Source organism: Hirsutella rhossiliensis (genome assembly GCF_020360975.1).
Source record: "Hirsutella rhossiliensis strain HR02 chromosome Unknown scaffold00012, whole genome shotgun sequence".
Taxonomy (NCBI): Eukaryota; Fungi; Ascomycota; class Sordariomycetes; order Hypocreales; family Ophiocordycipitaceae; genus Hirsutella; species Hirsutella rhossiliensis.
In genome coordinates, this window is record NW_025408678.1 from 330,305 (window position 1) to 471,854 (window position 141,550).

General features: G+C 43.8%; 20 protein-coding genes across 20 annotated transcripts; 9 read left to right on the forward strand and 11 right to left on the reverse strand.

The window, feature by feature from the left end:
• Positions 1-2,400: 2,400 nt before the first annotated feature.
• Positions 2,401-5,303, forward strand: HRG_09256 (MAC/Perforin domain-containing protein; the record flags this gene model as incomplete). Its single annotated transcript, XM_044867727.1, has 14 exons — positions 2,401-2,452; positions 2,518-2,662; positions 2,726-2,810; positions 2,866-2,937; positions 2,999-3,105; positions 3,160-3,353; positions 3,423-3,490; positions 3,548-3,675; positions 3,736-3,835; positions 3,893-4,028; positions 4,090-4,354; positions 4,413-4,467; positions 4,530-4,755; positions 4,819-5,303. The coding sequence occupies 14 exons, from the start codon at positions 2,401-2,403 to the stop codon at positions 5,301-5,303; spliced, it is 2,118 nt and encodes a 705-aa protein (XP_044716987.1).
• Positions 5,304-6,350: 1,047 nt separating this feature from the next.
• Positions 6,351-7,139, reverse strand: HRG_09257 (HIRAN domain-containing protein; the record flags this gene model as incomplete). Its single annotated transcript, XM_044867728.1, has 5 exons — positions 6,351-6,455; positions 6,512-6,604; positions 6,663-6,748; positions 6,811-6,907; positions 7,011-7,139. 5 exons carry the CDS (start codon positions 7,137-7,139, stop codon positions 6,351-6,353), a joined length of 510 nt encoding a protein of 169 aa, XP_044716988.1.
• Positions 7,140-10,424: 3,285 nt separating this feature from the next.
• HRG_09258 (short chain dehydrogenase domain-containing protein) lies at positions 10,425-10,779 on the reverse strand (the record flags this gene model as incomplete). The annotated part of the gene is made up of 2 exons (XM_044867729.1): positions 10,425-10,594; positions 10,656-10,779. The coding sequence occupies 2 exons, from the start codon at positions 10,777-10,779 to the stop codon at positions 10,425-10,427; spliced, it is 294 nt and encodes a 97-aa protein (XP_044716989.1).
• A 1,226-nt stretch (positions 10,780-12,005) lies between these two features.
• On the forward strand, positions 12,006-13,267 carry HRG_09259 (uncharacterized protein; the record flags this gene model as incomplete). Its single annotated transcript, XM_044867730.1, has 2 exons — positions 12,006-12,081; positions 12,141-13,267. 2 exons carry the CDS (start codon positions 12,006-12,008, stop codon positions 13,265-13,267), a joined length of 1,203 nt encoding a protein of 400 aa, XP_044716990.1.
• Positions 13,268-13,580: 313 nt separating this feature from the next.
• On the reverse strand, positions 13,581-14,600 carry HRG_09260 (cell division control protein 14, SIN component domain-containing protein; the record flags this gene model as incomplete). The annotated part of the gene is made up of 3 exons (XM_044867731.1): positions 13,581-14,057; positions 14,139-14,436; positions 14,494-14,600. The coding sequence occupies 3 exons, from the start codon at positions 14,598-14,600 to the stop codon at positions 13,581-13,583; spliced, it is 882 nt and encodes a 293-aa protein (XP_044716991.1).
• Positions 14,601-15,809: 1,209 nt separating this feature from the next.
• HRG_09261 (nuclear migration protein) lies at positions 15,810-19,841 on the reverse strand (the record flags this gene model as incomplete). Its single annotated transcript, XM_044867732.1, has 3 exons — positions 15,810-16,192; positions 16,238-16,792; positions 16,859-19,841. 3 exons carry the CDS (start codon positions 19,839-19,841, stop codon positions 15,810-15,812), a joined length of 3,921 nt encoding a protein of 1,306 aa, XP_044716992.1.
• A 5,357-nt stretch (positions 19,842-25,198) lies between these two features.
• On the forward strand, positions 25,199-26,023 carry HRG_09262 (haloacid dehalogenase-like hydrolase domain-containing protein; the record flags this gene model as incomplete). Its single annotated transcript, XM_044867733.1, has 1 exon — positions 25,199-26,023. One exon carries the CDS (start codon positions 25,199-25,201, stop codon positions 26,021-26,023), a length of 825 nt encoding a protein of 274 aa, XP_044716993.1.
• Positions 26,024-27,674: 1,651 nt separating this feature from the next.
• Positions 27,675-28,301, reverse strand: HRG_09263 (uncharacterized protein; the record flags this gene model as incomplete). Its single annotated transcript, XM_044867734.1, has 1 exon — positions 27,675-28,301. The coding sequence occupies one exon, from the start codon at positions 28,299-28,301 to the stop codon at positions 27,675-27,677; it is 627 nt and encodes a 208-aa protein (XP_044716994.1).
• Positions 28,302-30,754: 2,453 nt separating this feature from the next.
• Positions 30,755-31,551, forward strand: HRG_09264 (ras family domain-containing protein; the record flags this gene model as incomplete). Its single annotated transcript, XM_044867735.1, has 3 exons — positions 30,755-30,859; positions 30,943-31,166; positions 31,215-31,551. The coding sequence occupies 3 exons, from the start codon at positions 30,755-30,757 to the stop codon at positions 31,549-31,551; spliced, it is 666 nt and encodes a 221-aa protein (XP_044716995.1).
• A 2,555-nt stretch (positions 31,552-34,106) lies between these two features.
• On the reverse strand, positions 34,107-35,491 carry HRG_09265 (opy2 protein; the record flags this gene model as incomplete). The annotated part of the gene is made up of 2 exons (XM_044867736.1): positions 34,107-35,380; positions 35,434-35,491. The coding sequence occupies 2 exons, from the start codon at positions 35,489-35,491 to the stop codon at positions 34,107-34,109; spliced, it is 1,332 nt and encodes a 443-aa protein (XP_044716996.1).
• A 3,944-nt stretch (positions 35,492-39,435) lies between these two features.
• HRG_09266 (chitin synthase domain-containing protein) lies at positions 39,436-42,298 on the forward strand (the record flags this gene model as incomplete). Its single annotated transcript, XM_044867737.1, has 3 exons — positions 39,436-39,516; positions 39,576-42,101; positions 42,161-42,298. The coding sequence occupies 3 exons, from the start codon at positions 39,436-39,438 to the stop codon at positions 42,296-42,298; spliced, it is 2,745 nt and encodes a 914-aa protein (XP_044716997.1).
• A 616-nt stretch (positions 42,299-42,914) lies between these two features.
• Positions 42,915-43,698, forward strand: HRG_09267 (ubiquitin-conjugating enzyme domain-containing protein; the record flags this gene model as incomplete). Its single annotated transcript, XM_044867738.1, has 4 exons — positions 42,915-42,935; positions 42,988-43,081; positions 43,162-43,451; positions 43,546-43,698. The coding sequence occupies 4 exons, from the start codon at positions 42,915-42,917 to the stop codon at positions 43,696-43,698; spliced, it is 558 nt and encodes a 185-aa protein (XP_044716998.1).
• Positions 43,699-45,833: 2,135 nt separating this feature from the next.
• HRG_09268 (low affinity iron permease domain-containing protein) lies at positions 45,834-47,279 on the reverse strand (the record flags this gene model as incomplete). The annotated part of the gene is made up of 1 exon (XM_044867739.1): positions 45,834-47,279. The coding sequence occupies one exon, from the start codon at positions 47,277-47,279 to the stop codon at positions 45,834-45,836; it is 1,446 nt and encodes a 481-aa protein (XP_044716999.1).
• Positions 47,280-49,437: 2,158 nt separating this feature from the next.
• Positions 49,438-51,345, forward strand: HRG_09269 (PLD-like domain-containing protein; the record flags this gene model as incomplete). The annotated part of the gene is made up of 1 exon (XM_044867740.1): positions 49,438-51,345. One exon carries the CDS (start codon positions 49,438-49,440, stop codon positions 51,343-51,345), a length of 1,908 nt encoding a protein of 635 aa, XP_044717000.1.
• A 1,539-nt stretch (positions 51,346-52,884) lies between these two features.
• HRG_09270 (peptidase family c78 domain-containing protein) lies at positions 52,885-54,238 on the forward strand (the record flags this gene model as incomplete). The annotated part of the gene is made up of 6 exons (XM_044867741.1): positions 52,885-53,025; positions 53,082-53,172; positions 53,228-53,332; positions 53,472-53,683; positions 53,784-53,815; positions 53,878-54,238. 6 exons carry the CDS (start codon positions 52,885-52,887, stop codon positions 54,236-54,238), a joined length of 942 nt encoding a protein of 313 aa, XP_044717001.1.
• Positions 54,239-55,571: 1,333 nt separating this feature from the next.
• On the reverse strand, positions 55,572-56,524 carry HRG_09271 (transcriptional activator of glycolytic enzymes domain-containing protein; the record flags this gene model as incomplete). The annotated part of the gene is made up of 3 exons (XM_044867742.1): positions 55,572-56,007; positions 56,081-56,264; positions 56,311-56,524. 3 exons carry the CDS (start codon positions 56,522-56,524, stop codon positions 55,572-55,574), a joined length of 834 nt encoding a protein of 277 aa, XP_044717002.1.
• Positions 56,525-56,682: 158 nt separating this feature from the next.
• Positions 56,683-58,226, reverse strand: HRG_09272 (centromere DNA-binding protein complex CBF3 subunit; the record flags this gene model as incomplete). The annotated part of the gene is made up of 6 exons (XM_044867743.1): positions 56,683-56,760; positions 56,823-56,962; positions 57,037-57,122; positions 57,726-57,736; positions 57,813-58,043; positions 58,104-58,226. The coding sequence occupies 6 exons, from the start codon at positions 58,224-58,226 to the stop codon at positions 56,683-56,685; spliced, it is 669 nt and encodes a 222-aa protein (XP_044717003.1).
• A 253-nt stretch (positions 58,227-58,479) lies between these two features.
• HRG_09273 (uncharacterized protein) lies at positions 58,480-59,196 on the reverse strand (the record flags this gene model as incomplete). Its single annotated transcript, XM_044867744.1, has 1 exon — positions 58,480-59,196. The coding sequence occupies one exon, from the start codon at positions 59,194-59,196 to the stop codon at positions 58,480-58,482; it is 717 nt and encodes a 238-aa protein (XP_044717004.1).
• Positions 59,197-134,941: 75,745 nt separating this feature from the next.
• Positions 134,942-136,225, reverse strand: HRG_09274 (uncharacterized protein; the record flags this gene model as incomplete). Its single annotated transcript, XM_044867745.1, has 1 exon — positions 134,942-136,225. The coding sequence occupies one exon, from the start codon at positions 136,223-136,225 to the stop codon at positions 134,942-134,944; it is 1,284 nt and encodes a 427-aa protein (XP_044717005.1).
• Positions 136,226-137,270: 1,045 nt separating this feature from the next.
• On the forward strand, positions 137,271-138,387 carry HRG_09275 (heterokaryon incompatibility protein (HET) domain-containing protein; the record flags this gene model as incomplete). The annotated part of the gene is made up of 2 exons (XM_044867746.1): positions 137,271-138,120; positions 138,311-138,387. The coding sequence occupies 2 exons, from the start codon at positions 137,271-137,273 to the stop codon at positions 138,385-138,387; spliced, it is 927 nt and encodes a 308-aa protein (XP_044717006.1).
• Positions 138,388-141,550: the final 3,163 nt, after the last annotated feature.

Here is a 141,550-nt window from a genome sequence, read left to right on the forward strand (position 1 = left end):
GACAATCATCGAGGCCAATAAAAAGTCATGCTGTTCAAGCGAAGAAACAAACCACCTGTCCCGATATAAAAGGCCACCAACTTGCACCTCCTTGAGAATGTTGGCTTGATGGGTTAAAATCGCCATTGCCGCTTCGACACAAGACGACCTCGACACGTTGTACTTGGACTCACGATAGGATGTCGTCATATGATGGCGGTGCAAGATGCATCGCGCTTTTGGAAGAGAAGCTCAAGATTATATCGGCTGATTAATAGGTAGGGTGGCACCATGATGATGGAGTCCTCCGAGTCGGCCATCCGGAAGCGAGGTGATATAGGCCGGCTAAGTAAGGGTATCTACTTAGTTAGCTGCGGATAGTTTTATAGGCGTCCGGTCAGTTAAGCGGGGTAGTGAACCCTCAGCTTGTCTTTACACTCGCGCGGGGCGCCCTATCAGTCGCCTAATATCGCGACTTCATAAGTAATCGTCCTAGGCAGGCTCGATATTCGACACCCCCTTTACTTAGAGAGGAACGAGGCCTCTAAGGAGGCCTCAATAACCCAGACCTCGAACACAAAACAATACAACATCTTTTGCAGCTGCACACAAGCTGCCGCATTAAGCCTTGATCCACCGTGCATACCTACCTATTTCCTCATTAGGTCCGAGCCGCAGGACCACCGTTCTGACACTTACTAAGTGCTTAACCTGGTCGAGTTTACACACGTAGCTAGCCGGATTGTGTTCCGGCAGCCAGCTACATATCTATCGGGATCCGACAAGAATATACATCCGCATCAGGACGTCTCGGAGGACAGAGCGTCTTGTTGCACTCATCTTAACCAGCAAGAACAAGAAACAGTCACAAGGAGCAGCGTCGGATTCCTCACCTTTGTACAAACTGGGTAAGTTTCTTGGAACTGAGGCGCACAGCAGTTAAGCCGACGGAAGCCTGATGAGGAGGCCGTGACCTTTTCGCTATCATAGCCTAGACCGAACTCCCCCTGCGGTGCCTTTTCCCTGGGGAACGAAGGTATGCGGGGTCCTTTCACTTCTTACCTTTTGTGCCGTCCATGCCGTTTGCCGCGAGTAGACGGACCAATAGAAGTGCAAACCGTAAATCATGTGTGAGAGCGTAATGCAAGTCTACGACTCACCGGGCAGCTGAGACAGTGGCTGAAGCTTCTGGGTTCGATAGAGCTGAAAAGGGTTTGCTCTATGAAGCACATGGCAATGTCCTTGACATGCTGGCAGCCTAAACGTAGCGTCGGTCTCGAATAAAAGGTCACCACGTAGTGTGTCACAATTGTCATGCGGTTAAAGGGGTGCGGCTGCAAGCAATAGATCACATTGTATGCTAGGACAAAAGATTCGCCAGTGACATACTGCCTGTGTCATTGCCATTCACGCCTGCTTTATAAGGCGGCCGCACCGCCGCATACATGTAGAGGTTGGGCCCTGCAAGCTGCTAGCTGCGTTACACCGAACGCATTTAATAATATCGCAAGGCTAAAAAGCGTCGCAATTATAATTAAGAGGAATTTTAATAGTTGCTTCTAGCTAAGAAATAGTACGGAAAATAGACAATAACTAGATTGCTAAAGCTAGAAAGATAGTTAAGGTCGTAAAGTTAAAGCCATACTATCAGACATTTGGCTCCACACGGGTCAGAGATGGCATCGGGCAATTGACGAGAATCATCTAAAGAACAAGAAGCGAGTGAATGAACGCACGGGATTATGCAGCTCTTTTATACAAAAATGAAAGGTTTATCGCATAATTACGCAGTAGCTGTTGCCTAGCAGGCCACAGCGGCGCTGCGTAGTAATATCGCCACCTCATGAATAAACCTTCTAGGCGGGTTTGATATTCGACACATACCTATAGCATATATAAGCAGCGGCTTAAAGAAGTAGTAGAAAAAATGTCGTAAATAGGGGACCTTTAGGAGACGAGAACGAGTAGAAATACGCAATTCTAAGCACGGTACGTGGTGGTAAAAGATTGTAGTTACAGAAGTTGAAAATCTAACTATTTCAGTGTACTAGCTACTGCGGGGTCTCTCGGAGACATACTCCGTACATATCTAGCTTGAGTTAGACGGTGCGCTAATCAACTCGCCAGCGAATAAGAGCATTGCCGAAATGTGATGATGGTAATGCAACTCGGTCGACGATCTGCGAGGATGCATGCGTTGTCAACTGCCGCGGCCGACCCAGATGCATATGCAACGCAAGGCGACGCAACGGGCGGTGCCAATGTTTTATATCACGTATGTGATTCCAGTAAGCACGGTTGGGGCAAAGCCAGGTATATAAGCGTTGTGTCCTTGCTCTGGGCGCGGTGTACTTGCCAAATCATAACCATACTTCATGTTGAGTGAAAAACCAATCATCAACGACGTCTAGCAACCGCATCATGGGAACGGAAACCGCCGACAGCACCGCAAACGCTGCAAAGGCAGTAGAGGGTTCGCCACGATCCTTCCACAGAATAAGCAAGATCAAAGCACTGACATATATAATTCCCTGTTAGAATCTGTCACCACCATAGTCCACTTTACAGATGGAGTCAAGGAAAGAGAGGCCTTCTACTTGAAGCTTCTCAAGTCCAGCCTAGACGATGAAAAGCTATCTGACCTTCGATCAAACATTGCTGGCTTAACAGGAAGCATTGAAATGTAAAGACCACCTGCCTTTCTCCACTCAATCTTTCTTTTACTAGCAGCTAACATGTGAATCAGTTCTCACTTTCCCTTCTGTGGAAAGAAAGGGGCCATTGTGCCGGATAGCTTTTCCGTGCAAGAATATTTGACAGAATGTCTTGGTGTAAGTGCAGCTAAGTGGCGGCGTGTTGAACGGCTTTTCTAATTAGCATTTCTAGATCAACACCACCGAAGCTAAATCTCTTTACGTGTATATGAAGGATGAGTCGCTCGCGACGGAACTTGATTCCGTACCATTCCCCGTCCCATATACCCGTTTGTGAAACGCCTGCTGACTTCGTGGTCAAATAGCTTACAGGAGCCAACGTGGGTGCCGTCGTTGACGCCGACAAGCTCGCGCGTATCAAGAACCAGGTCGATGACGTCGCATTCAAATACTTGACCGGAACCGCAGCAAAGTAAGGGTGCTCCCCTTTCGCTTTTCGCCAACCGCAATCTAACACTGGGTCTAGATACGTGCCTGAGTTAGAACAAAAGGACTGGGCTGTCATCAGCGAAAGCAATGCTCTCTGCTACGGTATCCGGGTCATTCGTGCCAAGAGTAAGCAGGCGGCTGAGAGCAGTGCGGCTACGGAGACAACGACAGAGCCGAGCTCCCAGGATAATAGGGGAGTACCGGTCGGGATCGAACGAGCTCGTTTTCCTGGTAAGTTTAAGGCTTTTTTCCCCTGTACACATATTGGCCGAGTCCAGCTAACATAATACCGCTTGACAGCCTTTAGCCTGAAGAAGAGAACCATCATGTCGGACTCTATTCCTAGCAGCGCCATTGAAGGTGTCAAGGTAAGCAAGTAGCCAAAGTCATGATGAGCACCTTCCCTAACCCTGTCGCATCTTTAGCTTGATCTCCGAATTCCCGACTTCATCATCGATGACAAGTCCTATGTCTCTATATACGAGACTGAGACTGAGATGCAATCTTCTATGGCGGCGTCTTCGTTTTCCGAAGTAGATGTAGCCGCGGCAGGGTTTGTTTATTTATCCCTTTTCCTCGAAATTGGCCGTCGCTAATTTTCATCTCCTTGCAGAGGCGGATCCTACATGGGATTCTCGGGCGAGGCGTCTATGAGTTTCGCTGCTGCCAGCTCCCAGGCTGCGTCCAGCTCGACCGGCAAGAAGAGCAAGAAGGTGACAATCGCATACAATGTAATCATCATCTTTCTTCATCCGAGTCACTTTTAAAAGGCTACTGACACAATAGAGTTTCCCCGGGTCACTCTCTTTTTGGATAGCCGTAGCCTCGAGCTCACCCCGGAGTGCGAGGATGCCCTGCGCAAAGTCAAGACAAAGGAGGACCTGTACAAGTTCCAGGACATATATGGTAAGCTACAGTACAAAGCAAAATGGTTTCTTATCGCTTTTGAGTGCTAACCCTCGCGTAGGTGAGTTCTTCAGCAGCAGGGTTCAGCTGGGCGGTCGTCTCTTTGCCACGGAAGACGTCACCGAGGATACGGCCACTAGCAGCAAAGAAGTGGCAAGGTCCATGAAGCTCGCAGCCTCTGCTTCTTTTAGCGGCTGGGGTGCCAGTGCGTCTATGTCTGCATCGCTTGCCGCAGGCGGGAACGCATCGAAGCAAGAGTCTAGTAAGAGTTCGTCGGTAAGCCTAACTTGGCAGGCCAATGGCGGAGATACGCTTCTGTGCAACAAGTAAGCTAGATATACTCCTCCTATGCTACGATGGCAAGCATGCTAACGAAGAGGGAAGGCCAACCGACTGGGCTCCAACGGTTTCGTATCACTGGAATTGGAGAATTACCAAGGTGACTGGGATCCCCTTTTTCTTTTCTACCCGTCGTATTGCGGTATCTGATATGGACGACAGCAAGACAACGTCTTCGGCCTTCTCAACGTGATGTCGCAGATCAATGGCATGGACTGGCTCACTGCGGAGGCTGCAAAATGGGGAGTCACAATAAACCCCATCGACGAGGCCGCCACAATGAAAGCCACGGTTGCCGCAATCTCCGCCAAGACATTCACACTGAATGCCGCGGGCGTCACTGGTGGAAGATACCTTTTGACTTTTCCCTATACCGCTTGTAACCTCTGTCAGTCAAACTGCGCTCCTGGGTTCATCATACAACAGAGATGCTAATAGTAAAATACCGCAGCCGCCACGGCCAATGCTCGAAACGCCGCCGGCAAGAACTCGTTCTCCATTAATCCAAAGATCCACTCCTTGGGCTGCGCGCTTCTCGGCCCCAAGACGGCGAAAAGCAAAGAAGACCTAAGACTCTACGTGGTTGAGGACACGACAGGCACGCCTGTGAACGAGGTCAAGTATAATACCAAGTATCGCCTGCGCAACAGGGAGAGCGGGCTGTACGTCAGCTACATCTGGGAGCAATACTTCCGCTTCGTGTACAGCAACGTGACGCGTTCGAACACGAGATTCATCGCGTTCAAGGACCCCAAAGGATCGACCAGCATGGATGCGATTCCCGATGGCAGCACGGTGCACGTGAGGTTCTACGAGTACAAGGATGACGAGGTGTTGGGATACTTGTTTGTCTGCGCCCAGGACAAGGATTATGCTTACTTGGCTGCGTCGAAGCCGGAAGCCAAGGACAAGGACGAAGCTGGTCATCAAGTATAAATAGAGAGCCTTAGGCTGCCAGCTGCCACTGCGCAACATGAACAGAGAATGCCACCTTGACTTCTGAGCATCGTCTAATGGCACGATACTGTCTCTGCGAGTATAAGCGCGTAGGGACATATAATATTGTCTACCTACCAATCGGCTCGCGCCTTCGCATAAGCGCCCAAGTCCGAGACACGTCGTGGGGGAACGATGCGCTCCCACGCCGCCATAAATGCAACTACTTTCGCTTCCTGATGAGCGGGCGCGATAGCTTGGAAGCCATACGGCCGTCCGCTCTTGATATATCCCAAGAGGACTGCAGCCATTGGATAGCCTGAGATGTTCAAAATTAAGCGGTTAGTCTCCCAGGGGATGCAAAAGTGAACGAGCCGTCCTCTACGGGTACTCGCGAGTAGACTCGTAAATTGGGGTCCCATGGGTACCTGTGGGCCAACAGGGAAAGTAGTATGTGATACGAGAGACGATGTTCAGTCCTACAAACAACAAACACAAACATCACATCTCCCATTGCCTCGACTATATCCGCCACGCACTCATGTGCAATATCGACGTAACGCTGTCGGCTATTGATAAGAACAATCTATGCGAAGCCGAGTCAAGTTATGCGCAGCATCGCTGTCGAGATTATAATGCCGTCGTCCAGTGGGCAAATGCATATGCTTGGGCTGGGTTCCCCAAGTGGCTGGCAGAGAATATACAGGGTGGTGGTCAACGCAATCCACTCAACGTCAGCCGATAATTTGAGAGAGTTGACTGCTTAACATTAATAAGCATTCCCTCCGCTGATATCATGTTGGCCAAGAGCCACTTTGGCCCGGCCAAGGTGCTGCTTGTTGTCGTGCCCTTCGCCATCGTTGCAGGGCACTCAAGGGTGCCTCCCATGGCCGTCTTCGTTCTCAACCTTGTGGCTCTCCATGGATCGACCCACTGCCACTGAGGTCCTGGGTAACTCTCAAAACCTCAGCTTCCTTCTTCGTCTGCTCTAGTCGGGTAGCCTTGACGAGCTTGTCGGCCTTAAGCGCCTTTTCTATCCGACCACGCTCAGTCGGTTGACTGGGGCCGTAAAAGAAGGGACGTAGGTATAGAACAGTCGACCATGCCCTTCCCCCCCGTGAGCTGCGCCTCTAAGGTGATGTCGCCGGAGTCCTACGATGCCGTCAATCAGGTCACCGAGACATGGCAATGATGCGTGGGATGCGTACCACATACGGAGCAATCTTTTCGACGACCGCTCGAGGCAGGTACCCGATTTGCTGATGCATCACATTGTCGACCCAGTTCGCATTGCGGTCGTACTATTCAAGGTCAGCTACTGATCCAGCGCCTAGGCTCACCCACTAGATGTATACGTGCCTGATTCCGAGGCTCTCTGTGGCAAAGAACCACCTCTCCGGGTGATGCATAGCCTGAGTAATACCGCACACCAATAATTTTGCTGTCTAGTTCAGGTTAGCTTGGCTCTGGCCCTCACTGCTTGTTGACCCCAGGGAGTTGGACAGACTATAGTAGCCGTAGAGCTCTGTTGGCGGGTTGTCATCGTCCTGTGTCAGATCGAGGTACTCTGTCTCCTGGGTGCCGGCTTGCGACGACGGCGACGGCTGCGTCAAGGGCAACGGCCGGGAACCAGCGTTGGCTGGCCACACCACAGGCGCAGAGCGTGATCTCAGTGGCGGAGCATGGTAGACGCCAGAGTCACCTAACGAGCTGGAGCTTCAGTCGGGGTGGTTGACTTGCCGCAGGGGCAGGCCGCTTCGCCTTGGACTCTAGCTGGTCGGCATCACCACTGAGGTCGGTCACGCCACCGCCACGCTTTTGGGTAGCCCGGGGCATCGAGGGCACCAGCGCGCAGTCGACACATCCCCGTTTCCGTCGAGAGATGGCAGCCAGAAGCCGCCTGCTGTAGTTCTTGAAATGCTTTAGCCAATGGGCTCTATAGGCTCTGCGAGCCCTCGCTAGCGCTATCGCCGTTGGCCTTGTGCCGTGGGTCTAAGTAAAGTCATCGTGGCCCAGTGGTGGCTCTGCGGTTTCCAGCGATCGGTTGCCGGCCTGGTCAACGGGATATAGCTTTTATCTGCAAGTGGTCTCTGACCTATTATTCTTAGTCTTGATCTACCGGTACGTTGGTGTGCATAAAACATACGATGCGATTTAGATCTGGTAAGCTCTCGTCACTAGGAACACGAGCTGCGCAAATCAATCGGCGGCGTATTGGATTAGCGTAGATTAAAATCGCTATGGTGTGTCCGATTTCGCCCGATTTAATTGTTTTATTCTCGAGCGAAGAGCCCGACTTTCGGATTTTGTTCTTTTCGTCCTAGCTATATTTATACGCATCCTATAAAGAGAGTTTAGGCTTATACGTCGATGCTTTGCTATGATTACCACTGCTTGGCTGGGTGACTCTGTTCTGTCCTTGGCATTTCGAGCAGATTTCGGTATAGAATAGGCCAAAGTATCGTCGTGAATTCCCTTATCCTATACATTAGAGTCAACTAGTGCTTCACGATTAGGCGACCAAACAACCTACGCGACCGCTTTTTGTGGAGAGACCAAGGTTCCGTTCTTTATAACGTAACCTAGTTATATAGTATACTAGGGAGGCCTAGGTACCTTAACTTTAATTATTAATGCTATCTTTATCTTTAACTTTATCTTATCCTCCAATAAGTTCTAATCTACTATAAAGGCCTTTTTTAAACTCCTAAGTAGTATAGGAAGAGAGGATAGGTATATCTAGTTATCTCGATATAGTTACTACGTCTAAGTAGAATAGCAAAGTTATATAAAAGCAACCTATATCCCCTCCGCCCTTTACTACTTTGCTATTAAGAATAAGCAAGAGAAGTTAAATAGTACGAAGTTCTTAAAAAGGGTTAATAGGGCTATTATCCCAACGATAAGCTCGTTAGACCGTAAGCCTTCTTCTAGACCCGGTCATGCTATCGTATTTATAATACGTATATTAGATAAAATGCGCGATAATGTCGCTATTAAGCGATATCGTCGAACTTTCTAGATAACGTCACCTAAGCAGCCTAGGTAGCGACATCGCTATCTTAAGGCTGCTATATAACCTATAAGAAGGACAGATTCTTCACTATTATTTTGGATAGACGACAATGGACATGCTGACTCTTACCTTCTAATTTTTATCTTTTATCCCGTGCGAGACATGCTATCCCGCGATCGGGTACGTCACTAGCCCGTGATTCCTTAACTCTATCATCCTCGCTAGGCAATCCGGCAAGCCGGGACTCCGTCAATAGCGTGATAGATAAATCATGTAACTCTAGCGAGCCCATGCCGAAACCAACTCTAAAAAGCCGTTTCTAGCTCCGACAGTACAATCCTTTTAAGGGAACGTCTAGAGACTGAAAAAGGGGAGTACCTCGAGTCTCGCGAAGGCTGCGGCGACCAAGGCATCTGTAGCGGTGTACGGTGATTATAGTTAAGTTCTCCTTCCCGAACATTAAAAGGCTTGCTCTTAATTCCTTGCCGATGTCGCCGTCGTCGAAGTGTGTATATGTGTTTCTTGGGCTTCTCGAACCTTTTTAGCCGGTTGTCTGGCCCGTATCGTCTGCTTCGGCGAGGTTATGACGGCCTGTATATTTTTAACGGGCTCGGCGGCGGCTGTGCCTCTGCATATGCAAAACAGGAAAGTATTCGAGAAGGGAACAGACTCCCCTTTGCGTCGATTCCCGGTAGTCCATCACCTGACTAAATGAATAATAGGAATCAATCCCGCCCTTGTGTGCGTGCGCGCCGGCTGAGTTGTCGCTTCCAACACTTACCGACCGGATGCTTCCCCAGGGCGCGTACAAAGATCAATGGACAGCACATCGAAACAGCTTGGACCAAACAAGTAGACATGTTCGAATGTTCATGCCGCGACCCCATAGTGCCTCTGGACTCCAGAGGCAGCTTTCGGCATTCCCCAAAATGAGTGCATCGATACTGGGAGGCTGGGCGGCATCTCACTCAGCGGAGTCTCAGTTTCCACTGTCCGCGAAGCCGTCAAGATAGCCAGTGTTTTTTGGCTTTTGAGATTGAGCTCAGCATGTGGTCGACGGACGTATTTGACAATGGGTTGGTGGCCGCTGCCACATTCAGATCCACGGCGAAAATGAGATATTCGAACGCGTTTCCCCCGACTCCAGGAAGAGGATTTCAATCACTACATCAAACCAGCGAGAAAACTAAGCAAAGTATGGAAAACGTAGATTTCTTCGGCCGAATAAAGCACTAGTCCTTGTCCAAGTCTTGCATGGCGAAGCCATGGTCCTTGAGCTGCTTCTTTGGCCAATTTTCAAAGCTGGTCGACGGCCTTTGCATCATCCAGCCACCTGCCCGCCCTCGTGTCAACCTTTCCTTAGGGGATCAGGTACAAGCCAGCGTGCTCGATTGCCTTGGGACTCGTGGCACAGTATAAAGAAGTGCGAGCGCCGTCGACTGCCGAAGAGGTGGGTGCAATCCTCATCGCCATCCGACTGAGGGCGCCAATGACGCTGGTGTCATGGCTTTGCAGATTTGACTGGATAATGCCCGGATGGACGGAGTAAGCCGTGATCCCACTAGACGAATAACGGTCCGTGAGTGCTTTTGCAGCAATGATGCTGGCTTGTTTGCAGTGGCCGTATCTCTTCCTAACGGCGAAAGTATCAGATCGGCATGTCCAAATGCATGTCTGATGTTTTGTTTCTCGACCATGGCAACAACGGAGGCTCCAGCCTTCGCTGGCGGGGCCCGACTCACCATGGCGCTGTTCTACCTGTCAAACCAGTCAGATTAGGGTCGTTCGAGTTTATGCTCTTTGGCCCGGGTTGACGACCCTGGCGCGACTCTTATCGCCACTACTGTCGGCCGCTGATCGAAGCAGGGGTAGCAAGCTCATCGTGAGAGTATGATGGGCAAGAAAGCAAGTTTGCCACTGCAATTCAAAGCCATCCTTGGTGAGCTCATAAGGACAAACCATGATCTTCAAAGTAAGTCCTCTTCTCAGCGAACGCTCCAGGCCCAGTTTCCGAAGACCGGTGACAAAACTGACACCAGCGTTGTTGAGAGTATGTCCAGTCGGGCTTCTTTGTCCCTAAACTCTGCAACGGTAGACTTGATGCTTTAAAGATCCTGCAGGTCTAGGCTGAGAAATTGCACGTCCAACGTGTCCGCGCCCGTCTTCATGGCCGCGATGGCTTGATCGACACGGTCGCGCGAACGACTTGCGATGTAGACGCGTGCACCACGTTTGGCCAGTTGCAGAGCGGTTTTGTAGCCTATACCGGAGTTTCCTAGCAGTCATGTCTGTTAGCTTCCAGAGCCAGGACGTTGGACGAGGGAAGGCATTCATACCACCTGTGACGATGGCTACATAGCCGTTGACGTTCGGGGTGGGTGTCCCCGAGCTGGAACTCTTCCGTGTTGCATGCCATGATTGTAATCGAGTCTGCTTACTTGAAGTACTCCAGCCCGACATTCGTATCGTACTGCGAGCTCTATTTCTTTTGCTTTTATCCTTGCTAACGGCGCTCCTCACGACTGGATGTGGGTGAGGCAATAATAATACCTCTTTTCCCGCACGCGGTTTTCCACTCTCGCCGGAACGGAGCGACCGGAGCCTCCGCCCCCGCGGACAACTCCATGGATGACAGGGCCGGCCCGCTAAAGTACATGTCCGAGTAAAGGAGCCGAAGGAACTGGTGGTGCTTCGGGCCCCGGGGCTGCCATTGTGAGAGCCTTCGCCCGAGCGGGGTATGAACAATGCTAGTCTGTGCCCATGAATACCCAAGTAGGGCCGAGCGTGCTCCGCGGTGAACTCCACGGACGGCCGACAAGACTTGTAAGACATGCGGTGTCAGCGGTGAAGGACGGGCGGGGCGAGTCGTGCCGCCGCACCAACTCCCTTGCCCGAAAATTGCACGAGAGCCAGGCAGCAAGCAGCCAAGATTCCTGGTACTGGTGGATTGTAACCACAGACTTCAAGGCCTGTCGGGGCCATTCACGGGAAGAAGCTCGTGGACTTGTGGCCGACGTTGAAGCCTCCGCGTCTCATGTCAAGCGCCGAAGACGACGCCGCCGAGGGCACAGCCAACGGGTACGCGTATATATGTATGCATGGGTAGACGATAATGTGTGCTCCAAGCGAAACAGAGCACTGTATGTACCTGGTAGTATTAAAAGCCAACCTGCATTGGAGCTGAACCTCATTCGTCCCCCCGCCGCTTTCGCCACACAACTCGGCATCCAAGGCCCATTGGACAGCGTCGAAGCCCTCGTATTTCCTTTGTCCACGACCAGCCATGCTTGTGCTCTCTCAACCGCGGAACCGCCGCCGCCCCAAGGGATGCGCCGTGCCAAAGCGCTGCAACATGCACCGGTGGCCAACGACACGCAGCCTCGACGTTACCCTGCAGCCTCGTTGCCTTGATGCCAGCAGTCTTGCTCTCACAAGCCTTGCCTCCGACCCGGGTTGGGGGGCCTCTTCTCGTCCGCGCTCACGCAAACGCATATGGAGTCGAGCCTCCCCTTCCGTCGAGCGTTGCGGCAACGCCAGGAGCGCAGACACGATTTGGTCGAGCGTCGAGTTCAGCTGCCGACGACGGGTCGGGCTTCGACATGAATATTGCGCCTTTCGTCCTTGTTGCTGGTGCGTCCGCGGCTGGTGAGCAATGCGGCTCTCTCGCGGTTGCGCTGCCGGGCCTCATGCCTCGCTATGTCGTCGACCGGCCGACTCCCCTGGCCAAGAGAGACGGGCTCTGCGACAAAGGCCATCACAACTGTAAGTCGTAGCGCTTCCGAACCACGTTTCCCCCTGTTCTAACCCCGGCGGTGGCGCAGGCCGCGACGTCGGCCGCGACGACCAATGCTGCGACAACGAAAGCTACTGCTACGTAAACAAGGTGGGCGCCGTCAAATGCTGCCCCATTGGCTCCAACTGCCCCGACGACTCCTTCTGCAAGAGCGACAGCTTCTTCTGCCACGGCCGCGCCACCGTCGCCGGCGCCGTCGAGCCGAGCCACGACGGGTGCTGCCGCCGCCTGTGTCCGCAGACGAGCCACTTCCTGTGTCCGCAGAGCCTCGGCGGCAAGTGCTGTCCGTACGTGGCCCAGTGCCGGGCCGGCGGGGGCTGCCTCGAGACGGAGACGGCGGTGTCGGCGTCGGCGACCCCGACGCGGAGCATCACGCCCGGCGCCGGCGACGGGTGCTCGGCGTCGCAGTATCGCTGCGCCGATGGGACGGGTTGCTGCAACGACTGGCAGCGCTGCACCAAGGTGTCCGGCACGGCCTACTGCGCGGCGAGCAGCAGCTCGGCCAACAACACCAGCGCCCGGGCCGGCGACGCGGCCGCGTCCGGCCCCGGGCTCTCGGGCGGCGCCAAGGCGGCCATGGGCGCCACCGCGGCGCTGGCCATGGGCTTCATCCTCGGGGCCGTTGCCTGGCTGTGCGTCTCCCAGCGGAGGCGCCGTCGCCGCCGCCGCCGCCGCCGTCGCCAGCAGGCCGCCGCGGGTCGGAGCTCGAGCCGGGTCCCGGACGGCGGCCCCACCGAGATGCGGGGCATGTCCGAGACGACCTTGACGCCGCGGCCCCGGGCCGGCCGTGGCTTGACGGAGGACTACTGCGGGCCCAGCCCCGTGGCGGGCCCGTACACGGACACGGCCACGCTGGACGAGCTGCGCATGTCGCTGCCGGCCCTCGCGCGCGCCGTTCCCTCTCGGCCCGACAGACCCAGGGACATCGTCGCCCCCGTGGAGATGGACTCGTCCACGGCACCGAGGCCCAGGGGCAGAAGCCGCCACGGAGACCAGCCGCCAAGCCAGCCCGCAACGCCGCCGCCGCCGCCGCGCGACCCGACCCCGGGCCCCTTTGAGCTCCACGGGTCCGAGGCCTACCCCTACCCCCCGCCGCCATCGCTGCCCCTTCTCAACTCACCCATCGACGACGAGTCTGAGCACTCGCGCACGTGAAAAGGAGATTCGTGCCTTTTATTGATAACGTCCTAGTCTATTCATGTCCCGTTCCGTAGCAAAGCGCTTTCCATCATTCGCCATGCCGGGAATCAAGTCGTGTGCGCAAGGAAGCGTCGTGGGGGAATTATTTGGCGCCAAACTTTTTGATTCCTCCTTGTCGAGATTCGCGAGACCAACTCCAGCGCCAAGCCGTGCCGACATTCCTTTACAAGAAGATGGAAGAGAGAAAAGAAGACGGGAAAGGGAAAAAGAGGGCGAGGAGAAAGGAAAACGGGTTCTATATACATGGCCCAAGGAGCACTCGGCCGCGTCAACACACGACCCCCCCAAACGGCGCGCAGTTCCTCAGGTCCTTGACCAGGTCCTCGACGCTGCTCAGGTGGCGGCTCAGAAGCTCCTGCTTCTCGTCGGTCGTCAGGGTCACGGTGACGGCGGCCCCCCCGCCACCGGCCTTCTTGCGCCTCGCCGTGTTTGTGTCGGCGGCAAAGGCGCCGACGAGCTTGCTGGGGCTGCGCTGGAGCATGGCGGGCACCGAGTCGCGCTGGCCGGCGCGCGGGATGGACGGCGTCTCGGGCATGAGGTAGCAGTAGAGGAACTCGACGAGCTTGAGCTTGACCTCGCGCGTCGTGGAGCGCGACTTGAAGAGCGACGTGACGGTCAGCAGGCCGTCGAGGGCCTCAAAGGTGCGCGTGTTGACGGGCGCGTCGAGCAGCGCGACGACGAGGGTGAGCAGCGTGGCGGACTGGATGGCAGGGCAGTTGAAGGGCTCGAGGAGGTCGAGGAGGAGCTGTTTTTTTTTACCCCCTGCTGTTAGCACAACGTGCACGACGACGAAGAGAGAGGGGGGGATAGAGAAGCATAGACGGACATTCATGTTCTGCTCTCGCGCAAAGAGCGCTTTGCTGGGCGGGTGAAGCAGCAGCAGGCCCTGGATCAGGTCGAGGGCGCTGAGGATGAGAAGGTCGTTTTGCCCGTCGCTGCCCTTGGCCATGAGGCGATCCAGGGTCCCGATGAGGCGGAGGGCGACGTTCCACTCGAAGCCCTCCTGCAGCTTGAAGAACTCGCGAAAGGCCGGATCCTGCGAGAGTCGGCCGAGGTCCTTGCGCGGCGGCGACGACGGCGGCATCGTCGGTGCTGCTGCCGCCTCGCCATCCCCGCCGCCGCCGCTGCTTGTAGAGTCCCTGGAGCCGCGACGTCGGGTGCCCTCGGGGCTCGCGTCGGACAGGCAGATTTGCGCCAGCAGACCCTCGACCTGGCGCATGCCCTTGCGGACTTTGGGCCCGTCAAAGGAGGAGAGGCTGTCGAAGGCGAGGGACAGGAGGGCTTCCATGGCTGCGGATGGCCCGGTCGACGACGTGCGCTTTTGCCGCCCTTTTTGTATTTTTTGTCTCGTCGTGTCGTGTGGTAAGGTCTCGGTAAGGCGACAGTATATCTGTTCCTTTGACGCTGTCAAGAGGGGAGAGAGAGATGGTCTCGAGGGCGCGCGACCGAGACGATGTTGACCAGCGACCAACTCAGAAACTCCCCTTCCCCGAGGGGGGGAAAACAAACGAAGAGTGCGCGCGCGCGCAACGGCGCAAACGGCGGGGGAGACGTTAACACAGCCGGACGAAGAAGAGATGCATCGGGGGGGGGGGGATCAAAAAAATGAACTTCTTCTGCCACGGCAGCGCGCAAGAAGAGGGCGAAAAAGGAAGAGAGGGAGGCGGGCGCGGATACGGATGCGAGAATGGCAGGCAGGGTCAACGCGAGAGGCTAGGGGTAGGTAAACGGTAAACGAGGGGGATAAGAGATAGATCGGCAAAGCTGCATGCAAAGCATGGACGGGGGGAGGAGAGGCAACACATTGCATGTGAGCCTGTGTACATACAGCACACACACCTGGTTGCCGTCCGCACGCATGCATGCATGCATGTAAGCGCGGTAACGGGCGTTGACGGGGCAACCGGGAGCCGGTGCGGAGCCGGAGGCAAGGGGCGGCGGCGGCGGGGCGGAGCGGTGAAGAGGGAATGTGCACGGTGGAGTCGGCCCCGGGAGTTGCTCCAGCCATGTGCTCTAGCCTCTCTCTACCTGCCGCCTTACGGCCGGAGACTTATTATCGTGGCAACCCCCCTTCATGCTGCCTCCCATCGGAGTCGACCAAAACCAGCACTCGGTCCACTTTGCACACACTTGTCCATGGCAACAGCACCTCACAAGATAAACACTTCTGTCCAATACATGTACCTACACCCGGCGGCCTCGCCCGGCAACGCTTGCGAAGAGCACCTATTCATACACCGAGTGACCTGCTTTTGTCCATCCCGCTCTGCAATCACCACTGCCTCGGAGCCGATCGCGATCCATGGCCAGGTGCCGAGTGGGGAGAAAAGAGAAGTTGTTTTCAGACAAAGCAACAATGCTCAAAACGCCGTGCCCTATGCCAAAAGAGACTGTAGCTATACACATCAACATACGAAAAGGGTATCCGTCATGGTGCCTCGGTCCACACCGCATCGACGGCGTCAAGATGCTGGCCGCAAACATGTCTCCCCCAAGCTCAGAATCCCTTAAACGGGTCATCTCTGAAAAAGTCTTCCTCCAAGGTTCTTCCTCGGCCGAAAAAGTCTTCCCGCCCCCTGGAGCCAGGATGGTCGCGCGCCCTGTTGCGGCTGTTCCTCCTGCGCAGCTCCTTGCTCCGCCTCCTGGCTGTCTGCCGGTACTCGTCCTGCTCGTCTGGATGTTCGCCGAATTGCGTAAACGACAGAGGGCTGATAAAGGCCTCCATTCGCACCGTTCCTATCGCGTCGAAAAAGTTCTTGGGCCGAGACGACGCCTCCGACGTGGGCTGCGACGATGTCGGGCCCATGTTCCACGTCGTGTTGGTCGAGGCTTGTGATTGGTAAATGTCAGACGAGTTGGCTGTGCCGATGCTGGCATTGGCTGTGCTGTTGGTCGAGTGGTGGTGCGTGCCGCCGCCGAGCGGACCCGAGAAGCCGCGGAACGACAGAGGCGGAGCCACGTGCCCCCCCGTGTTGCTTCGCTTCCGGCCATGCAACCCGGCCTGGCTAGCTCGCTCGCTGAAGCGGGGGATGAAGGGCGCCTCGGCCGCCTCTTGCGACTGTTCCCTGCTGTGGCAGGGGTCGTTGGGGGGGAAGCTCGCCACGTCGCCCATCTTGGACGACGGTGCACTGGGGATGCTGGGGGGGCCCGACTTTGGGTTACCCGTCTTGCCCTTGGCCAGGCGTATCGAGTCGCGGATACCGCCCCGTCGAAACCTCGTCCTTGGCAGCTCAAACTCTGGCAGCGGCTGCTGCTGCTTGGCCTTGAGCTGCGGAGTGGCAAAGATGTCGGGCACCGCCTGCGATGAGTGGGCCAGAAACGACAGCGCCGTCAGCCAGAGGTAGTGCCGCTCTGCCGTGACCGCCGTGAACTTGAGTGCCCGCTGCGGCGTCAGGATCAGAATGGAGCGGTTGAACACCGACGGCATGACCTTGGGGGGAGGGTTGTCGTCCTTGACATCCAGGACCGACTGAATCGTCACTGCATTGCAAAGTCAGCTTTTGTGCTTGAAAAGGTCCCCCCTCCGCCGGCTCCAGAACCACTCACGTTTCCTGCCCGTCTTGCCCATCAGGGCGCTGCCGGACGAGGGCTGCTTGCTGCTCCACAGGATGGCCCTTTCGTACGGAGCCAACCACACCCAGCGCTTGTGGCGATCGTTGCTCGAGTCATCCCTGCCCGTGTTCTCGGGCACTCCAAACGACCGCCGTCTGCGAACGTACTTGAGCATCCACTCGCCAACCATTGTGTGCGCAATGGCATCCACGATGCCAGTGGTCTGGGCGCCGCTAGTCCGAGAAGTGTGGTCAGTGTTGTTGGTATGGTCCGTGTTGGTCGACAGCTCATGCCGATGTCTTCTGTACTGGCCACTACTCCCAATGTCGCGGTTGCGCGGCGTCGTAATGTCATTCTTGGGCAGGGGGGGCAGCCGAGTGCTCTCCGGAGTCTCCGCAGACGGAGAAAGAGGTGGAGGGGACCGGCTGCCACGTCTGCGATGACGGCTATTGCGTGGCAAGGCGGCGGCAGAACGGACCTTGCGGAGATTGTGGGTTTGATGCGACGACCGGCCACTGCCCCTCCGCTGCCAGGCATCGCCTCGGGTCGGGCTGCTCTGGCCATCGCTTGGCGTCCTCGTTCGGACGGTCGGCTTTCGCGAGCTGGCGCGCGTCGGTATGGGGAATGGTGGGTTGCCCGAGTCGGGCAGGCTCGGGCTCCTCGAACGGTTCCGGTGGCTGGCAATCCCGCTCTGGATCAGGGCAGTCCTGCGCATGGCACCGTCGCGGCTCGAGGAGACTGGCGGCGGCGGGGGGGGGGACTTTTCATAGGTTCTGCTCAGCCTCCGGGAATGCCTGCCGAATCGATTTTCCTTGTCAACAAGGCAGAAGGTGCTGTAGAGCTCGCTGCTGGCCGGCTGCTCGGAAGTCGAAGGCTCCTCGGGATGGTGGGCCATGAGTCCAAAGGACTCTCGCCTCGTCGGCCGGCTCGACTTGGACTGTGGCTTGGGCGCGGACAAGGCCGTGCGGAACTCGGAATCGCTCACGTCTCCGTCGCCGAATTCGTCCATGCCGTCCGAGCTCGCCGTGTCGAAGCCCGCAAAGAGGCTACTGAGCCGGCGGGACCGCCGAGTCGATGCTCCTCTTGAGCTGGGCGGCGGGCCGTCGTCGTCATGGCCGGGATATGGCTCGTAGAAATCGTCCTCTTCGACGTGAGAGTTGATCGGGGATGGCGGCGTCTCCGGGGCGTCTCCGCCCTGCGTGAGGCGCCTAGGGTTTCGGGCAGGCAGACCCCCCGGAATCGGGTGCACATTCGGAGACGTGGGCCGCGAGGAGATGGCGGATGGTTGCAAGTGTAGCGGTAGACGCGCCAGCCTCTTGTCGATCTGGATGCCTTCGGTCTGTACAACGGCATCGCTCGTTGGAGTCGGTGACAGGTTCACTTGGCAGCCAAAGTCTTTGCAGTGCTGGGGCAATCGGGGCTCGCGCGGCGTGGTCGGCCGGCTGCGCGGAGGTTGGACGCTGATGGTCGGAATCTGCGGCGGTGGTGAAGGGGGAGTCAGGCCGAGGCCGGAGTGTGTGCGGGGTGGCCGGGATGGTTCCTCAGTCTGCGTCGATGAGCTCATCATGAGGGCGAGCTGGAGCTCGGAAGGGGGCGTGAAGTCACGCCAGGGCGTCTTGGGCGTCTTGGGCGGGCTCAACGGTTCCTCCATTGTCTGGGCGGCAGCGGAAACCATCTTGTGGTCCGGCTTCGGGGGCTCGATCCTGAGCGGCCGGTTCACCGACACGCGTTTCCGCCTCTGGTTTGCCTCAATCTCCATGTCGCCGCGCGGGCTTTCGAGGTCAGGCGTCCTGCCCCTGTTGGCGAGGTCGGGTGTCGCCGGCTTGACGGGGCGTACGACGGGAGAAGGCGGTGGGGAGTATTGGATCCCGGTGTCCGTGTACGCGGCCCTGGGAGTGGCCGGCCAGGCGTCGTCCTCCTCCTTGCCTCCCAAAGCCTCCAAGACGGGCGGCTGCTGGTTCATGAACAGCCGCGCGCGCGCCACGCTGCCGGCCCGCCTCAGGCTCTCGAGGCTCTGGTTCCGGCGGTGGATTCTGGGGGATTTGGGAATCGTGTAGTTGGAGAGGACGCTCTCTCGACCGTCGGCGTCGGTCTGGTCGTCGACAAAGCTGAGTTCGTCGGCCAAGGAATGGCCATTGTGCAGGCCCGGGCCAGGGCTATGAAATGACTGCCGAATGCTGTTGGTGATGCTCATTGTCCTGACACTCCGTGCATCGTTGTCCTTGGAACTCTCTTCTCCGTCGCTGTCATGGACGCGGCCCGGCCCGTGAGTAGCGTGGGCGCCCTGGTAGCAGGCCACTTCGTCGAGCACCACTTTGAGGCGGCTCTCGGCGACGTGCATTTGGCGTTGGAACTTGCGCCGTTCATCCTCCCAGCCCATCTTATCCTGGGCCCACTGGTCGTGGACCCTCTGAGAGTCATCCTCGTGGCTTCGTATCTTCTTTTGCGCGACTTCCAGGCGCTTCTTGGTCTCGGTGAGAGAGTCGACGGCTTCATCTCGCTCGCGCTGGAGCTCGCCCAGGGCCGACGATGTCCCACCTTCGAGCAAGGAGAGCTGACGCTTGAGGGAACGGCTCTCCTTGGTGGCCTCCGTCAGGCTGCCCTGCAGCCGCTCCTGGTCCCCTTTGGCGGCATCGAGGGTGGATTCCAAGTCCTCAATCTGCTTCGTCTTCTCTTCCTGGTCTCGGCGCAGAGCCAGGATCTCGGAGACGAGGTTGGCATGCAGCGTTGGCGTGAACCTGCGGGGATCCAAGATGCTGATGCTCTCGTCGTTGGTCGAGCCCCTCGAGGGCGACCTGTCGCCTTGTTCGTCGGCCATGCGTATCGGCGAGGAGGCTGGTCCCGGCGGGGTGACGGAGCGCCGAGCCGACTTGGTCGAATTGGCGGGCGGTGTTCTGAAAGAGGGCCCCTGAGGCATGGTCACAGGGCTGGAGCCGAGACCAGCGGCAAATTCATCGTCGGTCGCCCAGCTGGCCATTTGTGGATGGCGAGGGTTGCCGACGGCCCGTGAATCTGGAGAGGGCGCTGCGTGGCGATGATATGGCGCCAAGGCATCGATTCACGCCGTCGACGATGGCTTGACGCGGAGGCCTTGGGGCAAGACAGCCCGCAGTGCTAGAGCAATCAGCCCGCTTGGGAATCGCCCTGCAGCTAAGAAGTGGCCGCGGCTGTAGTCTGCACCCGATGTCGACGCATCTACAGAGGCCTTTTATTCGCCATGAGTAGGTCAGCGGCCGGCAAAAAGCAAAGCAGCATTGCGCCATGCATCCATCCCTCGGACTACTCACCAAGGGACGTCGGGGTCCTGTTTGGCACTCGGCTGAGGCGTTTCTCGGGGTGTGGTCATGCGCGTCTAGATGGAACAGTTCAGTAAGGCAGTCTGTAGGGCCGTGAATCAGTTGCTAGTGGCCGAGTGACGCACGGGACGAGTTGGAGGGTGTGCCAAGTGCAAGACACGTCGACGCCCAATTCAGAGGCGCGGGCCTTTTTCTCAAGCGCCGGCGGGCGGCAATGGCACAACCCAAGGCGAAGAAGAAAGGCGACGGACAAGCAGGGCGGGAGAGGCTTCTCGAAAGGGGATGGATGCTGGAGAGCTGTCACCGAGAGGGTGGGAAAGTGTCCTGGGGAGAGTATAAGCCGAGGCCAAGGCGGCTCCGCCCGCAGCAGACAACGAGACAGGGAACACCCGGCCGGGGTGGTCTAGCTTGTGGTCAGCTCGTGTCTCGCACAGTACCAATGAAGAGAGGAAAGGGCCGACCAACCCGGCGTGTTGGTGGCCCCTGCAGAGGAGCAGAAGAGCTAGGCTGGGTCTCGCCGACGAGTAATAAATAGCTGGCGGCGAGTTGAGGCAATGCGGTGACGGTCGCAGGCTAGCCCCGTCGGACGATGGGTGAGGACGACGGCTCAAAAATAGAAGAAGCGACAGAGGACGCGTGAGTGTGTGTAAGAGGGAGAGAGAAAGAGAGGAGGAGATATGGGAGCTTCACGAGGCGCGGCGTCCGAGGCGTGAGGAGATGACGAGGTTCGCGTGTTGAGTTACCGTCGCAGTGCTACGGCCGGCAATGAGACGCTGCTGTGTGTCGCATCCGCCCTGGGAGGCGCAGTTGGTTTGTGGACGAGCGAGAGGCATCTGATGAGGATGGGATAGTCAATCGGGGCCCGTGTGGGCAGAAGAATAGGGGGGGGGGGGCTTGGTATCGTCACCGACAGATCCATCCGTCAAAGAACCAGCGGCCGTCGTCCTCAAGTGCCGCCTGCGGCAGGCCCAAGAGAGCAGAAGAAAAAGTCAATCTTGATCCCTGTTGGCCGCCGTCAATGGCCAGGGGTGGCTTCTGTCGGGAGAGGCATCCGCGGCGCTCGATGTGACTGGGATTGGCCGGGGAGCGTCTGTCGGACGACCGGGGTGCGAGACCAATTTCCTCTCCATCTCCATAAGGTAATGATCCATGCGCCGACGTGAAACCCCCGGTCCGCACGCCGCTTCTGTTCGCGGACAGCGGATGCTGGATTGGAAATTGGTGCCAATTCGGAGAGCGTCGTCGAACGCAAGACAGGGTACAGTGCAGGGGCCTGTGTGCACCGTGTTGGGCTCAATTATGCCGTGTTTTGGGTGCCTGCTGCGAGTCCTGCGACGCACTGAGCGGACTGTCGTTATAGTGGTCAGCCCAATAAAAATGCACAGTGTGGCACTCGCTCCACCAGCGATAACCACTGTGCAGAGCATAAAGGCATCCAATCTGCCTTTCCTTTCCTCCATCCCATCAAGTATCATCACCCGTCGTCGCAGAGTTTCATCAGTCTGGCAGCCCGTTTACCCCACGGGCCAATCACAAGCGCATGTGCCGAGACCGATAACATCGAGTAAGGGGGGGCATGGCGTGCATTCTATTTCATTGCGCGTCGAATCTTAGGCATGAAAAGCGCTGCCGCAGCGGCTCAAAATGCACGCACGTCCGTCGCTCGTCGGCACCGATGCCTTGCTTGGGCGTCAACCATGATCACCTCATCTCGGACACGGCTTTGGTACTGTGATATAGTCTGGGTGAGGCTCGTGCTCGCTGTGGCCGTGAGCCGGAGAGCCTCGTTTCACCTTGTTCGGTGGAGATTGCACGGAGCCTCGTCGCTTTCTTCTCTTCCTATTTTTACCCAGAGACATGCATACATACAGTACTGTACAGCTTGCCTCGGTGCTATCCGTCCCATCTTGACGGGGCGGTTCACTTCCTCTCGTCCCTAGTATTAGAACATCGCCCTTGTTCGTGCTGCGGCCGCCGTTGGTTCTCGGCCATGAGCCTCCAATATCCGCTCAGTCCTCGAGGCAGAAAGCCCAGGGACGTGGCAATATGGCCGATCCCTGCTCAGGGGGGAGTCGTTTTGCCCCTTTTACTCGGTACAATCAGTGCCCCCATGACTGCCTGTGATCAATCTGGCCCGGCGAGCACGAGCGCGGTCTCGACACTCAAAGGAACAACAAGCTTTTCGTGCATCGGCCTGCGCCCCGAGACGAGCCTCAATGGCCGCGCTGCACAGTACCCAAGGTTTGTACAGTACATGATCGCAGACGGCAATTGCGCCGTCACCTCATCCATGCCCTGCCTGCATCGCAAGGTGGCACAGGGACCGCGCATTGCAGCGCCGCTCTTGACAGTGACAGCGCAGACTGACAGGCGCCAATGTCACCGGCCAGGCCGGGTGGGGTGCCGGCCACGGAGCGGAGAGTCAGAGCGATATACCCGCCCCGTCGCCGTCACCGCTCTGCAGAATGTACAGTACATACAATAATTATGCCTTTGCCTTGGCATGTCTTTGGAATCAGAGAGTAGAGTACAGTACGCAGAGCTGGCCGCTAAAGCTGCATGGCGTCGGAAAAGAAAGCTGCCCAGCCGGCCAGCCAAGGTTTCCTCGTCTCCCTTTGCTCTGAAATACAGTACAATACGGATACACGTCCCCGCGAGCAAGCACAGCTGACGGCGTGCGTGTGTGTGTGCCACGGATGACCCAGTAGCTCCTCGCCCGCTGGGCGGGGGATCTGAAACGTATATACAGCCACCCAGTGCCGTCGATATACCGAGTATGTATGGATGGTACGTATGAACGTCAAGATCTGGGTTTCGTTTGGGGAACCCGAAACAGCTCAGAGACGCCACGGTGACGTACGTCGCATGGACAGTTGCATTTCTCCGTGGTTATCCTCCGCACATTTATTATCCCCCGCATGTCCGGTGAACGAACATGCTTGTTCGCGACACGACCGACGACCGGGAGAAGAAGAGTGAATTCCTCATTACGGGATGCGTGGACGTGCGTGCTATATCGTATGTAAGATATCGCCGCTGGCAGCAATCGTACGTAGCCTTGCTCTGCTCAGGGTTGCCCTGTCCGTGGCAAATTGCGCGCGTCTGGGCCTGAACCTTTATCCCCCCTTTTAGGGCGACCCAACGGCAGGCCCGACTGGCAGCTTGACAAGTATGCACCGTGTACGGATAGCGCGGGAGAGTCGAGAAACGAAATTGGAGCTGTCATTGCTTTGCTGTAATTTCGCATGACTGATGAACGGGTGCTCCACCGGGCGCGTCCAATATTGACTGTATCCGTATCCATCAAGCATGTACTGTGAGATTACAATGAGGCAACGTTGAACGCTCTGTTCTGTCGAAAAATCTCCATGCCGCTGCCCTTTGCCGTCAGCGTGTGAGCGTGGGTGAGGTCCCCTGGGTCCCTCTCCGCGGCCGGGAGGAGCGCTCCGGCCCGTCCGCAAGCCGCCGCGTGGCTTCGGCGGCGGGAGGACCCACCACGTATCCGCGCCGGCGCTGCCTCCCGCGCTCCACACCACTCCTTTCTTTGCTCGACTGCCACTGCAGCAACATTGTGCGTGCATATTTCTCCATACATGCCAAGTACTGCACTGTACTGTACTCCGTACACGATTACAGTACGTACCAAGCCCAGACGACGAAATGCTCGGAAAAAGAAACAAGGTGAAAGAGGGGGGGGATCATGCAGCTTTTCCCAGACCCGGCAAACGCTCGGTCCTGCAGTTCGCTACTCTGCGAGCGAATCATAGACGGGCCTTCTGCACCCCGTACTGGCTGTTGCACACGGGGAGCGGGGAAAGGACTCCAAGAGAAAGTGACATATCCCTTTTTCCTGTTTTCATCACTTCAACTTTGTTGCTTTTTCCCTGTGTTGCTCCTTTCTTCGCCTCTCCTCAGTTTCGTTTCTTTGTCATTGCGGCTTTTTCCCCCCTTCTGCTTCTATTTCCAGTATTCCCCCCCCCCCGTCTTCTTTTATCAGACAGGGAGGGAGTGGAAACGTGAGGGGAAGTGAGTCGAGCCCCGTCGCCACGGCCAAGGGGGCTTGGAACAGAGGCCGCCGCCCGTTGCTACTGTCTATTCACCGGTTGCACGATGAGCCAGACAAAAACGAAGGAAAGAAATAACCTCCATCGCCACCCACTTCCCCGAGACAAAAGAACCTGGCTCGGAAGGGCTTCTGCGCCATCACCGATTCTTGCATTCTGGCATGTGGGGAGGACTGCGAAAACAAGAAGAGGAAAAAGCAACCAACCCAACACAAGTGGCAAAAGAAATAAAAGGAAGCAACAGCTTGTCCCAGCATCGCGACCTGTCACCTGCTCCATCCGTCGACTCTGTCCGGCGCCAGGGCGGGGAGGGGGGGAGAAGCAATGAGTGCATCGTGGGCTTTTCTTTCCATCGGGAACGCCCCATTCCGCAACCCGCGCGCCCGTGTCTGATCTTGTTTCCCTTGTTTCTTCTGCCATCTGCGGGGGGCAGAGGCGTTGGTGGCTTGTACGAGCATGTGTCTGTATGTCCTTTTGTGACTGCGTGTCTCTCTGCACGGTTATCCGTTCAGCTGGGGAGACAGCGCTCACCAAGAGCGTTGCATGCATGTCCCAACGGCTACGGTGGGATGCTGTTCCGCGAGAGGAGCCGTGTCATCGACGTAGCACGTCCGTGAGATCGGTGAGGCCATCTTGGATTGTGGTCGCAGCGGGTCTGAGATGCACCAAAGTCCAAAAGTCGACCTTACTCATTCGAGCACACGAACAAGTCGAGCTGCCGAGGCTTGCGCTAAACGCACACAATCCAGTTCTTATCCGCATTCACCTCATCAGTCATGGCTGGAAGGCTCCGTTGACAGCTTGCGAAGGAAGGCTTCGAATCCCTCAATCACTTACCCTATACTGAACCCCAACCCCAACCCCATGCTTGGCAATGAGCAGGCACCGAACCCTGATGATGTAATGGCACACCTAGCTACTCCCGCCCTCGACCACTTTCACTCCTCCTGCCCGCGACCACACCCAACATCACAATGTCCCCAGCCACCACCTCCCCCCTCGCCGGGATCAAGGCCCTCGCCTTCGACGTCTTCGGCACCGTCGTCGACTGGCGCACCTCGGTCGTCGACGAGCTCTCCCTCCGCGCCCACCGCAAACTCCTCGACCAGCATTCCCCACCGCCAGACCTCGCCTTGCGTCTCACCGCCGCCGCCGCCGACGATACCTGGTCCCGCTTCGCCCAGGCCTGGCGCGACTCATACTCGGCCTTCACCGCGTCCTTTGACCCCTCGCGCGACGCATGGAAGTCCATCGACCGCCACCACCGCGACAGCCTTGTCGCCCTGCTACGCGACTGGGGCTTCGACGGCCTCTACTCGGATGCCGAGACGGACTCCCTCAGCCTCGTCTGGCATCGCCTGAGTCCCTGGCCCGACTCTTCTGATGGTCTGCGCGCCCTCGCGTCTACCGGCAAGCTCGTCACCGCTACCCTATCCAACGGCAATCTCGCCCTGCTGCGCGACCTCGACGACTTTGGCTCCCTGGGCTTTGACCGGCTCCTCTCAGCTGAGATGTTTCGCGCCTACAAGCCCAACCCGGCCACCTACCTGGGCGCTGCAAAGGAGCTTGGCCTCGAGCCCGCACAGGTCGCCATGGTGGCTGCGCACCTGGGAGACCTGAAAGCGGCCCGGGCCTGTGGTCTGCGAACTATTTACGTGGAGAGGCCCCAGGAGGAGGCCTGGGACGAGGACGGCGACGATTACCGGCAGGCTCGGGAATGGGTCGACTTGTGGATTTCCGAGCAAGACGATGGCTTGCTGAGCCTGGCTCGTCGACTGCAGCAGCTCTCCGAGGTATGAACCTGAAAGCAAGTCCAGGGGAAATGCATGGCGGTCCGCAGCCCGACACACTGCTTCACGCCCGCCCGCCCCATCCGGACCCGTCGCTGCACCTATAAAAATAGACTGTTCAAAGAATCCAAATACGACAAGCCTGGCCGCTTCTTCCTGGCATTGTTTCGATCGGAATGGAAAACCCCTACATGATAAGCCGTGGCCGACCAGGAGAGGGCACTGGTGCCTGCGATGGAGCCTTTCAACCGCTTTCTGCGTCTATATGTCGCCTGCCCCTTCTGACTGGCCGGAAAACGAGGCTCGTCGTCCGTGGTCATGTAAGAGGCACCCTACGCACAGGGTTGATACTGGCTTAACTCGTTGCTGAGAGCCGTCGCCGACGACCAGGAGCTCCGCAGCACTGACCTCGACGGGCAAGCGATCCCTGTGCTGGATCGCGGTCCATTGTCCAATCAAGAGCTCAAAGTGCACTATCGAAGCTCAGTGGCCCGTCCCGCGTCTCCCCTGAGCGAGCTATATGCTAGACCATGCTTGTGCAACCTGACCGCAATGACGGCGTGTGTAAGCTTCGATTCCAACGAGACGCTGACACGAGCCGCCTGCTGTGCCATGGAGAAAGAAGCCGCGATGTCAGCGGCCGAATCCCCCAGGCACGAGGCTGGGCGCGGTCTGCAATGGACGCTGCGACGAGGAGCAGAGCATGCGCTAGTTGGGCCAAGTTACGCTCCCCAAGAGAATGGGCATTGCACGCAGTCCTGGGCTGCTGGACATGACATGCTCATCCAAGAGGATGCGGGCGGTTGTGTCGCACTGCAGTCTTGACGCCTGGTCTGACGTGTTCAGCACTCGGACAATTGCACCATTGGCCTGGAGCGTTGCGTCGCGAAGAAACGTTGCTTCAGCCACGGTGGATGGGCAGATAGACACTGTACCGCGAGCATAGGTAGACCTGAATATGCCTGTGGGTTTGTCCAGGACACATACCAATAGGGCATGAATCATCATCTGCACGGGAGTCGATGATGGGCGGGCGTTGTACACTCTGGATCCAAACGAATGGTGCCTGAGCACGGCCAAGGCAGCAGCATCTGCGATGCTCTCCACGGAGAAAGGGGCCATTAAAAGCCAAGACACGGGATGTCGCCCGCCGTCGTCTGAAAGATGACGAACACGCTGCCTTGTGCTTTGGTACTCGGACATGGGCCCTTGCCGTCGGCAGCGGCTGGTGCCCTGTTGCGACCATGAGCTGGTCCTGCTGCCGTGCCGGCCATGGGCTTTCAGTCAGCCACACCCACGGCAGAGAATGCCATGCCCCCTGCCGCCGTCCCCAGGTAAGGCCATTGGCGGCTGCTGGAGAGATGCTTTTGTCCCTCGGCCAAGTTCCAGCCGCCATGACGCTCACTGACGGGGCATGGAGCCCGCTGAGACTAGACGGCATGTCGTGCAAGGGAGCACCAGCGGAGGAGAGGTGTGAGACACCACCTCGTGGTGTCTTGAGCGTGTGCCGTGACGAACAAAGCACCAGCTGGCACACTGACATTGAAATTCTTGTGGGGTAAAATGTGCCCCCTCGGCGGTCAAGAAGACAGGTGCAAAGAATCGTCTGCCGAGGAGCTGCGCTGCCAGACAGTGGAATTGAGACTTGGCTTTGGAGAGCTCAACGTCGGCTATGAGCGGCGAGACACAGCTGCTCGAGACATACACTGCCTGGGCGAGGATCGCATGTCGGCAGCTGAGAGAGCGGGTTCGGTTGACAGGCGAGGCTCGGTCGACGGGCCGCGGCAAAGAGGCGCGGTCTGGGCACGATGGAGAGGGCGGATCCTACCATGGCACCTTGGCGGTGGGAGGGACGGGCGGTGGCCCACAGCGGCGATACGGCTTTGGAGTGGACAAGGCCATGAAGCAGCGGCAGCCTCGCCACTAGCCGTGGTGGTGGGAGGTCGGGAGACGAGAACGCACCATTGGAGGGGTTGGTTGGCGTTGGTGTTGGGACGAAAGCTTGACTCGACCAGAGGCCCTTTGCATCGGGGCGGGCCTCGACAATAAAGGCGGGAAGCAAGAGTCGGGGCCAACGAAAGCCGCGCAGTGACGGCAGCGTAGGGTCCTCGCCTGGTGGCACAGCGTCTCCGTCATGTCGTCTGCAGCGAGCCGTCGACGTTCCGTCACTGGCCGCAGGGTCGTCGGAGGCACGTCGCCTATGGCCGCTGGAGAATGGTCGAGGCGCGCGGACTCGAGGTCGGTCGCAGCGGAGAGGAGCGGAGCGCTGCGTGCATTTGGGTGGCATGAGGCCCGGCAGACGTCGGGGGATGAGATGGAAGTGGACTCTTGGACCGCGGGCGAGGACCAACGAGACGTCGGGCCAGGGGTTCGGACGGGAGGGAGAGGACGAGGGCGAGGAGGAGATGGAGATGCGTGATTTGCGGTGCTTTTTCTTGAATGTGCGTGCATCTTGCAGGGTGGAGAATTCTAGGCAGTCGCAGATGGCGTAGCGCAGCCTTTAGCCTAACGAGTACATTGGAGGACGACTGCATGGAGTAGCGTCTACAAGCGCCGCTCGGCTGTGGACTGCTTGGGTCGGGTAGAGGCGACTCGGGTGCTGAAGCATGCATGTACCAACCTACCTAGGTACCTACACTACCGGCTGACCCTGGCTCTCGAGACGAGAGATGTCTCTGCGCGGATTGTTCCCACAGAATACATGCAACTCGAGCAGTATTCGAGGCAAACAAACGGTGAGCGCAGGGCGGCAATAGAGTTGGGGGGTATTGCAAGCTGGCGGGGATATCCTGACCGTTTCTCTTGGAAGAACCCACAACACCACCAACAGGATGCGTTCAAAAACTCCGATGGGGGGAGGACAAGATTGATCGAGAAACAAACCCCGCAGACAGATGGGCTCACGATGAGGGCGCCCTGCGTGTGTATTTTCGATGGGCGTCTCCGACCAAAGGCGCAAAGGCGCACAGGCAGCAAGAAAGGACATGCAGCTGCTGCCGGGGTGCGTGGGCCGCAGAAAAGCCATCTTGTGCTAGCGTTTATGCGTCGGTACATTATCGACGGAGCATATGCCGTAGAGAGTAGGTGTATCACTACCCGCGACCTACCTTGCCTTGTAGAGCTAGGCTAGGCATGTCAGTTACAGTCAGGGCACGCTCCAAGCGAGGCGCCGGGAGAGGTGCTGGTTCATGCACTGCACTCGACTCTAGGTACTGGGAGGGTACTGGAAGGGTACCGGAAGGTAGGTGCGGCACGGTACTCGGTGGGCAGAACGTGGGCAGAACGTGGGCAGACCACTGTAAAGGTACACACCTACCTACCTTGCGAGGAGAAGCCAGGCGGCCCAAGGATGTGATCCCGACAGCGCGGTCCTCGTTGTTTGCCCCGGCGGTGATTGGACGCTGCTTGCTTGCCGCAACGACCCTGCCAGCTTGTGCTTGGCCGTCAGAGATGTGACGGTGCTGCATTGCTAGTAGACATAGACGCCCCTTGGCTGCGTGAACGTCGCAAGCCCTCCCTTGTCTGCCCAGGTAATAGTCTGCCGTACGTTGCTGACGATGCCTGCACGCTGCCTGTAATTATGTACTGTACCGTGGCAAGAGGCGACAGACTTGGGTTTGTTGTTGACGCAGACGCGCATGTACTGTACATCGGCGTACTGTTTATTACCTTGGTTACAAAGGTAGGTAGGTACCTAGGTAGGTACCTAGGTAGGTCTGTAGGCACCTCTCTACGGTGGCACAGGCGAAGAAAGAAGGCCATTCGTTCTTCGCCGCCACCGCCATCATGGCAATGGACGGACGAGGCTCTGCAGTGATACTGCTAAGGTAGGTAGGGATGTAATAGGTAGGTAGCCGTCTCCCCAGGGGGGCTCTTCCAGTAATTTATTACTGGACAGTATGTACTACGTAGTACCTTAGTTTGGACCCCCTAATCAATCATCACCAACAAGATCATCGTGACCGGCCATTTCTATCTTCACCATCATCGTCAGTAGTCGTCGTCGTCATCCTCCTCCTCCTCCTCCGCCCCCTCCCCCTCCTCGGCCGCCGGCTCCGTCGGTCCGTCGCGCAACTCTCTCGTGGCTGCACATCTGTCTTGTCACTTCTCCCCCCCTTCCATCGGATACTCGACTCCATCGGCTTGCTGCTACTGCTGCCCGCCCGCCAATCAGCCTGGGGCTACCTACCTACCTACCTACCTACGGATACCCCAAGCTGCTCCAGTTGTAACTTGCTAGGTACGCGCAGCACTCGGCCAGCCGCCGCCGCCGCCTGCGCATCTCCACTCTCCACTCTTGCTTGCTCTCCTCTTTCTCGCCCGCCCGCCCTCACTCCCTCTCTTTTTCGACGCTACCTAATACCCTGCCTTTTGCCCACTTGCCCACCACCAACGCACCGCAAACACACACGCGCAGTCGCAACCCACCGTCTCCACCCACGACCCTCGCTCTCTTCTCACCTGCTTGGCACACACGCAGCTCCCTCCCAGCCAGCGAGAGAGGGCTCCTCCGCCATCATCAACAACCCGACAGCTCCATTGACGCCACTGCACACTTTGATCCGCTCCTCTGCGCCGTCTGTCGTTCGCTCCAGCATCGCTCAACCACCCCTCCCCCCTCCTCCCTCCCTCCTCCCCATCCGCCCCTCGTCCCTCGTCCTGGTCCGTCCCTCGTCTCGCCCACGATCCATCCACCGTCGCCTCCTTTTTCCTTCCATTTTTTGAACCCCCTAGACAATCATGGCTGGGCGCATGGTCTTGTACAAGCTCGTGGTCCTGGGCGATGGCGGCGTCGGCAAGACGGCCCTGACCATCCAGCTGTGTCTGCAACACTTTGTCGAAACTGTGAGTATTCCATGGCGCAGCTCTCGCTCTCTCCACACGACCACACGCCACGCGGCCAGGGCTGACTGGCAATCATGACCCAGTACGACCCGACAATTGAAGACTCGTACCGCAAGCAGGTCGTCATAGACAACCAGCCATGCATGCTCGAGGTGCTCGACACGGCCGGCCAGGAAGAGTACACGGCCCTCCGCGACCAGTGGATCCGCGACGGCGAGGGCTTCGTCCTCGTCTACAGCATCTCTTCTCGCTCCTCCTTTACCCGCATCAAGCGCTTCCACCACCAGATTCAGCGCGTCAAGGAGTCGTGCGCTTCCTCTCCTTCATACCCCGGCTCGCCCCTCTCGGCCGTTAGCCCCCAGATGCCCGTCCCCGTCATGCTCGTCGGCAACAAGAGCGACCGAGTCACGGAGCGCGAGGTGTCGACGCAAGAAGGCCACGCCCTCGCCCGCGAGCTCGGCTGCGAATTCGTCGAGGCCTCGGCCAAGAACTGCATCAATGTCGAAAAGGCCTTTTACGACGTCGTCAGGATCCTGCGCCGCCAACGCCAGCAGGTGTCGCGCCCTCCGGCCGGCTCCAGCGGCCGCTCTCGCACTGGCAACGGCGACGCCGGCGGCCGAGAGCGCGAGTCCCCCCGCTACCGGCGCAGCAAAGACGGCGAAAAGAGCAAATCAAAGTGCGTGGTATTATGAGCGCCCGCCTGCTCTTCCACGAGAGAGCTTAGATACAAGGCCACGGCACGACTCGGGTCGCAAGGGCGCGCGTCGCGGCGCAGTCCCTCGGCCCCCTCCCCCTCCATCCTTGCCGAATCTTTCTCCGCAGCTCGTCGGAAGGCGATGAGGAATGGTTAATGACGGAATGCGATGCTGCCAGCTGGATACTTTTTATTTTTATTTCATCTTTACTATTGCGGCGATTGCCAGTCGCAACGAGGAAAAAAAGCAGTTTCGCCTCACGACGACGCAGCATCCCCGCAGCGAGCGAACGCGCGCATCAGGGTCCCGGATCGGCGAATGGCGTACCAAGAGAACAAAAAGGGGCATTTTCATGGGGCGCTTATGACTTTGACACTTTTCGACACAGATTCTTCTTGACTCGGCTTTCTTTGTTGGGTTTCCGCCGCAAAGGGGACACACCCCCCCACCTGCAGCATCCGTCTGGGCCTCGTCAGCCCCTCGTGTTGATGACACACGCAGAGGCTGATGTCATGGAGTCTTGGACGATGGACTGTCGTTGATGTTTGGCGCACGTTGCGCTAGCCAGAGCTCGGCCGAAGCCGTCGTCTGGCTGCATGTCATCTGTCCACCCCTGCAACCATTTCCCTCTGTCTATTGTGTGTTGGGCCACAGTCTTTCCGTGTTCTGTCTATCCCGGAGAGGCGGGGTTTGTTGGCAGAGGGAGGGAGGAGGATGGAGCGGAGCGAGCGCGGGGAATGGCGGCTGGCAGAGGGCGGAAGGCTCTGGACGCGAGGGAGAGTTGTGTGGCCCGGGTGGCCGGATGCGCAAGGGGTGAAAGCGACAGGCTAAGCGCCTCGGCGAGGAAAGGTGTCTGATGGAGGTGTATGTTTGGACGTGACGACGCATGTCGCGCCTTGAGCCATCATCTACATGGCGAATCCTCGTCGACAAGACTGTGCCATTGTCTGCATCGAGTCTTGTACTCTACGTTATATACCCCGGAGGACGAGGGCTTGGAAATGGAGCACAGCAATGTGTAGTGGAAGACGTCTGTGGGCATGCCGACGTGAAGGTGCTACATCCGCCCGCGCACTTGCTACCGAGTGAGGGAGCGTTGGTCAAGGGCGACGAGGCTAATGCGCGTCTGTGTGTGTATGAGTGAGTGTGTGTGTGTATGTGCACACTCAGCAGATGCGATGCATCTCTGCCGTCGTCAGTCAGCCCACGCCACCGATTTTATTCCCTTTCTGCTCTCGGCCGAGAGGACCGACAGACGAGCGACTTTTGGTTGTCGTCGTCGTCGTCGTCGTCGTCGGTGCCGGGCCGCCTCCAAGGCGTAGATATAACTTCCTACAGTACACAAAGTCATATTATGTTATATTATAACCAAGGCACTATCTGTTATGGGTGGCTTGCAGAGCCAACGTCAGTGCTGTGGGGGAGAAAAGAGGGGTAGCAAAAGAAAACAGGGCGTTTTGCACCGGAGCTCGTGTATCGGTGGGTTAGACGAAGAAACAAGAGCGATGGGGGTGCGCGGCATAGACCACCCCCTTCCCCCCGGTGCGGTGCTGCCCGTCTCTATGCGCGGATAGACGACGATGACGATGCAGATTAGATGCGTGAGTGATGTCCCTCGCTCACCTACAGGTAGCCACCAACTCTCCCACCGCAGAAGCCATACCCCAACAACCGCCTCGGCCGTCCAACAGCCGTGCGACCCCGGCTTTACGTGCATACGGGCATGCGGTACACATTACCTACCTAGGTGAGCCAAGGCGAGCAGCTGAGGTGAGGTGCATATGTACGCCGCATGCACGTAAAAGCCCTCACCTGCCCTCACCGGACCCCCCCCCGAGTGGGATAAGATGGGGGGGGAGAGGGATACAGCCATCAGGCACCTCTGGAGGAAACTTGGCATTCAATTGACATTGCATTACACATATGCTATATAGATAAGTAGAGAGGGCGCGTCTAATCTTCTAGTTGTACTGTACCTGGATCATGCACGTCCATCCCTGCCCTCATGTCGCCGCCAAAGTTAACCGGTATTCCCCTTCGCCTTCTACCCATGCTCATATAACAATCATCGCCCAACTTTCCAACGAGCCTCATCGTCAGTTCCTCTTCCCTTGTCTCGGCTGAGCTTCTCTCCTCCGGCAAAGTGGTGGAATCGCGAGTATCAACCGTCATCTCACCACACGCGCGGCAATGGAGTCCCCGGCGGATCTCGGCTCCGCCTACTTGCCCATGACTCGTCACACCCGATTGACAATCACGCCGCGCCAGGAACCAGGGACCAGGCTTGCTTCAGCACATCTATTCAAAGAAAAGCCCAAGTAGACACGCTTGGCTGCGAGGATATATAAGCCGCCCCTCCACGATTGTCCAAAGTGACGCCTAGATTCGTAATCTCTACACAAGCAAAAGGGTAATGTCTCTGCCGCTCCAGAGCCCAGTGCAAAATAAGCCAGCCTCCTCCCCGGGCGCCCGAAAGCGCAACATCGCGTCGGTCGCTGGGGAGAGGAAGAGAAGAGGTAGTGCATAAACATCAAAGGTGACAGGCCATGCCACTACTTTGTCGCGTGCTCGTCGCCAAACGGACTTCGGCCTCGTTCAATCGAGCCTGGCCCTCTGGACCTTCGGCCCTCGTCCCGATGCTCCTCGCCCTCGTCTTCCATCACCGCACCGAGAGTGCGGGCACTGGCAGCTGGCTTTGGCGTGCTGGGTGGGTCTGAGAACGGCCCCTGGTCTCCCATACCCAAGTCTCCCGCCGGCGCCGCCGCGTCGGGCGTTCGTGCACCGGGCTGCGTGGGAGAGACCTGCGACGCCGTCGAGCCGAGGGACAGCGACGATGAGTTGGCCTCCGACCTGGCGCCGACGTCAATCTTCCGAGGCCCCCCGCCCAGCTTCACCACCTGCGCCCGGGCTTGCGTGGCCGTGTTTGCGTTGTTGACAATGGTCGACCCGACGCTAAAGGTGCTCGTCACGCTCTTGGGTCGTCCGCCGCCAAACTTGTCAAAGTCGATGCTGGGGACAGGAGGCGTAAAGGATCCGTTGCCGCCCGACTTGACGCTGACAACCGTCGGCTTGGCGCGCATGCCAGTCTGCGCCGGCGTCTGGACTTGGGCCTGTCTGCCGTATATGGTGGACGCGATGCTCGAGCGGTGGGCATACGACGTTCGGTCCGAGAACTCAGAGATGCCCGAGTAGGTCGAGTCGCGCAGGTTTCCGGGTACGAAAAAATGCTGCTCGTCTTGGTTGGAGCTGCGGTTGGCCTCCGTGTGATGCATCGGGATCGGCGGCACGGGGGGTACGAGCACTGACGGCGACGTCGGAGTCGCTCGATTGGTGACGCCGGGGATGTAGGCTATTTGGATGATGTTGGAGGCGCGCGTCAAGACGGTCGAGGCGATGGAGTGTACGGTGTGGGTCGAGGAGCGATGGGTGAAGCGGGAAGCGTTGTCCTTTTCGACATCTCGGGCGTTTTTTGCGGACGAGTCGTAGATGGACGGAGAGATTCGTGACCGTTTGGGCCTGATGAGAAAGCGCCAGACCAAGTAGGTGAGAGAGGCGATGACAATGATGCCGCCGATGACTCCACCCGCGATGGGGGCAGCGCTTGGCCCGTTGCCGCCGCCGCCTTTCCCGTTGCCGCCGCCGCCACCGTTGCCGTTGCTGGAGGCTTGCGGGGAGTCGTCGACCATGCAAACCGTCTGGGCGCATTGTGTGCAGTCTGCTGGGACGGTGTACTGGCAAACCTGTCCCGAAGGACACTTGGGGCATTCGAGTTTCGACGTGTCACCGCATTTAGCGCACTGGCGTCTTTGTGGGACATTTTGCAGGGCTGGAGATGGCAAGTCAGCGTGTGCTTGGGGGAACCGTGTGTCGACGACATACCTCGACGGAGCGTCTTCAAGTCTCTGGCGGTGACATGGGATTTTGTTTCGTCTTCCATGATGAAGGCCCTTTGAGGGATTCCCTCGGGGCAACGGGTGAGGGTTCGAGTGAAGACGGCGCAGGCCGTCTCGATCAAGTCGACAAGGTGCAGCGATGGCGAAGTCGGTGATAACTAGTTATTGAACGGAATATCGTGATGGCCGGCGGTGAAGCGTTGGAGGATTATGAGTACCGAGTATTGATGTAGAGCTGAGGGACTCGCGGCAACGGCCAAGTAATGGCGATATTGGGCGAGGAGGAAGGAATGGAAGCCACCAAGATGAGAAACGAAGGGACTGCGAGGCTAGCTCGGTGGGAGCAGGATGAATGGGGTGCTAGGCACTCGAAAGCGAATACATAATCGTCGAGGCGATGAGGATGACAATGGCGGCAGAGACTCGACAATGGCGGAGAGGGTTTGACGAAGAAGCGTCATCAACGGGCCGGGCGGAGAGAAGGATGAACGAAGCAAAGAGGACGGATCGCCGCAGGTCTCGCCGTTTGAGCGGAGACGAAGGGCGGGAGGCGCGGGCAGGGAGAGGCCGAGAGGGAGAGGAGAGAGGAGGAGAGCGAGCCAGGAGGGATGGAAGGGCGGCTGGCTTGCCAGGGGCATTGATGGCGCTAGAGCGGGCTGGGCCTAGCCAGCCAGGATCCCGGTCCCAGGGCACAGTGCGCGTGGAGAGGGCTTGGTGGCCAAGAAATAGCGCCAGCGGCAGTGCGCAAAGAGACAGTGTGATGCTGAGGCATGAGGCACAGTTTGCCTTTTGATTAGCAATGTCCTGCGCCTGTGGCCGCAAACTGCCAACACCCGGCCCGCAGACGGTTGCGCCGGCGTCGAAGAGAAGCTGGCTTGTTTGGCAACGTGTGTCGCCGCGGGTTAAATTGCACGGGTTGCTTGTCATCCATGGGTCTGCGCCTGTTCGCAACACCGCGTGCCAGTACCTTGCAGGACGCCTGGACAAACAGGGCAGGTGAGCAAGGTACATGCACTGTGCACACAGTGTTTCCAGGCTGGGCTCGACGGTGTGCTGCATGGATAAACTCAGGCATGACGGTCTTTGCACTTGTCGCGCGGCATTGCCACGTCTGCAGAAACCAATGGAATTGGGAGACAAATCTCGAAGACCAACAAATGAGAGTGCACAGTCGGCCAGCGTTGGCTGCTTGAGTGGCTGCAATTTCTCTGTAACGCCGGCGCGGACAAGGACTTGGCCTGGATGTAGGTCTGTACAATACTTTGTGCACCGTGATGAGCACCCCCCGGGACGGTCCATGTATCTGCCCGCCAGACTAGCGGTGCCGAACGACTTGTTGTCCGGGCCGTTGCAGGAGAGTAGTGCGTACAGTATTGGCCAGAAGCGGGAGACTGTGCTCCGTACCAAGCGTGTTAGATACCTAGGTACCAGGTGGGGTGGTAAGAAAACGGGCGACGCGCATCCCATTGTTGCTCATTTCTTCGCTGTGATGGACGCTCAACAATCCCATCCATCGCCCAACCACGGCGTCTACAACCAAACGAACGCCTGCTCTCTAGAGAGACAGCGTAGATGAGTCTTGGATTGGCGAACGAGTTGCAGGTATTCAACACTCTAAGACGGCAACAGAGGCGCAGCTGGCAGCCTCCAGCCTCCATTCGCACACGAAGCCACATTGATACATTCCCGAGACAGGCGCTCGTATTGCCACGTAGTCTGCCATGTACATACATGATGGGACGCTGCCGTCATCCGGACACGAGCGAGCATCGTGTCGCCTTGGCATCGGCATGACCCGTCCGGAGTTGCTGATGACGACCCCCCGTGGCTTCGGCCCGGCTGGTCGGGCAGCGGCTCGGCGGTACGCAGACGGATGACGTCCAGGTCCAAGGGCGAGAGGAATGCGGCGAGGGCCAGACCCTTATTAGGTAGGTAGTTAGTTTTAGGCAGTGCCATACCAGCTCATTACATAGACAGTGCCTGAAGAGCATCCCCGCTCGCGGCCGTGGGGGATCGATCGCCCCCGGGAACCTTTTCTGCTGATGTGCCCTCTCCCTATGGGGATATATGCTGGCTGTGTTTTATACGTGGAACTGAAGCAGCTGGGGCGAGTGCAAACTCACCTGCGGCCGCCCGAAAGGCCTTGCGGCCAACAAGGCTCCGGCAGGCGGCTGCAGCACTGCCACCATGTGCAGGAACACGAGCAGCACTTCGGATAGAATTAATTGACTGTAGCGCACAGCACACGGGCTGGCAGACGCACGGCCTGGAGCTATTTTTGGGGGCTTCGCACATACCTGGGCTTTGCTTTTCTCGGCTGATCAACCGCCAGCCATGTGATTCTCGTTTTCCATCACTCGATGTTTTTCTAGCTCGAGCCGACGCTCCCATCTCCCCAGGAGATGCATGCACCCCTGGAGTAGGGGTTCGACCGCGCGGTCGATCTCACGCACCTCGTCTTGTCATTCATTCTCTTGTCCTTGTCGTCTTTACCCTCTCATCTTAAGCGACGCGAGGTGGTTGGACGCTGCTTCTTCCAACGCCCCTGCGTGCGGCGGCGCCACGATGAGTAACGCCATCGAGGGGGGGGCTGGCCGCTGACACTGTCCTGGCCGCCCCGGTTTTATTGGAAAGAAGGAAAAGAAAAACAAAGAAAGAAACAAAGGGAAGAAATCAAAGAAAGAAACTGGAACGGTGCCTGGGTGGGACCTTACAGGCGTGCGCGCTGCTGTCCTCCAGCCAGGTCACTGTTGATTTGGCGACGGGGGCCCTGCTGGCCAGCAACGCCGCTAGCCGTGTTTGCACCTCGGCGGCGACAGCTTCAGGCAGTGGGCACGGTTGGCGGCTGCGATGCTTTATGAAAAGCCCACGGCGAGATTGCTTCTGGGCCATGCTTGAATCCTTCATCTCTTGGCCGCAGCTGAAGGTCGCCGCCATTGACGAAGCCGCGAATTTAAATGAAAAAGCCGGCTCGAAAAGGGGGGAGGGGGCCCGGACACGGACTTGGGGGGGGGGGTGACTTTGGCCACCGCGCCTGGCAAGTCGCCGCGAGGTTGCCGCCCGCGCTTGTCTCGGGCTAAAGACGCGGGGCAGAGACTTGGGGATTACAAACACGACATCTAGAATGTACTTCGTACCTGTGCTGGGCTTTGGATCGGGACGTTTCCCACGGCGTTGCCGCGTCTGCATCCCCAAACCCAGTTTCTGCCACGGCGGAGTCAACAGACGTAAACACTGCAAGAGATGGTTCAACGGTCCGCAATTCGTGCCCCGTTTTCCCGGCTCGCGTGCACGCGTTGCCAGGCCACCGAGGGGCGGCGGGGAAAGGACAAGGACCTTTTTTTCGACCTTTTTTCGACCTTGTCATGCCCCCTCCCCCCCGGGGCTCAGCCCAGGCCGGCGCAGTGTCAGGGCGCCGACGGCGGCCTCTGATCCATTGGCAGCGTGGACGCGGTGGGGCTTCTTCGCTGGGCTCGCGCCAGTCGCCGGCCTGCACAGGAGCCGCGGTGGCTGCGCCTTACACCGCCAGTGAAACACGTCTAGGGGATCGCCGAGCATTTGCCCTTATACATACTCCGTACATCCTCTCCTCTCCTGTCCCCTGAAAGCCTGGCCGTCTGCTTGCTTTTCCTTGGTTCGCTTCCTTTCCCAAACGCTCGTCCTCGTCCTCCTCGATTTTCCTCGTCCTCGTCCTCGTCCACCACCGCCATCACCGGCGGTTTCCTACTCCTCACCCCGCCCCCCCCGCAACCTCCAACGCCCCCTTTTCCCTGTTGCACCGAGGCTGGCATCCTCAAGTCAGCTTGGGCCAACCACAAACCGAATTTTCGGGCCCTGCATCCCCTGAATTCTCCCAGGCCTCACTCTCTCGGCGCACATACATCAGAACCGGCAACTCTCCACCTCACACGAGCCACCGCCTCCTACCAAAACACCCCGAAACATACCTATTTCTTTACCGGCTCGAGAGAGCGAGCTTTCGACCATCATGGCGTACAACGGCCCTGGCCAGGGCCGCGGGCTAGGCGGTAGCGGACACCCCATGCAGGACCTCCCTGCGGGCGGCAACGTGAGGAACCTCGATGCCGTGGACTGCCGTGTGCACCGACTGACTCTGTCCTTGTCCAGTACCACATGCCGCCGCAAGAAAACGACGAAGAGGCCGGTCGCTACCTGCTCAACGAGCCCCCTGCCGCCGGGTACGAACACGATCGGCTCGGCGCGCACACCCCCCCCGGCCGCCCCGTCTCCGCCTACAGCTTGACAGAGTCGTATGCCCCGGGTGCCGCCCAACTTCCGGCTGCCGGTTCTGGCGGCTTCGGCGTCAACAACTACGGCCAGTACCCGCAAGACTCGGGCTTTGGCTATGAGCGCCCCGTCTCGGCCGTCAACGACGAGGAGGAGAGCTGGGTGCAGCGCCAGCAGCAGCCTGGAGGCACCCGAGCCGGCGGCGGCCTGAAGCGCTTCAACACCAGGAAGGTCAAGCTTGTCCAGGGCTCGGTCCTGAGCATCGACTATCCCGTCCCCAGCGCCATCAAGAACGCCGTCCAGGCCCGCTACCGCGACGTCGAGGGCGGCAACGAAGAGTTCATGAAGATGCGCTATACGGCCGCCACCTGCGACCCCAACGACTTCACCCTCAAGAACGGATACGATTTGCGACCCCGCATGTACAACCGACACACGGAGTTGCTCATCGCTATCACGTACTACAACGAAGACAAGGTCCTGCTCGCCAGAACTCTTCACGGCGTCATGCAGAACATCCGCGACATTGTCAATCTCAAGAAGTCGACCTTTTGGAACAAGGGCGGCCCCGCGTGGCAAAAGATTGTTGTCTGTCTCGTCTTCGACGGCATCGAAAAGGCCGACAAGAACACGCTAGATCTCCTGGCCACTGTGGGCATCTACCAGGATGGTGTCATCAAGAAGGATGTCGACGGCAACGAGACGGTGGCGCACATCTTCGAGTACACCAGCCAGCTCTCGGTGACACCCAACCAGCAGCTCATCCGCCCCACCGGCGACAGCCCCCAGAACCTGCCGCCCGTCCAGTTCATCTTTTGCCTGAAGCAGAAGAACAGCAAGAAGATCAACTCGCATCGCTGGCTCTTCAACGCCTTTGGTCGCATCCTCAACCCCGAAGTCACCATCCTGATCGACGCCGGCACCAAGCCGAGCCCTCGCTCTCTGCTGGCGCTGTGGGAGGGCTTCTACAACGACAAGGACCTCGGCGGTGCTTGTGGCGAGATTCACGCCATGCTGGGCAAGGGCGGCAAGAAGCTCATCAACCCCCTCGTCGCGGTCCAGAACTTTGAGTACAAGATTTCCAACATTCTCGACAAGCCGCTCGAGAGTTCGTTTGGGTACGTCAGCGTGCTGCCCGGTGCCTTCTCGGCGTACCGCTTCCGAGCCATCATGGGCCGTCCGCTGGAGCAGTACTTCCACGGCGATCACACGCTGTCCAAAATCCTGGGCAAGAAGGGCATTGACGGCATGAACATCTTCAAGAAGAACATGTTCTTGGCCGAAGATCGAATTCTCTGCTTCGAGCTGGTCGCAAAGGCCGGCCAGAAGTGGCACCTGACCTACATCAAGGCCGCCAAGGGGGAGACCGACGTGCCCGAGGGCGCCGCCGAGTTCATCAGCCAACGTCGACGATGGCTCAACGGCTCCTTTGCCGCCTCGCTCTACTCGCTGATGCACTTCGGCCGCATCTACAAGAGCGGCCACAACATCATCCGCATGTTCTTCTTCCACATCCAGCTCATCTACAACTTCCTCAACCTCATCTTCTCCTGGTTCTCTCTGGCCTCGTACTATCTGACCACCACCGTCATCATGGATCTTGTCGGCACCCCCGTCGTCTCCAACGACCCCACCGTGGCGCACCACGGCTGGCCCTTTGGCGACACGGCGACGCCCATCATCAACGCGCTGCTCAAGTACCTCTACATGGCCTTTGTGATTCTCCAGTTCATCCTCGCCCTGGGCAACCGGCCCAAGGGCTCCAAGTTCACCTACATTGCCTCGTTTATGCTGTTTGGTCTGATCCAGGGCTACATCCTTGTGCTCTCTGGGTACCTGGTGGCCCGAGCCTTCAACACGCCGCTCGCGGACCAGATCTCGCTCGACTCGGGAGCCGACTTTGTACGAAGCTTCTTCTCCGGATCCGGCGCGGCAGGTGTCATCTTGATTGCCCTCATCACCATCTACGGCCTCTACTTCATCGCGTCGTTCCTGTACCTCGACCCCTGGCACATGTTCCACTCGTTCCCCTACTACATGCTGCTCATGTCGACGTACATCAACATCCTGATGGTCTACGCCTTCAACAACTGGCACGACGTGTCGTGGGGCACCAAGGGATCCGACTCGTCTGACGCTCTTCCCTCGGCCCACATCACAAAGGGCGAAAAGAACGAGGTGGTGGTGGAGGAAATCGAAAAGGAGCAGGAAGACATTGACAGCCAGTTTGAGCAGACGGTGCGCCGAGCCCTGGCGCCCTTCAAGGAGCCGGACGAGGTGGAGAAGAAGGACGTCGAGGACTCGTACAAGTCCTTCCGAACCGGCCTGGTCGTCTCCTGGCTCTTTTCCAACATTGTGCTGGTTATTGTCATTACCAGTGACAACTTCAACTCGTTTGGCATCGGGGTAAGCAGTCGACGATCCTTGTCTGTCCCCCCTGCATCAGCTGCTAACCTTGCTCCCAGAAATCGGCATCGGTCCGCACGGCCAATTTCTTCAAGTTTTTGCTGTACGCCACGGCGCTCTTGTCGCTGGTCCGGTTCTTTGGATTCCTGTGGTTCTTGGGCAAGACTGGCATCATGTGCTGCTTCGCACGGAGATGATTTGACACGAAAGGCATAATGTACGCACGGCAGGCTGTGGCGTTTGCCTTGACAGGGTGATTCAGGGGGGTCCCGGCTGGGAAAGGAAGTGGAGGGTAGACTATTAGTTCACATGTCGCCCCTTTTGTTCATTATCATACGTATTATTTTTCTATACTTGGCATCAATCAACGCACAGCAACCTTGATATTTGTGTGCCTAAGATATATGACCAAGTGGGCTTGGGCTCGGCAGTGTTTAGGCGGCGCTTAGCCCGGTCACGTTACAGTGGCTATTACAGTACCTGATCCATCCCGGATGGTCGCTGCCCCTGAATGACGCCACCACCCGGGTGGGGCGCGTAAACTCCGGCAGACAGCGGCGGGCGCCTATCTTATCAAGCATCATGGCCTTCCTTGCCGCCTTCGGAAACGCAGGGCATCATCATGACATTTCCCCTTTGCTTGACCACCCTTCCTACAGCGCCGCCCCGTTCTTCTCCGCCACCCCCTGGGACTGTCCAGTCGCCGCCGCCAATCTCGTCCAACTCACAGGTCTTTCCATTCTTTGTTCCCGCCGCCTCCCGTCCCATCGTGGTCCCGACTGACCCCTCTCGTGGGGCAGCACCGCCAGCAAGATGTTGAAGATATGGTCCATGGTGAGAAGCGACAGGAAGCAAACGCTGGGAGCCGCAATCTGAACGAGTACAGAAAAAGGAGCAGAAGCAGGCCGAAAGCTCGGAAGGCCAGGCGGCGGGAGGCAAGAAAAAAAAGGTGACGGCAGCCCAACTGCGGGTCCAGAAAGGTACGCACACGTCCGCACGATGCTTTTGGCGGGGGCTCAAGACGCCATCAGAGGACTCAAGACTGACGTACGGCACGCAGACCTTTCAGAGCTGTCGCTCGGATCGACCATGCGGACCGACTTCCCCGACGCAGACGACATCCTCAACTTTGTCCTGACCATTGAGCCCGACGAGGGCATGTATCGCACCGGGCGCTTCACCTTTGACTTTGCCATCAACCAAAGCTTCCCGCACGAGCCACCAAAGGTCCGATGCAGAGAGATCATCTACCACCCCAACATTGACCTCGAGGGCAAGGTGTGTCTGAATATTCTGCGCGAGGACTGGAAGCCCGTCTTGAACCTCAACGCCGTCATTGTGGGTTTGCAGGTAAGGTTTTACTATGTCCGGCTCCCTGAAGCTTTTGGCTGCGACGAGCCTCGACCGCTTTTGAGCGAAGAAGCACTGACGAGTTCGCCGCCAGTTCCTGTTTCTCGAACCCAACGCCACGGACCCCCTCAACAAGGAGGCCGCCGACGATCTACGACATAACCGTGAAGGCTTCAAAAGAAACGTGCGGACGGCTATGGGCGGCGGCACCGTCAAAGGGACCAGGTACGACAGGGTGATTAAATAGACAGGATAAAGCTCCTGGAGGGCGGCGGAGGGCCTCTGGATGATGGCGAGCACCCCCCTGCCGCGTGGACGGACAGATGTCGGGAACGGGCAACGCCAGGCAGCAGCCTCTGCCCGCGAGTGTACTGTTGCCGAGGGGCCCCTTGGATTGAGCGACATAGTGGAGGATGGAGACGTGGTCGCGTCATGATGGGATGGGCGGTCTTGCTACCTGACAAAGCGGAGCCGGCCGGTTGCTTTTGCCCCATGGGTCAGCGAGGATAAGGTACTGCTCTGGTTGTTACTTTCATCCGTCGTCTTTGAATCTGTTTGTCTTGGCTATGGTGTTATCTCCCTTCCCCACCCCATCCTCTACTTGCTGGTGCTCGGGCTTGCACAATCTAGTAGGGGGCGAGCGCCGTGCGTACCGATTCGGACGGTAGCAGGCTCAGCTGTGCAACGGCGAGCGACAGGGGCAGGCTTCTTGGATCCCTGTGTGTGTTCTTGGCTTACAGGAACGGGCTGGGCTGGGGTATGCGGTCGGGGAAGAAGAAAGGGCCGTCGATGGCTTCCTCACGATACAGAACTTTCCCTTGCTCGATCTTTGGTGCTTGTCATGTGCCGGTCCCAAAGCCCAGCCTCCTGCCGGCGGGCTTTTGATATTTGCTTCGTACTTTTGTACCAGGTGCTCGCCCTCCTCTGTCGAGGGTCCTGGCTCGTATTTGACGGGAGGTGGTACGAGACAACTCCCGGGCCTTTCGCTTTGCAGGGGCGTTTGAGGAGCACATCGAAGCAACACCAAGGCCGTTTTAAACAACTCGTGATGGGTTCTGCCGGTCTACTTGGAACCGCCGTGTAGGGCAGGGACGTTTCTCATGCTGTTCGGGAGCGAAGCATAAACCCTTGGGCAATGATGATGTCCAAAAGGCTCGGTCTCCTGTCTCCTCGGGCCTCAAGCTCAAGCCTCAATCAAGGATTCAGTTGAGGACCAGCAAAGGGATCAAGTGGATCGAGAAGTGCATCTCAGGTATGGTGAGGCCAGGGATTGGGACGTGGACGAGCTTGCGGCCTTGCAGCTGCACAGCCAGGCGAGGCCACGGCGCATTCGGGGGAAGAGAGACAAGTAGCAAGCAGCACCAGGTGAGTACGCCTTCGAATCTGCTCAAGGGCTAGCCAAGGATCAGGTTAGCATCACCAACGGCCGTCGTTCAATCGTCGCCTTGCGTTTCAGAGCATCCAGCCGGACGGCCTCGGAGCTGGAGACTGGCGAGGTAGGTAAACAACTGTTCCCATGAAGCAGAAAGACAACTAGCTCCCTGCCATGAGCGAGATTCAACTGTGGCGTGCAGGGCATGCCTACTATGGTATTTGCACTTGGTCCAGTCCGGAGGCTTTTGAGGTCGCGGACAGGAGTCCAGCAACGGGTTTACGAGGAGTTACCGTCCTGAGCCTTGTCTTTGGTCGTTTCCTCTGCCTCGGTAACTGGAGAGCTGGATTGACTATAGCTAGCTGGCTCAAGAAGGCCGATGATATGACTCGTCAAGGAATATCCGACCTCTTTACTATTCTTTGTCCATTTTTGGTTATGTCGCCATATCCTCTTGGTTTTGGCCTGTGGCTGCCTGACTCTCTCTAGGCCGCCTCTGCCTCCACTTTTGCCTCTTACGGCGTCGTTTCTTACCTACGACCGCCTCTGCCTCGTCTGAAATGTCGGGAAAGAGTGCATGAGGCAATTACTCAGGCACTTGACTCTGTGTTCTGCGGAGGACCCAAGTGTGGGCCTCTGTGCCGGAGGACATGGATATGTATGTATGCCGGCATGTCCAAAGAGTTGAGTGACAATATGGAAAGTAAGGGAGTGTAGCTTGTGTATTTGAAGTATTACTAGTTAGTTGCCCAAAACAAGACCAAATGTCTAAAAGGCAAACTGCACGGTAGGAAGAGTCAGCAGCCGGGCAAGCAGTACATCGGGCAGTCCACCGGGCAGTTAATCGAGCAGTTAGTGAAGTACTTATAATCCAGCAGCCACATGAACCCCCATGTGACTCATCGAGGGTATGCAAAACCACACCTGAGAGTTTCGGGAGTTTCTGGGGCTGGTGGTGTTATCATCATGCGTATCAAGGCTGCGTTTCCGAGAAGTCACCTCCATGTCCTTTACGTTTCTCCGCCAAGGTGCCCGCCTCGTGTTTTTCCGTCGCCAATAGCCAGTCCCTCAACGTAAGCGAGCAGCTTGACCCGCCTGAGGTACATTTGGTGAATCTCCTCGCGCCTCTTGGCTTCTGCCAGATTATGGCCCGTGATGAGAATCATCATGACGAAGGATTCGATAATGCTTGGAGGGACATTGCACAGTAACTGCCCCGTAGTCGTCCATTTCATGGCGCTGGCACCGGCGAGAAGCCCGATGATAAAGACCACTCCGAGCATGACAGTCATCTCATGCGAACAGATGGCTCCCATCTTTGCCGAGAGTCGGGAGACGACAGCCCTTTGCGGTGTATAGCTATTTGCCTGGTCCTGCATCCCGATGTCGGCCAAAATGCTCTTGTCTTCGGAAGCGACCTTTTCCAGCGCCTCGTCTGCATAATTATCGAATTGCATTTGGACATTGCGTAGGACGAACCCATCGTGAAGACCGACTAGTCCGGCGTACGTTCCGATTAGAAGCCACCAGTTCGAGTTGAAGGACATGAGTGGCCCAATCGCAATCCAAATGGCGATGACAATCATCAATATTGCAATTCCAGTAAGAGTACCCACAAGGTCTGCATAGTAGAATATCGCTCGCTGGATTCTACTCAGTTTTGGAGCAGGAATAACAACTGTCTCGTTTGGAGTATCGTCGCCGGTAATCGTACGCAATCTAAGTTCCACGGCGCAATCAACTTCGAAGAGAATGTTTTGACAACTCTCAATGTAATTGTCATGCCGTTCTCGTATGTTGGCGAGGAAAGCAAATATCAACACCATGAGAGCAGACGTTGCTGAGTTGATGTATAGCTGCCATCTGTTGCTCCAGTTGCAGTATGGGCCAAAGCCGATCCAGATAAAGATGCACACCCAGTATGAAATGAGGGTAACGAAGTGGCCCAAGACTCTGGAAGCCAGGGTGGAAACCCGGCCCACCAAGTTCTCCGTTGGAAACTCAAACCGGATTCCGTCGACAGCTCCGAGTTCCGCCGGCCTGGCTGCCTCGTACCGTCCGCTACTCCGAGCTTTGCGTAACATCCTGCAGAGGCTTATGTTACGGGAACTCAGACCGGCAGACACTCGCAGCATCTTCTCATACCCATTCAACTGTTGACGCATGAGCAGGGAATCGAAAACATAACTGACAATTGCTTGGACATCGGAGATTATCACTGCCCAATCCGACGACTGGCCGTACCGTATGCCCAGGAATGCCCAGAGGAGAAGGCCAACAAGGATGATGAGGAAGACGGGCTCGGAGCCGGAGGCTTTGACAACCCAGTCAAGCCAGCGCTCTAGAAGTTGGTCTTTGGACTTTTCGACGTAGCCTGAAGCATTTTGTGTCAAAGCAGGCTCTCCTGATGGAAAAGCTTCTTTTCCAGTCTCGTTTGATGCATTGTTGACCTTCATCGTGGGTGCGACGTGCTCGATGGGCCCCTTTGCTCCCGGCGAGGCAAGAATCCTAATGATTCGGTTCATCTTGACCTGGAGATATGGCAGTCTGATTACGGAAGGGGTGAGCTCGCGCGTGCCTCAGGAACCATCCGAGGAATCCAAGTCCAGTTTGACAATTTGATGACAGATCCATCCGGGTGAAACGTCTAGCGAGAGCCTCTCTTCGATTTCAGGGGCCGGGAAATGAGCCTGTCTGTTGGCGTGTTCTCTGGAGCATACAAGTCCCGTGCAATGTTATGGTGGTTGTATTGCTCTCGCGGGCGAGAGCTTCCGAGGCAGGCTCGGAAGATCGTGAACTTGAAAGTCTCCAGGGTGACGGCAGTTTTCAATCGAGGACCAAATCATAGGGTGCCGTACACGAATCGGCAAGCAACAGTGGTGCTCAAGAGGCGAGTAGACGAGATGACGGGGACCAGAAAAGTCGAAGGAATAAGAGATACGATTAATATTGGTATCATGAAGTTGGGAAAATTACATGTAGACTTCGTAGTCTGTCAGACAAACAAAGTACCTTATAAATTATCCGCTATCTTTCTGCAGGTTCAAGAAATTGCAGTGGATTCTTTTCTTTTGATCCCTTCCAAGCCGCGGTCCCCGAGGCCTTTCGTAAAGTGCCGCAACGAGAAATGCCTCAATGTTGCCAGGTCGGCGTTGCTCTTCCGCAGCGCAGCTCAGCCACGCTGAAAGGGTCAAGGACTGATTGGCTAAACCCCGGCCGGGACTATCTACATACGCCTGGGAGCCTTGGGTATTAAAACCAGCGGAGTTACTAGAGGAGATAGCTATTGCACTGGGATGGCTGCGGTCGGGCTGCTACCTGAGCGTGGATCGGCACATAGTCTCGAAGGACAACTCTTTAAGCGCCAATGTATTGTCTTCAAAGTCACTCAGGCGTTTTTGGGTCTGGTCTAAGAGAGACTGGTTATGCCCACCTTGGCAGAGCCCTGCTGTACTGACGTGGTCTAGGAGGTCGAAAAGAACATATGTCGCCTGTCGTCATCTGCTCTCGGCCGGCATGGCCCCTCAGTGAAGTTTGCTTTGACGACCGAAGAAGGCGATCTCGGACGTCATACTTCACCGGCAAGGTCGGCATGTGGAGTGGCCAAGGGAGGTAAAAGACATGAAACAAGGCACGGAGCAAGTGGCGATTGAGGGCCTTGGGGGCGGATGCTTTTGCTGACAGGCTCACAGACTCAGGCGCATCCTAATCCCTGCGGGGAAACAGGGTTCACGTACGCACATGACGTCCCCCTACCAGCATAGCCCCATGCATGTGTGCGGGAGACCGGATCTTACGGCACGTTCACTGGCGATTCTTCCCCCGTCTGTCTTTGATGGCTGGGCGGCTAGCGCGAGTCAGCTCCGCAAAGGAGCAGCTTATTTGACATGTGCATTGTGGCAGGCACACGACTGTCTAAGTGATTCGGCGTAAGGGCATCTTGAGCATCATAATTTCCATCTGCCGCGGCCAAGATGTGCAAGTAAACCGAGTTTAGAGGGATTCAAGAGGAAAAGAAGCATACTCACCTGCATACATGAATACGGGACTAGGCTGAGTCAATGTCAGGAACAAGGCGTCGGCAAGCAGCCCGAAAATCGCATGAAGATGATCTTTGCGTACTCAAACAGCTCTCGGTAGTTTGTGAAAGACGGGTTAGTGAAACGGCTGCTGTATACTTGGAGAATCGTGTCCGACACTTATTGTACACCTATTGATACCCGGGTGCGATGGTCACGCAAGGGAGTAAGCTTGTATATCTACTGGCAGGCGGCTGATGGGTGTATATCCCAAGCTCAAATCGACGGAGCCTGGAGACAGAGCACGCTGTGCTGGCCCAGGACGTAGCACCTTTTACCACGTTTCGTTTTCCCACGATCGGCAGCGCCTCTATGGAGCACCGGTTCCATGTTCTGAAAAGAGAGAACGAGCTGTCAGTCCGTGCTCGGCTAAGGGGTAGTTGACGTATTGATCTTGTTCCCAGCTTCTTCGCTATTACTCAACCCACCCCCCCTCCCATCCCCAGGCAGATCATCAACGCTTATATCTGTACAAATTCGTCTGCCGCCCACCTTCCCCGCCGTCTTCGTCGCGGCAAGATCCTAGACTGCGACGATGGTGTCGGAGCATTTGGTGAGCCTCTGTCAGGGGCCTGAAACAGTGAGCTCAGCTTTGGCCAAGAATCCAAACGCAGCGCCCGGCGACATCGTCAAGCAACTCTATGGCCACTTCCCAAAAGACCTCCACCACGGTCTCCGCGAGCAGCGGGAAGCCCCATCCCCGGACGCATTGGAAGCAGCCTTGAAATGCGGTCGCTGGGGTCCAACGAAACCGAGCCCTCTCTTTTTACAAGCCTTCGCCGACTCCCTCGAATGCTTAGGCGCGGATCCCATGTCGGGGATGGTTTCTCCTCCGCTGATGGGAACCCACGGCACAGTACCGCTGACAGCCATCTCGTCCCTGGCAGACGTCATCCGCCATTGCTCGAACCTCATAGTCCGCGCCCGGAGCGAAGTCTTCTTCGTTACATGCGCGTGGTCTCCCTCGTTGGCCCAGCGACTCATCAAAGCCGCTTTAATCGAGCTGTCAAGACGAGCCGGGAAGAGGGGGCAACGGGTGGTGGTCAAGCTGATGTACGACAAAGCCACGGCGGCAAACGCGATCGATGCGCACCAGGCCGTGAAGCCATCGGGAGGCACTTCCCTGCCCGTCCTGCAACCAGCAGCGTACACATCCAAGTCCATCCAACTGCCCTCGCCCGAAGAAATCCCCCACGTCGACTTGGAAGTCATGACCTGTCACAAATTTGTACTGGGGACCCTTCATTGCAAGTTCTGTGTAATTGACCGCAGGATAGCCGTTGTTATGAGCAATAACGTCGAGGACAACTGCAATATGGAGATGATGACCCACGTAGAGGGCCCTGTGGTCGACAGCATATACGACACGGCGCTCATCACCTGGAATAAGATCCTCCGTCCGCCCCCTCCCCTACTCAACGTCTCGACAGCGGAAGGCAGCCAACCAGACTTTGGTGCAGAGCCTATTGATGCGGATGGCAGTTCGGGGCAAGACCAAGCCGAAGCTGCGGCGAACGGTCAGGGGCACGCGATACTTCCAGAGCACACACCAGAAGATCCCCATTTCGACGACAGCATAGCAGGAGAAATTGCGCGATTACAATCGTGTTACTCTACCAAGCCCCGGGAAACCCGTCTACAGGCCGCGAACCGCCAACTCAACCTTGTCGTCCAAAACCCCATCGATCCCTGTGGCCCTGAAATCCCCGAAGGCGCTGAGATGATGCCATACATCTCCACCTTGACTGCATGCCCCGTGCCTATGGCCTTGGTGTCACGTCCCCCGTACGGACCCCTCGATTCAAAAAATGTCCATGTCCCGCAGAACGAATGTTGGTTGTCCCTGATTCGCAATGCTCAACGGAACATATTCATCCAGACCCCTGACCTCAACGCTGCGCCGCTTATCCCTGCCATAGCGGCCGCATTAAAGCGTGGGGTTGAAGTTACCTACTATGTATGCTTCGGCTACAACGATGCTGGCGAGATGATGCCTGGGCAGGGCGGCAATAACGAGCATGCGGCTCGAGCTCTCTTCAACTCCCTTTCACCCGACGGACCGGAGCGTCAATTACTACATGTTTACCACTACGTCGCTAAAGACCAAAATCGTCCCATTCACCAATCCTACAAGTCGAGGGCCTGCCACATCAAGCTATTAATAGCGGACCACCAGGTCGGGGTGCAGGGCAGCGGGAATCAAGACACTCAGTCATGGGCCCATAGTTTTGAGCTCAACGTCATGGTTGATAGTCCTGAAATCTGCGGCAAGTGGAGGGAGGCGATTGACCGAAATCAAAATACGAAAGTCTTTGGGAGAGTGGCGGATGACGGTGTTTGGAAAGACGCAGAGGGAAATCCCGGGGAAGGATATCTCGGTGATCCGAACTTGATAAAAGCATTGGCAGGGATGGTGAAAATGAAGGGGATGGGAGGGTTCTAGGTTTGAAATACTCCGTGGGAGTCTGTTGAATACACGCTCATCGACTCCTCTCCCTCTCCCCACTCTCCTCCGGGCGGGGAACCTCGACACATGCTGCGTATCTCGTGTGTTTTCTTCGACGCAGTGGTTTTGCTGAATCTCGGCACGTTCTCCCGTGGTCTCGAATCACGCTCGGCGAATCAAAAGTCACGTCGCTTGCCCCTTGTCCTTTTCTTCTTTGCACAGCCTCTGCCACCCTAACCCCATGCATTAGTGGATGTGGTTCTCGAGTCTCAACAAGTACCGTTCCAAGGCAAAGCCGGTGGTGAGGTTACAGTCAGACGGCACGGACGGCATGGGTGATCACGTAGGCTGAGCCGCGGGTTGATACGCGTGTACGGCGTGCCAGCTGCTACTTAGTTCTAATACCCGACCATGGAGCTTGGGCACTGCTAAAGCGTTTGCAGTAATAAGAGTAAAATGACGCCCGGCGTGCGTCAGCAGTCCTGCGCCGCATTACTTCGCCGAGGTCTGGCTGGCTAGTACAAGGGGCCAACTGCGGCGGTAAGCTATAAACTGAAGTCTCGCACCTTGACGTGGCTGAGGTCGGTGTAGCGGACTCGGTTTCCATTGCATCATCTTCTCGCTCTCCCATCCCGCCTTCATACCCAGTTACCCACACACGGCTCCGCCATGGCCTCTGCTCAGCAAACACAGGAGTCGGCCTCGGCCCCTATCCCAGGATCGCAGCCCAGCGCCGACCAGCCTGTATGTCCAGATTTCACCAAGACACCAGAGTCAAAAGGCTCCTTATCAGGGGGAGGAATGACGTTGACTTTGTTCTATAGCACCCAATTGAGCCTATGAAGGTTGATGGCGAGCCAATGCGCCTGCGGGGTGGCGGGGCTGGTGAGGCAGCATGCTGCGGGCTATGCGCTGGACTTGCGTGCTTTGAGTGCTGTGAGTGTTGCGAGGCCTGCTGCTAAATAAGTCGATTGTGGTCGGACAGAGTGGTAGGGCTGGTAGCCGGGGTGCATATCGAGGCAAGGATTGTTATCGACCTGCTTCAGAAACATATAGACGCCGCGTTGCGGGGACTAGGTATCGGCGACTGTTATACTTGAGAGCTTTTATAGCATTAAATCTGCTTAAAACACTATACCGATAAGAGATCTTTGTACCTCGCTGTGTTACAAGCCTAGGCTGTATAGATGTCTGTTTAGAACTATACCGCCAATAGCTCTATTTGCGGTTAACCCCCGTTCGATATACCGCCACAGAACAAGATTTTGAACCATCTCCCAGAACTCGGCTTACCCCTGGCCTCCTGATAAACTTCGACGCCACTAAGCGGGGTCGGGCCAGCTCTCCTGTTGGCGGGGACACTCTGGCATGGCCGAGCGCGCCCTACCAAAGTCTGCCTCGGGTCATAGCAGCTACGCCGCCGAGAGGGCGTTGGGCACGACAAGGGGTAGCCGGCCTCACTTGTTAGCAGAAACATCATCGTCTTCGACGCCGGCCCCGTGTGCCAGGACAAAACTCGGCGTCCATTGCGGCCCCATGCTACCAGCGGCTTGGCGGCTTTTGCGTCATCGCAAGAGGCGCGACCCCGAGCCATCTGAGTTGAGACAGCTCAATGGGCATCTCACCTTGACGGACAAGACTCAAGGCAGCCAGGACCAGGCTCGCCCGAGACTCAAGGTTTGTCCCCGGCTGTCATTCCTGGCAGCAATCAATCCTAACCTTCGGCCCTCAAGACTTTCTACCTGGGCAAATCCGCCCACGAGCAGAACATGCCTACCTGGCTCGTGAAAAAACTGGAGAAAGAGGGACAAGTGTGTACGAGAGGTGCGTCACAACTCAATACTCCTAGCTGCTCTTGGCTGACGGATAGAAAATGCAGGTGTTCTTTCCGCCCTCGAAAAGCTTCTCCGGCAATGTTCATTGACCAAGATCGCATATCTTTGCCATCCTTGTGTGCCGCACATATCAAAGCTGCCGCGTGAAGGTGCGTATATGCAACTTCGACATCACTTTTCACTCCTCCTTCTGCCGCACCCACCTTCCCAAGCTGGTCACCGTGTGCCTTCACGAAAGACGGCTTTCACAACCCTTGGGTCCGACCCGATCTCATTTTGTATCTACAGGGGGGCTTTGTGGCTACCGGAACATACAGACACTCGTTTCATACTTGATTGAAACTCGCTCTCCGGGGTCGGAGCATTTCGGCAACCACTTACCGACCGTCCTTGAAGTGCAAGACCTAATCGAGCAGGCATGGGACAAGGGCTACAATCCCCAGGATAGACTCGAGATTGGGGACATCAAACGAACACGCAAGTTCATTGGGACGCCCGAGGTATGCACTAGGCACCGTCTTCGTCTCTACATTGTAGTAGTCAGACAAGGCGAGCACTGTACTTTGTATGACGTCGCTGAATAAACCCCGCGATCGACAGGCTCAGGCCCTGTTTCACAGCCTCGACATATCGTGAGTTTGCGGCTCTACGAATAACAACAAGCAAGCCACTTACTAACGGGAGGCATTACCAGATGCTCCGTTCAGGCGTTTCGACAGACTGAGTGCACAGAGGCAAGGGAAAGGTTGCTGGAGACTTTGGAAGACTACTTTAAACGAGGCTGGCAAGGGGCCAACAGCGCAAAGGTCCGATCAACCAATCTCCCGCCAATCTATCTGCAGCGCCAAGGCCATTCGGTTACTGTTATCGGCATCGAGCGACAGCAGGACAATCAGGTTTACATTCTCGTGTTCGACCCCTCTCGCGGCGAGTCGAGCTCGATAAAGAGGCTCATTGGAAGGGACAAGTTCCCGATGGCTAGCAAGCTGCTAGAGCCGTATCGACGTGGCATGAAGCATCTGGGCAAGTATGACGAGTTCGAGATTCTCTGGTAAGACATTGGCCAGCACCACGTTCGCGCAGCTTGCCACGTGTATTAAACTGACCAGGTTCGCGGCCGGTTGCGCCCGTGTTGATGAGCAGTCTTGGGGAGGGACTGCAGCAGCGCCCGATTGGTCTCTAAGCCTATCCTAGAGTTATCCCAGGGCTTCAGCGCTGTGCGACACATTTTCTTCCAGGGCCCGTTCCCGCGCAACTAGCCAGTCACCGAATCGGACCCTTGATACATGGCGAGAGAAAGAGTTGAAGGCGAAACCGTAATTTGGGGTGCCTGGGGAATGTTGAAGACGATTCTCGGGGCAAGGAGAGGAGGAACTCAATTTAAGCCTTGAACTTCAGAAGGCGGGGACCCATCCTGCCCCATGGTGATCAGGTGGACCTGTATTGCGCTCGAAGACATTACGGTTAGTATAAGCGTTATAAGTGACGACGAGCACCCACGGGCGATATGGTGCGAACCGTATCGGCTGACAAAATGATCGACTTGCTTAAACGGGTGACGGGATTCATGTGAGTGTAAAGCAAGCAGTGCCTAAGAGAACGAATGGTTCATATTTTCCGCTCCGCATTCGCTCACTTCTTCGCCTTGAATAACGGAATTCCGGCAGTCTCCTTTTGGAAAAGGTTCAAAGTGGAAAACAAAATGATATAGAGTTCCAGCTCTTTTGTAGGATTCCAGCTCTTTACAAAATATCCTAATAAACTATATACGGTGTCTGCCAGCCTCATTTCGTCTCATATTGTCTGAACCTAGGCGGCTGCATTGGCAGCGTTTGCACCGTTGGCAGCGTTTGCACCATTGGCAGCATTTTTCCCTTTCTTGCCGCCCTTCTTTCCCTTGCCCTTCTTCGGGTCTCTGGCCGTGATAATACTCTCGTCCGCAGCTTGGCCAGAGAGATCACGCTTGGCCCCCGCTACATCAAGTGGATGTCACAGGTCCGGCTTTGGTGGGCGGTCAGCGGATTACCCCGCAGATTACCGCCGATTACCCGCTTGCCCTTGACATCACCTCTGCCGGGTTGATGTCATCTTCGGAGCGCCATAAAGCGCGAAAGCCGGGACCGACGACGACAAAACCAGTTCGACTGGATAGCCTGCGTTTGTGCGATCAGAATGCACCCTGTCTAAGGTCCTACATCCTGTCGGTTGCGAGGTTGCGGTGATTTGAAGCATTTTCTAGCCTTGACGCGCTGGAGCTACAGCGGCGCTTAGCGGATGCATACCCTGTCTACAGGCCACTACCGCTGACTGTAGCGACGCAGCCCCTGACGGCCTGGGGGCACTTTCGCCGCCAAGGTCCTCGTCATTCTATCAGACGGGTGTTCAAAATCACTGCGCCATCGACTTTTCGCTACCACCGACGTTGAATTGCCCCGACGCACGTTTGTGTCCCTTTTCGCCTTGCCTGTCCTTTCGGATGGCCTTGAACAACTTATCCAAAGAGCTGGGTCCACGTTCTTCGTCCATTTGCCTCGCCACGATATCTTCAGTTAAGCCGTCCGACTGGGCCCGCCTCCGAACCTCATCGACGATGATCTTGCGCGTGGAAAAGTAATTCTTCTCTGCAGATGGCCGCCATCGAGCACCCCAGTCTCGCTCAAGAGAATCCACAGAAGGCATTTCGCCCCAGCCCTGCCGCCAGAGACGCAGCAGCTCCTGTACAGATTTGACAGAACGGGGAGCTTGAAGCTCGGAGGTTCGCGCGGCCCAGGCGGCTCGCCATGCGCTCTTCCTGGGGCTTGCCCTGGCCCGCTTGCACCATTCCCTGCTGCTGCTCTAGAGAGCGGAGCGTATGTCGGACCGCCCGCTTGCGAAGGGCCTATCTCGGACCTGAGGACCGTCTCTCGTGGAGCGCGGCGCCTCTGTTGATGAGCTCCGCGATCTCCGCATGTTGACCTGCAGCACCTTGGCCGGGGCTGAAGGTGACGGTGTAGGTGGCCTGCGCAAACTCATCCAACTTTGTGCATAGTTCGTAAGAAGCCCCCAAAAGGTCTAGATGTCTTCGCTCAGCTAACTGCTCGGCTGCGACCTGTTGAGTCAGTACTGTGCGCAGCTTCTCCGCAACCACCGGGATCGCTTTTGAATGACCGTGGTATGGCTGTCTTCGTGGTCCCGTGTGCATGTGTCTTGAACTTTGCTGGCGAACGCTTCAAACTCGGGGCAAGAGAGACCGGATCCTGAAAGATAGGATGGTCGGGGTAGGACTCGCGAAGGAAGACAGCGTCCTGCAGGAGCACCTCTCGAAGCCACTCCAGGAGTTCCAAGAAGGCGCCGGCGGCCATGTTCTGCTCCACCCCAGATCTGAGAAAGGGCTACTGTGGGCCTCTTTCCATTTGTCGAGTTGAGGCCAGACCTGCACGAGTAGCACCACAGGCGGCCTCACGGTGGCCCGGGCACGAAATAAGACCCCGACCATTCAGGGTCAAAGTCGGCCACGGCCTCATGAATTCGAAAGGCAGGAAGTCAGATAGCAGCCGGTCATTTGGTCTCCGTTATTCCAACGACCGGCTCGGCGGATCTGTATAGTTCGGGTCAGCCCAGGCCAGGGGGTTGGCGGCTTGCCTAGGGCAGATGACATGCCTGGCCTTCATCCACTCCGGCCATGTCGGCGTTTTGCGTCGCCGCCACTCTAGGCGCGTGGCTGACCTTGGAGACCTTGATGCCGGCCTTCTTGTAGAACCTGGACGTCCATTCTCGGGCAGTCTGGCCCGACAACGGAGCTGTATATTCGGTGAGTGAAAGGGTCGATGCACCCTCTGAGTTATGGGATTCCGGTGAATGCCATCACGCTTACCTTGAGGCTCCTTCGCCGATCGGCGGAGCACCTTCGTTTCATACCAGTCTTCGCTTCTTTGGAAGACGGAAACCTTTCCGCCTTTTCTACCTGCCAGCGCCAGAAAAGCCAGAACGCGAGGGCGCCGATGAGACAAGATCGCGGATCTCGATGCCGCAAAGCAGATCCATACTCCATGCGGCCGTGCTGGTTGGTCTTCCCACAGTTCATCACGACAACCAGCGCCTTTGTGGTATACCCTGGGCCTTGAAGCCCTCGTTGGGTAAGTCCAGGGAAAGCAGTCTGCCAACTCCATCGGCAGGCGGTTGCCGGACCGCAGCAGCATGTGGTTCCCGAGCAGAAAGTCCACCTGCGTCCTCAGGGCGCAGGCGATCTCTCTCTCGGACCATGCCACGTTGGTGTGGTCGGGTATCTGCGCCGGCGCATACACATCTCTCAGAGTTCCAACTCCCTGTCCATGTATTCCTTCCTCTTCCGGCTCCAAGTCGTTGCAAGAATGCTGCGTTTGAGCGCCTTCAGTGCCACTCCCTGTGGCCGGGCCGTAGGATTGACTCCCGGCTCTTCTGCTCGTCGTAAAGCTTCTGTATGGCCGAGACGTAGCCCCGTACAGTATTATACTGTAGTTTGAGCGTGGACTCATACAACTCCAAGTCGGAGTCTGACTCGTATTCGCTACCTCCGCCGCCTACAACGATGGTATCTGCTGGGGAAGCTGGGTGTTAGTATGATGGGCTGGCTCAGTCCGACGACCACATCCCGTGATCAACATCTGTTACCTGATGGTGCTCTGCGTCTTTCACGGCCCTCTTGGCTTCCTGAGCCTCGAGGTGTCGTTTTCTTTCATCGGCGACCCTCTTTCCTTTCTTTGGAGGACGTGATGCCACTACCTCCTTCATGAAGAGCAAGAGCTTTCCTTCATCGACCAGGTCTCCCGGTAGCTGTTGGCCCTGTGGTACCGAGGCCGGCCAAACGTCCGGGATCGCAGGCCAGTTGGCTTGACACCACTCCTGTGAGGCGGTCAATGCATGGATCTACATGAAGATTGCAGGGCGCGCATGCGGGCTTGCCTTCCATTCTTCCTGCTTGGGACGATAATTTCGCTTCGTATTCTTCGGCTGGGTGTTCTCCAGATCTAACAGGTAGTGCTCAATGGCCGCCCTGACCCGGGGATCCTCTATCGCGTTCGACATGGTGCAGGCGGTCGCCGTCGCGACGGTGGCAATGGAGGAGGTGGAGGAGGTGGGAGGAGGGAGGTGGAGCGCAACGCGCGTGAGCGAGACCGAAATCGAAGGTCTCGCGCAGGGCCCGCGGGCGTGGACCTTCGATTTTGCCGTCCGATGGCGGTAATCCGACTAAGAAAACGCCAGCCCCGCAGGGCCGGGCCTTCGAAAACGACATGGTTTTGCGTGGGGCGGGGCGGTAATCCGATTACCGGATGACCGGTCAGCCGGCCCCGGGACCTGTGACACCAGCTGCCTCGGCAGCGTTTGCACCGTTAGCAGCGTTGGCACCGTTAGCAGCGTTGGCACCGTTAGCAGCGTTTGCAGCGTTGGCACCGTTGGCAGCATTTTTCCCTTTCTTGCCGCCCTTCTTTCCCTTGCCCTTCTTCGGGTCTCTGGCCGTGATAATACTCTCGTCCGCGGCTTGGCCAGAGAGATCACGCTTGGCCCCCGCTGCATCAGCTGCCTCGGCAGCGTTTGCACCGTTAGCAGCGTTGGCACCGTTTGCAGCGTTTGCAGCGTTTGCACCGTTGGCAGCGTTGGCACCGTTGGCAGCATTTTTCCCTTTCTTGCCGCCCTTCTTTCCCTTGCCCTTCTTCGGGTCTCTGGCCGTGATAATACTCTCGTCCGCAGCTTGGCCAGAGAGATCACGCTTGGCCCCCGCTGCATCAGCTGCCTCGGCAGCGTTTGCACCGTTAGCAGCGTTGGCACCGTTGGCAGCATTTTTCCCTTTCTTGGCGCCCTTCTTTCCCTTGCCCTTCTTCGGGTCCCTGGCCTCGACGGTGGCAGCGCCGGCAATGTCGATGTCTCTAGCGGCAAGCGGGGGGTTGGCCTCAGAGACGTCGCGCTGAATCAACTGCAAGGTCTCATCGGCGGCTGGCGCTGCTATAGCGGTGCCGGCGACGCAAGTAAGGAGATAGGCGACAACGGTGGGCTTCATGGTGATTAAAATAGGTGATATTAATGGGATGAATAAGATTCTGTGCAGTGGTATAGGCGTCTTGAATGCTTTCTGGAGGACTGTTGTTATTATAGCCAAGAAACTGAAGGGAAATTAGGCTACGATTTATACTCTCCTACTGCTGCTTTCTGTTCAGTCTCGAGGGCACGCGAACAGCGTCTCTAGAGAGGTTGCAGCGAAAAAGGCCGCGTACTCCTCTGCTCCAGACGTGGTCTTGAAACCCGTACTTAGATCGTGAGGGCGTGAGCCGTGAAACAGCGGCAGATGGTGTAGTTGGTGGAATTACCAACGCTTTGGATCTCTCAGCGTGCCTGGAGTCAACGGGAGCCGTTCTTAGCGCGGGACAAGTTGGCCGGCCGTCTGCTTAGCAGCGGCAACTCGGCTTGCAGACTTGAGCGGAGTAGAGGATTCTAGATAAAGAAGCTAGTAGCATGGATCGTGCCAACTTCAGGCGAGTCACAAAAGACAGCTTCCGAATCAAGTCCACGTAATGGCCTGGTGGATCTGGCTATGATGAGCTAGCATCGTGGGGCAGTGGCGGTGGCGCTGCTCAAGTCGTAAGCTATGATCGGCACGTTAGAGACGGATCTGGACTCATCCGATGTCTGCCGCCTTTGCCGCTGTGCCCCTAAATACCGGCTCGAAGTTGCCGATGAGTTGCTAACGCGCTTGGAAATCCGGGGTGCGTGGTCTTTGATGGCGTTGATGGTATATTGTGTCGCTTGAGTCGCTTGAGACGAGCTGCCACATCATCTGTCACACTGTCGGCTCATCCATGAGCATAGAGCTGAGAAAAGAACTAAAATCTCCCCTTGTTTGACGATGTTGTTGGCCTCTCGATCGCCCCAGAGATAGGTGACCCACGTTCTGCACCTGCTCAAGTCCAACCCAGCTGTCGCTTTTCGGCATCTGCAGCGAGGATTTTACTTGCGGCCTGTCGCGAACCCCTTTGAGTCGTTTTTTTTTCATCCAGCCATCGACAGCAAAGATCAACTTGCGGCTTGCTTCGTATAGTATGCCGTTATCAGCGACCTAAAAGTCCAAGCAGTCTACCTTTCTAATCACTTCAATCAGTTAACTTTCTACATCTACTATAGGAGAAAGTCTACTCAAGTTCAATTTGTTGAGGTCATGATAAATAATTATGAACCGAAGGCAATGTTCATCAACTGCACTGGCTGGCATTCGACAACCTGGGAGGGGTCCTTTCGGCATAACTTTGGCATGCTGCGGGAGAGGTCAATGATGCCTTAGATGCACGCACTGAGTCGCCTCGACCTCTTTAGCTCTGCAGTAATTATAAGTTCCGTCGGCGTCGAGGGCTTGTCCACCAGCGGCTAGGTTGAAAAGCCGCAACGACTCGGTTTAACGATATTTAAGAAGTAGAGTTGTGACGATTTCTTTTGCGGGTATTAGCTCAGACCAAAACTCTAATTAAGCATTTAAAAAAGTAAGCTTTATCGTCTAATAATATGAAACCGACTGGCTGACTGTCGACTAAGTTACCTTACTATCTATGCAGTATGGCCGTTGCCATTATGTTAAAAATAACATATAGTTATTCCATTAAACCAAATAAAGCCGACCCTTTAGTTGATTGAATTAGGTTTAATATGGCCAATTGTTCGCTTGCCTTAGTTCCTTTCACCTGGTTGGTCGATATTATTCTAGCCCTTAAATATCTGCCCTATAGGCTCGCCGGGATAGCATTTAAGGAGACGGCACGGCGGCAGAACAAGATCATCGAAGCGACGGTGGAAATTCCTTCTTGTTCGTTTGGGTAATGTCGACTGGTAGCCATCGGCAGTCGTTTATGTCTAATCTGGTCCAAAAAGCATTGACAATAACAAGGAGGATTCGACGTCAAGCCGCAATAAGCATGACCTTAAGTGGACGGCTGCGATAATATATAACGCGGGCTTTAATACTACGATATCACATTAATATTACATTAGGTGGCTTCGTGTTAGCTATAGTTATTCTCAAGCAGGGGCTTGAGAGCACAGTGGAAGAAATAGGGGCATAGAAAGGTGAATTTAGTAATGCATGTCTTGGTCTATCTATTGGGACAAGGGAGGGGCTTATATAGGTATAGTGACCACACATAGCTAGCTAAAAGAGGGCATTGAGATGTTCCTATACCTGAGTCGGGCCTGCATGATGTCCTTGGGCTAGGGGAGTCATGTTGGTCAGGCAGGCTTCCTTGTGCATGACTATTGGGTCCACTGGGCATGACTGTGGCCTCTTATGCCCACTCTCCTTAACAGTTATATTCCCTAAGGTCTAGCGCAAGGCGCGAGAGGAGATTAACCGCGTGGCTAGCACCGACCGGCTCCCGCAGTTTAAAGACTGAGATAGGCTGCCTTGTATCGGGAGGGTGATCAAAGAAGCATTTCGGTAGCTACTCGTTGCGTCGTTAAGCTTTCCGTATATAACGTTAGAGGTAAGATCTATAACGGGTATCTAAGTTTATAGAAAGCGGCTTTACTCCCCTCCCTTTAGTAGTTTTATATAATTATAAGATATATAAGGACCCTAATTCTTTTAATACTAAGAGGTTTTTTAAGCTACTTAACGAGCCTAATTATAGGACCGTAGTATTTAACTATAGACCTAGAAAGAATATGCCCCGGCCGGTATATAGCTAACGTCTTCCTAATTATCTTTTTAATATAAGCCGCTTTTAAAATTATCCTTACGATAAAAGTATAGGTTTACCGTAAATATGCTTCTATTTTTAAAGGAAGTGCTTCTACTTTTAGAGGATAGGCTGCCCTTTTCGGAGGATATTTTACGAAGCGCCGGTAGCGGGGCGTGCGCTATTTATCTCTACCCCTCCGCTAGGCTTTCGAGGTGTCTTACTATCCCCGGCCCCTACCGACCCTTAATTAAACTATAGTATATTAATTTTAATAGCGTTAGAATATATTAATTAAGAGGCAATATACTATTTAGCTATAAACCTTTACTTTATTTTCTAGAAGCTCTAAGATATATAAGAGTAAAGTATAGCGGTATTAAAAAGCTTACCGTAAGCTTAGTACTTATTAGCCTACTACTAGTTAAAGCGCGAGCGACTCTAAAAGTATAGGGTTATTAAAAAGCGGTATACTAAGATAATAAAGGTTAATATATATAGAGTAAAATAGAAATAGATAAAGTAAGCGACCTTTTTATTATATTTAAGTAATAAGCTAATAAGACTAGATACTATATATACTTATTAGTCGATCTGCTTAGTTATTTTATAAAATCGATAAAGGAAGATATTATAATATTTTTAGAGTAGATACCTAACTTATATTAAAGGATTTATAAGAGAAGTATTATATATACTTATAAAAGAATTCTTTTTTAAGTATACCGGAAGTCTATAAAAGTTAATTTTAGTAAGCTAGCGAATAAAAAGATTAATAATATAAGTTTTATCTTAATCGTAGAAGTTTATATCTTATATAATTAGCTTACTACCTAATAGTATATTAATAGGTATCTAACTATTTATTATAAGCTCGATATATTAGTAAACGAAAAGCCTATTATAGATATTAACGATATATATCTTATATAGTATTATTATTAGGTCTATAATACTTTAGTCTTCTTTAATAAGCGCTAGCGTATATAGTTAGCTTTCTTAATTTTACTTTAAGTATATATAGCTATATATCCTGGAGTACTTATATATAAGCGACTTAACGCGAACGCCGTTAACGACTACTACTTTAGCTATAAAGATAAAGCGACTTAAGTAGACTATATAGATAAATTTAACTTAAAAGAGGATAATTTTAAGATAATTTATTATAAGGACGTCTAGCTACTCCTTAGAAACCTAGATAAAGGAAGAGATCTTCTAGCTATAGAGGTAACGCTTAAGTTTATAAAAGGCTAGGAGTAAAGAGAAAACCTATAAGTAACTCCTTAGTACTTATACTAGCCCTAGCTTATACCGGGTTCCTAGTAAAACCTTTATCTTTTATAAGGTCGATAACTTATTATTTAATACCATACTTTATCTTTTAGCCTTTATACTTCTCGACTAAGTATTTAAAGTAAATATCTAGAAAGTAAATAACTTCTATCGAATTAAAGTCCTATCCCTATAGTATTTTTTAGAGTTTTATTAGTAGAAGAGTATAAGAGATATACCGATATTTCGCTAAGCTATATTAATAAATAATAAAGTAGTTCGTACGTTTAATATTATAGGATACCTTATAGTCGATAATCTAGGTACTTATAACGATATCTACTTCCCTTAGGGAAGTTACCCTTAACTCCCTAAGGCTCCCCGTAGAAGAAGGAACCTAGAAGCTACTAAGTAAACTCTAGGAAATCACCTAGAAATCCTAGAAATAATAACTAAGCGGATTATATAGATATTTTATAGAGATTTCCCTTAGGGATATACTATATAGGGAATATACTATGATTTCCTAAGTAATAAAGCTCCTTAGGGACTATACTAATATTTCCCTAAGAAGTTACTATAAGAATATAGCGGGGAAATTATAGAGAAATACCTATGCTTACCTAGGGAAAATACTAGGAAATACTATTAATACGCTATACTACTATCGTACGATTATAAGGTTAAGATATTACTTAGTTAAAGCCTTAAGTAAGGTCTAACGCTCGCTATAGTATATATAAAGGATAGAGAACCTACTAGATCTTAGGTAGGTAGAGAAGAATATAGATAGTTATTACTACTCTTACTTTAACTTATAAGACTAATAGCTAGTTTATATTTAACGCGCGTAATAACGTATAGTAGCTAGTCTATATAATACGTTTAATTATATATAGTAGCTAGTCTATTTAGTTACCTATTAGACCTATACCGGATCTAAGTAGATAGCTAGGTTAAAGTACCGGCCCTATACTAAGGGACTAGTACTTAATAAATAGTAGTAATTTTAATTCCCTTAACTATCTATTCTCCTAAAGTCTATATCTAGTAAAACGGAAAATAAAGAATAGGGAAAGGGATAAGTTAACCTTAACTTATAAACCCTAATATCTTCTTAGAAAGAAAGCTCCTACTTATATACTAACGAATACTAGCTTCTTAATTTCTTTTTATAAAAGAAATACTTAGGGAAGTTTAGATAGAAGTAGAACTTCGATATATTAAAGCTTAAGTAATATAAAGATTCTATTAGCGGTTAAAAAGATACTTATTTCTAGGATATTTCCTATTAAGTTCCTATAGAAATAAAAGATAGCTAGATCGCCTACCTTAGTAGTAGGAATAACGCTTAAAGGAATTAAGAGTAGAACTTTTATAATATAACTTACTAGCCTACCTAGCTAATTATTAAGGCCTATAAGAACGAATTAATAACCTAGAATACGTTCTAGCGATAAGGTAATATTAGCTATAAATAATAGAGCTATATAGAAATCTATATAGTATAGCTTCTTTTACCTTACCCTAACTACTTTTATTAAAAGGATAAAGTTATCGCGAAGCGTGGCCTAATTTTATAGTTCTCGAAGATATCCCTTAGTAAGAGGGACCAAGGAAGCTAAAAACACCCGGTATAGAAGAAGGAGCTAAAAAGAAGGTGTAGAAAGGAGAGTAGGGGCATAAGGGGAAGTATAAGTAGCGAGAGATAAGACGGATATGCCGGAAACGGCTGCAAAGGGAGGAAAAAACCGGTAAAAAGCTTAGTAGTTAAAAGGACATTAGTAGCTTCTTTAAGTAGGATCTTCTTTATTAATTAAGATGCTAGACGGGTATAAATAAGGGCGTTAGATAGAGAAAAGAAGGACAATTAAGGCAATATAATAATTACTCCCCTACCTTTATTGCTGCCCCCATAAGAATCAAATCTCTCTGCCCTGCCTATCCGACCCCTTACTTCTAATTTTACCTTCGTACATTTTATATACACTTCTCGTATCTCTCTACGTAAGAGTTATAAGCCCGGGAGGAATAGAATTCCTATACCTTCCGGCTACTATAAAAGGCACCTTTCTTGCATCCCTCGTAGCTTCCTTTTACCCCTCTTACTAGAAAAGCCGATTTTTAACCGACTTTTCTACCCTTCCCCGCAATAATAACGAAAATCGACTCCTCTACCGTCCCTACGGTCCGTAGGACGATTCTTATAGAGCCCTAAGATTAGGATAAGTAGGTAAAGGAGCTACGGGCTCGTATAGATAGAACTATCTATAATTTAGTCTTCTCTAATAAGTAGGACCCTCTCGAGCCCCCTCTTCGTCCTAGGGCAACGGACTTTATAGAGGGAGCTACCCTCTTCTCCGAGCTAACCTCTATATAATAAAGAGCTTTTTCTGCTACCTTAGGCGACTACGAGAGTCACCGAAAGGAATACCTCTATAAAACGAAGCTACTAATAGCTGCTCGTACGGCGATAACGGAATCCGTTAGTGCCGTAAAGCTAATCTCTCTTCGAGAGGAAGAGACTCCTAGGCAGTAGCTTTTAAAGCTCGAGACCTCGATAGCTCCCTCGAGAGGTTATATAACTAACCGTATTAAGAAGACCTATACGGCCTACCTAGGAGCCTTTTCTGCTAGGAACCTACTAGCTTCTTCGTAGCTAGCTAAGTAGGAAGAAATCCTCGAGGAAGCTAACTAATACTTCCTTATAAAAGCTCTTTCCGGCTAGTAGCTACGGGATATATCTCTACTAATAAAGCCTATTAGTAACGGTTACTCGACTATCTTTCGAGAGGCTAGCCGGGAACTAGATAAAGAGGCTGCTAGAGTATAATAGTAAGTAGTCTTATTCCTTCGTAGCTAGCACTCGACCTAGACGGCTCGACCTGCAGCTGCTGCGGCCCCCGCTGCTACTATTGCGGCTGTTGCTCCTTCGGCTCTACCTCCCTCGAGAGCATTAATACTGTCTTTAACGGCTGCCGTAGGCCCGGCCCCGGCTCCGCCTCTTGCTCTAGGCCCGGCCCCGGTCCCGTTAGTTAGACCGGCCCGACTAGTCCCCTAATAGACCTTTTAGTCCGTTAGTCGAAAAATCAGGGAACTAGTCGAAATCGAACCTCTTCGTTAAAATCAGCAATAAGGGGTAAAAAGGGGGGATTTTTAAGCAGACCTTCTAGACCGGGACGAGGATTCCTCGAAGAAACGAACGAGAAGGAATCGACCTACCTACTAAGCATATAAAAAGCCCTATCGGCTAGAAGACTACTAGTAGGTCTTCGAGGAAAACCGACCTAAAGGAATTAACCCTTTAAAGAGGCTACGAGAAATAGTATAATAGTCTCTTAAGGAGGACCCCTCGTTATAGAAGAAGATAGACGAGATTCGGGTTACTAAGAAATAGCAACTAACGCCGCTACCGTAAAGTCGAGGAAAAATCGTTAGTATAGTAAATCTAGCCTTCGTCTTCCCTACGGATTAATAAGGCTAAAACCAACCGTTAGAACCCTCTAATTATCCCCTATAAAAATCAGCTATCCTTAACTTTAGTGCTTCCCTCGATATTTATAATATACTCTTACGATTCCGGTCCTTTAAGAAGGCACGAAAGGAATATCTTATTGCCGGGGAATTAACCGTACGGATAGAGGGATATAGAAGGGTAAATTTTACGATAAAATTACCTAACGGGTCTATATAAATTCTTCGACGAAAAAGGGTAGCTTTTTGCCCTCGATTTTTAACGAGCCTAATTTCCTTCCGCCTTCTTCGAAAGGAAGAAATCTTTTAGGATACGACGTCTAAGCCTACGAGGCTAGTCTAGAAGAATCAGACTATTAGGCTTATCGAGGAGAAATTCGGTTAATTTATTCTTAAATTCCGACCTATCCTTAGGAAGGAATCTCTCGAGAAGTTAGCTTTCCCTGCTAAGAGGAATAGGTCTACTATAAAGGACCCTCTTCCGGCAGCCTAAGGAGACGGCATTCTTTAGCACGCACGACTTAGTTACCCGGGCCCCCTAGCTTTATATAAGCTAGGTTAATAATAGGGCGTACGAATAAGGGGACTAAAGACCGTCGAATGCGAATACTATAGCTAAGGAAAGACTAGGAGACGAATTTCTAGACGAACGCCTTTACGGCCGGACCAGCCGTATAAGGAAATTTAGGTCGACTAGACCGACGTCTCTAGGGATTAAGAAAGCTTCGTTAGGGTAATATTTTTCATAGACGCTTTTTTAGGGATAGTTTTCCCCTATTTCTTACGGACCTACCTAAGAAAGTATAACTAGTTTACCCTCTAGGACTTCGTTAACTAGATAAAATCCTACTTTAGCTACGAGGTAAAGAAGATACGGTCTAATAGAGAGCTATTTACGAAGGATATCTTAAATTAGCTTCGAAAGAGGGGCATTTTACCCCTCCCGTTAGCACCGAATACCTAGGCCTAGAACGGAGGGGCAGAAAGATTAGGGGGTGCTATAATAGAAAGGGCCTATACGATAAGACTTACTATAAAGCTTCTATACGACCTTTAAAGGGAAGTTATTAAGACCGCCTATTACCTTCGGAACTAGACCCTAAGGGACCCTAGGGGACTAAGGGACTATAGGGACCTAGAGACCCTTTTTAAGACCTAAGGTATAGACTAGAAATCCCCCCTCGAGCTCTTTACGAAGAAGAGGGCCTCGCTAGCCTACCTTCGTGCCTATAGCTATTAGGCATACGCAATAACTACCGATATATAGCTAAAAAGGAAGAAGAAAAGAAAGCTTAATCTTAGAGCCTTTATTAGTTACCTCGTTAGTTATAATTCTATAAATATCTTCTAGATCTAGATTCCTCTTTTACGGAAGGTTATTTTAACTAGGGATATGATTTTCGACGAATCTAGCTTCTTCGACGGAAAGAGGGATTAATAGCCCCTCTTACTCTCTTAACGTTAGCTAATTTAGAAGATTTAAATCCCCCCTTCTTAATAGTTTTAAGAAGAAGTCCTAGACGAGGAAATAGAAGAAGAAACCGACGTCGAAGTAGTTAAGGATAACGCTAACTTCGAAGAAGAGGAAGCTGCTAGATTAGATAATCTAGACGAAGAAGGAGACTATAGGAAAGCAATAGAGCTAGAATACGCCTACCTCCCTACGCCTCCTCTTATAGAATAAGAAGAAGATCTAGAAGCAGTTTTTTTAGTTAGTCTTCCTATCTCGACCCCTAAGGGGGTAGGAAAGGCACCTCTCTCGAAGGATTACCTAGCTGCCTTTTTGTCCCTACTTCGAGAAGCAAAGGAAGGTATAGGGCCCGATACGAAAGAAGACTAGTTTCTCCCCTATTTCAACCGATTTTCTAACTTCTACCTAACGCTAATAGAAGACGGTTCCTATAGAGCGTTTATAGCAGGCCGGTTATTTAAGCTAATATTAGCAAGGAAGGTATATAAAAGAGACCTCCCGGACCTACTAGTAAACTAGAAGTAGCTAGAAAGACACCCCTTTAGAGACTAGTTTTTCTAAGCCTAGAAAGACTACCTAGCCTTATATAAAGAGATAGGGTCTTTCGAAGAAGTCCTTAAGGAAAAGGTAAGAGGAAAATAGGTCCTTAGCTATAAGTAGGTCTTTATCTATAAGACTAATAAACACGGCTTCCTTTAAAAGTGCAAAGCCCGGCTAGTTATCTACGGGAACTAGTAGGAAAAAGGGGATCTTCCTACTAGGGCAACTACCCTAGCAGGGATGTCTTTTTAGACCCTTATAGCTATAGCAGCAGAATTCGATCTCGAACTCAATTAAATAGATACAGTTAACGCCTTTATTAACTGCTTACTCGAGGAAGAAGAAGTTATCTATATACGCCTTCTACTAGGCTTCTAATAGCTAGGAAAGGTTCTACGGCTTAGGAAAGCTCTATACGGACTATAAAGATTACCCCTTCTTTAGCAATAGCATTTAATAGGTTCCCTTAAAGCCCTAGGCTTTAAGAAAGTCCCTTAGGAACCGTGTATAATATAGAAGGGTAAAATCATAGTCTTCTTCTACGTCGATAATATTATCTAGGCGTACCTAAAAGAGGAAGAAGTTACTGCTAGGGAGGCTATACGAGGCCTATAATAAAGGTATAAAATAACTAAGCTAAGGGAGCTAAAGTAGTTCCTAGGGATATAAATCCTTTAGAATAGGTCCTAACGGACTATCTAGCTTACCTAGGACGCCTATATCGATAAGGTCGCTTATAAATTCCTCCCTAATTCCCTCGATAAGAAGCTTCCCTCTACGCCTATATTAAACGAAGAGCTTTTACCTAATCCGTCCTTTTAAGCTAGGGAGCAAGAGAAATACTAATATTAATAGAAGGTAGGCTCCTTGCTTTTTTTAGCTATTTCTACTAGACCGGATATCTCTTTTACGGTCTCCCGGCTAGCTAGGTATAACTAGAATCCTAGCCCTAGGTATTAAGAAGTAGTAGATAGAGCTATCCTTTATCTCTATTTAACGAGATTATATAGTCTATGCCTAGGAGGGTAGGAAAGGAAGAAATTAGCTACCGAAATCTTCTTTTATTCGAGCGATTCGTCCTTTATAGATAATTTATTAGATAGAAAGAGCTTATAGGGGTATATTATATCCCTTTTTAGAGGAACTATTGCTTAGAGAGCTTCGAAGTAGGCTACCGTTATAACTTCTAGTACGGAGGCAGAGCTACTAGCTCTTTTAGAAGCGTTAAAAGAAGCGATTTTCCTTAGCCGGCTGCTAATATCGTTACGACTATAAATTCCGTCCCCGTTAGCTATAGAATGCGATAATATATAGACTATACGGATTCTTACGGAGGAAAATAGTAAGCTATCGACCCGGCTACGGTATATCGATATCTACTAGCATTAGTTACGCTAAGAGGTCTAAAGGGGACTTATTTCCGTCCGTTAAGTTCTAACGGTATTAATAAAAGCCAACGGTCTTACGAAGCCCCTACTAAAGTAGAAGCTAGCTGTCTTCTTATAGTAAATTAGGCTAGAAGACGTTCGAGAGAAGCTGTCCTTAGAGGCCCGCCTTAAGAGTCTACGAGAAGAGCTAATAGCCCGTATAAGAAGGTAACGTCTATAGCCGAAGAAAAGGAAGAGGTTTTTCCCTTTAGAGGGCCCCCTATTTTAATTAGGTTTTTCCCTTCTAAGAAGGCCCCCTTTCTTATAGGACTTTCCCCTCTTTAGGCCCCTTTTCCTTAAGTAGGTCTAAAAGAGCCTAGGGACCCGAAAGGGCCCCTGCTTTCCTCGAGTAAAGGGAGAAGTGCAGAGCTAAGAACCTCCTCTATACGCTCACCAGCCCGAAGCCGTATTAGCTATGCCCTTACTATAAGGGCAAGCTATAGCTAAGGGGGTATGTCGCGAAGCGTAGCCTAATTTCGTAGTTCTCGAAGATATCCCTTAGTAAGAGGGACTAAGGAAGCTAAAAACACCTAGTATAGAAGAAGGAGCTAAAAAGAAGGTATAGAAAGGAGAGTAGGGGCATAAGGGGAAGTATAAGTAGCGAGAGATAAGACGGATATGCCGGAAACGGCTATAAAGGGAGGAAAAAACCGGCAAAAAGCTCGGTAGTTAAAAGGATATTAGTAGCTTCTTTAAGCAGGATCTTCTTTGTTAATTAAGATGCTAGACGGGTATAAATAGGGGCGTTAGATAGAGAAAAGAAGGACAATTAAGGCAATATAACAATTACTCCCCTACCTTTATTGCTGCCCCCGTAAGAATTAAATCTCTCTGCCCTACCTATCCGACCCCTTACTTCTAATTTTACCTTCGTATATTTTATATGCACTTCTCGCATCTCTCTACGCGAGAAAAGTCCTAGAAGTTCGCTAAGAAGTTCGCTAAACTATAATAAATAAAATAAGGAAGAACCTTTAAATAATACTACCCTTAGTAGTACGTTTACGATAATAACCTTAGTAAACTAGCTAGTAAGTTTAATTATAGAAGAAGCTCTTATAAAACTACTAATAAAAGCTATAGTAAGAAAAACTAAGGATAATACTATTATAAACCCTCCTTAAGCACCCTTAGTATATATTAAACTAAAAGATATAAGGAAGTTTAACCCCGCTAGCCCCTTTAATATAATATTTAATATCCTTAAAAAAACTAAGAAAATAATTATATATAGAAGCATCGATTAATTTATCGATTCCTTAAAGTAGGTAGCTATCTATAGACTAGAATACGTTAATAAACTAGTAATACTAATCCTTAGCTTACTCCGCGGAACCGCTATTAAATAGTATTTTAGTAATCTTAGTAAATCTAACTAAGCTATACTTTATACCCTAGACTTAGGATATATTACTTAGTATACTAAACTATAAAAACGCTTTACTATTTAGCTAAAAGTAGCTTTAAGATTATTATAAATAGAACGATTTACTACCTTAGATATTATAAATAAAGCTAACTTTTATAAATAAATATTAAAGCTTTACTAAAAAGTAAAAGCAGCGCTATACTTAAAAGAGCACCTTACTATACTAGTCTATTAATAACTAAACGTATTATTATAAGAATTATTCCGCTAACTTACTAGTTTAGAATTATTTAATACTTAGATTAATAAAACTTCTTATAAAACTAATATACGCCTATAGTAGGTATATATCGCGACTAAAATACTAACTAATACTAGGAATTAATTTAGCGGTATTAATTACCTTTAATAACGATACTACGCTAAGGCTAAGGGGTAGGTAAACGTAATAGCGGCTATTAATATACTAAGCTTAATTAGAGCGTATAGCGTAAAGAGACGCTACCCGAATTTATATACCTTAATAAGGCGAGTTAATAAACCTAAAGTAGCGATATGATACCGGCCTAGGCGCCGAGCAACCCTATAGAAAAAGCGGTATATAATAAACTCGCGGGCTTTATCCTAAGCGTATAGTTCGGTAGGGTATAGGTAGTAGTTAAACGGCTCTTTAGGGTAAAGAGCCGCGCTAGTAGCGCGTCGTTAGCGGTACTCTACGTAGACGAGAGCTTTAAGACAACGATCTAGGAAGTAATTAAGGAGGTAGTTAAGAAAGAACTCCGCTTAGGTATTGCTTTAGGCCTAGGGGGCCCTAAGCGAACCTAGGCCGCGGTTATAGCCGAGACTAAAGGACCGACCTAATACCGGCCGCTTAGGATAGTAGCGGCTATAGCCTAAGAGGGCCTACGCTAAAATATAAATATATAAGAGAAGCCCGCGGTAGCCGGCGTAAATTTCCTATATACTACTACTACGACCTTATTTAAGGCGGACCCGTACTAAAAGAGGGGAGGGTTTTCCCTTAAGTACTTTAGTTTTTCCCTCTTATTTAATATCGAAGTTCTAGATACCTCTAGCTAGGTCCCTAGCGTAATCTTAATAATAATAATAATAATACCTAGATTAATAACTATAAGGAACTTATCTTATAATTAGAAACTAAGCTAATAGTTAGGTTATAAGGGAAGATAAGTAATATAGTAAAAGGATATATATAAAGCGGGTTACGCGAAACTAAGAACGAGACTATAGTAAACTCTACCTTATTTATAGCTAAACTAATTAGTTAGAAACCCTAGGAATAAGGATAATTCTAATAGAAAGAAAATATAATAATTATATTAAGATAGAATAATCTATACTAAGTAAACGTAAGCTTAGTACTAAATTAGTTAACTAGTCCTTAAACTAAACTATAGCCTTAGGATTCGAAACTAAAGGAGGGCTCTTAAGAAAACCTAATTATTATAATCCTTACTTATTAGCTTTAAGCGGCACTAACTAATAACTAAGGTAGGATATATCTTTCCTAGGAAATATAAAACTAGATCCTATTTACTTAGGATAAAGGGCTAAAAGATAGGGATACTACCGCTAACGTAAGAGATAAAACTAAAGAAATAGAAAATAAGATCTTATTTATTCCTAATATAATAAAAGTAGAACTTATAAGACCGAGCTGTTCGCTTAGTATATTAAGGAACTAGCTAATTATAAGAGCAGCGCTATAAACCGAAATATTAAATCTAATAAAGCCGTCTTAGTTTATATACGATTAGATATCTATCTTTAAAACTAAAGGCTTAGACTAGCTATTAAACTTATATATAGACTTTAATATAGCCCGCTTTATAATTAAGGAAGACTAGCTTAACTACTTTAATAATATAACCCTTAATATAACTTAATAGGTCTTATTATCTAGTATAAGGAAAAGCTAAACTAAGGGTTAGGCGACCTTAATAATTAATATCCTAGGGAAATAAGGAATAGGATTTAAGGTTAGGTAATTTACTATTAGCGCCTAGGTAGTTTAGACCCTATCTATAGGATTATTACTTAGATAAGATTTCTTAGTACTAAATAAAGTTAATATCTTAAACTTTAAGGGAATAATATTAATTAGCTTATATAGTAACTTAATAGTTATAGCTTGCTTAACTTAATAAGGCTATATAATCTATTATTAGGTTATATACTAAGCTAACGTCGACGTCCTTATATATAGGATAGAACGCTTACTAGTATAAATTAAGGACGTACTAAGAGATTATAACCTAGTATTTTTTCTAAGAGACCTATTATTAGCTTATAACTTAATCTAAGGTATAACTCTAGTTATAGCGGTTAATACTACTACTTACTATATTAGATTTAAGAATAGATAGTACTTAGGAATACTAATAGACCTTAGTAATAAAATATAGTTTTTATAGATTAACTTACTTAAGGAAACCCTAGCTAAGGTAACTTTAACTAAAGAGCTAGCTATATAAAAGACTATAAAATATAGTAACTTATACTAAGATACTAACCTATTAATAGAAACCTTAATAAAAGGGAGCCTTAATATTATAGAGTAGGTAAAGGTATATATATAGGTGCCGTCTATAGAATAATATTAATAAGCTATATAGAGCTCTCTTATACGCGGCTAGCCTATATATATACGTATAGGATCCGGCCCTCTATACGTAACTATACGGCTTAGGCCGTAGCCTAAGCCTATAACCTATAATAGTTAAAGACTCTTATATAATGCTCTCTCTTAAGCGCGGCGCGGCGTTGCCCTATTAACGGCTTCTATACTATAGGGCCCGTGCCGCTAGCTCTACCCTACCCTTTTCCGTTAATTATACTAGCCCTACTAGCCCTATTATCCCCGCGCCTATTAGCCTAGGTAGCCGGAACCGGGCTCTATACTTATCGGCCGGCTAGCCGTTTAAATAAGGGCGCAACCTATTATATACGCCCCTAGGTAGCTAGCGGCCGGCCCGGACCTATATAAGCCTTAGGTTACCCGTCCCCTCGGCCTTAGGCAGCCTCCTCTACCTAGGGGTATATAAAGCGGTATCCCCCCTTTCCTCCTTCCTTTCCTTCTCCTCTTTCTTTAACTATAGTAGTAGTAGTAATAAGTAAGTTCCGCTCTACCTAGGGCATTAGTTCGTTCCTAGCTATATAGGCCGCCTTATTAACGTATACTTATAGTAATAGCTATAGTAGTAATAATAGCCCTAATAATAATAACTTTAACTAATAAGTTCTCCGCCCTATAGAGTAGGATACTATAATCCGTAATACTAACTTCCGCGATAGATATATCTACCTCTCCCTCCCCTACTTCCTCCTTCTTAGAGCGTACGGAGTCGTTCGTCGACGCCGTGCTAGGTATAGCCGACGACGGCTCCGCCGCTGCCGCTGCTCTTACCCGCGCCCCCGCGACCGCGCCTACCGCCGCCGCCTCTACCTCTACTACGCTAGCCGCCCTTACGTCGCCCTTTTAGGTAATAACGCTATGCCCGCCGCCGGCTATAACGCCCGGCCCCTTTACCCCCGCCTCCGCTACTACTACCCCCGTAAGTCCGCTACCTAGCGAGCGTAGTAGCTATTTTCCGCTAACTTCTTAAAGTATAAACGCTAAGTATAGGCCGGAGCCGCCCGCGCGGCCCCCTATATACGGTGCGCGTCGTAGGAGCTCCCCTACGCCGACTAAGTCGGGCGCCGCCGTAGCGGTAGTTATTACTAGTACGCGCGTGCCGGCCGCGCCTATAAGGCGGCGCCTCCCGTCCTACTCGCTATAGCGTCGGCTTAGAAGGCCGGCGTATATAGGCAGGCACGGGGGGCTACTAAGAAGCGCCTTACCGCCGCCGCCGCCGCCTACTATAATCTCCGCGCCCTTAAGCGCTAGGGCCTCGTCCTTAAATAAGTTCCTTTTATCTAGCTCTTTTACTTCCGCTAATAACTCTCTTAGTACTAGGGATACTACCTCCGTCGCCTTATCGGCGGTCCCCTTAGCCGTGCCCGCCGCCGCCCCCGCCGCTGCTATTAGCCGGGCCCCCCCCGCCCCCGGAGCCCTTAGAGCTACCGCTACCGCTAACTAGCTCGCGGGCCTAAAGGGCCGCCTAAGCGCCTTAAAGAGCGCCGCCGCCGCTAATAAGGTAGAGGAGGACGACGAGGATAAGGATAAGGACGACGATAAGGATAAGGAGTAGGTCTAAGTAGTCTAGGGGCTCCGCCCTAAAATAAACGCTATTTTTATCTCTACTTATATAATTACGCTCGCGTTATTATAACTACCTACTCCGCTTTACCTACTTTATAGTCTTAGCCTAGGCTACTATCGGTAGTCCGCTAGTCTATTATTCTTATCTATTATTCCGAATAAGGCTTTAAACTTATCGAGGGCTATAGTTCCTATAAACTTATATATAGGTTCCTACGTAAGGTTAAGATACCCGCGCTACTTAACGAGGACCTCTTAGCGTTTCCCCCTACTAACCTTTTTCTAGCGCGCGGCCTATATCTCTTTAACCTCGAACTCGTCTTCTCCTTTTACCTTAATTATAGGCGGTTAGGCGTCTACTACTTCTTATCTAAGTAGCGGGTTAAAGGAGGCTCTATAAAGGAGGTCTATATTAATCTTATTATAGACCCTTATTAAGAGACTATCGAGCTCTATAACCTATAGGCTAATAACCCTCTATACCGTAAACTTTACGTATAGCTAGTTAAGCTTTTTCTTTAGTTATACCGACCTATAGTTACGGAGGTCTAGCTATACCTTATCTCTTACCGCGAACCTATTTATTAGGGCCCTAGTCTTATTAGCGTGCCGCTCTTAATCTTATACTACGGCGGCTATCGCGGATTAATAATAATCTATAGTCTCCTATAGCTTTCGTATAAACGTAAAGGCGCGGCCCTCTAGTAACGAATTACTATACTACTCCGCTACTACGTCTATAGTAAAGGGAACTAATAAGGGTAGTTCGAAGCTATATATTATAAAGAAAGGGGCTATCTTAATAAAGGTATATAGTCTACTATTTAATATAAGTTAGGCCGCGGGGAGCTACTAGTCTTAGTCTACTTAGTTACGGGCTATAATAGCCTATAGGTAAGCCTATACCTTTTAGTTAACCCTCTTAGGCCCTTCGTTAGTCTATAGGTAATATACTATACTAAGTAGCTATATAATTTAAAGTAGCTAGTATAGGTACTACTAAAAGCAGCTAGTTTAATTTAATCCCTTATCGCTTATAATAGAGGCTAGCTAGCTATATAAGCGGGCCTAGTACTATAAGAAGCGCTCTATATAGGACTCTATATCTATAAATAGTATCGGCTTTAATACTATAGACTTACTAAGTTAGTCCTTAATTACCTATATATAGCGGTTACTGCCCTCTATAAGTAAGAGGTCTGTTATAAAGTCTATTTATATATATATATAGAACTAGTTAGGTACTAGAAGCTACTTAAGTAGCCCCTTAAGCTATGCCTTTTAGATCTTCGTACGGCTATAGATATCGTAGTTATAGAGGAAGCGACGAATATAGTATTATAGGAGGGGCTAGTAAAAGTCCCTTATAAGGCCTACTACTATGCCCTATCTACCTAAGTAACCTACGACGCTAGAGTTATAGATAAGTTAGACTAGCCTCCCTCGGAGCTTATTCCGTTTATCTAGCTCCGGCGGTCCCTCCTTCTCCTTAGCTTTTATGGTATATAGTACGCCCGGTACCTATAGTCTCCCCCGCTAGCGTAGATACCCTCGTAGGTCGATATAGTAGTTAGCTACCTATACCTTTAGCTTTAGCTTTAGATCTAAGCGTTAAGCGCCGGACTTAACGGCGCGGCGTACGCCCTTATAGGTACGGTCTAGAGCCGCTATCCTATCCTATAAGCGTTAAAGGGCCTTATCTTAGAATACTCTTACCGTACGCGCCCCCGGGCCGGTCTATCCCTCCTCGCTAGACTAAGGTAAGGGTATAGGGGGAAGCTTATTCGCTAGCACCGCGTCTTCCTCTACTAAGGAAGCTCCTATATAAGTCCGTAGTGCTTCCTATAGGATAAGCTATAGATCCCGGGCCTCGATATCCGCTCCCGTCGGCCGGTCTTAATCCCTCCGGGAAAGCGCGTCTAGGACCGCGGAGTCCCGCCTAGGGCGGTACTTAATCGAGAAGTTAAAGCGTAAGAGATACTCCGCTTAGCGGGCTTACCGCTCTAAGAGGTACTAGTAAGTTATAAAGTACTTAAGGTTCCTATAGTCTATAAGGACCTCGAAGCTCTTATAGCTCTAGAGCTCTACTTACTATTACTCGAGGTAGCTAATAATCGCTAGTATCTCTTTATCGTAAATAGCGTAATTCCGCTCTACTAAGGTTAGCTTATAGGAGTAGAACGCTATTAGTTACTTCTACTTATCTACCTCCTAAGAGAGCGTTCCTCTAAGTACCTAGCCGCTATAGTCCGCTTTAACTAACGTAGACTAGTCGAAGTCCTACTAGAGTAGTACCGGGGCTTAAGAGAATAGGTCCTTAAGTATATAGAACGCTCCTTCTTATACGGGCCCTTAGTAAAAGGCGGTCCGCTTCTTAGTAATCTCGTTTAAGGGTATTATAATATAGGAAAAGCCCCTAATAAATATCCTATAATAGTTCGCGAACCTAAGGAAGCTCTATACGCCTATTTATATAGTTAAGGCAGCCTAGTCCTAAATCGCCTAGATCTTTACGGGGTCTGCCTATATACCTACGCCTACGTAGATAATAAAGCCTAGGTACTTAACCCTCTTAACCTTAAATTTATACTTATCTAGGTTAAGGTAGAGCCTATAAAGTTAAAGGCGCTTTAGGACCCTCTATACTTTCTATATATAGTCCTTATAGGAGCCGCTCGTATAAATAAGGATATTATCTATATATATAGAGGCGAACTCGTCGAGGAAGTCTTAAAGTATGTTATTAATATAACGCTAGAAGGTAGCGGGCGCTCCTAAGAGGCTAAAGGGCGTTACGAGCTACTTAAATAAGCCGTAGCGTATATAGAACGCCGTCTTCTACTCGTTACCCTTTAAGATTCGCACCTTATAAAACGCCTATTTTATATCTAGCTTCGTAAACTACTTTACCTTTAAAAGGTTATAGAGCGTATCCGAGATTAAGGGTAAAGGGTAGCGGTCTAGCCTCGTAATTACGTTTAGAGCCCTATAGTCGTAATAAAACTATATCCCGCCCCTTAGTTTATATACGAATAGGACCGGCGCTCTTACTTTAGAGCTACTTACTTAAATAAAACCCTTATTTAAGAGGTCCCTTAGCGTCTTCTTTAGCACTAGTAGCTCTACGTATAATATACTATATAGCGGTCTAAACGGTATAGGTAGTTCCTACCCCTTTTTATTAGTATAGAGTATAATCCTATAGTCTACCCCTAACTTATATAGGTTAAGCTTATCCGCTTCCTAGGCCTTAAATAGCGGTAAGAGGTTGTAAAAACGCTCCGGTATCTATTACTATAGCTTAAAGGGCGACTTCGGCTTCTTTATTTAGAGGGCCTTATCGATATCCGCTAAGCTAACTATATAGACCGCTGCGTTAGCCGCTACCCAGCCTTACCCCTACTTTACCTATCGTACGGTTCTTATAAAGATAGAGGTAAGGACTTCTTATACTAAGTATAAAGCTTATACGCTTAGTCCTACGCCTATAGAACTATCGTTATAGCGGACCTACCGTTATATAGGCCTAAACTATAGCTTCCTTTAGTATAGAACCGAATATAACTCTATATATAATAACTAGGGTTTCCTAAGGATTAAGGGAAACTCTAGTTAGGGGATTATATAGGCTACGATAAGCTTATAGTAACCGTCGACCTCTATAGCTAGCTATATAATACCCTTAATTACTATACCCTCTATCGCGCCTAAGGCGCCCTTTACTCGCCTTAGGGCGATCTTTTCTACCGGCATTTATATCTCTTATATAAGCGCCTTATTAACTATAGCGTAGCACTAATAGCCTTTATCTATAAAGGTAGTAATAGGTAAGGAGTTATTAATTATAACCTATATTAAAGTAGGCTCTTTTTCTATATAGGCGGATAATTCTTCCTTCTCCTTTGCTAGTACTAGTAATTAGGGCTCTAGAGCCCGTCTTTACTCTAGAGCTACTTTTTTTCCTCCGGGCCTAGGGGGGCGGAGTCCTCCTTATCGTCTAAGGCAAGGAGCGGTTCTATCTTCGCTACTTAAACCGCTATAGGCCGCTTAGCTAAAAAGAAGGGGCAATTTAATATAAAGTATATAGATACTCCGTAATATAGGCAGCGGCCGTTAGCCTTCCTCTTCTTAATTTCCTTACTCGTTACCTACTTCGCCTACTACTTAGAGTATAGGGCGGTATAGGGGGTAGTCGACGGCGTCTTCTTACCGCGTTTAGCCCGGTCTATATAGGTAGCCGATATTAAGGTATCCCTATCTATATCGATAGCCGGTTATTTATCTTACGGAGGGGCGGTGATCCTATCGCCGCTATACGGCGTATGCTTATAGAGCTTTTAGAAACGCGGCGTCTACTTATAGCCCTAAGCTACCTTTATTAACTAGCTTACGTACTCGCCGTAGTTAGTAGGCATAATTATAGGGATAAGTAGCTCCTATAGGGCCGGCGTAATCGAATTCTATAGCTATATAAGCTTCGCGCTATCTTCCTATACTATAGTCCCCGCTGCCTATAAGAGCGTCTCTTTAAAATCGGGAAGGAATTCGCTAAAGGTTTATCTATCTCTTTACTTAAGGGTCTATAGCCTATCTTATACCTTCTCCTACTCCTATACGTTACCGAACGTATATATAAGGTATTAGAAGAAGTCTTATAGGTCGCGTCTACCCCTAGGGCCGCCCTTATCCTAGAATCTAGAGATCCGCCGTATCTAGGGCTCCGGTAGCGTATAAAGGAGCGAATACTACGCTATATTACGATAGCTATTTAGGCCCTATTTCTCGTCGGTTATAAACTTTATTTATAGCCGGCTAAAGAAGAAGTAAAAGGACTCTAGCTTACTATCCTAAGTCGGCTAAGGGAGCGGCTTCCTTATCGGTAGTATCGCTGCCGTAACCGGCGTTATAGAGGCCGTAGGGGTTAAAGCCGGTCTCGTAGACGGCTCCCTTAGTATAGCGAGAACCTTGTCTTTCTCGCTAGCCGTCGCGCTTTTAATCGCTTCTAGGATAGCTGCGATACTTCCTATCCGTCCGGGGAGGGGCGGAGTGCTTCCTTAAGGGGGAGGCGCTCTCTCTAGAGAGATATCTATTAGATCTATTAGTTAATAGCTTATACTATCACGGAGTAAGTAGAGGCGTACGCGTAGGTACCGTCCGTAGAATAATATTAATAAGCTATATAGAGCTCTCTTATACGCGGCTGGCCCGTATATATATATATAGGATCCGGCCCTCCGCACGTAACTATATAGCTTAGGCTATAGCCTAAGCCTATAACCTATAATAGTTAAAGACTCTTATACCTAAGTCTATTAAAAGGGAACTCTTTTTATAAATATATAAATAAACTCTAAACTATAAAATTAGGATTTTATAAAACTATAGCCTCTTAGAAATAACTACTTTAAAAGATATTAAAATCTATAATTAAGACCCTATATTTATAGAAAAGATCTAATATATAGTTACTTCCTTCCTAACCTTATAAAAGGACTAAGGTACTATTAAGGATTACTTAGACTACTATATATATATTCTATTAATAGAAAATTAATACCTATAAAAACTAGCGTTTAAGGCTTACTTACTTAGCTAAAAGGATAAAGTACTAATCGATTAAACTTATAAGGACCTATACTAAAAGGGGTATATAAAATAAGCTATAAAGGTAACTTTATTCGCTTACTTTATATTTATAGTTTAAAGAACTATATATAGTAATAAAAAGGGCTAAATAGTAATAGACCTATACGCTCTTAATAGTATAGCTATCTTAGACGCTTACTTAATACTACTTTAAGGAGATATAATTTAAAAGCTATAAGGGAAACGCTTTATTTCTACTATAAACGCTTAGTCTTTCTTTTATTAGTTCCTTATCTATAAGGAGTATTAAGAAAGGTTTATAGTAATTAGCTATAAAGGCTTAGAACGACTAATAGTAGCCTTAATAAGATATAAGAACTTACTTATATACGTTTAAAGATTTATAGACTAAATCCTCTAAGAATATATAGAATATTCCTTTAAGTATATTAATAATATCGTAATAAACTTAGATATAAAAGATAACTATATTTATTACTTCTAAGCTATCTTTTAACTATTTATAGACTATAACCTAGCCTTAGCTAGATCGAAATTATTCTTAAGCTACTTATTTATAAAAATATTAGGATTTTAAGTTAATAGTATTAGCTTAATAAATACTAAAGAATAAGTATAGGTATTATAAGATATATAGTTTCTAAATACCTTATAAGTACTAGAAAAGTAGCTTAGCTTAGTTAACTAGCTATAGTACTTAGTAGCTTACTTTTCTTAAAGGGTAAAGGCGCTCTAGGTTTAGAAAATAGTAATACTTAAGGAAGCGTAAGATAGTTAAGCGCTACTTAAAGGATTAGTAAGGAATAAATATACCTTTAAGGTAATATACTAACTATCTTTAATAAAAGAATAAGCCTTTTAAGATATTATAAACGCTCTTATAAAACTAATATAGCTATATTATTTTAACTTATAATAGCTATTATTCCTATAAATTAATGCTAGCTATAATCTAAGCTTTATAGTAGTAGCCTTTTACTTAGTACTAGGGGTAAACTAAAACCTAGGAAGGACCCTACCCTAAATAAGTATCTAGCTAATCCTTAACCTTAGTAAATACTTAACCGGCGGAGAGCCTAAATACTAGCCTATTAAACTTAAAGTCGCTTATCTTTCCTAGGTATATTAAAAGCTTTAGTTATATATTATCTCTACCTTACTATTAAAGGTCGTTATATTAACTAACTATACCGCTATAAGTATAATCTTAAAGTAAATATTACTATTTACTATTAATATAAAGATAAATAATTAGCTTATACTTACTTTATAGTACCTTAGCTAGTTTCCTTTAAAGGTTTATTATATTCCTAGAACTATAAATATCCTTATTAATATACTATCTTAATTACTATCTATAATACTTAGGAAATATAAACTTAGGGAATTAGACCGCGTTTAGGAAAATAAAGCGCTAGTTAAATATATATATATAGTTATAGAATCCTTTATCTAACTTAACTTATATTAAAAGATCTAAGAAGTATATATAAAAGAACCTAAGTAAGCTAGTATACTAAAGTAGCTTAAAAGCGATAAGTCCTAGGTTAGTCTCTTATTTATCTAGTAAAATAAGTTACTTTACTTAGTTAAGTTTAAAGGTTATTATTAGCTTTATATCCTTACTACTTATACTAAGGAAATCATTACTAATAATTATATATATAAATTTTACCTTAGATAGTAAAGGATATAAAAGGAGTTATCCTTTATATTTACTATTACTAGCTTTAAGAAACTTATTAATAGCTTTATTAATAAGTATAACGCTTACTATAAGAACTAAACTAACTAATTAAAGGCCCTTAATAAGTTAGTTTTAATTACTTCCTTAACCTTACTTTTTTATATAATTACTATAGATTTTATTATAGGACTCTTAAACGTCCTTATAAGCTAAACTTTAGAAATACTATTTTATAAGGTCTATTATAATATACTATTAACGGTAACTAATAAGTTCTTAAAAATAAAGCTCTTTATCTTAGGCTATAATTAGTTTACTATAAAAAACTAAGCTAAGGTACTATTTACTAAGTTAATACGCTATAACTAAGGGATTCCTACTTAGATTATCTCTAACTAAGACCCTAAGTTCCTTTCGGTGTTTTAAAAAGGACTATAGATAGCGTATAAGTCTAAGTTACTAGTATTTATAGCTTAGTATCCTTAGACTAACGGCTTATTAAAACGATATAACTAGGTAGTTAAAACTATACTTTAGTTCTTTATAACTAACTTCCTATCTTATTAATAAGTCGATATATTACTACTACTTTAATTTACCTTTAATAACTCTTACTCCTTAGTAATTAGTACCTTTTTAAGCGAGCTACTAACTAAGATATAAATAGATAATAGTAAGCGATACCTTAAAGAAAGCCCCTTATAAATAGATAGGGAGATACTCTAAAACTAAGCTAGGATCTTAATCGCTCTAGCTTAAGTAAGAGTAAAAAAGTAGTATAATATAAAGTACTAAGTACTAAAGTTTAAGCCTAGAGACTAAGTATAGCTTTAGCTAGGAAAAGGATATAGCGTAGCTAATAAATAGGTAGTAAAGTTAAAGGAACGCTATATAAGACCGTTTAAAGTCCTTAAATAAATCGGCTATCTAGCCTACTACCTCGACCTAGCTAGATCCTTAAATATCTATAATATTATTTCTATTATATAGCTATAGCTACCTAAACGACTAAATGCTTAACCTAGCCTAGAACTTAATACTAACTACTAAGAACTTAAAAGAATCCTTAACTCTAAAACTTATAAATATAGTTAAGGGACTACTTATATAAAATACCTTATTAGCTAGAAAGGCTAGGTAAGTAGCTATAATTCCTAGGTAGCTACTAAGGATATCGTCGTTAAAGATATTATTAAAGAATTTAATATATAGTAAGGAGTATTATAAGGTTATATTACTTATACTTAGAAGCTTTACGCGCGCGCTATATAATAGTATAAGCCGCTATAGCTAAGGGAGAAATAATAGTATATAGTACGCGCTATTACTATTTATTCTCTTAAAAGTCTAGGAATAGGTTAACTAACTAATAAGTATTAATAGGCCGCTTATAGTAAACGGTAACTTAATTTTATATTTTAGTACTTATATTTATTTTTATTTTAAGAACTTAATTTCCCTATCTATTTACGCTCCCTTTTTTATACTAAACCGTGCCCTTCTTATACTTATATTTAAGGTTCCTACTATTAAAGGCTATAAGTATTATAGTAAGGACCTAGTATTTTACTAGTATTTCTCCGATTAAATCTACTACTAACCGCCGCGCCTAAGCCTTAAAGGATTCTACTAAGTAGTTTAATTATATAGGAATAAAGCAAAGCTCCTTTATAACCTTAAGTTTAATATAGCTATATTTACTAAGTAGAAATAAGATAATTATAGTATATATACTAACTACCGCGACCTCTTTATTAAAGAAGGGTATAATCTTAATATAGGCTTAGTAAAAAATAATATATACTATACCCTTTTATCTCTTTCCTTATTTAAAGCCTATAATCTATATAAATATAACTAGCTATACTTCTCTATACCTTATAGCGCCGCTACTTATTATATTACTACTATAACTCTTATAACTACCTAAACTAATAAGAACGTAATATTAACTATCTAACTATAGTAGGTTAGCGCTTCTTATCGCCCTATTCCTAGTACTTTATTATACGTTCGCTTTAATAACTATGCTTTATTACCGTTAAGCTTTAGTAATTTATTTAGCGACTCGCTGCCCTTAGTTTTAAGTATTATAGGGAAAACCCTTAGTACCCCTTAAAACGCCTATAAGTAGTTTACCTTATTATTTAATAAGGATAAGCTTTTTCTCTTATTATTATATAACCTAAATAAAGCTATCTTCCTTAATAAAACTAAGATAATAACTAGCGCCCTTAGAACTATATAGATTATTACTATCTTAGCTAATATTATTAATAAGCTCCTATTTAAATAGGTAGCCTTTATAAACGCTAAGATACTTAAGATCGTTATTACTATTATTAGTATAAAGTGCCTCCCTACTTATTTAAAGATATTTAAGGCCGCCGCTATAAAAGCGCGTAAGGCTACTAATATACTAAGAACTTATAAGTTTAAAGAGAACCTTAAGCGTACCCTAGCTAGGACTAGAGGATCTAGTATAATAGACCTTACCTTTAATAAGCTATTAAGGAACCTATTTACTAAATGCCTACTTACTACTACCGCGGCCCTACCTTTTACTCCTTTTAAGCGGGCTAACTTATTTACTAAAGAATAGGCCTTAATACTAGTTTAATAGAAGCTTAACCCCTTCTAAGTTCTAAGCTATAGAAAGCCTAGACTATTCCTAATTATACCTTTTATAGTATACTATAATAACCTAAGTAATATAGATAGCTATATAAGTATTATTTACTTTAGGTTAAAAGCGCTAGTTTATAAAGCCTTAAACGCGGCTATAATTTAAGTAAATTTATTCGCCGCTATCTATAAGAAGGCTAATACTAACCTCTTACTTAGCTAGTACGCCGCCCTTACTAAAGTACCCGCTAGCTTTATCTATTAGTTCGCTTTCGCCGCTTACCTCTTAGATAACTTACTTAAGCTCGCTATAGTATATTAAAGAGCCGCTTATATCGGCCCCTTATATATACTAGTAGCGGCCCGCCCTTATATAGCTAATATAATAGCTTATTTTAACTTATTAAACTAAAGGTTTACTAATATATACTTAAGCGGATTCTAGAACCTAGGCCTAACTATATAGGTATTAATAGTAGTAATTTATAATTAAATTTTAGCCTCTTATAATAGACTAGCTATAATACTCTTAGTAGAACTAGCCTTAAATAATATATATAGTATACTTATCTATAAAGCCTCTAATATATAAGATGCCTTAGCTAATATATTAGTAGGCCTTAAGAAACTAATAAAAGAGGAAGCTAAGAAGGAGATTCTTTACCTTACCTTTACCCCTACGGTATAAGACGGTTAGTTACTAGGTTAGCCTTATTATATCCCTAGCCTTATTTATTTTATTACTAGCTTAGCTATAAAGCCCCCTTAGTTATAATTAGTTTTCCCTAGCTTAGCTATACTATACCCCTAGCCTTACTTATTTATTACCTTAGTTTAGCTACTTAGCGCCCTTAGTCTTAGTAGTATTTTACTCTTAGCTTAGCCGCTTTATACCCTTAGAATTAGTTATACTAGGTTATATTCTAAATAAAATATAAGTTATCCTTTATACTAACCTTAAAAATCTATATAACTTTACTATAATTCCTTATTAGCGCGACTTCTACTTAAATACTATAGGAGACTAATAAGGACGTTAGTTAATTCTTTTGCCCTAGGTATTTATTATAGGATACCTTATAGTCGATAATCTAAGTACCTATAATAATATCTACTTCTTTTAAGGAAGTTACCTTTAACTCTTTAAGGCTCCTTATAAAAAAAGGAACTTAAAAGCTACTAAGTAAACTCTAGGAAATTACCTAGAAATCCTAGAAACGATAACTAAGCGGATTATATAGATATTTTATAGAGATTTCCCCTAAGGATATATTATATAAGGAATATACTACGATTTCCTAAGTAATAATAGCTCCTTAAGAACTATATTAATATTTCCTTAAGAAGTTACTATAAGAATATAGTAGGGAAATTATAAAGAAATACCTATACTTACCTAGGGAGAATACTAAGAAATACTATTAACACGCTATACTATTATTATATAATTATAAGGTTAAGATATTACTTAGTTAAAGCCCTAAGTAAGGTCTTATACTCGCTATAGTATATATAGAGGATAGAGAACCCGCTAGATCTTAAGTAGCTAAAAAAGAATATAGATAGTTATTACTACTCTTACTTTAACTTATAAGACTAGTAGCTAGTTTATATTTAATACGCGTAATAACGTATAGTAGCTAGTTTATATAATACGTTTAATTATATATAGTAGCTAGTCTATTTAGTTACCTATTAAACCTATACTAGATCTAAGTAAATAGCTAGGTTAAAGTACCGGTATTATACTAAGGGACTAGTACTTAATAATATAGCTTTTATTACTATTAAAAGGTGCTCTCTTTACTATAGGAAGGGTACTAAAAGGGGGGTATACTATAAGCTAAGTAGCTAACGTTAGCTAAATACTATATATAAAGGAGAGTTTATCCTCTTAGCTTTAACTAAGAAGTATAACTAGCTAAAAGGGAATTCTATAAAGTAGTATACTAAGCTAAACGCCTTTACTAGCGCGACTTAATTAATAGCTTTACTAATAGTAATTCCGTCTTTAAGGTAGTTCGCTAGCTAAAATCTCTAGGTCTATTTTAAGCTTCTCCTTTATAAGTAGATAGCTAAGTATATAAGATATAGCTAAAGAAAGCTACCGCTTTATAGCGAGTAACTTTAAAGCGGTATATAGTAAGCGATAATATCTTAGACCTATAGATTCCTATAAATATAAATAAGATAATTCCCTTCTTAATTAAGTTTCCTTTAAGAAGGCTCGCGATACTACTTTATATACTAAGAATATATCTCTAAGCTTAGATAATATTATAGTATAAATACTCCGCGCTATTTAGTATATAATTAATAGTCTTATCTATTAGCGATATTAAAGCTACCTTACTATTAGTTACTATTTAAAACTTTTTTAAGAGGTAAAAGTAGTTATAATTAAAGATTTATTTATACCCTACGCTTAGCGCCCTATCTCCCTTTTATCTTATCTTAGTAAGAGCCTTAAGAGGCTTATTATATAGCGTTTAATATAAGGCTTAATTTACTTTAGTATACTATATCTATAATAAGCTAGCGCGCTTTTAAAGAGGTCGGCTATAGATCTTATAGCTACCTTAGTTTATAATATTAAAGAGGTATTTACCTAAAAGTAAGTTATAACCCTAGTAACCTTAGATATATAAAGCGCCTTTAATATAGTTCTTTATAATAGATTAGTCTTTTACTTATAAAAATAAGGATAGTTATTAAACCTTATATACTAAGCTAGCTTATTTATATAAGATAGATCGGTATATATCTACTATTAAGACTTTATAATAGATTTATTACCCCTTTAATACGGTCTATTATAAGGGTTACCTATCTTACTAATCCTCTTCTTATTATATATAGAGCCGATATATCGCTTAGGTTACTCTTAAGGACGCTTTAGCTATATAGACGATACTACTATTTTATATATTAGTAATAGCCTTAATAAAATATCTACTAAAGTATCTTACTATATATATAAGCTTCTTTTATAAAGCGCCGCTAATAGGATCTCTTTTAACTTTAATAAGATAGAAGTAATATACTTTTTTTAAACGAAGCCTAAGATAGCGCCTTTAGTACTTTATAGTAAGTTTAAGAAATAGCTAGATTAAGTAATATATTAGCTTAGCGTTTAGCTTAATAGCTCTCTTTCTTTTAAGATATACGTCGAGAAATAAATAACTAAGGCGTAAGCTATTACCTTTTACCTTAAGAGACTAATAAATATAAAATATAGCCCTCTATTAAGTACTATATAACGAGCTGTCTATACTTATATTACCCCTATACTACTATATATAGTAAAGGCCTAGTACCTTAGTTTAAAAAGCCCCCGCTAAATAAAGTCTTTTAAGAAGGGACCGTTAAGGATTAATAACCTTATTAAGAAGATAAGTAAGGTACTTTATATATTTCTTCGGGCTATTCTACTAGTATAAAGGACGATACTAATAAATATACTATATAAGGAGGCGGGAATACCGCCCGTTCCTTTACTCTTTAAAGGGCAGCGGACGGCTTTTACTACGCGCCTTAAAGCTCTTAATAAAGCTTATCTACTTATCTAGCGCACGCCGCGACTAAAAGCTCCTATCGTAACTATAAATAAACTTATTAAGTTAAAGTACTAGAAATAGCTATAGCCCTTTTATACTAAACTATAGGGAGCTAATAAAATACTATCGAGCTACCTAAGACCTACTTTACTATAGTATAGATTTACTAAAAAGTAGACTATACCTCTATAAAATATACTAAAATATAAGATAGCGAAAATATTTCGCGACTAGCTTTAGTTACTATCGCCCTAAACTTTTATTATTTACTTTAATAGGTCTTATTTTAAGGAAGGCTATAATAGATATAGCTATATTATTTACTAGGATAGATCTACTATCTTAAGCGAGAATAGCTAAGGTTTTCGACGCTAAGGTAAAAGGTATATTAAAGGGGTTAAAAGCTATAATAAGCTTTTTAGAAACTAACTATATCTTTATTTACCTTAATAACCTTATAACTATAATATACTTATAGGGCACGCTAAATAACTCCTTATAAAAGGTCTTCCTTAAGTTTTAATTATTAGCGTAAAAGTATAGAGCTATAAAGGTCTATTAGATCCTTAGCTATACTAATATCCTAGGTAATAAGGAGGCTAATACTTTAGTAAAGGTAAGAGTATTACTATTAAAACCCGCTAATAATATCCTAATACTAGCATACTTATAAAAGATTACTTAACTATAGCTAAAAGAGGCTTTTAAGGCTTAGTAGGAAGCCTTTATATTAAAGCGATATAAAGACTTAAGGCTTAAAGATATAACTAGCTATCCGTTAAAATTAGCGCTCTCTTAGCCCTTACTTTATAACTTACTAATAGTAAGAACCTACTATAAGGATTTTACTAACTACTATAAAAGGTTTAGTTATAATAATATATAACTAACGTACTTATATAAATAATAAAAAGAACTAGTATATATCTTTTACTATAGATAGGTTATACTATAATATTATATATAGCTTATACCTTCGCCGCTTATAGCTATTAACTATATAATTAGTAAGGACTTTAATAAATTTATTAGGCTAGTAAAAGTAAGCTTTTTTTTAAAGGAATCTACTTATACTATTAAACGGTTATTATTCTCCTCTCTTACCCTACCTTTTCCTCTTAATTCTTTCTATTACTTACTCCGATCTTAGGTAGCGTTAAGGTCTCGCGACTATATAATTACTAAGGTTATTAAGGGCTATAAGGCCCTAAAAGTAAACTAGCTAATCTAACTATAAGATAGCTTTCTCTTTATACTTAGATATTTAGCTAATAAGTAATAGGTTTATTATAAGCGCTATTAAGCTAATAAAATACTAGATAGTAAGTAAAGTATATAATATATAGTATATAGATACTTACTACTAGTAATCCTAGTATATAATACTCTATAAATAAGGCTCTATAAAGTCGGCCTTACTATTAAGGTAGAGGGTAAGGAACGTAAGCGATAATAGTAGCTAGGAAAGGTTAAATTTATTAATAAAGGTACTATAAATAAAAGGTAGTAGTATTTAGTAGTAAGTTTATATACTATATAGTATATACTTTAGATTAGTTATATACTTAGGGTTAAGGGTCCTATTAAGAAATTAAGACTATAGAGCGTTAAAATTAGTATTAGTAATCTATAAATTTAGGATCGCTAATATATTAGTATTACTAAGGTCCTCTTCTATAACCTTCTTAATAGGGCCTTAAGGAACCTCGCCGTTAGGTATATTAGCTACTTAGCTAGTAATAAAAGTAACTATACTATTATTAAGAGGAATCTATTATAGGCGATTCTAGCTTATAACGGTATTATAATAGCCTAAGTAGTAACGCTATAGGTAATATAGCTAGGCTAATAGGTATAAATAATATACCTAGAAATTATAAGTAAACTATTACTAAAAGTAAGGGTTGCCTTTTATATTAAGAGGCTATAAGAAGACGATATCTAGCTCTTTAAGTAAGGCTAAGAGCTCTTTAAAAAGCCTACTAACGTTATAAAGGAAGTAAATAATATAGCCCTAATATTTATACTAAGCCCCGCGTACTTATAGGACTTTTACGTATATATAAACCTTAGTAATAAGTATCTCCTTAACTATTATTAGATTAAGTAGATTAGTAAGGACTTCCTTAAAGTTAAGGTAATTTATAGTACTAAAGAAGTAAGGCTTATTAAGGGCTTTCTTTTTATCTTAACTAATATAGTAACTATAAATTTTTAAGCTATTTCGCCTTATATTAAACTATCGCTCTTAGTAGCGGATATAACTATATATCTTATTATTATTTAAGGTAGTATAAAACTCCTATATAAGCTCTTAATCTTCCTTATTAAGGGTAGGTAGATTAAGGTCCGCTATAAAAGGTAGATTAACTATTTAATTAAACTATCGCTCTTAAAACTATAGCTATAGCTATAAGTTAAAAGTACTTTAATAGGTATAACGGCCCCGACGATAATCCTATAATAGTAAAGAATAAGTAGCGGTAAGAGTATTTTATAGAATCGGTATACCTAAAACTACCCTTAGTAGGCTAAGGGTAAAAGGGATAAGAGAAGGTCCCTTTATAGCGCTTAAGATAAATAGCCTTAGTAGAGATCTAAGTAGCCCCTAGAGTATAGAGGCTAGGCTATAAAATAAAGTAGGCGTAGTAAGAAGTTATAAGCCGTTTATAGATATAGGCGTTAGCGTAATCCGCCTTAAAGGTATTAGGTTAGCTAGCGAATTAGTTTTCTTTATAGCTTTATATAGTAGTAGCCTTAAGGTAATATTTTATATCGCGGTAATAGTAGCTCTAGAATTAGTTACCTATTCCTTTTAGTATACCTTATAGCTAGTATACTATCCTATAAACTTAGTAGTATCCTTTACGCTTTAAAATTTAACTTTAAGTAGGTCTTACTTATAAGTATAGTAGTTATAGACTACCTAAGGTATATTATACTCTATATAACTATATATATATTTACCTCTTAATACTTAGACCGCTAGGTATAGCTTAGAAAGTAAGGCTTTATAAAGGCTAATATTTAATACTAAAATAGACCTTAATAGGGCGGTTATCTAAAGTAGTTAGATTAAGTTTAAATAATTAAAAGGGAACTAAACTACTTCTTAAAAGTAAGGTAACTAGGGAGTATTAAGAGGTAAGCTAGCTATAGCGGTACTATATAAACCTAGATACCTATAGTAAACTAATAGGTTAATAGATTTAATAGGAAAGGGAAGTAGCGGCTATCTAAGCTAGTATAAGGAATATAGGGTATATAGCTTATTAAGCTAGAATTATATTTAAAAGTTTAATAAATAAATTATATTAAAGTAAAAAAGAACTAAAAGCCCTTATAAAGCTTATTAGTTACTTAGTTAACGCTTAAAGGTTAACGCTTAAGGGTTAGTACTAAGGCCTTTATTTAGTAGCGTTTATAGTCGACTAATTCCTATATAAGTTTAGTATAAGAGAGACTAATTAGCTAATTAAAGGAGGTTTTATACTTAATTCTTCTAATAAAGTAGAACGCCCTTAAGGCTAAATAGTTTAATAGGTAAGATCGTACCCTTATAGATATTAGCCCGTTAAAGAGATAAGACCCTTAGTACTCCCCTTCTAACTTACTTCTAAGTATACTTAAAAGCGTTATAAAGACCTTAATTATCTAATTAAGTATCTCCCTTAATTATAGTTAATTTAAATTTTTATTTTTCCCTTTTAAAGTAAAGACCGCTAGTTATATAACTTTAGTAGAGATAAAGAGGTATAAAGTAAAGAAATCTCTAAGACTTATACTTATATCCTAAGGCCCTTAAAGCTATATATAAGACCGATAGTTAGATAATTATATAGTTAATTGCTTTATTAATCCTTAGCTATATACTACGCGTGCTTTAGGTATATACCCTTATTCCCGTTAAAACTAGTTTCTAGGGCGTAAACTTATTATTCTATTTTATTTATATAGCGATAAGTAGCTTTATAAAGCCGAGAACGCTTAGAGGACGACGGTACTATTTAGAAAAAATAAAATCTAGGGATTTAATAATTAAAGTAGTAACTACCTTAATAGCTAGAGTTAGGGACCTAATAAGGCAATAGACTTACTAGGAAATAAATAATTAGATAATACCTTCCTTAATAGTAAAGGAAAAGTAATAAGCTAATACTAAAAAGCCCTAAGCTCTTATTATTAGCCCTATAACCCTTAATACTAGCGACTTAGTTAAGAAATTATAATCCTTATATAATACTTTAAAAAATATAGATAATAATAATAGTATAATCTAGACCGTTCTAGAACCCTACTAAGACCTCTTACTTATATATATATTAATAATACTAATATAGGTACTAATAAGGGACACCTTAATAACCTTAACCTTAGCTCTCCTTTACGCGGTAGCTTATAGAGAACGCTTACCTTCCGCTAATAAATAAGAAAGTAAGTAATAAGATAGTTATAATAAGATATCCTTTAACTCTAAAAACTCTAACTTTAAATTTTATAACCTCGTAATCTATAGGTATACTATATCTAGAAACGCTAGCTATTAAGAGGGATTATCTAATCATATTACTAGTAATATAAAGAAAATTAAGGTAGATATTAATAAGATTACTAATAGACTTAGAGATATACTTATTAGAAGCTAAGATAACCTTATAGGAAGACTCCGCTAACTATAACTCCTACCTATTAGTAAATTTAACGGTAAAAATATAACTAAATTCCTTAAGAAGTTTAAATAAAAGATATATATTAACTATATCTATAATAAGGATAAAATAGACTAGCTTAAAGTCTATATCTCCTTTATATAAGCCCTTACTATTAAAATTCTTATAAATAGACTTACCTAGGAAGAAGTAAAAAAGAGACTCCTTTAATACTACTATATATATAATATTAAATAACTAGAAACTACTAATAACCGCTTAGACTATTATAATACTAAAAAGCCTAAGACTATTATAGAAGTTATAGAATAGCTTAGTCTCTACTTATACTTATAGCGTAAGGTATAACCTAATAGCTAAGAAGAATCTATAGTCTAGTTATACTTTATCTACTATATAATACTAAAGGAGCTTATTATTAACGTTATAAAGAGAAATAGGAAGATATTTAAAGTTATCTTAAAACTCCTATATAAAAGCCTTATCTATATAATTAATAACTACTTAGCACCTTACTAAGATATTAAGCGATAAGATATAGTATCTAAAGTCTATAATTAAAAGCTTAAGAACTTAAAGAAAGACTAGCTCTTTAGGGAAATTAATAAAGTAATAAAGGAAGCTAAATTTAATAAGGGCGAAGAAAAACTTCTTAAAGAGTTAAAGAAAATAGATAAGAAACCTAGATAGCCCGTAAAGGAGATCTTAGACCTAATAAAAGCCTTTAAAGATATAAAGATTAACCTTACTCGCTAGTAAGGGTAGATATTTAACTAGCTTAATAGGGAATAGAAACGCGTTAATAGTAAAGGCTACTCTTTAAGTTATAGATAAGGAGGTAGCGTAAATACTATCGGATTTTACTACCTATTTAATTAATAAGCTCTAGAGGTAATAAGACTAAAGAAAGACGGATTTATTATATAGGAAGTAGTACTCTTAATAAGATACTAAGAGATAACTTTAAAGGACCTTATAGCGATTCCTATAATATATATAAATATAGTCCTTATACCTTTCCGCTTACTTAAGTATATATAAGACCTACCCTATATTTAAGTATAGCTTAGTAGCTAAAAAGCTAAAGTTTTAAGCGCCTTAATTAATACTAGGTTTAAAGGAAACCTTATTACTAAAAGATATATAAACGTATATAGGCTTAAAATCCTATTAATAAGAGTATTAACGACGGCGTATACTAGGTCCCTTATAGATATAGTTAAGGAGGTAGAGACTAATCTTTATCTAAGTATAGCTTAGATACTAATCTATCTTTATATTACGCTAAAAGGAGTCTTAGTCCCCTTTATCCTAAGCATACTATTTATTAAAGCCGCGCGTATATTATTTAATTATTCCTTAAGGAACGGCGATATATAGGTTAAATATTAGATTAGTACTATCTAAGTAGTTACGCTAATAGTAAGAGCTACTAAATAGGAGCTTCTAGATAAGGTTAATATAGTAAAATCCTTTTAGACTATAACCTTAATAGTTAATAAAGATATATATAAAAGACTAAAGCGTAAGGAGACTATATAGGAAATAGCTACCTAGCTCCTAAGGAAGGAATTTTAGGCTTTAGTAATAAAAGTTAAAGAAGATAACCTAGGAACTACCTAATAATTATAGAGAGAACCTATTATAGATACCTTAATAGCTAAGATTCTCTTACTAAGAGGTAAGATCCTTAGTTATAAAAGGGGCGCTAACTAAGTCCTTAACCTAGCCTATATTAGTATAAACGAGCCCTTAATAGTATTAGTATAATAGTAATTAATTATAAATAAAGGAGATAAGGCAATTCTAGCTATTAAATCTAAAATAGTAAAAGAGATTATTAAAGTTATAGTTATAAAGGCTATATAAGAATTTAAGAAAAATATTATTAGAGCTAGAAAGAAGTTTAGAAAGATCTAGAAGGTTAAAGTTAAGATAGGGAGGAAACGACCTATTAGATTATATAATCTAAGAGTTAATACTCTCTTTAAAAGAAAAGTAAATAAGACTAACCTTATTAATAATACTTTATTAAACGGCTTAATACTAAAAGGGGACCCTAACTAAAAGAAGATTAAATAAAACACCGTTAAAGATAAGATATAGCCTAGACCCTACTTAGAATACTTAATAGGAAAATTCTTAAGTATATAAAAAGGAAAGCGGCTAATATAAGAAAGACTTAAAGTAATTTACGAATAATTTAAGGGCTTTCTTATAAAGGTAGAAATTTAAATCTTTAATAGTATTCTATTTAATAAGGAAGTAGCGTTATCCTAGGACTTTATAGAAAGAGGTAAAGTCGACCTAGCTATAGCCCCCTTATAGGTTATTAGGATAATAGAATATAAGGTATAGTAAGTAGCTTTAATCCCGATCTTAAAAGCGATAAAATAGAAAGTTATTAATATCCTTAAAATTAGACTAGAAATAGGAGTCCTTAAAGAAGGGCATAGGCCTTATAGGAACCCCTTTTTCCTAGTAGTAAAGAAAGATAGAGGGCTACGCTTAATTAATTCCGCTATACGTATAAATACCGTTATAATAAGAGATATAAACCTACCGCCGAATATAAATAAGTTTAGTAACTACTTCTTAATATATAAGATCCTTTCCCTTTTAGACCTTTTTTTAGGCTATAATTAAATCCCTCTTAATATTAAAAGCTATAACTTAATAATATTCGCGATACTTATTAGCCTCTTATATATATATATACTCCCTTAAGGGGCTATAAACTTAGTCGGCTAATTTATAAGGATAATATAAAGAATCTTATAAGTCCTTATACTAAATATCTATAGGAATTTCCTTAATAATATAGGTATTAAGGGGCCCGATATAATATATAATAATAAAGAGGTAGCGCTAAGAGTAAGGAGATTTATCTTTAAATGCCTTATTAACCTTAATAAAGTCTTAATTAATATTAAACTCTTTAGTTATATAATTATAAGGGCTAAATCGAAATTCTACGAGTAAGTAACTAAAGTTATTAGTTATATCTATAAAATAAATAGAAGGTGCCCTATAAAAGCTAAAGTTATTAAAATTAAGAAATAAATAAGATGCTTTAATATAATATATATTAAAGCTTTCCTTAGTATTATAAGATACTATCGAATCTAGATTAAATAGTTCGCTATCTTAGTAAAACCCTTTATAGACCTACTAAAGAAAGAAGTCTATTAAGAATAGGGAGATAAATAAGTAAAAGCGATAGCTACCCTTAAGGAAGCTATTATTAATCTAGTCTTTTTAGTATCCCTCGACGTCGGCCTAGGAAAAAGAGATATTATTCTAATATATAATACTAGTTTACTTAGCTAGGGGGTAGTTTTAATATAAATCGTCGATAAAAAGAGGCGCCTTATAAGGTTCGAAAGTAAAACGTAGTTACTAGTAAAAACTAAATATAATACGATAAAGAGAGAGTATAGGGCTATATTAAGTACGCTTAAGAGACTAAGAATATACCTATATAGCGTATATTTTATCCTAGAAACTAATATATAGGTCTTAGTTAATTAACTAAAAGGTGCCCTTAAAGACGTCCTTAGAGCTATAGTAACTTACTAAATAAGCTATATTTTCCTCTTTAACTTTACTATATAATATATTAAAGGTAAGAAGAATAATATAGCCGATAAACTCTTAAGAAAGCCTAAAGGACCTTTTAATATATTAGATAGGGAAATAGAAAGCGATATTAAAGAATTTATAGACTTTTACTTAAATATAGTATAAGGGACTAAGCTATAAAGGGACTACTTAAAGGAATCGAGGATAATTATAGACTTCCTTTAAACGTTAAAACGGCTAAAGGGCCTTTTAAAATAAGACTATAAGAAGCTATATTTAAAGAGTCTAAATTTCTACGTTAAAGATTAAAAGCTTTAGCGACTCCTTAAAAAGAAAGAAAGGGGACCTATATTAGTTATAGACGACCTAAAAGAACGGAAAAGGATTATCGTAAAGTACTATATATAAATAGGATATAAAGGACGATAAGTTATATATACGTTTATAAAGAATAGGTATTAGTAGGCTAGCTTTTAAAATGATATTTATAGCGTAATCTCTTCTTATAAAGAATACTAATACTTTATAACTAAAAGACCCTAAGAAGTTATAGCCGCGACCGCGCTTAGCTACCTTATAAGTAAGATTTACTTTAATAGCTAGTATATACTATTTAATTATAAGTATTTATACCTTATAAAAGTATAAGACGACCTTATTAAATAAGTAAAAGTAACCCTAGTTAAAGAAATTACTATAGGAGCTATAACTAAATTTATACTCTTTATTATTTATAGGTATAGCGTAATACTATATACTATAATTAATAAAAGGCCCGAAATAAAGAAAGACTTTAAGTATATCCTAGAAGATATAAGCGTTAAAGTTATTTAAACTTTAGTATATAATCTAAAGGCGAACGTAGTAGTAAAATAAGAGTACTAAAAGTTAATAATAGTACTTATAAAAATAGTAGAGAAAAAGGGTAAGTAGATTAAATACCTTAACTAAGTAATCCTTATAAACCGAATAGTAATTAAAAAGTCTTATAGAATATTAGCTTTCTACCTACTATATAGATAGGAACTAATACTACCTCTTAAGGTAGAATACCTAACTTAGCGACTAATCGACTAAGATAAAGTAAAGATAAGAAAAGAATTATTTAAAGTATAAGTATAAGTTTTAGAAAAGAAAGAAAAAGATATAAAAGAAGCTAAGAAAAGAGTAATAAGATATTAAAATCGATTAATAAAAAGGATAAATAAAGCTAATAAGTATATAATAAGGAAAGAAAGCCTATAACTTAGAGACCTTATCTTACTATTTAATATAAGACGATTAAATAGTCTAAGGAGGTAAGCTAAGTATTAAATAAAGTAAAATAGTCCCTTTTAAGTAGTATCGCGCTTAGAGTAGTCTAAGGCGTATAGGATTAAGACTCTAGATAAAATCGTGCTTAATAAGATAATCCTAAGAGAGTATTTAAAGAAGTTTAAAAAGGATAAAGAAGGTTAGTAGTACTTTACTAAGGATAACTAGTTACTTTAGGATAAGATTACTTTTAATAAGAGGAGGAAGGAAGAAATAATAGATAAAGTAGATAATTTACTTCTCTTACTAAGTAAAGAAGCCTTAGATTAAATAGTACTATAGTTATAATAACTCCTTAATAAACCTTAAAAGGATTAAAGCTAAGAAGAGGAAGAAGAGCGACTATAGATACCTAAGAAAGGCCTAAGGTATATAATTAAGGTTTAGCTACTATAACTTAGTAAAGTAAAAAAGGATCTCTATATAAGAGCCTTAAAGACGCTAATTTAACGAGAAAAGAAAGAGGTAAAAAGGAGCTAAGGAGGAAAAGGTAGTAAAGATAAAAATCTATAACTATCGTAAGAAGTATACTAGAACCTAACTAGTAACTAAGGCACCGTCTAACTATCTAATTAAAGGATAACTATAGTAGCTAAGTTATTTATAAGCGCCTTACTTACTACCTTATTATTTTAAATTTTCTACTTAAAGCTCCTTAAGTAAATAAAGATAATATTTCTTACTCTTCCTTAATAATAACCTACCTTCTACTACCTTAAAGAAGATAAATAAAGATATAATTAAATAATAGAGTAAGAAAATAAATATTCTTACTACCTACCTCTTTTAAGAATAGGACTTTTTACTTTATAGATAGGGATATCTATTCTTTATTATAAAAGGGGAGACCTATAATAGCGAAAATAAACGCGCCTATAAGATAAATTTTAATATATTTTCGACTTACTAGATTAAACGTATATAACCTTAAAAGAAAAACTTTTACCGCTAAAGATAGCGACTAAATAAGGCTACTTACTCTTAGTAAACCTATTATAAACTACTATAAAGTAAACTTAAAGACTATTTAATTATTATTTAATAAAGAGCTCGTTAAACCTATATAATCTCTTTCTAGGTAAATAGGTATAAGGTTAATTTCCTTCCCTTCCTTTAAATCCTTAGTAGGACTAAAGGGATTAAGGATATTATAAAGAAGATAAAGGGCGGTCTTATTATTAATATATATATCGTAAAATTTATTAGTCTTAAGGTCGGTATAGAAATTTTAACTATATATATAGTTAGCGAATCTATTAAGGTCGTAAGTAGCCCTATAGTATCTAAGAAAGTGCCGCTATTTATAAATAGGCGCCTTAGTCGAATCCTAGATACAGTTAGCGTAAGAGCCGCCGGTAGTACTTAAAAGAGAGATATACTTATAAAAAGGAAATATAACGTGCTTATAAGTAAAAGTTATAGTTATTTAATAAGTTTAAATATACCCTTAATAAAGGTAAGGATTATAAGTTCTATATAAAGTAATTAAGACTACTTAAGAGTATTCTTACTACCTTAAACTAAGCTAAGAAAAGAAGTATTTATATAGATATATAATTTCTATAAGGATATAGGTTACTAGCCGACGTTTATAATAAAGGGTATAAAAGACGATTTAATTATATTAACCTAGCGTGCTCTTAAGAAAGTAAGAGAGAGGAGAGCGACCGTATGCTTTAATCCTAATAATATTAAGAGCTTTTAATAAAACCTATAACTAAAAGGTAATTTCTATATAAATTAAAAACCCTTAGTAACTAATATTATTTCTATTATAGACCTAGGTCTTAAAGTAACTATAGATCTATAAAAGAAGATAGTTAGAACGAGCTAAGTAAGATTAATTAAGTTAGATAGTTATTACTTAAAAGTACTCTATATAAAGAGGAAAGACCTTAGTATAATAATTTTAAGTAAGAAGAGTAATAGTAATAAGGGAAGGTTATAGAAAAGTAGTTAAAAAGAGGTTAATAATATCTAGTAGCTCTTTAGTTTTAAGTTTAGCGGTCTTATAAGATATAATAAAGAAGAAGAGGTAGTTATAAAAGGAGAAGATAAGAGGTAGCGGTCTAAAGAAATAAAGAAGATAAAAGAGAGAAGAGGAAGAAGAGGAATAAAAAGAGTAAAGAAGAGAAGAAAAGGGTAGAGATTAGATAGCTCCTTAATTAATAACTAGTAAAAGAAGCTATTTAAACGTAACCCTTAAATACGCTTAAGACCTTACTACTATAAAGGCTAGCTAAAGTAACTAATAACCGCGCGCTTTAATCTATTTATTCCTCTCGCTATACCCTTCTTTTTCCTTTCTTCTTCTTCCTTTTATATATATATATATATATACTCTATATACTTCCCTACTTATAACAATCCCCTTTATTAATATGACTCTTATATATATATATAATACCCTCTTAGCCTCTTAGCGTTATAACTTAAAACTACTTACCTTAACTATTTAATCTTATCTTCTCCCTTTCTTTTACTTACTTTACCCTTTCTTAAGATATAGCGGCGAACCTAAATAGTATCCTAGGCCTAGCTATAGACCTCCCTAAGAATACCGCTATCTTCTTTAGCATACTATTATTTAGGAGTAAGAGCTTTATTTTACCTACTTACTATAGTAAAGTTAAAGTAAAAGGTAGTAAAGGGCGCTTTTACGCTAAAGATAACGAAAAGTTTATAGACTAAGACTAATAAGACGTTTATAGGTAAAAGAAACCTTCTTAATATATCTATAAAGATCGTTAGTACTTAATATTAATAGGCCTTATTAAATAGCGGGATATTACCCTTAAAGACGCTTAGATAATATATAAGGGCGTTAAAAAGATAAATAGATTTACTAGGAATAAGGCCCGCTAAGAAGAGTATATCGTCGACGTATATAACTTTCTTTATAGAGCTATTAATAAATAATAGGCTATAAGCTTTAGCCTTAGCGTAATAATTAGGATCTTAATAAAAGGTATTAAGAATATAGTATACCCCTTACCTTACCTACTATCGGTTTATACTAACTATTAAGGGGAACTAATTAAAGATATAAAAGATAGATATATAAAGTACTATAAATACCTAAATAATAAGGAGTATTTAATTAAGTTTACTACTCCTACCTTTAACCTTAGTCGCTTTACGTATAAATAAAGGTATATAACTAAAGTTATTAACTTTTTAGTAAGACTAAATAAAGGGGGACTTTACTAAGGAGCGTTCCTTTAAGACTATAGGAAAGGAAACTTAGTTATTTTTAATACTTAGAAAAAGGGACGGTACGCTAGACTTTATACGTTCCTATAAGTATAGTAGTAGTTTCTTTATATCCTCTAAGTTCCTTATAACTTTACTTATACGCTAGTCCCTTATACTACTTAGTAGGAAGGGTAGGAATATAGCTACTTAGCCTTAATAATAATCTAATACTAGGTTAAAGGTATAGTTAGGCTATACCTTAAGATAATTAAGTAGCGATACTTAAAGGTTAAAGTAATTTTAGAGTAAAGGTATAGGGTAATATAAGAAGCCCTATAAATAGATAAAATCTTATACTAAGACTAGTATTTCTTTAAGCTAAATAAAAGGATAGGTATAAAAGGCTATATCGATAGGCTAATATATAGAATCTAAGCTATTACGGCGAATAAGCTTAATTATATATAAGCAATATTATAAGGTAGCGGAGTTTCCTAGTAGTTTAATAGTAGGGTTAGATAACTATAAAGGATACTATCTAATTTAGGTTTAATAACTTTTAGTAGAGTCTTTCTTATAAGGATTCCTAGGTATAAATAGATTTACTAATATAACCGTATTATTTTAAGAGATTAAGAAGAATAAGACTTTTAGGAAGTCTTAGAGGTAGTTAACCTTTAAGATAGGCTTAGTAGATAGAAACTACCGCTTTAAAGAGATATAGAACTAGCTTATATAGTAAAAAGAGCGAGAAAAAAAGCTAACTATGCTAGCTACCCTTATAGAGTAACTTAACCTAATCGCTTAAGCTATACGCGGTTTCTTTATAAAACTCTTCCTTAAAAAGACCCCTAACTATTTAATCGCGCTAATAGGAATTAAGAATAGGCCTAGACCTTCGTTACCTTAAGTATTAACTAAATTAAGCTCTTTATTTAAACTAAGTAGCCTTTCCCTAAGTAACCTTAAGATAGGATCCTTACCTTAGAATCTATAAAAGAAAGAGCTAAGCGCCCTTACTAGTCCCTTTATCTATATAGAAACGACGCCTTTATTTTCCCCCTTAGATATATAGCTAATTAGGCCTACTCCTCGCCCGCTACTAACGACCCCTTTAAACGTATAAAGGAGTAAAAGACTTATAACCGCACCCTTATTAATAGCCCGATAAGAAGCTAGTAAGGAAGAAAGGTAGATAGCGCGGCTACTAACTCGCCCTAGGACTCTAAAATTACTAGGCGCTTAGTAAATTACCCTAAGGCTAAAGACTCTAGTAATACCTATAGCGCGCCCTATTACTCCCTAGAAATAAAGTATAGTAATAGCCTCTTTAGCTATAGTCCTTATAAGGTTTATACTAAGCTTTAAACCCTCCTAGGTTAAAGGAGTTAAAAACCTAGGAATATATTAGAACTACCGCTAAGATATTAATAACTATAATTATATATATTTATATAGGACTATTAGTACTAAGACTTTATAGCTTATTTAATCTAGCTATACCTAAAGCTATAGACTAGTAAAGATACTAACTACTTTATTTCCTTAATACCCCTAGGAATAATAAGCGCGAATACTTAAGAGCGTATATAAAGGGTAGTAGATAATTATCTAAAGAAGGAAGTACGCGAGTAAAGATAGGAAAGAGCTAAATAAGTAGCTTATAGGTAAAGGGAGGAATAAATAACGTAAAGGGAAAGGATTATAATAAAGGAGAAAAGTTCTATCGACGGTTTATTTACTTACTTATATACTTAAGAAGAGGGCCTTGCCTATTATTATCGCGCCCTTTCCGTTAGTATCTTAGGTCGGAAAGTCGCTAAGAAGGAGTTTAATAGGTAAGATCGCACCCCTATAGATATTAGCCCGTTAAAGGGATAAGACCCTTAGCACTCCCCTTTTAACTTACTTTTAAGTATACTTAAAGGTATTATAAAGACCTCGATTATCTAATTAAGTATCTCCTTTAATTATAGTTAATTCGAATTTTTATTTTTCCTCTTTAAAGTAAAGACCGCTAGTTATACGACTTTAGTAGAGATAAAGAGGTATAAGGTAAAGAAATCTCTAAGACTTATATTTATAACCTAAGGCCCTTAGAGCTATATATAGGATAGATAATTAGATAATTATATAGTTAATTACTTTACTAATCCTTAGCTATATACTACGCGTGCTTTAAGTATATACCCTCGTCCCTATTAAAATAGGTAGAAGGCTCGCTAGCCGCGGCTCGCGTAAAGATACCTTTTAAAACGAAATTAATAATAGGAGAAAGTTAGCGATAAAAGAGAGTTAGCGATAGGAGATAAGAGATAAGAGAAGTAAAAGGGAGATAAGAAAAGTAAAAGGAAGATAGGAAGAAGAGTAAGGTTAAGAAACGAGATAAGGTAAGCGATATAGAGTATTATTATAAGTAAAACCGAGATAAAGTAAAAGGGAGGTAGGCTAGGCCGCTAAAGGGAGATTTTTCTTTATAAAATATAAAGGGCGTAGAAAGATAGTAGGGTTAAAGAGATATATAGGTAGGTAATATATATCTAAGCGAGTAAAAAGATTAAAGGATTTATAGGTACTATAAGTTATAGATATAATTAAAATAAGGAGTATATTAAGGAAGTTTTAACTTAATTATCTTTATAAAAAAAAGAATAAAAAAAGAGACTATATTATTTAAGCCTTTAGTACTTAAGTTTAAGGATAATAAAATATATTATTATATTATATTATTTCGTTTATTACTTTATAAAAAGTTCTTAAGCGGACGTTAAGTATAAAGTAGTTAGGAAGAAATAGACTATAAGAGCGCTACTAAGAGGTATAAGCTAGTAAAGTACTTTAGTATATAGTACTAATATATTAATAGGGTATTAAAAGGGAATTATACTTACCTTACTTATATATTATAGACTACTTATTATTTTAATAAAAGAGGAGAAATCCTTCTTCTTATAAGCTTTAGTCTTATAATAAAGAGAATATAATATATATAGTATAGTACCTCTAGCTATCTCTATAAGGAACGGTGTTTTCCTATTATAAATAAAGTAGCTATAATATACTCTCTTAATTATATAAGCTAATAAGTAGTATATTAATTATAGATAAAATCCTATTATATAAAGTAAGAATAGCTCGTTATTTTATATATTATTATATATTAAACGGGTTACTAGTTATCGTATAATTAGGAATTAAAGGAATAGACCTAGCTTAGAATACTAGCTAAGACCTCTTAAGACCTCTTAAAAATACTAGTATAACTAACCTCCTTTAAATACGAATATTAGTAGAACTAAGATACTTCTAGCTATACTTAAGGTATTACGGAATTCCTTAGTCTTAGGGCTATATAGCAGCCTAAATCTAGTCCCTAAAGGTTCTTCCGTTTAGTTATAATTATCTATATAAGATAGTATGTCTACTAGTAGATAGAGAAAAGATTATTAACTTTAATACCTCTTCTATATACTGATATACTACTAATAAATTCTATAAAAAATCCTTCCTTATACTCCTTCTTTTACTCTATTACGTAGTTTTATATAATGCTTTAATTTCCTAAGATTTCGCTTTTAATTATATACCTTAAGAATCTCTACTACCTAACTAATCGGACTATAATATATATTCCTTTATAATTTCTAAAGCTTCCCTTTTTAGTTACTTAGTAAAGATAGCTACTTAAAAAAGACTATATAATGCTTTTATAGCGCGATATAGTAGTTAACTAATTAAGGACTCTTTATTATATATATTAAGTATTTACTTAAGAGATAAAGAATAAAAAGATATATCCTTAGAATAAACCCTTACTATAAATAGCGTTATAACTATATTAAAGATATCGCTACTTATAGGTATAAGATAACTATCTTATAAGGAAAAGCTTATAGCTTTATAAGCGCGTATTAAGGAGCTAAAGGAGATAAAACGCTTATAAGATTACGTTATATAATTAAAGGAGGAAATTACTAAACGCGCTAGTACTATTACTATCTATTTAAGGAAGCGTAGATAGTCTTATAGAAGAAGTTATCGTATTAGTAGAGAAAGAAAACCTAGAAAATGTCTGCTGCTACTACTAGCGTAGGTATCTTCCCTCTATAATAAAGACTAGACGTCCCTATCTATAACTAAAGCAGCTGCCGTAGATAGAGCCTACTAGGGAGGAAAGTTCGGTTCGTTAAAAAAAGAAAGTTCCGTTTAGTATAAGGGACTCCGGCTAGGGTAGGGGACTTCGGCCGGGATAGGGGCAGGGGATAGGGGCAGGGGCCATGGTCTAGGCCAACGGCTAGAGAAAAAGAAAAAAAGTCGGTAAAATCTTTCCCTGTCTAGCGCTTATCTCGACGGGAAAAGTACGGCAGTACCGGCGTAGTTCGTTTAGCTCTGCCCTTTTCGTATCTTCTTCCTCTTCTCGAGAGAGAGAGAGAGAGAGGGAAAGGGAAATAGAAGCTTTACGCTCTAGAGACTAGTTTTAACGGTGTCTACGGTATACACCTAAAGACACACCTACGCTAACGGCAATAGTAGTAGCTAGATACCGAAGGACGAGGGGGTCTAAGGGGAACGAAGGAAAAGAGAAAGCACTAGGTAGGGCAAGGCAAAGGTAAAGAGGGCTAAAAAGGTATATTAGTAAAAGAGGATATAAAAGAAGATATTAATGCTAATACTGTCTACTAGCTAAGGAGGAGAAGAGACCTCTTTTATAGACCGAATTTTCCCTCCTTCTTCCTTAGACGAATAGGGGCTAAGGGATCATCTAATTAAGAAGAGGGCTAGCTAGAGACTCTACTAAGGATCCTGCTAAGGACCCTACTAAAGACCCTACTAAAGACTCTACTACGCGGGCTATATATATTCCTTAGGGTATAGATGCCCCCGTTAAATTACGTATAGGGCTAGTTTAGTGCCTATATAAGTTACTTAAGGGCCCTTCTAACTATAGTATAAATAGGGCCTTATAGACGAATCTTTCTAGCTAGATTATATATTTTTATCCCTTCTTATACTGCCCCTACCTTATAAGTACTAGAATAATAGTCCGTCGATAGTATCTATTTATATAAATACCCCCTTAATATTATATAGATAAATAGAAAATATATATTATTATTTAGACTTAATTAAACTTACCCTTAAGGGATTTACCGGTAATCTATTAAATCCTATAACCCGCCGGACTTATACGCTACTACGAGCTCGATATTAATCTATAATAACTATATAGTAATAGGGCTCGATTTTCCTAAATTTAAAATATAACGAAAATGTAATTATAATATATATATTATCCTATTTTATAGTCCTTAAGCTATTATAGTCGCTTACTATTCCGCTACGAGCGTCCCGAGCTCTAATATACTACTACTATCTCCCGATTATTCTTAATAGCTAGAGAAGGTCGTTAGGCACGAGCTATTTAGTCTAGCGGAATCCTTACCTTCTTTACTAACCCGTCCTTTAGCTAATCTAGCGGCTGCGATATTACCGGAAGCTCTAGGGTTAGTTAGCGTCTATATTAGCCGGTATACTAATAACTATAGAGAAATTTTAACTTAGTGCGACGGAAAATCAACCCCCGCACCGATATCCTTACTTTACTTCTATATTATATAATCGTAAAAATATCGGGTAGTAGTAGCCTAGCGCTTAATACCTAGCCTAATTAAAAATAACGTAATACTAACGTTAAGTAGTGTTTTAAATAAATATCTTTAAGCCTATAAGTTACCTATAAATACCGCTTTTCTATTTTATACTTACGCTAGCTTTAGGCCCTCTACGTCTCTAATCTTTCTATAATAAGTTCTATAGCTATAAAAGATAAATAGGTCTATTAAGAAGATCTTAATAATAATAAACGAATAATCGTAAAGAGGTTATATTATTAGGTAAATATAAACCTAGCTATATAATAAAAGTAGTTAGAAAGAGTTTTAGGGGTAGAGCAATATTTAGAACTAAGTAATCTAGCTAAAACGCACTTACTAAAGGTTTAACTATCCTACCCTTATTAAGAGAGGCGCTAAACTAATGCTTATAGAATATTAAAAATACTATAATATTTAGAATATAGACTAAATATAAACTTTAGGAGATAGGAGAACTTATTCCTATTTACGAAAGTAAGGGGTATAGTATAAAAAATAACTTAAGTTCCTACCTACTAAAATATAGGAAGAAAATATATCTCCCTAAGTAAGTAAGTATATAAGTTATAGAAGGGTATATATTATATACCCTTTAAGTAGTTTATAAATAACTAAAATATCTATAATAGATTTTAGAATCCTATAACTCTTAGCTATTATAAGAGCGCTACTAAGAGGTATAGGCTAATAAAGTACTCGGGTATATAGTACTAATATATTAGTAAGGTATTAGTAGGGAATCGTACTTACCCCGCTTATATATTATAGACTACTTACTATTTTAATAAAAGAGGAGAAATCCCTTTTCTTATAAGTTTTAGTCTTATAATAAGGAGAATATAATATATATAGCGTAGTACCTCTAGCTATCTCTATTACCTAACTAATCGTACTATAATATATATTCCCTTATAATTTCTAAAGCTTCCCTTTTTAGTTACTTAGTAGAGATAGCTACTTAAAGAAGACTATATAATACTCTTATAGCGCGATATAGTAGTTAACTAATCGAGGCCTCTTTATTATATATATCGAGTATTTACTTAAGAGATAAAGAATAAGAAGATATATCCTTAGAATAGACCCTTATTATAGATAGCGTTATAACTATATCGAAGATATCGCTACCTATAGGTATAAGATAACCGTCTTATAAGGAAAAGCTTATAGCTCTATAAGTATAGGTTAAGGAGCTAGAGGAGATAAACCGCTTATAAGATCGAGTTATATAATTAAAAGAGGAAATTACTAAACGCGCTAGTACTATTACTATCTATTTAAGGAAGTATTAATAGTCTTACTCCCTTAAATCGGATAGTAGTCGCGCGGGTAAGGTTAAGATTAAAAATATCGCTTAATTATCTTAACCTACTAATATATAGAAGCGTTTAGACTAGACTTATAATCTAAAGAACGCTTTTAAGGTAGCGCTTAGACGTTTTCGTTATAATAAAATAAAGATCCTTTATATAGTAGATTATATATATAGCGACTATAAAGTAAGATAGCGCCTATAATTTAAAGAATAAACGCCGATCGACTAAACTAAATATAGTATAGATTAAGTATACTTTAAAGAATAAATAGTTATCTTAATTAAGGATACTATAAATAAGGAGATACTATTAGCGATATAATTAAAGGAGGCTCGCTATCGAGAAGGCTAGTCCCCCTTAAAGTTTAGCTTATACCTTAACTCCTTAAAGAGGTATTTTAAACGCTTATTAAAAAAGGTATATACTCTTACGTTTTTCGCTAAGTTAGAGCTATAACTTTAAAACTAAATTAACCTCTACTTAATACCTATTTATACTTATTTATAGGAAGAGCTTATATAAGTCGCTTAATAATATTAGGATACTACTATTAATAAGAAGCGATATATTAATACTACTTTTACCCTTAGAGGAACTAAGAATAAAAATAATACTATACCTTAAGGTAGTATATATCGGGGAAGGAATTAAAGAGGCTAATAAGCTAGGCTAAATCGTTAAGGAAATACTACTAATTCGACTAATAACTAGTAAGCTAGTAATACTCTTACTAGGGGCTAAACTAAAAGACGTTATTAAGGAAGAGGATCTTTTACTTAATCGGGAATTATATATTTCTAATATAATAAGCTAGGATACCTATTTATAGAATATACTAATTCTTTAAAGGTAGAAACCTTAGTAAAGACTCTTAGACTTAATACCGTAAAATAAGGAAAAGGTAAGATATTAAGGTAAACGCCTCTCCCTTAATAAACTTAATACTTATAGGATAGTTACTTAAAACTCTTATAACGATATTAGGGCGAAACCTTACTAAAGTCCCTATATACTTAGATACTTATAGTACTATTAACCTTATAAATATATACTTTACCTAATAATAGGGATTACTATAAGTAGCGCTATTATACCCTACGTTATTAGGGCTTAATAATAATAAGGTAAGGGAGTATAAAGTATAGTTAGTACCGCTATAAATAATAAATATAAGAGGTACTAAAAAGATAATTACTTATTTCTATATTAGTATTAATAAGTTAACGTTAAACGATTAAGTACTAATCCTTTTATTAGTTACTACCTTAAAAGATAAATATATCTATATTATCTTATAGAAATAATAGTAGTAGTTTAAGTATTAACTAAGTAGTAAAACTATATAGAACCCTTATAGATTCCTTTAAGAATATAGAAATAAACTAAGGGTATATATAATAGTACTTAATCCTAAGCTAATCCTACTATTAAATAAAGATAAAGATAAAGGGATTTTATAGGAAGAATAAGCTAAAATCCTACTAACCTTTTACTAGTTTAAAGATACTTTCTTAGCTAATAAATCCGACTTACTACTAGCTAAAAAAGGAATAGATTACTTAATTAATTTAATCTTTAATATAAAACCCCTTTATAGACCGATTTACCTTTATTATAAAAGGAACTCTAAGTATTACGCGATTAGATCTAAGGCGCGATATAAAGGAAAATAATCTAAGAGTTAAAGAGTCTAGCTAGGGCGCTTATCCTTTTTATTTTAAAAGAAGATAGCACCTTATAGCTATATATAAACTACTAAGGACTTAACTAAGTTATATAAAAGAATTAATACCTTTTACCCCTTATTTTAGAGATTATTAACCGCTATTAAGGAGCTAAGTATTTTTCTAAGATTAATATATAGAATATATATTAATATATTTAAATTTATAAAGGAGATAAATAAAAGACTGCTTTCTAAACGTAGTATAGATATTTCGAATACTTAGTAATACCCTTTAGACTTACTAATATACTAGCTACTTTAACGGGTAAGATCGCACCCCTATAGACATTAGCCCGTTAAAGGGATAAGACCCTTAGCGCCCCCCCCCCCTTTCTTACCTACTTTAAAGTATACTTAAAGGCTTTATAAAGACCTTAATTATCTAATCGGGCATCTTCCTTAATTATAGTTAATTTAAAATTTTTATTTTTCCCCTTTAAAGTAAAGGCCGCTAGTTACGCGACTCTAGTAAAGATAAAGAGGCATAGAGTAAAGAAATCTCTAAGACTTATATCTATAACCTAAGGCCCTTAGAGCTATATATAGGACTAATAATTAGATAATTATATAGTTAATTGCTCTGCTAATCCTTAGCTACGTACTACGCGTGCTTTAGGTATATGCCCTCGTCCCTATTAAAACTAGTCTCTAGGGCGTAAACTCGTTATTCCGTTCTATTTATATAGCGATAAGTAGCTTTACGAAGCTAAGAATACCTAGAGGACGACGGTACTATTTAGAAAAAATAAAATCTAGGGATTTAATAATTAAAGTAGCAACTACCTTAATAGCTAGAGTTAGGGACCTAATAAGGCGATAGACTTACTAGGAAATAAATAATTAGATAATGCCTTCGCTAGTAGTAAAGGAAAAGTAATAAGCTAATACTAAAAAACCCTAAGCTCCTATTATCGGCCTTATAACCCCTAATACTAGCGACTCGGTTAAGAAACTACGATCCTTATATAATACTTTAAAAGATATAAATAACGACGATAGTATAATCTAGACCGTTCTAGAACCCTACTAAGACCTCTTACTTATATACGCACTAATAATACTAATATAAGTACTAATGAGGGATACCCTAATAACCTTAACCTTAGCTCTCCTCTACGCGGTAGCTTATAGAGAACGCCTACCTCCCGCTAATAGATAAGAAAGTAAGCAATAAGATAGTTATAATAAGATATCCTCTAACTCCGAAAACTCTAACTTTAAATTTCGTAACCTTATAATCTATAGGTATACTATATCTAAAAACGCTAGCTATTAAGAGGGATTATCTAATCCTACTACTAGCGATATAAAGAAAATTAAGGTAGATATTAATAAGATTACTAATAGACTTAGAGATATACTTACTAGAAGCTAAGATAACCTTATAGGAAGACTCCGCTAACTATAACTCCTACCTATTAGTAAATTTAATGGTAAAAACATAACTAAATTCCTTAAGAAGTTCGAATAGGAGATACGTATTAATTATATCTACGACGAGGATAAAATAGACTAGCTCGAAGTCTATATCTCTTCTATATAAGCCCCTACTATTAAAATTCTTATAGATAGACTTACCTAAGAAGAAGCAAAGAAAAGACTCCTCTAATACTACTATATATATAATATTAAATAACTAGAAACTGCTAACGACCGCTTAAACTATTATAATACTAAAAAGCCTAAGACTATTATAGAAGTTATAGAATAGCTTAGTCTCTACTTATACCTATAGCGTAAGGTATAACCTAACGGCTAGGAAGAATCTATAGTCTAGTTATACTTTATCTACTATATAATACCGAAGGAGCTTATTATTAACGTTATAGAGAGAAATAGGAAGATATCTAAAGTTATCTCGAAACTCCTATATAAAAGCCTTATCTATATAATTAATAACTACTTAGCACCTCGCTAGGACGTTAAGCGATAAGATATAGTATCTAAAGTCTATAATTAGAAGCTTAAGAACCTAAAGAAAGACTAGCTCTTTAGGGAAATTAACGAAGTAATAGAGGAAGCCGAATCTAACGAGGGCAAAGAAAAACTTCCTAAAGAGTTAAAGAAAATAGATAAGAAACCTAAATAGCCCGTAAAGGAGATCTTAGACTTAATAAAAGCCTTTAAAGATATAAAGATTAACCTTACTCGCTAGTAAGAGTAGATATTTAACTAGCTTAATAGGGAATAAAAACGCGTTAGTAGTAAAGGCTACTCTTTAAGTCATAGATAAGGAGGTAGCGTAAATACTATCGGATTTTACTACCTATCTAATTAATATATATAGTTTTAGGTTAATGTTTTTAACCGGCCTAAGAGATACTTCTATTATAGTAAAGAAGGATACTACCTTAATAAGTATAAGGTATACTCTTAGAACTATAAGATCGGATTTATAATATACGAAGTAGTAAATAGGACTCTTTACCTTAGAAGAAAAGATAATAGAAGTATAATTCCCTTAGTATTTACTAATAGGTTTTCTTAAATAGGTATATATATTTAAAGGCTTATTATATACTAAGTAGATATATAGCTAGACTCCTTTATATTACTACTTATAAAATAAGTTAAAGCTATAGTTATACTATCTTACCCGAATTAAGCTACTAGTAAAAGAGAATCCGGTTTCCTAGACTAGTTCTAGAGATATAGAAGCCCGTATAAGTAGAAGCTAAGGAATCTAAAAGCAAGCGATATAAGAAAAGAAGTAAGAAGGATATCGGTTATTATAATTACGGATAATATATAATAAAGCGATATATATAATTAGATAATCTATATAACTATAATAGGGATTAATACCTATAAGGGGAAAAAATAAAGAGTCGAAGAGGACGTAGAGGAAATTAAGATAATAAGAATAGTAAAAACTAGCCTAAAGATTATCCCTATATACTATAGATATAAAGTAGATTTAGATAAGAAGTTTAATAGACTTATAGATAAAATCGTTAGAGAAATTATATATAAAAGAATCCCGATCCCTTTAAATTACCTAATCGACTTTATTCCCTAACTAAGCGAGAGACTTAGTATAAGATACGTAGATATAGCCTAAGGTATAGGAAATACTAAATTCTAGACCCTATAGAAAGCAAAGAGTAATATAAGACCTTATAGAGCTACGATAACGGTTATAAAAGCAGCCGAAGATAATATAAAGAGTAGTTTACTCCTCCTTGAATATCTATAAGGAAAACTCATAGTAGCTTAAGTATAGGTCGAAGAATAAAACGAAGAATACTAGGTCGAACTAATTAAGCTTACTTACCTTACTTATAAAGAATCGGATTATAAGTGCCTTAAAGTCTAATAAGCACTAAAGGAAGTTAGGTTTATAACTAATATAATTAGCGTAACGTAACTAGCCTAAGGACTATCTAATTAATAAACTTTAAAGGCAATAAGACTAGAGAAAGACGAATTTATTATATAGGAAGTAGCACTCTCGATAAGATACTAAGAGATAACTTTAAAGGACCTTATAGCGATTCCTATAATATATATAAATATAGTCCTTATGCCTTTCCGCTCGCCTAAGTATATATAAGACCTACCCTATATTTAAGTATAGCTTAGTAGCTAGAAAGCTAAAGTTCTAAGCGCCTTAATCGATACTAGGTCTAAAAGAAACCTTATTACTAAAAGATATATAAACGTATATAGGCTTAAAATCCTACTAATAAGAGTATTAATAACGGCGTATACTAGGTCCCTTATAGATATAGTTAGGGAGGTAGAGACTAATCTCTATCTAGGCATAGCCTAGATACTAATCCGTCTTTATATTACGCTAGATAGAGTCTTAGTCCCCTTTATCCTAGGCATGCTATTTATTAGAGCTATATATATATTATTTAATTATTCCTTAAGGAACGGCGATATATAGGTTAAATATTAGATCGGCACTATCTAGGTAGTTACGCTAGCGGTAGGAGCTATTAGATAGGAGCTTCCGGACAAGGTTAATATAGTAAAATCCTTTTAGACTACGACCTTAATAGTTAATAAAGACGTATACGAAAGACTAAAGCTTAAGGAGACTATATAGGAAACAGCCACCTAGCTCCTAAGAAATTTTTTTAGGCTTCGGTAATAGAAGTTAAAGAAGATAACCTAGGAGCTACTTAATAATTACGGAGAGAACCCCTTATAGATACCCTAATAGCCGAGATTCTCTTACTAGGAGGTAAGATCCTTAGTTATAAAGGGGGCGCTAACTAAGTCCCTAACCTAGCCTACGCTAGCGTAAACGAGCCCTTAATAGTATTAGTATAATAGTAATTAATTATAGATAAAGGAGATAAGGCGATTCTAGCTATTAGATCTAAGATAGTAGAAGAGATTATTAAAGTTATAGTTATAGAGGCTATAGGAGAATTTAAGAAAAATATTATTAGAGCTAGAAAGAAGTTTAGAAAGATCTAGAAGGTTAAAGTTAAGATAGGAGAAACGACCTATTAGATTATATAATCTAAGAGTTAATACTCTCTTTAAAAGAAAAGTAGATAAGATTAACCCTATTAACGATGCTTTATTAAACGGCTTAACGCTAGAAGGGGACCCTAACTAAAAGAAGACTAAATAGAATACTATTAAAGATAAGATATAGCCTAGACCTTACCCGGAATACTTAATAGGAAAATTCTTAAGTATATAGAAAGGAAAGCTGCTAATATAAGAAAGACTTAAAGTAATTTACGAATAATTTAAGGGCTTTCTTATAAAAGTAGAAATCCGGATCTTCGATAGTATTTTATTTAATAAGGAAGTAGCATTATCCTAGGACTTTATAGAAAGAGGTAAAGTCGACCTAGCTATAGCCCCCTTATAGGTTATTAGGATAATAGAATATAAAGCGTGGTAAGTAGCCTTAATCCCGATCCTAAAAGCGATAGAGTAGAAAGTTATCGATATCCTTAAAATTAAACTAAAAATAGGAGTCCTTAAAGAAGGGCACGGGCCTTATAAGAACCCTTTTTTTCTAGTAGTAAAGAAAGATAGAGGACTACGCCTAATTAATTCCGCTATACGTATAAATGCCGTTATAATAAGAGATATAAACCTACCGCCGAATATAGATAAGTTTAGCGACTACTTCTCGATATATAAGATTCTTTCCCTCCTAGACCTTTTTTTAGGCTATAATTAGATCCCTCTTAATATTAGAAGCCGTAACTTAACGATATTCGCGATACTTATTAGCCTCTTATATATATATATACTCCTTTAAAGGGCTACGAACTTAGTCGGCTAATTTATAAGGATAATATAAAGAATCCTATAAGACCTTATACCGAATATCTATAGGAATTTCCTTGATAATATAGGTATTAAGGGGCCTAATATAACGTATAATAATAAAGAGGTAGCGCTAGGAGTAAGGAGATTTATCTTTAAATACCTTATTAACCTCGATAAAGTCTTAGTTAACGTCGAACTCTTTAGTTATACGATTATAGGGGCTAAATCGAAATTCTACTAGTAAGCAACTAAAGTTATCGGTTATATCTATAAAATAAATAGAAGGTGCCCTATAGAAGCTAAAGTTATTAAAATTAAGGAATAGATAAGATGCCTTAATATAACGTATATTAAAGCTTTCCTTAGTATCGTAGGATACTATTAAATCTAGATTAAATAGTTCGCTATCTTAGTAAAACCCCTTATAGACCTACTAAAGAAAGAAGTCTATTAAGAATAGGGAGATAAATAAGTAAAAGCGATAGCTACCCTTAAGGAAGCTATTATTAATCTAGTCTTTCTAGTATCCCTTAACGTTAGCCTAGGAAAAGGAGATATTATTCTAATATATAATGCTAGTCTACTTAGCTAGGGGGCAGTCTTAATATAAATCGTCGACGGAAAGAGGCGCCCTATAAGGTTTAAAAGTAAAACGTAGTTACTAGTAAAAGCTAAATATAATGCGATAAAGAGGGAGTATAAGGCTATATTAAGTGCGCTTAGGAGACTAAGAATGTACCTATATAGCGTATATTTTATCCTAGAAACTAACGTATAGGTCCTAGTCGATTAACTAAAAGGTGCCCTTAAAGACGTCCTTAGAGCTATAGTAACTCGCTAGATAAGCTATATTTTCCTCTTTAACTTTACTATACGATACGTTAAAGGTAAGAAGAATAGCATAGCCGACGGACTCTTAAGAAAGCCTAAAGGACCTTCTAACGTATTAGATAAGGAAATAGAAAGCGATATCGAAGAATTTATAGACTTCTACTTAAACGTAGTATAAGGGACTAAGCTATAAGGGGACTACTTAAAGGAATCGAGGATAATTACGGACTTCCTTTAAACGTTAAAACGGCTAGAGGGCCTTTCTAAATAAGACTATAAGAAGCTATATCTAAAGAGTCTAAATTTCTACGTTAAAGATTAAAAGCTTTAGCGACTCCCTAGGAAGGAAGAAAAGGGACCTATACTAGTTATAAACGACCTAAAAGAACGGAAAAGGATTATTATAAAGTACTACGCGTAAATAGGATATAAAGGACGATAAGTTATATATACGTTCGTAAAGAATAGGTATTAGTAGGCTAGCCTTTAGAACGATATTTACGGCGTAATCTCTTCCTATAAAGAATGCTAATACTTTACGACTAAGAGACCTTAGGAAGTTATAACCGCGACCGCGCCTAGCTACCCTATAAGTAAGATTTACTTTAATAGCTAGTATATACTATCTAATTATAGGTATTCGTACCTTATAGAAGTATAAGACGACCTTACTAGATAGGTAGAAGTAACCCTAGTTAAGGAAATTACCGTAGGAGCTATAACTAAATTTATACTCTTTATTATTTATAAGTATAGCGTAATACTATACACTATAATCGATAGAGGGCCTAAAATAAAGAAAGACTTTAAGTATATCCTAGAGGATATAGGCGTTAAAGTTATTTAAACTTCGGTATATAATCTAAAAGCGAACGTAGTAGTAGAATAAAGGTACTAAAGGTTAATAATAGTACTTATAAAAATAGTAGAGAAAAAGGGTAAGTAGATTAAATACCTTAACTAAGTAATCCTTATAAACCGAATAGTAATTAGAGAGTCTTATAGAATATTAGCTTTCTACCTACTATATAAATAGGAACTAGTACTACCTCTTAAGGTAGAATACCCGACTTAGCGACTAATCGACTAAAACGAAGTAAAGATAAGAGAAGAATTATTTAAAGTATAAGTATAAGTTTTAAAAAGAAAAGAAAAAGATATAGAAGAAGCTAAGAAAAGAGTAATAAGATATTAGAATTAATTAGTAGAGAGGATAGATAAAGCTAATAAGTATATAATAAGGAAAGAAAGCCTATAACCTAGAGACCTTATCTTACTATTTAACGTAAGACGATTAAATAATCTAGGGAGGTAAGCTAAGTATTAGATAAGGTAGAACGGCCCCTTTTAAGTAGTATCGCGCTTAGAGTAGTCTAAGGCGTATAGGATTAAGACTTTAGATAGAATCGTGCTCGATAAGACAATCTTAGGAGAGTATTTAAAGAAGTTTAAAAAAGATAAGGAAGGTTAGTAGTGCTCTACTAAGGATAACTAGTTACTCTAAGATAAGATTACTCTCGATAAGAGGAGGAAGGAAGAAATAATAAATAAAGTAGATAATTTACTACTCCTACTAAGTAGAGAAGCCTTAGATTAAATAGTACTATAGTCGTAATAACTCTTTAACGAACCTTAGAAGGATTAAAGCTAGGAAGAGGAAGAAGAGCGACTATAAATACCTAAGAAAGGCCTAAGGTATACGATCGAGGTTTAGCTACCGTAACTTAGTAAAGTAAAAAAGGATCTCTATATAGGAGCCCTAAGGACGCTAATTTAATAAGAAAAGGAGGAGGTAAAAAGGAGCTAAGGAGGAAAAGGCAGTAAAGATAAAAATCTACGACTATTATAAGAAGTATACTAGAACCTAACTAGTAACCTAGGCACCGTCTAACTATCTAATCGAAGGACGACTATAGTAGCCGAGATATTTATAAGCGCCCTACCTACTACCTTACTATTTTAAATTTTCTACTTAAAGCTCCCTAAGTAAATAAAGATAATATTTCCTACCCTTCCCTAATAATAACCTACCCTCTACTACCTTAAAGAAGATAAATAGAGATATAATTAAATAATAAAGTAAGAAAACGAATAATCTTACTACCTACCTCCCTTAAGAATAGGATTTTTTACTTTATAAATAGGGACGTCTATTCTTTATTATAAAGGGGGAGACCCGCTATAGCGAAAACAAACGCGCCTATAAGATAAATTTTAATATATTTTCGACTTATTAGATTAAACGTATATAACCTTAAGAGAAAAACTTTTACCGCTAAAGATAGCGACTAAATAAGGCTACCTACTCTTAGTAAACCTATTATAGACTACTATAAAGCGAACTTAAAGACTATCTAATTATTACTTAAGAGAGAGCTTATTAAACCTATATAATCTCTTTCTAAGTAAAACGGGCGTAAGGTTAATTTCCTCCCCTTCCTTTAAATCCTTAATAAGACTAAAGGGATTAAGGATATTATAAAGAAGATAAGGGGCGGTCTTATTACTAATATACTTATCGTAAAATTTATTAGTCTTAAGGTTAGTGCGGAAATTTTAACTATATATATAGTTAGCGAATCTATTAAGGTCGTAAGTAGCCCTACGGTATCTAAGGAAGTGCCGCTATTCGTAAATAGGCGCCTTAGTCGAATCCTAAACGTAGTTAGCGTAAGAACCGCCGGTAGTGCCTAAATGAGAGATATACTTATAAAAAAGAAATATAATATACTCGTAAGCGGAAGTTATAGTTATTTAATAAGTTCGAATATACCCTTAATAAAGGTAAGGATTATAAGTTCTATATAAAGTAATTAGGACTACTTAAGAGTATTCTTATCGCCTTAAAATAAGCTAAGAAAAGAAGTATCCGCGCGGATAAGCGATTTCCGTAGGGATATAGGTTACTAGCCGACGTCTATAATAAAGGGCATAGAAGACGATTTAATTATACCGACTTAGCGTGCTCTCGAGAAAGTAAGAGAGAGGAGAGCGACCGCGCGCTTTAATCCTAACGATATCGGGAGCTTCTAATAGAACCTATAACTAAAAGGCAATTTCTACGTAAATTAGAAACCCTTAGTAACCGATATTATTTCTACTATAGACCTAGGTCTCGAAGTAACTATAGATTTATAGAAGAAGATAGTTAGAACGAGCTAAGCGAGATTAAATAAGTTAGATAGTCGTTACTTAAAAGTACTCTATATAAAGAGGAAAGACCTTAGTATAATAATTCTAAGTAAGAAGAGTAGTAGTAACGAGGGAAGGTCGTAGAAGAGTAGTTAAAGAGAGGTTAATAATATTTAGTAGCTCTTTAGTTTCGAGCTTAGCGGTCTTATAAGATATAATGAGGAAGAAGAGGTAGTCGTAAAAGGAGAAGATAAGAGGTAGCGGTCTAGAAAAATAAAAAAGATAGAGGAGAGAAGAGGAAGAAGAGGAATAGAAAGAGTAAAGAAGAGAAGAAAAGGGCAGAGATTAGATAGCTTACTAATCGATAACTAGTAAAAGAAGCTATTTAGGCGTAACCCTTAAACACGCCTAAGACCTTACTACTATAGAGGCTAGCTAAAGTAACTAATAACCGCGCGCTCTAACGACTATTTATTCCTCTTACTATACCCTTCTTCTTCCTTCCTTCTTCTTCCTTCTATATATATATATATATATATACTCTATATACTTCTCTACTTATAACGATCCCCTCTATTAATATAACTCTTATATATATATATAATACCCTCTTAGCCTCTTAGCGTTATAACTTAGAACTACTTACCCTAACTATTTAATCTTATCTTCTCCCTTTCTTTCGCTTACTCTACCCTTTCCTAAGATATAGCGGCGAACCTAAATAGTATCCTAGGCCTAGCTATAGACCTCCCTAAGAATACCGCTATCTTTTTTAGCGCACTACTATTTAAGAGTAGGAGCTTTATTTTACCTACTTACTACGGCAAAGTTAAAGTAGAAGGCGGCGTAGGGCGCTTCTACGCTAAAGACAAGGAAAAGTTTATAGACTAAGACTAACGAGACGTTTATAGGCAAAAGTAACCTCCCTAGTACGTTTATAGAGATCGTTAGCACTTAATACTAACGGGCCCTATTAAACGGCGGGATATTACCCTCGAAAATACTTAGATAATATATAAGGGCGTTAAAAAGATAAACGGATTTACTAGGAATAAGGCCCGCTAAGAAGAGTATATCGTTAACGTATATAACTTTCTTTATAGAGCTATTAATAAACGATAGGCTATAAGCTTTAGCCTTAGCGCGATAATTAAGATCTTAATAAGAGGTATCGAGAACGCAGTATACCCCTTACCTTACCTACTATCGGTTTATACCGACTATTAAGGGGAACCTATTAAAGATATAGAAGATAGATATACGAAGTACTATAAATGCCTAAACGATAAGGAGTATCTAATTAAGTTTACCGCTCTTACCTTTAACCTTAGTCGCTTTACGTATAAACGAAGGTATACGACCGGAGTTATTAACTTTTTAGTAGGACTAAATAAAGGGGGACTTTACTAAGGAGCGTTCTTTTAAGACTATAGGGAAGGAAACTTAGTCGTTTTCGATACTTAGAAAGAGGGACGGCACGCTAGACTCTATACGTTCCTATAAGTATAGCGGCAGTTTCTTTATATCCTCTAAGTCCCCTATAACTTTACCTATACGCTAGTCCCTTATACTACTTAGTAGGAAGGGTAGGAATACGGCTACTTAACCTTAATAATAATCTAATACTAAGTTAGAGGCATAGTCGGGCTATGCCTTAAGATAATTAAGTAGCGATACCTAAAGGTTAAAGTAATTCTAAAGTAAAGGTATAAGGCAATATAAGAAGCCCTATAGATAGATAAAATCTTATACTAAGACTAGTATTTCTTTAAGCTAAACGAGAAGATAAGTATAAAAGGCTACGTCGATAGGCTAATATATAGAATCTAAGCTATCGTAGCGAACGAACTTAATTATATATAAGCGATATTATATATACTTATAGAGACTATCCTTAGATTACGGTCCTAGCTATAATCCCTTTTATAGCTTACTATAGCTTACTTATAAGCTATACTCTTAAGTAGTAATCTATTTACTTAGCTTATATACGCTTTAAGTAAGCTAAGCTTAAGTAACTTCTTTTCCTAACTATTATTCCGAGCCGCCTTATTATATAAATATAGCTAGCTCTCTTATAGCCCGCTAACTATAGTTATAATATTATTAATAGAATTTTAAGCTTATATATATTTATATATCTTTTAGTAATAAGGTTTCCTTAAAACTTAGTATCGATTAAAGCCCTTAGAACTTTAGCTTTCTAGCTACTAAGCTATACTTAAATATAAGGTAGGTCTTATATATACTTAAGTAAGTAAAAGGGTATAAAGACCGTATTTATATATATTATAGGAATCGCTATAAGGTCCTTTAAAGTTATCTCTTAGTATCTTATTAAGAGTACTACTTTTTATATAATAAATTTATCTTTCCTTAGTTTTATTACCTTTAAAGTTTATTAATTAAATAGTCCTTAAGCTAGTTATATTATACTAATTATATTAGTTATAAACCTAACTTCCTTTAATACTTATTAAACTTTAAAGCACTTATAGTCTAATTCTTTATAAGTAAGGTAAGTAAGCTTAATTAGTTCGACCTAGTATTCTTTATCTTATTCTTTAACTTATATTAAAGCTACTATAAGTTTTCTTTATAAATATTTAAGAAGGAGTAAACTACTCTTTATATTATCTTTAGCTACTTTTATAACTATTACTATAGCTTTATAAGGTCTTATATTACTTTATACTTTCTTTAAGGTCTAGAATTTAATGTTTTTTATACGTTAGGCTATATCTATATATCTTATACTAAGTCTCTTACTTAGTTAAGGAATAAAGTTAATAAAGTAATTTAAAGGGATTAGGATTCTTTTATATATAATTTCTTTAAGAATTTTTTCTATAAGTCTATTAAACTTCTTATTTAAATCTACTTTATATCTATAGTATATAAGAATAATCTTTAAGCTAGTTTTTACTATTCTTATTATCTTTATTTCCTTTATATTCTCTTTAACTCTTTATTTTTTCCCCTTATAAGTATTAATCCTTATTATAGTTATATAGATTATTTAATTATATATATTACTTTATTATATATTATTTATAATTATAATAATTAATATCCTTCTTACTTCTTTTTTTATATTACTTACTTTTAGATTCCTTAGCTTCTACTTATATAGGCTTTTATATCTTTAGAACTAGTCTAAGAAGCTAGATTCTCTTTTACTAATAGCTTAATTTAAGTAAAATAGTATAACTATAGCTTTAACTTATTTTATAAGTAGTAATATAAAGGAGTCTAGCTATATATTTACTTAGTATATAATAAGCCTTAAAATATATATACCTATTTAAAAGAACCTATTAATAAGTACTAAGGGAATTACGCTTTTATTATCTTTTTTTTAAGGTAAAGAGTCTTATTTACTACTTTATATACTATAAATCCGATCTTATAGTCCTAAGAGTATACCTTATACTTATTAAGGTAATATCTTTTTTTACTATAATAAAAGTATCTTTTAGGCTAGTTAAAAGTATTAACCTAAATCTATATATATTAATTAAAAGTAAAATCTAATAGTATTTACGCTACCTCCTTATTTATAACTTAAAAAGTAGCTTTTACTATTAATACGTTTTTATTTTATATTAAGCTAGTTAAATATCTACTCTTACTAGTAAGTAAGGTTAATCTTTATATCTTTAAAGGCTTTTATTAAGTCTAAGGTCTTCTTTATAGGCTATCTAGGTTTCCTATTTATTTTCTTTAACTCTTTAAGAAGTTTTTTTTTACTTTTATTAAATTTAGCTTCCTTTATTACTTTATTAATTTCCTTAAAAAGCTAGTCTTTCTTTAAGTTCTTAAGCTTTTAATTATAGCTTTTAGATACTATATCTTAACGCTTAACGTCTTAGTAAGGTACTAAGTAGTAATTAATTATATAGATAAGGCTTTTATATAAGAGTTTTAAGATAACTTTAAATATCTTTTTATTTCTCTTTATAATATTAGTAATAAGTTCCTTTAGTATTATATAGTAAATAAAGTATAATTAAACTATAGATTCTTCCTAGCTATTAAGTTATACCTTATACTATAGGTATAAGTAGAGACTAAGCTATTTTATAACTTTTATAATAGTCTTAAGCTTTTTAATATTATAATAGTCTAAGCGGTTATTAATAGTTTCTAGTTATTTAATATTATATATATAGTAATATTAAAAGAGTCTTTTCTTTATTTCTTTTTAAGTAAGTCCGTCTAGAAGAGTTTTAATAGGAAGGGCTTATATAAAATAGATATAGACTTTAAGCTAGTTTATTTTATTCTTATTATAAATATAGTTAATATATATCCTTTATTTAAACTTCTTAAGGAATTTAGTTATACTTTTACTATTAAATTTACTAATAAGTAAGAGTTATAGTTAGTAGAGTCTTCTTATAAGGTTATCTTAGCTTTTAGCGGGTATATTTCTAAGTCTATTAATAATCTTATTAATATTTACCTTATTTTTTAAAGTATTATTAGTAGTAAGGTTAAATAATCCCTTTTAACGGCTAGCGTTTCTAGATATAGTATACCTATAGATTATAAGGTTATAAAATTTAAAGTTAAAGCTTTTAAAGTTAAAAGATATCTTATTATTACTATCTTATTACTTACTTTCTTATTTATTAAAAGGAGGTAAGCGTTCTCTATAAGCTACTATATAAAGGAGAGCTATGGTTAAGGTTATTAAGGTATCCCTTATTAGTACTTATATTAATATTATTAGTATATATATAAGTAGAAGGTCTTAGTAGGGTTTTAGAATAGTTTAAAATTCGCTATTATCGTTATTTATATTTTTTAAAGTATTATATAAAGATCGTAGTTTCTTAACTAAGTCGCTAGTATTAAGGGTTATAGGGCTAATAATAAAAGCTTAAGGGTTTTTAGTATTAGCTTATTACTTTTCCTTTACTATTAGTAAAAGTATTATTTAATTATTTATTTCCTAGTAAGCTTATTACCTTATTAAGTCCTTAACTCTAGCTATTAAAGTAGTTACTACTTTAATTATTAAATCCCTAGATTTTATTTTTTCTAAATAGTACTATTATCCTCTAAGTATTCTTAGCTTTATAAAGCTACTTATTACTATATAAATAAAATAGAATAATAAGTTTACGCCCTAGAGCCTAGTTTAATAAGGATAAGGGTATATACCTAAAGTATATATAGTATATAGCTAAGGATTAATAAAGTAATTAACTATATAATTATTTAATTATTAGTCCTATATATAGCTTTAAGGGTCTTAGGTTATTAATATAAGTCTTAGAGATTTATTTACTCTATACCTCTTTATCTCTATTAGAGTCCTATAATAGGTAGCCTTTACTTTAAAGGGGAAAAATAAAAATTTAAATTAACTATAATTAAGGAAGATACTTAATTAGATAATTTAAGCTTATATAAAGCCTTTAAGTATACTTAAAAGGAAGTTAAATAGGGAGTACTAAGGGTCTTATCCCTTTAACGGGCTAATATTTATAAGGGTGCGATCTTACTTATTAAAGTAAGTATATCTTTAAGTATATACTATAGCTACTATTAAACTACCTTCTTAAGCCCTTTTATAAAGGTCTTATAAAAGGGTATAATTTTTAAGCTTTCTTAAGGGCTTAAAGGGCTTATTAAAGAAAGCCCTAAGCTTAGTTCCTAGGGAAAGGGTACTAAAGTAAGGCTAGGTCTTCTATAAGTATTATAAAGTAAGTTAAATAGGTATAGGGCTAATAGGGCTACTAAGGGTAGCTCTCTTTTACCCTTTTACTTACTTTAAAGGCTAGTTAAGCTAAAAGTAGCTAGCTTAAGGTAGGGCTAGGCTAGGCCTAAAGAAGCTAGTCTTTAATATAAGCTAAGTATTATCTTTTATCTTAATATCCTTTAGGTCTTAGGCTATTCCTTTAAGGTATTTAAAAGGTATTAGCCTTTTAATACTACTTTTAAGTAAGCCTTAGCCTCTAAGGTACTTATTTTAGCCCTTAGGTTAAGAGAGGGGGGGGGGGGGTTAAAGAGGCCCTTCTTAGGCCTAGGCTAAGGTCCTAGGTTAGGTCTAAGCTAGGTCCTATTAGTAAGGGGTATATACCTTTAGTTAATAAAGGTAAGAAAGAGTTTTCTACTTATATAAAGGAAAACTTTACTTAATTTATAAACTTTAATAGTATATTATATACCTATTAATAGCTATATAAGGCTATACTTAAGGGGGCGTAATACGTTATTTATAAGGGTTCTAAGTATATACTTTTTTTATATTTTAAGCTTAGTTTTAAAAAGATAGATAAAAAGATATAATAATAATTACCCTCCCTTATTAGCTATAAAATATAATAATATATAAACTATATAAGTTCTTATAGAAAATATAAAGCTATTAACCTAGCTATAGTATATTAATATCTATTAGTATTAGCTATACTAAGAGGTTTAAAAAGGACTAATTTCTATTTATTAAGTACTAATAGTAATAATAAAAGCTAATAGTTTTAAGAAGCCTATATTAAAGTAAAAGCTAGCTATCTTTATTATAAAGACTATTATACTACGTAGGTAAAAGTATAACGCGCGCTCCGATAGGTACGCTATAAATAATATATATCTAATAACCGCGTCTTTTAATATACCCCCTTAGGGATCGCGGCTTTACTAGGAGCCCTAGACCTTATAGCCTAAAACGCGGGAGTTAAATACTAAGCGCTACGCTAATAACCTAAGGAAATCTAAGAGAGGTAGTTATTTATAAGGGATTAAACCCTATACCGCGCGTAGTTACTAGAAGTTATAAGGGTAGTATACTATCCCCTCCTAGGCTTATAACTATCGCGAAAACTATTATACTATATACGTAAAAGTAGAACGCGAGCTTTAATAAGTACGCTATAAATAATATATATTTAATAACCGCGTCTTTTAATAATCTTTTTATAGTAAATAAAGCTAGAAGACGTTTAAGAGAAGCTATCCTTAGAAGCCTACCTTAAAAGTCTATAAGAGGAGCTAATAGTATATATAAGGAAGGAGATATCTATAGCTAAAGAAAGGAACTAGGACTTATCTTAAAGGAGGGCCCCTAGCTTAATTAGGACTTATTCTTCTTAAAGGCCTTCTTTTTAAGGACTTATCCTTAGAGAAGACCCCCTTTCTTATAGGACTTAATTCCTCCTTAGGCCCCTTTTCCTAAAGTAGGTTTAAAAGAGCCTAAAGTAAAATCCTAGATTTCTTAAGTAAGGGAGAAGTATAAACTAAGACTTAATCTATATACTTACCGGCCTAATAATTTAGCTTTACCCTTAAGGGCAGGCTATAGCTAAGAGGGTATATCGTAAAGTATAGCTTAATTCGTATTCTTAGAGATATCCCTTAGTAATAGGGACCTAGGAAGCTAAAATAATAACTAGTATAAAAGAAGGAAGAAGGAGCTAAAAGAGGTATAGAGAGGAGGGTAGGGGTAAGAGGGGAAGCAAAAGTAGTAATAGCTTCTTATAAAGGTAGCGAGAAATAAGACGGATATACTAGCAACGGCTAGAATAAAAGGGAAAACTAGTAAAAAGCTTAGTAGTTAAGAGGATATTATTAGCTTCTTTAAGTAGGATCTTCTTTATTAATTAAGATACTAGACTATTAAAGAGTAGATCTAATAGGGCATAGGCTATAATCGCGCTACTACCCCCTTTTACTATACGATAAAAGGTAACGAATTAACTAAGCTACCTAGCTTATTAATTAACTATACTTATTAACTATTTAGGCAACGCCTAGACTCTTATATAGATAGATATAAAGAGGGGCGTTAGATAAAGGAAAGAAGGAAAATTAAGGCAATATAATAATTACTCCCTTATATAAGAGTCTTTAACTATTATAGGTAATAGGCTTAGGCCGCGGCCTAAGCTATATAGTTATATATAGAGGGCTAGATCCTATAAGTATAGGGGCGGGCTAGCCGCGTATAAAAGAGCTCTATATAGCTTATTAATATTATCCTATAAGCGGCACCTATATATACGCCTCTGCCTACTCCGTAATAGTATAAGCTATTAACTAATAGATCTAATAAATATCTCCTTAGAAAGGGTGCCGCTCCCTTAAAGGAGCACCCCGCTACCCCTTAAGCGGATAGGAAGTATTATAGCTATCCTAGAAGCGATTAAAAGCGCGATAGCTAGTAAGAAGAATAAGGTTCTCGCTATACTAAGGGAGCCGTCTATAAGACTAGCGTTAACCCCTACGACCTTAGTAATACTAGTTACGGCGGCGGCACTACCGATATAAAAGCCGCTTCCCTAGCCGACTTAGAACGGTAAGCCTAAGTCCTTTTACTTCTTCCTTAGCCGGCTATAGATAAAGTTTATAATAGATAAGAAATAAGGCCTAAACGGCTATCGTAATATAGTATAGTATTTACTCCTCTATATGCTACTAGAGCCTTAGATATAGCGGATCTCTAGATTCTAGGATAAGGGCGGCCCTAGAGGTAGACGCGACCTATAGGACTTCTTCTAATACCTTATATATACGTTCGGCAACGTATAGGAGTAGGAGAAGGCATAGGATAGGCTATAGACCTTTAAGTAAAGGGATAGGTAGATATTTAGCGAATTCCTCCCTAACTTTAAAGAGACGCTCTTATAGACGGCGGGAACTATAGTATAGGAAGATAGCGCGAAGCTTATATAGTTATAGAACTTAATTATACCGGCCCTATAAGAGCTACTTATCCCTATAATTATACCTACTAACTATAGCGAGTATATAAGCCGGTTAATAAAAGTAGTATAGGGCTATAAATAAACGCTGCGTTTCTAAAAGCTTTATAAGCGCACGCCGTATAGCGGTAATAGGATTACCGCCCCTTTATAAGAAGAATAGCCGGCTATCGATATTAACGGAGATACCTTAATATTAGCTACCTATATAGACCGAGCTAAACGCGGTAGGAAGTTATTATTAAATATCCCCTATACTATCCCGCTCTTTAAGTAGCGGGCGAAGTAAGTAACGAGCGAGGAAATCGGGAAAAGGAAGGCTAACGGCCGCTGCCTATATTACGGCGCGTTTATATACTTTATATTAAAATGCCCCTTCTTTCTAGCTAAGCGGCCTATAATAGTTTAAGTAGCGAAGATAGAACCGCTCTTTACCTTAGATAATAAAGAGGATTCCGCTCCTATAAGCTTAGAGGAAAAAGAGTAGCTCTAAAGTAAAGATAGGCTCTAGAGCCTTAATTATTAGTACTAGTAAAGGAGAAGGAGGAATTATCCGCCTATATAAAAGAAAAGCTTACTTTAATATAGGTTATAGTTAATAACTCCTTACCTATCGCCGCCTTTATAGATAAAGGCTACTAGTACTACGCTATAGTTAATAAGGCGTTTATATAAGAGATATAAATACTAGTAGAAAGGATCGCCCTAAGGCGAGTAAAGGGCGCCTTAAGCGCGATAAAGGGTATAGTAATTAGGGGTATTATATAGCTAGCTATAGAGGTCGACGGTTACTATAAGCTTATCGTAGCCTATATAATCCCTTAACTAGAGTTTCCCTTAATACTTAGGAAACCCTAGTTATTATATATAAAGTTATACTTAGTTCTATACTAAAAGAAGCTATAGTTTAGGCCTACGTAATAGTAGGTCTACTACGACGATAGTTCTATAAGTATAGAACTAGGTATATAAGCTTTATACTTAGTATAAGAAGTCCTTACCTTTATTTTCGTAGGAACTATATAACGGTTAAAGCGAGAGGAAGGCTAGGCAGCGGCTAATATAGCGGTCTACGTAGTTAGCTTAGCGGATATCGATAAGGCTCTTTAGGTAAAGAAGCTAAAGTCGCTCTTAAAGCTATAGTAGTAGATACTAAAGCGCTTTTACGACCTCCTACCGCTATTTAAGTCCTAGGAAGCGGATAAGCTTAACTTATATAAGCTAAGGGTAAACTATAGGATTATACTCCGTACTAATAAAAAGGGGTAAGAACTACCTATACCGTTTAGACCGCTATATAGTATATTATACGTAGAGCTACTAGTACTTAAGAAGATACTAAAGGACCTCCTAGATAAGGGTTTTATTTAAGTAAGTAGCTCTAAAGTAAGAGCGCTAGTCTTATTTATATATAAACTAAGGGGTAGGATATAGTTTTACTATAACTATAGGGCTCTAAACGTAATTATATAGCTAGACTGCTACCCCTTACCCTTAATCTTAGATACGCTCTATAACCTTTTAAAGGTAAAGTAGTTTATAAAGCTAGATATAAAATAGGCGTTTTATAAGGTATAGATCTTAAAGGGTAATAAGTAAAAGACAGCGTTCTATACGCGCTATAGCTTATTTAAGTAGCTTATAACGCCCTTTAGCCTCTTAGGAGCGCCCGCTACTTTTTAGCGTTATATTAATAATATACTTTAAGACTTCCTTAATAAGTTCGCCTCTATATATATAGATAATATCCTTATCTATATAAGCAGCTCCTATAAGGACTATATATAGAAAGTATAAAGGGTCCTAGAGCGCCTTTAACTTTATAGGCTCTACCTTAACCTAGATAAGTATAAATTTAAGGTTAAGAGGGTTAAGTACCTAGGCTTTATTATTTATATAGGCGTAGGTATATAAGTAGATCTTATAAAGATCTAGGCGATTTAGGACTAAGCTACCCTAACTACGTAAATAAGCGTATAGAGCTTCCTTAAGTTCGCGAACTATTATAGGATATTTATTAAGGGCTTCTCCTATATTATAATACCCTTAAATAAGATTACTAAGAAGTAGACCGCTTTTTACTAGGGGCCTATATAGGAAGGAGCGTTCTATACGCTTAAGGACCTATTCTCTTAAGCTCTAGTACTACTTTAATAGGACTTCGACTAGTCTATATTAGTCGAAGTAGACTATAGCGGCTAAGCACTTAAAGGAACGCTCTTTTAAAAGGTAAATAAGTAAAAGTAACTAATAGCGTTCTACTCCTATAAGCTAACCTTAGTAAAGCGGAATTACGCTATTTACGATAAAGAGATACTAGCGATTATTAGCTACCTTAAGTAATAGTAAGCGGAGCTCTAGAGCTATAAGAGCTTTAAGGTTCTTATAGACTATAAGAACCTTAAGTACTTTATAACTCGCTAGTACCTCTTAAAGCAATAAGCCTACTAAGCGGAGTATCTTTTATACTTTAATTTCTCGATTAAGTACCGCCTTAGGTAGGACTCCGCGGTCCTAAACTCGCTTTCTTAGAGGGATTAAGACCAGCTAATAGGGGCAGATATCGAGGCCTAGGATCTATAGCTTATCCTATAAGAAGTACTCTAGACTTATATAAGAGCTTCCCTAGTAAAGGAAGGCGCGGTACTAGCGAATAAGCTTCCCCTTACGCCCTTACCTTAGCCTAGCGAGGAGGGATAGACCGGCCTAGGGGCGCGCGCGGTAAGAGTATTCTAAGATAAGGCCCTTTAACGCTTATAGGATAGGATAACGGCTCTAGACCGTACCTACGAGGGCGTACGCCGTGCTATTAAGTCTAGCGCTTAATACTTAGATCTAAAGCTAAAGCTAAAGGTATAGGTAGCTAACTACTATATCGACCTATAAAGGCATCTACGCTAGTAAGGGAGACTATAGGTACCGGGCGTACTATATACTATAGAAGCTAAGGAGAAGGAGGGACTACTAGAGCTAGATAAATAGAACGAGCTCTAAGGGAGGCTAGTCTAACTTATCTATAACTCTAGCGTTATAGGTTACCTAAGTAGATAAGGTATAGTAGTAGGCCTTACGAGGGACTTTTACTAGCCCCTCCTATAGTATTACGTTCGTTACTTCCTTTATAACTATAATATCTACGGCTATATAAAGATCTAGAGGGCATAGCTTAAGGGGCTACTAAAGTAGCTTTTAATACTAGACCGGTTTTATATATATATATAGATAGACTTTATAATAGACCTTCTACTTACGGAGGGCGGCAACCGCTATATATAGGTAATTAAGGACCGACTTAGTAAATTAGTAGTACTAAAGCTAATACTATCTATAGATATAGAAGCCTACGTAGAGCGCTTCCTTTAATACTAGGCCTACTTATATAGCTAGCTAGCCTTTATTATAAGTAATAAAGGGTTAAACTAAACTAGCCGCTTTTAATAGTACTTATACTAGCTACTTTAGATTATATAGCTACTTAGTATAGCTTACTACCTATAGACTAATAAGGGACCTAAGAGGGTTAACTAAGAAGCGTAAGCGTACCTATAGGTAGTTATAGCCTATAACTAAGTAAACTAAAACTACTAGCTCCCCGCTACTTAGCTCGCGCTAAATAGTAGACCGTAAACCTTTATTAAGATAGCCCCCTTCTTCGTAATATATAGCTTTAAGCCGCCCTCCCTAATCCTATTTACCGCGGATATAGTAGTAGAGTAGTATAGTAGTATATTACTAGAGAGCTATGCTTTTATATTTATATAGAAGCTATAAGAAACTATAAAATACTACTAATCCGCGATAGCCGCTATAGCGTAGGATTAAGAGTAATACGCTAATAAGACTAAGGCGCTAGCGGATAGGTTTATAGTAAGAGATAAAGTATAGCTTAACCTCTATAACTATAAGTTAGCGCGACTAAAGAAGAAGTTAGACTAACTATATATAAAGTTTATAGTATAGAGGGTCGTTAGCCTATAGGTAGTTAAGCTCGATAGTCTCTTAATAGGGGTCTATAATAAGGTTAACGTTAACCTCCTTTACTAAGCCTCCTTTAACCCGCTACCTAGATAAGAAGTAGCGGACGCTTAACCGCTTATATTTAAGGTAAAGGGGGATAATAAATTTAAGGTTAAAGAGATATAGGCTATATACTAAAAAAAGGTAGGCTAAGGGAAACGCTAGGAGGTTCTTATTAAGTAGCGTAGGTACCTTAACCCTATATAGGAACCTATATATAAGTTTATAGGAGCTATAGCCCTCGATAAGTTTAAGGCCTTATATAGACTAATAAATAGAAATAATAGACTAATAGACTATTAATAGCGGCCTAGGCTAAGACTATAAAGTAGGTATAATAAAGGGGGTAGTTATAGTAATATAGGTAATATAAGCGTAATAGTATAGGTAGAGATAAAAATAGCGTTTATTATAAAGTAAAGCCCTTAAACTACCTAGGCCTATTCCTTATTATTATTATTATTATTATTATTATCTTTATTATTATCGTCCTTATTAGCCTCCTCTTTCTTATTAACGGCGGCGGCGGTCTCTAAGGCGCTAAGGCGGCCCTCTAAACCTATAAGCTAGTCGGCGGCAGCGGTAGCTTTAAGGGTAGAGGGGCGGCGGCTAGCGGTAGTAGTAGGGGTAGCGGCGGTAGTAGAGGCGGGCATAGCTAAGGGGACCGCTAATAAAGCGATAGAGGTAGTATCCTTAGTACTAGGTACGTTAAAGGCGGAAATAAAGGAGCGAAAGAGTAGGACTTACTTAGGTATAAGGCCCTATTACTCAAAGGCGTAAAGGTTACGGTAAGCGGCGGCGGCGGCGGTAAGGCGCTTCTTAGTAGCCCCCCGCGCTTACCTATACGAGCTAGCCTTCTAAGCTAACGCTATAGTAAGTAGGATAGGAGGCGCCGCCTTATAGGCGCGGCCGGCTCGCGCGTACTAGTAGTAGTTGCCGCCGCGGCGGCGCCTAGCCTAGTCGGAGTAGTCGAGCTCTTATAATATATAATATATATAGGGGGCTAAGTAAGCGGCGCCGGCCTATACTTAGCGCTTATACTATAGGAGGTTAGCGGATAATATCTATTACGCTTACCTAACTATAGACTTATAAGGGTAGCGGAGATAGAGGCGGGGGCCGAGGGGCTAGGCGTTATAGGTAGCGGCGGGGATAGCGTCGTTACCCTAAGGGGCGATATAAGAGCGAATAGCGTAGTAGAGGCGGCGGCGGCGGCGGTAGGAGCGGTGGCAGCGGCGCGGGTAGGAGCGGCGGTAGCGGCGGAGTCGTCGTCGGCCGCGGCTAGCACGGCGTCGACGAACGACTCTATATACTCCGAGAAGGAGGAGGTAGGAGAGGGAGAGGCAGATATATCTATCGCGGAAGTTAGTACGATAGAATATAGCCTCCCGCTCTATAGGGCGCGGAACTTATTAGTTAAAGTTATTATTATTATTAGGGCTATTATTATTACTATTATTACTACTATAAGTATACGTTAATAGAGCGGCCTATATAGCTAAGAACGGACTAATACCTTAGGTAAAGCGGAACTTACCTATTAATACTACTACTACGGTTAAAGAAAGGAGAGAAGGAAAGGAAGGGAGAAGGGGGGGATGCCGCTTTATATACCCCTTAGTAGAGGATATTGCCTAAGGTAGAGGGGATAGGTAACCTAAGGCTTACGTAGGTCTAGACTAGCCGCCGGCTACCTAGGGGCGTATATAATAGGTTATGCCCCTATTTAAACGGCTAGCCGGCCGATAAGTATAGAGCTAGGTCCTAGCTACCTAGGCTAATAGGCGCGGGGATAATAAGGCTAGTAGGGCCGGCCCTATTAACGGGAAAGGGTAGGGAAGAGCCTATAGTACGGGCCTAATTATATAGGAGCCGTTAATAGGGCAGCGCTACGCCGCGCTTAAGAGAGGGCATTATATAAGAGTCTTTAACTATTATAGGTAATAGGCTTAGGCCGCGGCCTAAGCTATATAGTTACGTATAGAGGGCCGGATCCTATAAGTATAGGGGCGGGCTAGCCGCGTATAAAAGAGCTTTATATAGCTTATTAATATTATCCTATAGGCGGTACTTACGTATACGCCTCTGCTTACTCTATAATACCCTACCGTAATTACTGCCCCTATAAGAATTAAATAACTTTGCCCTACCTATCCGACCCTTTACTTTTAATTTTACCTTTATATATTTTATATATACTTCTTATATCTCTCTTTACGAGAATAAACCTAATTAATTAAAATAATATAGAAAATAATAAGCGTTTCTTACTTTATAGGATAGGATTTCTTTTATAATTAATATACTACTATTAGTATATATAATTAGGAGAGTATATTCTAGCTACTTTATTTATAATAGGAAAACACTTTTCCTTATACTTTATAAGAAAAAAAAGTCTTAAGAGATAATATAATTTAGCAAACCTTCTAAGCGGTTACTGGTTGAGGTCATCTATAGACAGGGCCTCGGGCGTATTAATAGCCTGATCCTGCCGTAGTTCGTGACGGCGTAGCAGCTGGTCCGCCGCGGCTCTACCTAGACTATATCTATCATGATACGTGGCCACGACGCTGGCTTTGATTGTATTGGAGCTGCCCCTCTTATGTCCGAACAGGGCGGCCGTTGCTTGACCCAAACACTGTGTAAGCTTGGCCTCTGTTGTCGTGGAGCGTCCCAGACTCGAATATCGAACTACGTGTGCGGCCAAAACCACGTAGAGCTGGTAGGACACCCATACGTACTGGACTTTGATAGGCATCCAAACAACCGAGCAGAAAAGTCCAAATGGAAACTGACAAGCGAAAACAACAATGGCAAAGTACTGAAAGGCCTCGCGGGTTCGACTGCGTATGGGATGGCCGTAGTGACGAACGAACTGTAGCACCAAGGCAGGAGGGCCAGTGATGATCATAAAGCTACCTTCCGCCTGGGGGCAATGAATCTCAAAGTCGCGCGCCGGGTCGTCACCAGTGGAGGACGACGTCGAAATGAGAGGTTCTCGGTGTAGTGCAAACAAGGCGCTTGTGAGACGTAGAATGAGAGGCGCGAGCCACAAGACGCACCAAGGGGAACGGAATGCGACAGAAACACCGACAGCACATAGAATGGCAGACGTCTCAGCTGCGCAAATAGCAAGGAATACTCGCGGGCCCGGACGCCCGGGGTCCTCCTTGACAAAGGGAATGTCGAGTGATGACATCTCCTTTGTTGTCGGCCTTGCCAGCGTGAGATGACTGAAGGCCGTTCGAGCCCTCACCGGTGGCGATGCGAGGTCATGGCAAACACGTCCCTTCTCCAAGTCGTCGCTAGATGCTGATTGCGAACAGCAATGTAGGCGAGGGATATTGATATAAGCCAGGGTGCGAACCCATAGACAGTTGCGTATGTTGCCAGTACGTGACTGGCTCTGATCTCCATGTTCGTGCATCGTGTAGCTCCAACTGAGCTGAGGAAAGAAGACGGTGCCTAGCATATGGCCTTGGCTTGAGCCCCTGAATAGTCCATGGGAAAAGATTGTATCAAGTGCCTCCAACGCCGGCTTGAACAGAGGCCCGCCCATGGGCATGAAGAACGCAAGCATCAGGAATGAGCCAAGTGTGAAGTTTGAGTAGTGTCTCTGTGGCCAAAGAAGTTGTTCCAGGCATCGTTTGGTAGCTACTTCGGAGCCAATGTAACCGAGGACAGCGCCGAAAGCAGCGAAAAGAGAGCTCTCAGCCATTGTGTCGGTCAAGTGCATCAAGGGGATACATAAAAAGGGGCATATGCAACAATGGGCTAACCACTTTAAATGCCACAGGTATAAGTAGGGAGACTATGCGGATAGAGGACCAAATTCAACGGCATAGGGTGCGGTGTGACATGATATATCAAGTACAAGAACGTGAAAGAGTGTGGTAACACACTAAGCAGTTGGGCGAACTGCATAAAGGACGCAAACATAGCCGAACCGAGCCGCTTTGACGGGCGGATCTGTCGCACGAGGCTCGTGTTCGGTCACGATTGGTCGCAAACCACGCAATCACTGCAGATGAGGTGACGCAAAAGAGGCGCTGCAGTTACGTTCAAGAGGCCGGCGAGGGGAGCACACGACTAACTTGGTCTGCCCAGGAAGAACATCACCAAGGCAAGCTCCTGTTGTGGGGATAAGACATCGACAGCCATGATGTTCAACGTCGGCCCCCTTTAAGAGGCTTCCGGATCAACCAGTCGGCCTGGTCGTTATTAGTTTATCATATTCCGTCTCTCTCAGTACTGGGGTCAGCAGCTCCTGCTCAACCGTGTAGCAGCATCTATGTTGTTAAGGCTTCTAGACAATGCCGGCAAACCTGGTGAGGACTCCGTGTCTCCCTCCGCCTTCGAGGAATAGCCCTAGCTAACCGCACTTGGCTGGAGTCTTATAGGCCCACATAGAGCATTCCTCGACAAGCTCCGTGTCCGACTTCGAAGAGCTGGGATTTCGGGCGGATAAGGTCTTCTCGCATCGAAATTTACAAGACCACACCAGTCCTTTAGGGGGCAATTTCGAGACAGCGTACAGAGATGGCTTGACTGGTCCGACGGGCCCAGCAAACTTTCCGGCTCGTCTTGTTGGGACAGATGGTGTTACATTTTTGACAAGCAGTCCCTGCCCGGAGTACGTCGTAGTCTCGTATACCTGGGGTCGATGGAAACACCGTACTAGAGAGCTGGATTCTCCCGTCCAAGGCGGTCACTGGATGGTCCCTGCAAACAAGCTATTTTCGCGAGCAGACCTCGACAGTGCGATGCGAAACGTTGCCGGCAACACAAACATGTGGGTAGACGTCCTTTGCATTCCCCAGGAAGACTCCGATCCGGAAAAGGCCATCGAGATCGGAAAGCAAAGCCATATATTTAAGTCGGCATCACGTGCAGCTGTCTGGCTCTGCTCTGGAGGGGACGAAGCTTTTATTGACATCTGTTCCTCTGTCCCCGAAGAGGTACACATGATTCCTCCAGACGCCTTGGCACTTAACAAGCCGGAAAACATTGCCGAAGCTCGCCGGCGCTTGGCTTTGGTTGCAGAGTTTCCCCTTTTAGTCCCCTGGACAACTTCTCTGTGGACATTGCAAGAGGCTGCTCTTCGTCCGGATGCCGTCTTCTATGGCAAGTTGGGGATTCCCCTCCGCCACCGAGAGACCGGAAATCCCTTGACAATTAGGCATCTAACACGGACATTGTCACAAATCCATGACATCCTTTACTTCCTCTTTCTCCCCGGCCGTGGTCTACCACAAGGAATTCTCGACAAGCCCGAAGCTTGGGACATGTGCGAGGGGGACGTTTCTTTGGTTTTCCAAGCGCTGGACGCTGTCAACGTCATCTCTTTGCACAAGCTGGCGAACATGAATGCTTCGGAGCTGCTTCTGGCCTCGAATCATCGGAAAAGCACACGGCAGCACGATCGCGTTTATGGCATCATGGGGGCCATAGGTGGTGTCACGGTCCCTGTTGACTACAAGGCGGATGCTGATAAAGTCATGGATGCATTCATGGTCGAGCTTCATAATCGAGTTCCCGCCGAGATGCAAGCATTTTATCGCTCTGGGAATGCTTCCGTGAACGGGAGGAAATGGGCCGTTGACGAAGATGCCGGTATGTTGACCTTGGTCCGGCAGCTGCTTCCTCCTCGAAGGAAGCTTTTTCGACAAGTTGCACACACCGGGCACCTCGTTATTGAAGAAGTCGTGTATATCTCTCAAAGGGGGGTGGAAGAAATCACGACGAGGGCCTTGACACAATCTATGCTTGCTGCACTGGACCTGCAAGCACTCTCGCGGATTAGCGACGGTGCCCGGTCTCATTCGGACAAAGTGGGATCAGTGGGGAGTATTTCTGTTTCAAACTTTTGTTTACTTTTGAGACATATCCTATCTAAATATCACATGGCGCTAATTCCCCTCGGCTCCATTGGCGGCATGCAAGGACGAGGATGGAATTATATGTATCTCCTAATCGGGTCCCAAGACATGCCCAGGGCCACATTAGAAGGTCCCTGTCATGTTTTTCAGCGCTTGGGAGCTCTTTTGCTGGGGGACGAGCTGTCATCGGACATGCCTACCCGGGGAACATTTCTCTTATCGTAATTTAAACATAAATTAGTTAAGTTGTCCTATTATCTAGGGCTTCTGCTACTCTTTTACCGGCAACCTAATAATAGGCTATATGCCTATATATTAGCCGCTATAAAATAGGTTTTTTTTATTACTCGTATATAGCCTTTAGGGCTATAGCGAGGCTAATAGGGGCCTAGGCCCTTATTAGTAGTCCTAGCTAGCTATAGAGCCCCGGGGCTTATAACTATTTAGGGAAGGGGTAGCTATAAAGGCAAAGATAAAGGAAAGGTTAGTCTAGCTCCTCCCGCGCGGTGTTTTTCCCCTTAAGGGCCCTAGGGCCCCTAGGTTACTCCTTTTTAAGCTACTTAGCCGTTCCTATCTCTATCTTAGCTAAGAAGGTTAGAAGGGCTTCCCTTCCTTTCTTAGAGCTATAGAAATAAGGTAGGCTAAGGGCCCCCTTCGATCTCTTAAAGGTCTAGTAAAGGTCCTCTCTTTCCCTCCTATAGTTTAGGTACCTTAGGATAAGGTACCTAGCTATATACCTTCCTTAGCTATAACGGGAGTCGTCCTAGTCTACCTTATTAGTCTTTTTTAGGAAGGAAAATAAGAAGCTAGCCCTAAAAAGGAGCTAGTAAAAGGCTAAAAGGGACGGCTTAGGCCTCCTTATAAGGTCCTTATCTAGGCTAAAGGCTAAGCGGGGGGTCTTTTAAATAGATATATAGTACTTACCTAGGCCCTTAGCCCTAAGGCCTTTAGCTACCTCGGCGGCTTAAAGGCCCTTTTAATAGTTCTTAGTAGCTTACTAGACCTTTCTTTATAAGTAGCTAATAAAGACTAAAGGGGTCCCTTAAGTAGGGACCCTTAAACCCCTCTTAGCTAGCTAGTTAGCTAGCTTATTACTAAAAACCCCTAGGTAGCTAAGGTACTAATATAGCTATATATTATAAAAGGCTTCTAAGCTAAAAAGGAGCCTTTTAATATATATAGCTAGGTTTAAGAAACCTATAACCTTCCTTATAGCGGTTTAGCTATCTATAAAGATATAGGCCTTTATAGAAGGGTTAAGGGGGCTAAGCTTTTAAGGCTAGGGCCTCTTAGTTAAGTCCTTTAAGACCTTTAATATTATAAATAGCTTTATATTAGCTACTTTAATTAAGGGCCCTAGGTTCTTATAGTATACTTTAATAGGCCTATTTTCTAAGCTTATTTTATAAAAGAAGTAAGCGTTAGTTTTTATAAGGGACCTATTAAGGCACCCCTTAAAGCTATTAGTATAAAAGGCTAAGGGCTATAGCTTAAAGTCTTTTAAGTTAGCTAGGCTAGCTAAGAGGCGTTAGTACTACTTCTTAGCTAAGGGCTTAAGGGCCTTTATTATCTTAATAAAGGCCTTAGGCTTTAAGGCCTATAAGGGCTCTTAGCTAGCTTTCCTTCTTTTTAAGTTATAATTAAGCCTTATAATAGCTACTAAGCCTTTAAGGAAGTAAAATAGCTATATATAAAGCTTAATATAGCTTAAGGCTCTTAAGTTAAAGCTTAAGTTAGTAAGGTTATCTTATATAGCTAGGTTATAAGCTTGCCTTATAAGGTAACTAGGTAAGAAGTATAAGGTTTAAAGAGCGTAGGAGAGGTATACTCTTTTAAATTATACCTTTAGTAGTAGTAGGGCTACTTTAGCTTTTAAAGCTTTAATAAGGGATCTTTTAAAAGCCCTTAAGACCTTTTAAAGAGCTTAGTTTAAAAGCCTTTAAAGAGGCTTTATAAGGGTCTTAGGGGTTATAGGCCCCTTATACTAAAGTTAGGCTTTATAGTTTACTATAAAGGTTACGTTAGCTTAATAGAGCTACTTAAAGGCTTTAAATAATAGGCCTCTTTATATAAAGGTTAAGTAAGATAGCTCTTTAAAAGTAGCTTATATAAAAGCTACTATCTTTTTAATATATTATTTAAATAGGAGCTTAGAATTAAAGAAGACCCCTAGCTACTATACTAAGGGCTTTACCTAGAAAAATAGGCCTCTTATTATTATACCCTTTAAAATAAGCTGCCTTTACCTACTAAAGTAAATAAGTTATATCTTATAAGGGTTAAAGTAGACCCCTTAGTCCTTAGCTTATTTAAATATATTAATAGCTATAGTTTCTAGCTACTAAACGTTCTTCTTAGCTAAGGTTAATATTATAAAGATATTAAAGTTATTTATATAAGATAGCTAGTACCTTTTTACTACTAGTATTACTCTTATATATAAAAGGAATAAAATAAGGCTAATAAGGGACCCTTAGGGTACCCTTATTACTAGGTTTATAAAGGGCTAGACTTACCCTTTAAAGGCTAGCTAGATCTTCCTTTTTATAAGAAAGTAGTCTACCTAGCTTATAAGGGCCTTAGGGAGGTTTAATTCCCTTAGGATCCTTATAAGGTATTTCTTTAATATAAAGTTAAAGACGCCCTTTATATTTAATAAGAAGGTCTTAGTAATAGCCTTCTTATTAAGTTCCTATTTCTTTTAGATATAATATAAAAGAAGGAAGGCTATATTAATAGCTAACTATTATTTTCGTCCCCTTAGCTATATAAGGTTTAAAAGCCTAGCTATATTAGCTAAATAGCTTAGCTAGGTAGTATATACCTTTTTAAGGACCTTAAATAGTTAAGTAGACTTATAACCTTATAGGCCTTAGGGATAGTATAGTCTTACTTATTTTACTTAAAGAGTATAATTCTTATAGCTTCTTTTTATACCTTAAGGTAGTATCTTTAGTTAAATAGGGCTTTATAGGCCCTATTAAAGACTATAAGGATAGCTTTATATATATATTAAATAAGAAGGAAGCTAAGGAAGTTTAAGCTAAGGGCTTTATTATTAAAAGAGCTAAAAATAGCCCTCTTAATCTTAGGGTCCTTTAGCTTTAGCTAGTCCTACTTAGCTATACCCTTACTACTTATATAGCTTAGAACCCTTTCTTTTT